Source organism: Halichoerus grypus, chromosome 11 (assembly GCF_964656455.1).
Source record: "Halichoerus grypus chromosome 11, mHalGry1.hap1.1, whole genome shotgun sequence".
Classification (NCBI taxonomy): Eukaryota; Metazoa; Chordata; class Mammalia; order Carnivora; family Phocidae; genus Halichoerus; species Halichoerus grypus.
The window spans coordinates 73,690,133-73,813,129 of NC_135722.1; the positions used below are offsets into that span (position 1 = coordinate 73,690,133).

The window sequence follows — 122,997 nt, forward strand, 5'->3', positions numbered from 1 at the left end:
ATGGCCTCTCTGTCCAGCCTCAAGTCGGCCATTCCTCCTCATCTCCAAACTGCATGTCTCAGCAGTACTGATATGCCTCCTCACATTTCCAGTCTGGGTTTGTTTTCTCAGTCTAGAATGTTCTCCCCATGCTCAACGACTTGAGAAATTCAAATCTCAGCTCAAATGCTCAACCCCCTCTTTGAGATCTTCCATGATTTCCCCAAGCAGAGCAAACTAATGCATCCTTTCCCCTATATGACCCTGCACTGGGTTAACAAATGGTACTGCGATCCTTTGCATGCCTGTCTCCATGTTAAACTATAAGCTGCTGGGGAGTAAGGACTCAGTTACTTCTTCCTTGGACATCTTGTATCAAGCTCAATATAGTCACTCAACATATGAAGCTGAATGTAAAAGGAATGAGTGAGTGATTCTGCCAGGGACGCCTGTTAGGAAGCACTGTCCCCACTTTAAATAACAGCTTCGACTCCTTAGTTGTCTCTGTCACAAAGAGCCTCAATGATGTTTTTAAGCCATACTAGAATTTTATAGTCTCCTGTTTTAATATTTTTGTTTTTGCCTTCTTCATCTTGAATCTTTTTGGGGTTAAAAGTGGCATAAAAGTATAAGTACATTTTATATTTAATTAGTTTTCATAGTGGCCACTGTGTTTTCAGCACCTTACAGTGGCGACTTGGCCCTGCCAAGCATTGTGCTAAGTGTTTTACGTACTTTTTTTATTAAATTTTTGCCATAACCTATGAGGTGAGTATCATGTTCAATCTAGTTTAAGTGAAAGAAATTTACTGGCTTGTGTAGCCAGAAGATCTGAGGGTATGGGTTCAGCTGGATCTAGGGCTTGAACTATACGGTTAAAGCGCTGTACGTATCCCTCCCTACATCTGACTCTGTACTTGTCCCTCCCTGCCTCGGACTTGTTCCTTGTTACTATCCCTACCTCTAACTCCATTCTTGCCAATATCTCTGACTCTATTCCCCTCCCCATCTCTATCTCTATCCTCATTTCTATCTCAGTCTCTATCTATATCCCATCCCGATCCCTCCTTGTCTCTCTGGAAGTCTCTTGTCATATAGCAATCATGGTGGACATCAACAGACCCAAACTTGTATCGTTCCCCCTTAGCAACCCAAACAGCAAGAGAGCATCTTCCCTACAGCTCTGGGAGTGAAATCTCAGACAATTGTCTGATTGGCTGCGTTAGGTCATCTGCTTATCCCTGAAGTTGATAGTGATTAGGGAGAAGGATAATATGGTTAGCCAGGTTTGGGTCATACCCAACCGTATGGATAGGACAGAGTGGGTTCAGCCCCTACCTGAACTCCATGTGGAGTGAGTGTCCCTACAGAAAAAAGGAGTTCCAAAAGAAGGTGAAAAACAGCTAGGCAGGCAAAAAACAAAGAGGGGGGGGTGGATTTCTACCACTGGCATCCTCTCTCCTTACAGATAAGGAAACTGAACTCAGAAAGAGTATTTTATTTTCCCAAGGACACACTGAAGGTAAGTCATGGAGCTGGGATTCAAATCCAGTTCTGACTCTAAAGTCTTTGTCCCCTAACCATTTTGCTGAATTATGTTCTTTTATACAGTACAAAAAATAAACACTAAGCCTTCAAAATTTAACTGATGACCAGAAATAAAGAAAAAATAATTAATTTGTCTAAATTTGTGAGACAGGGCTAAGGCTGTGATCTGAATTGTCACCCGTATGCCACCCAACCAAGGTAAATCTCTTTACCAAAGAAGATACTATTCCTTTTTATAATTGTCCATAAACAAACAAACAAAAACATTTGGGTCACTTTGTACCTTTAGGAGTTTTATTGTTTCCTTTTGGGGGGAAGCTTTATTCTTTAAACAGGTAGTCCCCACAGAGCTATTTTCTAAATGATGCTCAGCTTCTTAATGACTTTTCCTAACTAAACATAATCATAGCAATCTTAAACTACCCAAATATACATACACTATATTTGTCTTGATATGTTCTTTTTTCCGTTTGTTTGTTTGTTTTTAATTTAGTATCTTTTTTTTAATATGAGTATAGCTGACACACAATGTTACATTAGTTGCAGGTGTACAACTTAGTGATTCAAAACCATAATGAGATATCATCATACATCAGAATAGCTAAAATCAAAATGACAAGAAATCACAAGTGCTGGTGAGGATGTGTAGAAAAAGGAACCCTCATGCATTATTAGTGGGAATGTAAATTGGTGCAGCCACTGTGGGAAACAATATGGAGGTTCCTCAAAAAATTAAAAATAGAAATACCATATAACCCAACAATTCCATTATTGGGTATTTACCCAAACAAAAAACACTAACTTGAAAAGATATATGCACCCCTGTTTATTGCAGCATTATTCACAAAGTCAAGATAGGGAAGAAACTAAGCATCCATCAATAGATGAATGGATAAAGAAAATGTGGTGTATATATGTATATGTATGGAATATTATGTATGTAACCTAAGCATCCATCAATAGACAAAGGGATAGGAAAAATGGTGTTTGTGTGTGTGTGTGTGTGATATTACATAGCCATAGAAAGGATGAGATTGTGTCATTTGAGACCACATGGATGGACCTATAGTGTATTATACTAAGTGAAATAAGTCAGTCTTAGCATTGTTCTTAATACTGGTCATGTTTTTTGGTTTCCCTGACACAATACAGGCTACCCTACCTACATACTTTCTATGTTTAATCGCTCATCCATAGGAATCCTAAAGATGTAAAACATGCCATGTGGATATTAAGGGATTTGGGGGCAGGGAATCATCCTAGAGATCATTAAACCCAATCATCTCATTTCACAGATGGCAGAAATCAGATCCAGAGGTTAAGTGGCTTGCCCAAAGTCGCTCTACTGGTTTGGCAGAATCTGGGGACTAGATTTTCTGGTGCTTTTTCTAACATTTTACCATTATTCATATTGTGCCATATCTCATTTACCATGCACTATTAGGTCTTCCTCTTGGGTAAATACAACCTTCTCTGAAACCCTCTGGGCCAGAAAATTCAAGCAGTAAACGTTTGCCCTGGCATACTAGCCATGTGATTAATATAAAGATGAAACAAATACAGTCAAATTCCAAGAAATATAAAGGTGCCATTGAAAAATGCCAAAGATAGATTTATTGATTTATTTATTGATTGATTGTTTGATTTAAAATTTTATTTATTATTTATTTGACAGAGAACAGAAGCAGGGAGAGCAGCAGAGGGAGAGGGAGAAGCAGGCTCCCCACTGAGCAGGGAGCCCGATGAGGGGCTGGATCCCAGGACCCTGGGATCATGACCTGAGCTGAAACCAAGACTTGGACGTTCAACCGACTGAGCCACACAGATGCCTTAAGGGTAGAGTATTTATAGAAATTATTTGAAATTCTTCTGCACAGAAGATTTGTCTCATCTCTCCCATCTATTTATATCAGTATAAATAAGTTTATATTTTTTTGGATATTTATTGTCTATTTGGAGTTATATTCCAAAGCTACTTCATTTATTTTGTTTCTCAAATTGTTCTAGTTTTGGCCATTGGGAGTTCTTTCAGTTAATTTCTCTGTTCCTTTGACATATCTTCATTATTGTGGGGTTTAGTTTAGTTTAGTTTTATATTTTGAGAGCACTCCATTGCTTTCTGCCATTATACGATGTTTCAGGCTCATCTTGTATATGTATATTTCCTGCTTCAGTCCTAGAATCAGCTATTTCTCCAAGGATCTATGTTTCTTTGTATTTAAAGGGCAATTAGAAACCAATATATGAGCAGTAGGTATATTCATATCCACTTGGGATGTTCCAGGTGTCATTGATTCTAGGCCCTCTTAGCTGACAAGCAAGGAAATATTTATGTCTATACTAACCCATGTATACATAAATATCTATAAGTATTTCTATTTGTAACCATTCATATCTGTATTAGGCTAAACATGAGTTCCCATCATACAAATTAAAGACCACAATATAGCCATTTATAAAACAAGACAATATGGCTTTAAAAAATATTTAAAACACAGAAATTCATATTAGGAAATCCAATTATTGTTATTGTGTTGTTACTTAATTTTATTGAAATGACTTCTATGAATTAAGAATACTTTCTGTGTATCGCTGAGTGTCATGTTTTCTGGTTATCCTATAAACAATGGTTACTGTGCAGTTGGCCAAATAAAATTGAGTTTGAGATACATGAGAAAGTACTTCAAACAAACATTAATGAATAAACATTCTGTCATCACGGTGTGGGGCTGCAGCACCTGTTTTAGAGAGATACCAATGTTTTATCCATTTTAGTGTCACACTTCAATGATCACATGGAACAACATACAAAGTGAAGAAAAATGACTCCCAGAACCCTCGTTGCTCAGGTCTGTGTGGCAAGACTACTCATCACGTTGCCACCATTATGCCCCTTTTTGTTCCCGGTATAAAGCACGTTAGCATTGTCGCTGTTGTGGCTGAATATGAGTTGTTATGCCTATAATAAAACGTGATTCTAGGAGGCATCTGAGTTCAGCATTGAGGGAACATGAGTTGACCATTTCCAATCAGGGAAAAAAACCCAACCATTTTTTTTTCCTTTTCCCAGACTAAAATTATGAAAACTCTCAGATGTGTCCAGAAAAAGAAGCCGAGGAATATGTAGCACAAAATCTAGTTCATGGTGCTCTCGCAAACAGGGCTATTTCCTGCCCACATGGTTGCATTCTGTAGTGCTGTGATTCTGAACAAGGCTTGTTAGAAACAACTTTTGGCAATTTAGGGGAGCTATCTTCTCTAAAAAATAAATTCACATTATTCTGGTGGAACATTTTGGAATGTACCTGAGAGGTATACTCGCCTTCAGTCTGCGGTGACCTCAACATCCAGAAACCCAAATTATCTTGGAAAGTTTGTAAATTGCTTTGTAAAGAAGGCATCAATCTCATTATCGTGGTGTTGTGTTGAAATTCCTTATGCGGTCTTATTTCTGAACAGACTGGGGGAATTCTCTCAGCTTGACATAAATCCTTAGATGGTAGAGAATGATGATCACTGGTGAAAGGAAACCACACTTTCTTTTTTTCTCTTTTCATAGTTAAATGTTTCAGTTGCATTTTCTCACTTTAACTGGGCATAAGTCACTTACCCACTGATGGCTGAATGAAGTCTGCAAACCATGAAGGGAAAAAAATATTCATTTTTCTGAGAGAGGAATCGACAGCAGTGAGCATTACCCTTCAGGCAAGAAAAAGATAATTTCAGTGTTCATTATTTAAAATTGTGCAGTTGTTTTCTTTTCTTGAAACCTCCTTTTTCTTTGAACAAACAAGATGGGGAAACAACTATATAAATGTTTATTTCCAAGGAAGTCAGCTGAGCATTGTAGAAAGAATGTGGGCTTTGAATTCATACAGACAAGAATTTGAATCTCAGCTCTACCACTTAATAGCTATATGATTGTTGCTAACTTATTTACCCTCATTGGATATTAATTTCCTCATTTCTATAGTAGGAAATAATAATGCCTACAGGGCTGTAGAAAAGATTAAATTAGGTCAGTTATGTATATGATATACACTTGTCACATAGTAAGCGCCTAATAATAGTTGCAATTAGCATCATTATTATTGTCGTTTACTAGTATTATTATTTGTTATGTAGCTATTCTGCTATGTTTTTTAATTTTTTAAAAATTTTTTATTGTTATGTTAATCACCATACATTACATCATTAGTTTTTGATGTAGTGTTCCATGATTCATTGTTTGTGCATAACACCCAGCTATTCTGCTATATTTAAAACAGAGAGGAGGGCGCCTGGGTGGCTCAGTTGGTTAAGCGACTGCCTTCGGCTCAGGTCATGATCCTGGAGTCCCGGGATCGAGTCCCGCATCGGGCTCCCTGCTCGGCAGGGGGTCTGCTTCTCCCTCTGCCCCTCCCCCCTCTCATGTGCGCTCTCTCTCTCTCATTCTCTCTGTCTCAAATAAATAAATAAAATCTTTAAAAAAAAAAATAAAAAAAATAAAATAAAACAGAGAGGAAAGTATATGGCCACTTCTAGAAACAGACTGGCCTGAGCAAGTTATAAAATAAAGAACTTAGTCAGAGAATACTTGAATGACAATCGAATAGTGATAAAGGGGAAGGGAAAAGCTAACTAGAATAATTGGTTGCTAAGGTATTTTTTCCCCAGTTAAAAGTCCATCCCAGGGGGTTAAAGGAAGACTTTCTGCATATCTGAATTTCAATGATTCCATCATTCATCCACTCAGAAACTGCTCATTTATATGTCGCGTGAAAGGAACAAACAATAGCACCATGCAAGGAAAACGTCATCTGAACCGTAAATACACCAAGAAAAAAAAAAAGCTCACCCTCAGCAAAAGTTAAAGAATATAGATTAATAAAAATATCAGATACTTTCTCTCATAGGATTGAGAAAAATTAGAAAGACTAATAACATATAAATTGGCAAAGATATAGAGACACTCTCATCCACCATTTGTGAGAGTGTAAATTGTTACAACTTTTACACTCCCCAACTTTTTTGGGGGGAGGAAATTTGACAATATCTATCTAAATTTAAAATGTGCACAGTCAGACCAATTTTAAGAATTCATCCTACAGAGGGGCGCCTGGGTGGCTCAGTCGGTTAGGTGTCTGCCTTCAGCTCAGGGCATGATCTCAGGGTCCTGGGATCGAGTCCCGCATCGAGCCTGCTTCTCCCTCTCCCTCTGCCCCTCCCTCTGCTTGTGCTCTCTCTCTCTCAGATAAATAAATAAAATCTTGAAAAAAAAAAAAGAATTCATCCTACACACATAATATCCTGGGAACATAAAGATATTTCTACAAGGAGATTTGGTGCAGCATTGCTTATAATTGCAAAAAAGGAAGGAGGGAGAACGACATACTTCTGTTACGTATTTCTGGGTGATAGTTATCCCCAAGATTAGCAGTTCAAAACAACAGATCTTTATTATCTCACAGTTTATTATTTCACAGTTTCTGAAGGTGGTGAATTTGGCTGTGGCTTAGCTGGGTGGTTCTAGCTCAGCGTCTATCGTGAGTCAAGATGTTTGCCGGGAGCGCAGTCTTTGAAGGCTTGACTGGGACGGGAGGATCTGCTCACATGTCTGTTGGCAGAGGGCCTCAGTCCCTCTCCACATGGACCATCTGAGCCTCTCCCTAGAGCTGCTTGAGCATTCTCATGACATGGCAGCTGGCTTCTCCCAGAGCGAGTGATCTAAGAGAGAGCAAGAGGAAGCTGCCATGCCTTCTATGGCCTCGCCTTAGAAGTCACACACTATCATTTCTACAATATTCTACAGTATCAATATTCTATCCATTCTAGAATATTCCAAGTCATCAAGTCCAGTCTAAGCTCAAGGGAAAGTGATTTTGTCTCCACTTTTTGGAGGGAAGAGTGTTGAATGATTCATGGACATATTTTAAAACTACCCCAACTTGTCCTCTGGCCATAAATTATTAAAATTATTTTCACACAGAAAATATACTCATCCCCTTCCAAACCTACCCCTGTCCACCCCCAAGTCTCAACCCTTTATAGTATCAGCTTAAAGTTCAGAAGCATGTCATGTTAGTTGGATCCAGGTATGGCTGAAGCTTCTCAGGTGTCATTCCTTAAGTGCAGCTCCTCGAATACAGTTCCTTTGATCTCAAGCCCTATGAGCTAAAAAGACAAGTTATCTGCTCACATACACACCCAATATACATATGTGGGACAGGCAAAGGATAACCACTCTAGACATTCCTGTTTAAAAAGAGGAAAATGGGAGGCCCAAAGCTATCACTGTTCTAAGTCACAATTTAGAAGTTTCTTGATTTGAATTCAGTCCTACTCCTGCCCAGGAATGATTCTCTGTGGCCCTTGCCTCCACATTCTGGGTGCTTGATTACCTCTTCTGATTTATCCTTCCTCTTCCTTGAAAAGTAGCCTGTTTTGGAGCTGTGTAGCTTTCTCAGTAAAATTTTGGATTCCAAATGCCTCATTTCACTGTGTACTCTGTCTCCTTCAGTCTAAACCAGTGGTATTTCTGTAATTAGAATTATTTTTAGGAACCTGTGGGCCTCCTATGAGTCTTATTCAGGTACCCTTCATTAGACAAAAGCCACACTCCAAATCTCTTCAATGTAAATTCTCTCGACCTTGGACTTCTGCTGAACTATGGAAGGACAGCATCCTTAAGCTTCTTTAAAGTTCTGCTGTTTGAACAGCTTTCTGAGGCACCATCTTAGTTAGATCTTCCTGAAGTCGTACGTAAACAAGGTATTCTGTAGCTACACCCTCAGCCTTATCTCTAGACTATGTCTTGCTGGCAGTGGCCTCGATTTGATCTTCGTTGGGAAGCCATTTCTTCATTTTAGTTTTGTTTGCCATTTGGAAGCATTGGCAATCTTCAAAACCATCCAGTCTGGCTTCTCCATGTTTAACAATCCCTTCTTTAGTTCCCCACTTTCTTCTCACACATTCTTGTCACTGACAAGAAGTTGGGTGGCACCTCAGCACTTTATCTGGACATCTCTTTAGCTAGATCACCCAGGTCATTAGGTGTATGTTCTACCTTCCACATTACCACGGGGGACACTAAGTTTTCTGCCATTACATAACAAGGATCCCCTTTTCTTCAGTTTCCGTAAAGCTTTTGCTTACTTGCTTTTGAGCCTTTACCCACAGCCTCCCAATGGCAATCAAGCTTTCAGTGATAGTTTCATTAGGCTTTTCCTAACACCCTTCCTCAAAGCCCTGACAGCATTTGCCGACTATCCAATTCCGAAGTCACTTCCACATTTTTAGGTTTTAATATGACAGCACCCAATTTCCAGGTACCAAAAGCAGTATATGTTATCTACTGCTCTGTAACAAATTACTCCAAAATATAGCAGCTTAGAACAACCATGTAGTATATCACTGTTCCTGTGGGTCAGGAATCAGGAAGCAACTTAACTGGGTGGTTTGGCTCAGGGTCTCTCAGGAGATTATAGTCAAGATGTCAGTCAGGGCTGCATTCCTTGGAAGACTTGACTGGGGCTGGCAAACCCACTACCAAGATGGTTCACTCAAATGTATACTGGCAGAGGGCCACAGTCCCTCACTGGCTATTGGCAGGGGCCCCTAGTTTCTTGCCATGTGGGCCTTTCTTTAGGGCTGCTTGAGTGTTCTGGTGACACAAAACTGGCTTCTCCTTGAATGAGTGGTCTGGGAGAGAGAGAGCAAAGGGGAAGCTGCAATGTCTTTTATGATCTGTTCTCAGACGTCACACACTGTTGCTTCCACTATATTCTATTCATTAGAAGTGAGTCACTAACCCCACACTCAGAAGAGGGGAATTATGCTTGACCTTTTGGAGAGGACTATCAAGAATTAGTGGGGTTATTTTATTTATGAATGTATCTTTTTTTAAAAAAAGATTTCATTTATTTGACAGAGAGAGACACAGTGAGAGAGGGAAAACAAGCAGGGGGAGTAAGCACGAGAGGGAGAAGCAGGCTTCCCGCCGAGCAGGGAGCCCAATGTAGGGCTCGAACTCAGGACCCTGGGATCAGGACCTGAGCCAAAGGCAGACGCTTAACGACTGAGCCACCCAGGGGCCCCATTTTATGAATGTATCTTAAAACTACCTCAATACCCATTAAAAATAATGAAGTTTGTAAAAAAATACTAACTTAGAAAAATGTTGTTGATACACCATTAAGTAAAAAAGAACAGAGCAAGTTTTATAATATGTATAGCATGATCCTATATTTTGGCAGAAACAAATATAACCTTGCATATGTAGGTATAAACACAGAAATATCCAGAAGCCTACAGACCAAAATGTTGATAGTGCTTACAGAGATCTGGTAGATAGTTGCAAACTAGCCTCGTGGGACTGAAAAGGAGTGGATTTTATATGTTACTTTGAAAAAAGAGTAATGATTTTTTTTCCTCCTTTGTGTTGTTCTGTATTTTCCAAACTTGCTAAAAGAAACATGTGTTGCTTATATAATTAGAAGGTAGCAAGGTGCATAACTGGGAGAGATTTAACAGTTAGCTATAAATATTGATTTGAGATTGAAAGAGAACAGAGATGAGATCCTACCCAAGTCTCAACATAATGATCAAATATTCAAGAAGAAAACCTGTGTGTTCCTACTGAAGATTTGATTTGTTAAAAGTTGATAAAAGCAGACATGTAAATTGTGAAAAATAATTTCAATTCTATTTGCAGTACTACACGGTAAATGTTGACAAGATTTTAAGAAAGAGTACATAACAAATGATTTCTAATTAACACAAAAATATGGAAGATTGAAACATGCTTTACCTATTCTTCCCTCCTAAAACTCCAATACAATGACAGTAAAGGGTTACAAACACACACACACAGTGAGAGAGAAGAAGAGGGGAGAGGGAGATACAGATAGAGATGGAGGGAGAGAAGGAGGAGAGAGAGCAAAGGGAGAGAATAGGAAAGAAGACAGTGGTATAATTTTAGCTGGATAACTGCTCTGGATAACTCTCACAATATTAAATGGATAAATCCACCATGGATAAATGGTGACTAACTCCACTGACCACAGGAAGCTGAAATTTAAGCCCACCAGGACTAAATCTAAGAAGCATATCAACCCATGTCGAGGATTTAAAAAAAAAAAAAGCTCAGGAACTGACTCTACCAAGTACTTCAGAATGTGGGAGAACAGGTAGAGAAGAAAACAAAAGGGTTGGTTTGAAAGTCCACAAAGGATATAGATTATTACCCAGGTCCTTTCCCCAACTGGATCACTGCCTCTTCATGAAGCTGGCAGAAAATCAGAGGTTTACTCTCTGAAGATGGCAAACCAGAGGTCTCTGGATTTAGTGCATTCAGCAGAAAGAATAGGGCTACCATACCAAACACAGGGAACTGAATGAAAGCCTCTCTTCTAAACAACGTCTTCCATGGCTCAGCTCTTAGATGCTGGCAGCCATATTGAAGGGCAGGATATTGAAGGAATTCTCTCAGAGGAAAGTGATCAGCCAAAAAGGAAAATGAGGGGAAAAAATGAAATGTTGACACTTGGGAGTCTCCCAACGAAATGGCTGTGTTCTGCCCAATTATCCTCCCATGAAGCCCAGTCTTTAATAAGCCCTACTCTGTCTCATAACATAGGGCTTCTTTCTTAAATATGAGCCAAAATAAGAATGATGAGAGATTTGAGGGCAACTTTTAACATCACAGAGACCAAAACTAATAGAAAAGATAACACAAGTGAAACTGACAACTTAAGAAGCAGAAGAAAAACAGACAATAATTATCTTCAGGGAAATAAGAAAAAGCATTACATCCATGACATACACACACACACACACAAATTATGAAAAAAGAACATTTGGAAAACAAAATAGACCACCTAGGGGCACCTGGGTGGCTCAGTCGGTTAAACGGCTGCCTTCAGTTGGGGTCATGATCCCAGGGTCCTGGGATCGAGTCCCCTCATTGGGCTCCCTGCTCAGCTGCAAGTCTGCTTCTCCCTCTGCCCCTAACCCTGCTCATGCTCTCTCTCTCTCTCTCATTCAAATAAATTAACAAAACAAAATAGATCACCTAAAAATTTTAAAATATGACACCAGAAATTACAAATCTGGAAGAAAATTTAGAATACCTTAATGATGGGTATATAGAAAACTATCAAATGAAAAAGAGAGAATTGTTAATTTCAGGGGAAACATAACATATAAGAAAAGAGTATAACAAAATATTGGCTCAGATAAAAATAATGTTTACATGGATAGAATAATGTAAACTCAAATACTGATCTATGAAAAAATATTATATGGTTATATAGATGGGTGGATGCAGAGAAGTCTGTGTTTGGGGGAGTTATGATTGTATTCAACAGTGGGGATAATCTAGGTAATATGTAAAATACAAAATTAAAAAATAATACAATAAACTCATCCATTAAAAAGCTGTGATAGATATTTGTCATTTCTTTTCAGGCTGTCCAGCTCCTTTTGTACAACATCTTATTATATTTGGGAAGTTTACTGCCATATGAGCTCTTTATCCCCAAAATAACCCCCAAATTCTGTTCCAGTGTCCTTGGCAGCTCGCCTGGACCCTGGTCTCCACTACCGGACTTGCTCCCTTGAGAGCCTGACTTCGAAGTGGGTGCGTGGAGGAAGGGGCCCCCATGGAGAACATTTGGCCAGTGAGGGGAGTGGCAGAATCAGTCAGCCTCGGAAGGTGGCCACAAGGTTGAGTTTCAGAGCAGCATTGACTCCAGTGGGGCAAGCGGTAGTAGAAATTTTTCTTTTTTTAAGGGCAGTCTGTCACATGGCTTTACCCTTTGTTCCTAGAAGCTTAGCACCCCCATGAGCCACCCAATTGTCTGAGTCCGTCTGCTGTTTGTAAGTAACAACCCGGGAACTGCCGAGGCAAATACAGAAGAACAGCCCCAAAACCTCACATGGTCATCTTGGGAGTGAAAATCACGAGTGGGAAGAGGTGCATCAGGAGACTACTGTTTTTTTGTGTTTTTTAAAAGCTTTTATTTATTTGTCAGAGAGAACGAGAGAGAGAAGCAGGGGGAATGGCAGGTAGAGCTCCCCACTAAGCAGGGAGCCTGATGCCAGGCTCGATCCCAGGACCCCGGGATCATGACCTGACCCGAAGGCAGACGCTTCACCGACTGAGCCACCCAGGCGTCCCGAGACCACTGTTTTTTATTATAAGCCTTTGTCTTCCTATTGGGCTTTCTAACCATGACTATTTTAGTTTCTAACCATGTAAACGTATAAGTTTGATAAAAATTAAAATTGAAACAAAAGGAAAGAAAACAGAAACAATGAGAACTATCTTTTGGAGAGCGTAAATGCAAGACACAGTGGTACCCTTGTTTGTCTGTGGAGGACATTACTAATTGATAACAGCTCTCTTTCCCTCTGGGGCCTGGAAACAGACTCACAAATCTTCCCAATATCTATTTCTAGGTATAATGAAGCTGGGTCTTCCGATGAAAACTATTTGCTATTCTTAGCCTAAGAGGAAATACTCAATGTCTTATAGGCCTGGACCTGCATTCCTAAACTTAAGTGAAAACAAGCCCAGAATATGTTTTATGGAATACAGAATTAGAACATTTATCCTGGTATACCTAATTCTGACAAATACCTTAATTAAAGGTTATAAGTCACCACTATAAAACTCTATTATTCCAGTGAAATTGTTACAGTTGAAAAAAAAAGCCATTTAGTTTTCTGAACATGAACATGAAGATATATTTTGAAGCTTTATAGCACTATGATTAATAGAATTTTATTACTTGAGAGTTTTCAAAGTAGTGCAAATCTCCTCACTGACAATATTGGCATGACACTATAGAAGAAAAAAATATTTCTTCAAGTCAACATATAGTTAATTCACATTTGGAGATAAGGCTACCATGACAATATGATAATTTAATGAGGTTTGAACAGCTTCAGAAAAGGGATTATTAAAAGGAATAGAAAAGAAATGTTTTGTGAGAGAAAAATAGAATACCAGAATTACCTGGACAATTTTTAACAGTCATTTGCAAGGACTTCTTGTCACTTCTTTTATTATAATTCTTTCTTTCTTTCCTTCTTTCTTCCTTCTTTTTTTCCTTCCTTCCTTCCTTCCTTCCTTCCTTTCATTCTTTCTTTCCTTCTTTCCATTTCTACTACTACAGTGGTTGGTTTATTTATCTATGATAAAAATGAGTTTCTGTACAAGATTTAAGAAGCATACTTAAATCCATCGAGCAGAGCATCAGTTAAAAATCTCCTGGCATTTTGGCGTGCCTGGGTCTCTCAGTCAGTTAAGTGTCTGACTTCGGCTCAGGTTATGATCTCAGGATCCAGTCCCCTTGTCCAGCTCCCCACTCAGTGGGGAGTCTGCTTTTTCCTCTCCCTCTCCATTTGCCCTTCCCCCCACTCGTGCTCTCTCTGTCTCTCAAATAAATAAATAAAATCTTTTTTTTTTAAAGATTTTTATTTATTTGACAGAGAGAGACACAGCGAGAGAGGGAACACAAGCAGGGGGAGTGGGAGAGGGAGAAGCAGGCTTCCCACTGAGCAGGGAGCCCGATGTGGGGCTCGAACTCAGGACCCTGGGATCATGACCTGAGCCGAAGGTAGATGTTTAACGACTGAGCCACCCAGGCGCCCCAATAAATAAAATCTTACAAAAAAAAAAAACTCAGGGCACCTGGGTGGCTCAGTCAGTGAAGCATCTGCCTTCGGCTCAGGTCATGGTCTGAGCCCCATGTCGGGCTCCGTGCTCAGTGGGGAGTCTCCTTAAGGATTTTCTCTCTCCCTCTGCCCCTCGCCACCACCCCACTCCAGCTGTCTGTCTCTCTCTCTCTCAAATAAATAAATAAATCTTAAAAAAAAAAACCTCTTTTAAATTAAAAAAAATACCCTACCCTTAAGAAGGTGATGGAGCACATTCTCTATTCCTTAATTGTGGGCTGCACACGGTGACTTTCTTCTCCAAGAGTCTAGTATGGAAAGGATTGGGGGCGTAAGTTTACACTGGAGTAAAATGACAAACAGCATCTCAACCAGGTGACCAAGATCAACATCAACATAAATCAGGATGATAGCAGGTACCCTTTTTTAAAAATTTTTTAAATTAACATACAATGTATTGTTTGTTTCAGGGGTACAGCTCTGTGATTCATCAGTCTTACACAATTCACAGTGATCACCATAGCACATACCCTCCTCAATGTCCATCACCCAGATACCCATCCCTCCCACCCCCCACCACTCTAGAAACCCTCAGTTTGTTTCCTGAGATTAAGAGTCTCTTATGGTTCGTCTCCCTCTCTGGTTTCGTCTTGTTTCATTTTTCCCTCCCTTCCCCTATGATCCTCTGTCTTATTTCTCAAATTCCTCATATCAGTGAGATCATATGATACTTGTCTTTCTCTGATTGACTTATTTCGCTTAGCATAATACCCTCTAGTTCCATCCATGTTGTTGCAAATGGCAAAATTTCATCTTTTTGTTGGCTGCATAATATTCCATTGTGTGTGTGTGTGTGTGTGTGTGTGTGTGTGTGTACAAAACACACACACACCACATCTTTATCCATTCATCTGTTGATGGACATCTAGGCTCTTTCCATAGTTTGGCTATTGTGGACATGATAGCTGGTACCCTTGATCCAATGTGCTAAAAATGGCAGTTTATTTCTGTGATCTTCCTCCCCAAACCCATAATCCCAGTCTAATCAGGAGAAAAACACTAGACAAATTCCATCTGAGGAACATTCCACAAAACCCCTAGCCAGCACTTCTTGAAACTGTCAAGATGATCAAAAACAAGGAAATTCTTAGAAACTGTCACAGCCAAGAAATGCCCAAGGAGACCTGGTAACTAAATGTAAGGTGTTATCCTGGATGGGGTCCTCCAACAGAAAAAAAGGACATTAGGTAAAAACTAAGGGAATATGAGTAAAATATGGACTTTATTTAATAATAATGTACCAGTATTGGTTTATTAATTGTAACAAAAGGACCATACTAATAATGTAAGATGTTGTTAATAAGGTCTACTGGATGTGGGGTATAAGGAAACTTTTTATATTATCTTTACAGTTTTTCTTAAATCTAAAACTGTTCTAAAATAAAAGACTTACTTTTTTTTTTAAGTCACAACAATAGAATAGCAGAAAACACATCCATCTTGACTTTGGCCCCAAGTGAAGGGAAATTCTTTCTCTGGAAATTTGTATTGTAAGTTGTCCGTACACTTATTTTTCATTCATTCATATTACCTGTATTGTCTGAAAATTTTCCTGTGAAGAATTTAATATAAAGTGGTTCGGGGTTGAGTAGGCTCCAAGGCAACTTCAAAAGCAAATGCAAATCCTCTCTGGAAGAATTTAACCTTAATGTAGCCTCAAAGATGTCTCAGAAATAAGTTCTTCTCCCCAAATTATCTCATAGTCAAAAATCATAAAACACACACACACAAATAAGACAACATGATAAGAACTAGCATTGATAGTTCTTGAAATTTTTGAGGTTGGAATCATAAGACACAAAATAAAAAATGACTATGAGTAATATGTTTAAAAAATTAAAAGAGAAGCTTGAACATTTGACACAGAAACAGGAATTATAAAAAGTGACAAAGATGATTTGCAAGTTATGCAAATTAAATCTTTTTATTTCAAATTAAACAAATACTTCTTGAGTACCCACTATAGGCTAGGGCATGAACTGGGTATATTCATATATATTATGTTTTATTTTCATAACAATAAATAATTATATTAAAAAGTACTAAAGTTGGAAACCTTCATCTTAAAATATTTTTCATTGTTTTGTCTTCTCTCTACTATCTGCAAACTTTCTTCTGATCTATTTTCTATTTCACAAATTCTCTCTGCACCTGTATCAAACTACTAGTACACACAGCTGTCGTGTTCTTAATTATGGCTGTTAGTAATTTTTTTTTTGTTCTAGAATTTCTGTTTGGTTCCTTTTCAAAGATGTTAAGTCACCTTTTTTTTAAGACTTTGAGAGAGAGAGAGAGTGAGTGGGAAGGAGAGGGAGAGAGAATATGAAGCAGATTGTGCTGAGTGCAGAGCCTGATGTGGGGCTCCACCCCACAGCCCGAGATCATGACCTGAGCCGAAACCAAGAGCCGGATGCTCAACTGACTGAGACACCCAGGTGTCCTGCTAAGTCACTTTTTATATTTAGTCTCCCTAAAGACTTTTTCAATCTTGTCTTTTTGTCTTTAACCATACTATTCATAGTTTTACAATTGTTTTCTGATTCCAGGATCTAAGGCTTCCATGGTTTTGTTTCTGTGGTCTGTAGTTTCTATTGATTTTCCCTGATGGCATCCTGTTTCCTGGCCCTGGATTATATTTGAGGATGTTCTGGTCATTGTATTTGAGAAATTATTCTTCCGAGTAATTTGAGGTCTAGAATGATTTTAATCTTCACCAAAGAAAATGTCTGCTTGCTTCCTCCAGGTGTCTTAATCTACCAGTCCGATACTGCCCCATCCATGCTCAGAGACTGAGGCTGTCCTGAATTACCCAGGCAATCCAAAACTGGGTTACAAATCGGTGAGGGTACTTATTTATTTCCATCTCACCATTTTCCTGAGGGCAAAGCCCTGTGGGGCTCCAATTTAAAGGCAGAACTCCTTACCTGGAGTGAGGCCAGGCTTTGTCTTTTGTCGCCTTTGCTTCATAGGACCAACAAAACCACCTTTGTACTCATTCCTTCCAGAGCATCATATACCTCCCAGGCAAAAAGCAGCATTGAGTGCTGGGCCCACTTCTCTAGGTTCTTGCCTTTTCCTAGACTTTGACCCAATGATTTCTCACTATCATATTAGCTTGGGACTTGAAAATCTTTAACAGAGATGAACTTCTAGGAAGAGCTGACTCCCCAGAGGGGGCTCCAAATTCGTTTTCCTCACTGGGGACTTATCACTTTAGCATTGCCCCTGCTGTGCCTGATTCCAGGAAATAAGTTATTCCATCCATGAAACTTTAGCTCAAGATTATAAAAAATCTTTTGTTTCCCTTAATGCCCAAGAGAGGATGACTTTTCAAAACCACAGTGCTAAAACACTAAGGGTCTATAAGAAGGAAAAGTAGAAGAAAAAAATTATGATTGCCATTTTCCAAAGAATTTGGTTTTGTTTTCTGAACCTAAAATGAGTCCTGATGTTTATAATTCCCATCAGGAAGACACACTCCTTTGGCATCTAGGTCCCAGACAAAACTAAGAGGTAAGGCCCTCCCATTTACTCTGAATTCTCTTTGGAGAAGCAGCCCTTACTAGGAGAATTGATAGGACTGTGAATCATAATGCAGTGAAAGACCTCTCCCTGCCTGGCTAAGGGTCCCAGTTATGTGTTTGTCTTCAGATGTCTGATCCCTCTTCCAACCTAGAGACAGTGAATGAGGATTTTGATGGAGGAGACTTTCATAGTCCCTCTCAAAAACATCCAAATAATTTAGAATCTCTCTCATTGCGTGACCCTTCACACTTAACGAAGGGCTTTATAGTACATTGGCCAGGCACCTGTATTCTGGGGCTGTGCTGTCCAGTATGGTAGCCACCAGTCACGTGTGGCTATTGAGCACTTGAATATGGCTCTATGAACTGATCGTGCTGTAAGGATAAACTACGAACCAGATTTTGAAAACTTAGTATGGAAAAAAAGAATGTACAAAAATTATCTCAATAATTTTTATATTGACTATATGTTGAAATAGTATTTTGGATTTATTAAGTTAAATAAATATATTATTAACACCTACTTTTTATTTTTTTAATTTGACTACTACAATATGTAAAATTACATAAGTGGCTTGCATTATTATATTTCTATCAGACAGTGCTGCCTCTAGGGTGATCTTGGTTCTAAAGACTGAATTTCCTCTTCCTGAATAGTTATTTTCCGAACTAGGATATGTACTGAAGTATCTTCAGAAAATTCCTGAACTTGCTTCCATTTATAGAAGTGGCATGATGTAATAAGAAAAAAACACCTGGGTTCTAATCTCTATGTTTGTTATTAACTAGTAATGAAGGTAGTCAAATCATTTTAACTCTTCGAGTCTGAGTTTCTCTATATAAAATGAAAGGGTTGAACCATGTTCCCTCTATGGTTTCTTCCAGTTCTATGATTACTTGATCTTTATTATGTTAAAATTTCTCCTAAAATATTTTCCATGGATAAGATGGACTTAGCTTTTTATTATAATGTATATATAATTTTAAACCTTCTTTTGAAGATATAAAAATAAATATTTCCCTTGTAAAAAAGATGTTAAGCTAATTTATATAACCCTGTATATGCTAACGTGCACATTCCTTTTCTGTGCTATTATTGCAGGTTTTGCTGTGAAAACTATTTTGTTAATGATAGTTTTTCCATTTTTAAGGTTCAATCTATGGCTATGATTATTATTTATTTTATATCATTGGTCCCCTAGCTTCTCCTCCACAGATCATTCTTCTTCCTCAGACATTATGTCTTCTACACTCTCTTTTGACCATTTCTGGTTATATTTTATGTCTTATTCTGGCCTCAGTCTCTTTCAGGACTGAGTTCTCTTGCTATCTCTTACCAGCAGCCTGGTCATATTCTTCCCCTCCTTTAGACTCAGGGACTTCCTGCTTTCCTCATCCCTTTCACAACAATTTCATCTGAAAAGATACAATAATAGGTCCACTTCAGGGTAAATTCCAGTCTTTGCAGTTACTTTTTATTTGAAGGGTGGGGGGCAGTGAGGTGGTGGGAAGGTAGGTCTTTACATTTTGAGCCTCTATTCCTATTAAATTGAGTGGAGTGTTTCCATTCTATATTTAAATTTTCTTAAACTCCATCACATACTTATGCTTTGCAAGCCCTGCCCACACCCATTCTTTCTTGTAAAAATGTGGCTTTAAACACATCTACAGTTACCTATGCAAGTAGGTATGTCTGCTCAAGAAACCTACTCAACCTTAACTTTTGGACAGAGATTGAGGAGCACTGAATTTAGAGTAAGACAATCTAGGTTCATTATCTTAGCTGCATTTGAACCAGATGTATCATCTTGGACAAATCCATTATCTGAGGTTTAGGTTCCTAATCTGCTAAAAGGAGCTATAATAACCCCTGTTACACATGTCACATGGTACTTCTGAGCATCTAAGGAAATAATGATCATGAAAGTACTTACCAATGGTAAAGCGCCCCTCAGCGTGAGCGATATTGGGCATCCTGAAACTTCATTAAATTTTGTTCCTACTTCCATTTTCCCTTCTTCGGGTCAGAATAAATACATTGACCCATTAAGCTTAGACAAGAATAGAGAATATGACTTAAGGTTTCCAGAATAATGGAAAGTTTCAAGTTAAGATGAAATGATCATTCTCTTCATTCAATCATAATGAGAGCTATGAAACACTTATTAGAACTAATGACCTAAGTTACTTTACACAATTCATCTAGGAAACTTAATTTGTCAAGAAACAGCAAATGGTTTTTTGAAATTCAAATGGAACCTGGATGGAGGGATTGGGGTCAATGTTAAATTGATAGTCATTTTAAGGAGCAATTAATGTTAATGTCATGAAAGTGGAGTGCAAAGAAAAGATTTTAAGAATTAGATGTTAATCAACTGGATGTTTGAGAAAGAATGCTGTTCCTAAAATTGAGGCAAAAATATTTTCCAAATACAAATTCAAGTGCTTAAAAATATTACCCAGGAATCAATAGAAAAAATCGTGTGTGTGTGTGTGTATACAAGTATATATATATTCTTTCCTGTTCTTTGAAATCAGAACTATGAGACAGAGCTTCTATCATCTATTATTCTTGGAATTTAGTGAAAAAAGAAAAGAATTTGGAATCAGTCACTCGGTTCCCTCCTTCCCCTACTTAGGAGCTATTTCCTTCTCCTTAAAAAGGGAGGCAATCCTGTCTGCTCCGCCTAACTGGCAAAGTTGTGCTAAGGACCAGGGCGCTGTGTGGGAAAAACAGGGACGGTTGCTGCTATTAGGACGACCAGAGTAGCTGTGCGCGGAGCAATGCAGTTTGAAACCCCCTAGCTCTTCTGAGGTGAAAGACACCTTGGCGAAGAGAAAGGCAGTTCTCTTGACCCCACGTCTATTTCATTTCTGATGCCACTTCAAACGTGGGTAAGAGGGAGGAGGGCCGGGGGAATTTAAGAAAGTTGGATACAGGGGAGAATGGCTGGCTCAAGAGCATGCGACTCTTGATCTCTGGGGTTGTGAGTTCGAGCCCCACCTTCGGTGTAGAGATTACTTAAAAATCTTAAAAAAAAAGAAAAGAAACTTGGACGCAGACCGCCTCCCCGCCTCCCCTCTTCCTTCATTCAACAAATACTTCTCCGACCCCTGTTGGGTGGCTGACCCTGGGCTAGTGAGAGCCGCGAAGAGGAAAGGACCCAGAATGTGGTTTCCGGGAGGACGCCGTCTAGGGAGCACACGCCGGACGCGTAACTGCGGGTCGGCGAGGACCGGCGAGGACCTGGGAGCACCCCCCCACTCCCGACAAAGCCCCTCCGCGGCGGCTGCCCAGCCCATCCCCCCGCACCCCTCCACGGCGGCGGCCAGTTGCGGCCGCGTCACCATGGCAACCAGTGGCGGCGCGGCGGGCAGGCGGCTGGCCGGGAGGGAGACGCCCTAACGGCCTCGGCGGCCGCGCGGACGCCGGGCCCGGGTGGCGGGAGCGCGGCGGCGGGCGGCGGGGCCCCTCGGGGCGGGCCGGGCGGAGGGTGACCCCGGCGTTCCTGCTCCGGGGGCCTCAGACCTCTCGGGAGAGCGTGGCGCTGCGCAGGTAACCCGCCCCGGCCCCCGGGACCCGGTCTCGACCCCCCTCGACCTGGCCCCTCGGCTGGGCTTGCCCAGGGCGGGGGCGAGGGACCCCTGCAGGCCGGCTGCTGCGCGGGGGGCCGGGCGTGAACCGTGCGCGCGCCGGCGGGGCGAGCCCGGGATGTCGGGAGGGTAGTGCGCCGGGTCTCCCTGAGTCAGCAGGTGTAGGTGCTAGCTGTGTGGCCTTGGGCGAGTCACCTAGCTTGTCTGTGCCTCGGTTTCCCTGACGTTAAAGTGAGTGATTGGAAGAACCTGCAAAATCAGTTTATTCATTTGTCCCTCCTGGTCAAGGTTTCGTTCCCTATCCCTGCTCCTCACCTCTCTGCTCCACACACAATCCCAGAGCCTCTCTTTAATTCCTTTAATTTGGAAGTGACGTGAGCCCGGGAGTCTTCCTCCTCGTTCTGCCATCTTGAATGCTATTTAATTGACTTTAATTCAGTGATTCAGAGGAGTTGAAGTTCTTTTCAATACTTTGTCCATTTATTCTCATATATTTTTTTTTAATTAAAACATTGTTGCTGGGGAAAACGTTTTTCTTTCCTTTTCTTTCTTTCTTTCCTTCCTTCCTCCCTCCCGCCCACCTTTCTTTCTTTCTTTCTTTTTCTTTCTTTCTTTCTTTCTTTCTTTCTTTCTTTCTTTCTTTCTTTCCTTCCTTCTTTCTTTCTTTCTTTCTTTCTTTCTTTCTTTCTTTCTTTTCTTTCTTTCTTTCTTTCTTTCTTTCTTTCTTTCTTTCTTCCTTTCTTTCTTTCTTTTCCTTTTCTTTTCTTTTCTTTCTTTCTTCTTTTTCTTTCAGCAAGTACTAACATCCAGGTAAACAGGTGCCCACAAAGCCATTGAGGAATTGTAAGATTTATATTTTTAGGCAACTCTTAACCTGTTTGTCCTAAATCTCATGGTATATTTATTCTAACAAAACCCAGAAAGGGCCAAAGAGAGAATTTACTTAAAATAAAGGCGAACTTTTAAGGGACGAGAAAGGAAAGTTTGAGAACATTTAGCTTTAACTCCTCTACAATAGGAATTCTCTTTTACTCATCTCATGTGATGAGCCCTTTGCAAAGTACCTGGCACCAAGCTGTTCTTCAAGAAATAGTGAATGAATGCTCATTTCAGCCAATGTCATGTATTTCAACTCATGACTGAACCAATGTCATAAACGCAGGGGGGAATTTTTAAAAAGGTCCAAATTTCTGCATTTTGTAGAACCAAGAGCTGCTACACTTGGAGAAGTGCACACAGCATGGTTTGCCAATAGCAGAATTTTCTTGCTTTATAGGTGAATAAAGTAAGCGTTTTAGTAATCTAGATCATTTTCTCCCCTAATAGATTAAAAATCAAGAAACAAATCAGATGCAGCACTTTCTTGACATGGAGAACCAAGCCCATAATATGATGGGGTAAGTGTTGATTGAAAATTTTCAGTTTAATAAGTGGGTCCTTAACTATCCCCAAAACTCCCAGATGATACATGAATTTCAAAATTGAGTATTAATAGAAGGATGTACCAATTACTTTTGGTGAGGTGGATGGAGGGAAATTCAAGTGATTCTAATCAAGAACCTATGGTATGTATCTTTCCAATTTTGACTATGGGTCTGTATTGGAAAATCACCATTTTCCAACTTTTAGTGAGTTTTTCCGGTGGTTTAGGGTGATGGGTGCTCACACAGACCAGTGTGCTCTTGGGTTCCTAGCAGCTCCCACCCAGTTTGCTTCTTTCTTGCTGCACTGAGTGTCCCAGGCTTCCCTGCACACTTGTCCTGAAGGCTGAACTCAACCCTTAAACATAGCCTCAGAACAGATTTGGCTCCTACAGACTCTGCAGAGAACAAACTGATGGTCACCGGAGAGCAGGTGGGTGGTGGGATGGGTGAGACAGGTGATGGGGATTAAAGAGTGCATTTATCATGATGAGCGCTGGGCGAGGTATGGAACTGCTGAATCACTATATTGTACACCTGAAACTAATATAACACCATATGTTAACTATCCTGGAATTAAAATTTAAAAACTTAATAAAATTTAAAAAAAAGATTTGGCTCCTCAAACAACAATAAGAACTGAATATTTTACCAAAGGTCTCATGAAGAGATAAGGGACAGAATTTGTACAGCATTCCCCACTGCAAAAAATTAAATTCCCTTTCACAAATACCTGTCCCCACCCCTCCCATGCCACCACGACCACAAAGGTTCCTCTTCCTGTTGTTTCATTAGTCAGCAGGCCACTGGCTAACCCCAAAGCTGGGGGCCGGGCAGAGGAGGGGACAGGTGAGGGGCGAACACGGGAGGGACAGTGGGTACGAGTGATACTCTAGTGCGTAATCTTGACTGTGACTGACTTGCACTCGTCAAACCTCTCCAAGTGTCTCCCTTTCAGTTATTCTGCTCAGACCATGACTTTGACATCATGCTGAAGGAAAGCTGCATAGGTCTGGGTAAGAATAACGGTCGGTTTTGTAAATCCTGCTGCATACGCCTCCTTACAACAGCCTGGCTGCTATTGTTCTCATTGTATAACTAAGAGAATCGAGTGTACTAGTTAGATTATAGTCTAAGGTCTTGTAATAAGGAGACCCCGAAATACAGTGGTTTAAATAAGATTGCAGTTTATTTCTCTTTCATGGACAAGTTTTGGGATAAGCAACCCAGGACTGGGAGGGCAGCTCTGCCCTCCTCACGGCATGATTTTTATGCCTGGACCCAAAGTGGTGGCTTCAGTTTCCACTGCTGTGCTCCTGCCAGAGCGAAGGGGGAAGGGCAAGAGGAGAGGAGATTTGGTTCCTTTTTGGAATGTGCCCTGGAAATAGCAGGCCTCACTTCCAGCCATTTCCTTTAGGCCAGAACTTCGTCCCAGAGCTACAGCTAGCTAGCTGCAAGAAAGGTTGGAACATGTGGTCTCTAACTGAGCAGCTCGATGGCCAGCTAAAGCCTAGGTGATGAAAGGAAGAAGAATGGATGTTGGTGGACAGTTAGCAGCCTCTACCACATTTCTGAGCTGAGAAAGGTAGAAAGAAAGAGAAATAAAGCAGCAGCTTGCCCCAGAATGTACAACTGGTTAGTGGAAAGGTAGGATTTGAATTCGGATACATGTGGCTCTAATCCCTGCATGCTTTGCTCCACGGGAAATGGGTGGCCCTGAGATGTGGGAGCAGCCTGCGTGCTCTCTGTGGCAGAGCCCAGTTAGGATTCGGGGCTGAGCGGGTGTTAGGTCCCTGCTGTGATGACGGCACTGAGGGCTAAGAGGCGGACTGGAGGTCTCGAACCCGAGGCTTGATACCAGATACCACTTGACTCCTGCAGATCTGAGGCCATGGAGACTGCTATTTGTCTTCATTCATTCTTTTGGGGGAAAAGTGTAGAATATTGAATGCATAGCAAGCACAACACTAAGTCTCTTAGTTTATACAAAGATCATTAAGAAACAGACCTTAAGGAGCTTAGAATTTAGTGGAGAGTCACAGAGCTTGTTTGGGTACAATGTAACCACAAGCCAGAAGTGAATGAGAATCACTAGAGGTTTCCCTGAGGAACTACCCTACTCATCCCAGCAGACATGGGACCAGACATTGTCTACCATGGTCTACAAAGCATGAAGAGCCAGGCTGGCTTTGCTTCTGTCCTACATGCTATTGAGATATATGTAAAAATCGAGATCATAAAGACAATAAAACCTCATCAGGTTTCACAGAGGTGTGTTACAGAGCTTATCAAACCATGTCACCTACATACACAGTAACATTTTGTGGCGCAACTTCATCTAACAGATATTTATCTAGAGTCTACTATAAGCCATTGATTGGTCTCAGCACCAAAAGAGAGCAGTGAACAAAACGAGGCCACTCCTCCAAGGGTTAGTGGGAGATACTAACATGTTTCATATGGTCATATGAAGAGAAACAAAGCAGGCTAAGGATGGGAGGTTGAATGGGGTGATCAAAGAATGGTTCCTGGTCAGGTGGCTTTGGGGCAGAGATTATATTGGGCAAAGAGAGTTCCAGACAGTAGGAACAGAAAGTGTGAAGGGGTAAGGAGGGAGCTTTTGCCCAGAACATTCGTTGGGTGAGTCATTATGCTCTGACACCTGGGTTATCACAGGGTTTGATTTTAATTTTAAATCCATGATTTCCCCCAATTATAGGTGTTTGTATTTGTGCCATAATAATCAACTTAAACTCCTTCTAATCAAAACAGCCTTATCTGAGTTTGTCCTTTTCATTTGTTTTTAGAGTGTGTGCCCAGAACATAAGTAATTACAGAATGAACAAATGATGTATTTGTATTGGCCTGTTAAAGAGAACTGTGTCTAGATTTTGCTTTGTTTGTTTACTTCTTAATTCCTACTCTTACTAGCTTGTCCTTGTATGATTTATTTTACTTATCTTGTTGTCCTGATTTTTGAGTTGAAAAATCTGGTTCAGTTATTTTTATGATTTCTGAATTTTATGATTTCTTTAAGCTTCTCCTGAGCACAGCTCTGCTGTGGGCCATAGTATTAGTGTTTCCACTCTCATTTCCTAAATAGTCTGGTATTTCAACTTTGATTTCCTCCGTGACTAATTTGAGATATTTAAGACATGTAACTTCTGGGGGGGTGTTAATTATATTTTTATTATTATTACTTTCTAATCTCCCTACCACCACTATGGCCTATCTGATATTTCAATTTTGTTAAGAGTGTTCTTATAATCTGTTGCATGATCAGTTGTTAGAAATGTCCTTTGGGCTTTGAAAACACATGTATATTCTGTATTGGTTGAGTAAAAAGGTTAAAAAAGTTATATATGGGTTATCGGACCTTTTACTAAGTATGTTTAAATCATGTTTTTCAAATCCATTGTTACCTTACTTTTTGTCTATTTGATCTGTCAAATTTTAAGAAAGAGCTTTACCATAATTGTGGTTTTGTCCAATTCTTATATTTGGAACAGTTTTTGTCTTACAGATTTCAGTGTTCTGTTGCTTAATGCATTGAGGTTCATGGATGTTATATCTTCTTGGTATATTATAGGATTTAGCTTTATAAAAGATCTCACAAGTTAATGTGTTTTTTTGTTGTTGAAATTCTGCTTTGCCTGATATTCATATTGCCGTCTCTGCTGTCTTTTTAGTTTAACTTTAGTCTGTAATGTCCTTGTTCATCCCCTTTGTAACGGAAGAAACTCAGTCTTTTCCTTTCTCTGTAGGGAGAAACCCAGTTCTTCTCTTCTATGTCTTTCTTCCCTCTGTGCCTTTATCTTCACAGAGAACATTTCACTTCTGATGCTTCTGGTCATCAAATGTGTGAAGGTTTTTCCCCGCCAAGCAATTGTCTGTGACACCAGCTGGGTGTCCTACAATTTAACGCAATTCTGACACCGCCTGCCTGGTGATGGCACGAGGTCACACAGGTGAAGGGCTCAGCCCCACAAGCCTGCTCCTCCTGCCGTGTTAGAGGCCAGGAGCAAGCCCAGGTTGCTGCCTGTGCTTCGGACTGCTGTAGATGGCAGGTTCCAGTGCCCCCCACCTAATTTGCTAGAGTGGCTCACAAAACTCGGGGAAACACGTTTATCAGGACAAAGGGGAAAGGCTACAGATGAACAGCCAGATGGAAGAGAGGCATAGGGCGAGGTGTGTGGGAAGGGGTGCTTGGCTTCCAGGCCCTTGCCAGGTGGGCCAGCCTCCCAGCACTTCCTGTCTTACCAACCCAGAAGCTCTCCGAACCCTGTGTTTTGGGGATTTTTTTATGGTGGCTCCATCGTATAGGCATAATGGACCATTAATAGAAGGTGGAGCTGAAAATTCCAAGCTTCCAATCATGGCTTGGTCTTTGCAGTGACCAGCCCTCATCCAGGAGCCCACCTAGAACTGCCTCATTAGAACAAAAGGCACTCCTATCACCTGGGAAATTACAAAGTTCCCCTTGTGCCGGGAACCAGGGTCAAAGACCCAGATGTTAGAGCAAAAGATGCTCCTGGTGCTCTTATCACTTAGGAAATGGCAAGGATTTTAGCAGCTCTGCGCCAGGAATCGGGGGCAGAGACCAATATATATTTTCTATCATCTCACACTCTTGTTTTGAATATTTTTATATCATATTGTGTCTCTTATAAGGAACATATGGTTAGATTTAATAATATACCTCAGTTGGAGAGTCTCTGCCATGAAAAGGAGGATCTATTTCTTTATTTATGCTAATATTTGACCCATTTTGATTTCCCCAAATTTACCAGTCTGATCTAATTTTCTTTTTCCTCATTTTCTCTTAGAAGTTTTACATCCTATTTTATAAGTTGTCAGTGGACATTTTTTTAAAGATTTTATTTATTTATTTATTAGAGAGAGAGAGAGACAGAGCACCAACAGGGGGAGGGGCAAAGGGAGAGGGAGAAGCAGACTTCCCGCTGAGCAGTGAGCCCCATGTGGGGCTTTCTTTCCGGTTTGTTCTTCCCTCCTTCCTTCCTTTTTCTTTCTCTGTGTGTGTGTGTGTGTGCACGTGTGTGTGAACGTTTATAGGATTTTTTTTTTTATCCTTGGAATTTACAAATTTGTCAGGATAACTTTCTAGGTATGGATTCTTTTGCCATGATACTTCACATCATTTGGTGAACACTTTTACACTAAAGATTCAAATCTCTTCAACTCAGTGACATTTTCTTCTATTTCTTTGGTTAATGATTCTCCACTCTTTTGTTTCATTCTCATCCCCTAGAAGGATCCTGTCTTTTTCTTTTCTCTCATAATTTCCGTTGTCCTGAGGACTTTCTTGAGTTTTCTCACTTTTATTTCAGCACTGATTATGTTGTTTTTACTGCCTCTCCTGGGACTTTTAGTACTGGCAACCATGTCAGGACCCTGAGATCAGGACCGTGAGATCATGACCTGAGCCAAAGTCAGACGGCGAACGGACTGAGCCACCCAGGTGCCCCTAAAGGTCATTTCTAAATAGGAATTTGATAGGAATAAAATGCATTGAGCAATCCTAAGGTCAACGAAATACATTTATAGAGTCCCAAAATGTATGAATTCCAGAGTGTTGCTTTTTTTTTTTTTTAAAGATTTTATTTATTTATTTGACAGAGAGAGACACAGCGAAAGAGGGAACAAAAGCGGGGGGAGTGGGAGAGGGAGAAGCAGGCCTCCCGCCAAGCAGGGAGCCCTACGTGGGGCTTGATCCCAGCACTCTGGGATCATGACCCGAGCCAAAAGAAGGCAGACGCTCAATGACTGAGCCACCCAGGTGCCCCCAGAGTGTTGCTTTTAAAAAATGGGTTTTTTTTCCTTGTATAAGTGGATTCCCCTATAATGGCTAACTTCTTTAAAATATCTTTTCTAACTGAAACAGAACATTTATCCAGATCTTTCTTTACTGAGTTACACATGTGTATAGTTTAAAAAGTCATTTGGTTCCTTATCGCTGTTATCAAAAAACAAGTCTCCTGTTCCCTCCCCAGTGGCAATTCTTTTGGTATTTATCTCCCTATCTCTAAATAACATGCTTATCTTGCTACTTCTTGATTTTCAGTTTTAAGCATTATCTATTGGCATCCATCATGGTTACTTTTTCTGCCTTCACCACCTCATCCCCACCAGACACACAGTCCCACACACACATACACACACACACACAGTCCCCCCCCACACATACACACAGTCCCATACATACACATACACACACACATGCACACATACCCACAGTCCCACACACACACAGTCCCCCCCCACACACACACGCACACATATACACAGTCCCCCCCCCACACAGTCCCACACACACACAGTCCCCCCCCCACACATACACACAGTCCCATACATACACATACAGACACACATGCACACATACCCACAGTCCCACACACACACACACAGTCCCCCCACACACACACACAGTCCCACACACACATACACACACACACAGTCCCCCCCCACAGACACAGTCCCCCCACACACACACAGTCCCCCCCACACACACACACAGTCTCCCCACACACACACAGTCCCCCCCACACACACATGCACACATATACACAGTCCCCCCACACACACACAGTCCCCCCACACACATACACACAGTCCCATACATACACATACACACACACATGCACACATACCCACAGTCCCACACACACACACACAGTCCCCCACACACACACACGCACACATATACACAGTCCCCCCCCACACACACACAGTCCCCCCACACACATACACACGATCCCATACATACACATACACACACACATGCACACATACCCACAGTCCCACACACACACACAGTCCCCCCACACACACACATGCACACATATACACAGTCCCCCCACACACAGTCCCACACACACACACGCACACATATACACAGTCCCCCCCACACACAGTCCCACACACACACAGTCCCCCCACACACATACACACAGTCCCATACATACACGTACAGACACACATGCACACATACCCACAGTCCCACACACACACACACTCCCCTCACACACACACACAGTCCCACACACACATACACACACACACAGTCCCCCCCCCAGAGACACAGTCCCCCCCCACACACACAGTCCCCCCACACACACACACAGTCTCCCCACACACACACAGTCCCCCCCCACACGCACACATATACACAGTCCCCCCCACACACAGTCCCACACACACACAGTCCCCCCACACACATACACACAGTCCCATACATACACATACACACACACATGCACACATACCCACAGTCCCACACACACACACAGTCCCCCCACACACACACGCACAGTCCCACACATACACATACACACAGTCCCACACACGCACATACACACAGTCCCCCCCCCACACACACACACAGTACCCCACACACACACAGTCCCACACATACACACACACACACACAATCGTACTTCGCATTCTTCCATCCTCTCAATACACCGTAATTCTGATTGGATCAACATTCTGTTTGCCTCGTTATGACTTGATAAGTGCTCCTCACTTCTGAGCCATAGAGCATGCTGTGATGACTTCCTTTCCTATAAAACGTTTTGTCTTCTCCTGGAGTTAAGAACTCTAGTATCTTAACTATAATTTCTAAAAGTTTTCTTCTTCAAGGAGAAATTTCCTTCCAAAACTGTCTTTCTGCTTGTATTTGACCTAGTTGTGTGAACTGCTTTCCTCACACGTCTGTGATCCCTGACTGCTCACTCCCAGTGTAGGATGGCAGAGTCAAAGCTGACAGGAAGCTCCAGTGTATACACAAGGTGCTTGTTGACGGGGGGCTTCTCGGCGTGTCGTCAGCCTAGTCTTGCTCAGTCTCTGTCTCAGGCTGATCAGATTCTAGAGAACACTCTTCTAAATTCTCCTGCTTAGAGGGTGTAAATTGGGCTGCCGGCATTTACCCCCTCTACCTAGTTGGGTTGCTTCTTGGCTTTCTCTACTGTTCGCTGCCATTATCTTTGTCCTCGTCGGTTAAAAATACCCCTTTGCTTCATTTTAGTGGGATTTGGGAAGGAAAAATGTTGATGTTCATCCATCTTCAACCAAAAGTCTTATTTTTCTCTACTAAATCATTTACTTTTGATTCTGCAACTTATATCTTAGTCATTGATCTTGTTCATAGAATCTTATCAAATCCTTCCTAAAAATCTGCATGATCTGCCAGTTTTTTTAATCTGCCATGAAAGTCATATTTTCAAAGAACCGAGACAGATGGATAATAAAGCATAACCTCTCACATCTAATTCAGAAAAATCCTTTAAAGCAGTACTCTATGTGGGCATCTTCCTTAACCTTTTAAGTGTTCTTTCCCTCTGAGATATATTAATTCATACTCACAACTTTACTTCCCAGTTTCTTGGTTTAATACAGTTTTAATTATAATTTGTAAAACATTCTAATATAAGTCAATATATTGGTAGTTTAATAAATTGTAGTAATGTATACCTTTTTAAGATTTTATTTATTTGCGAGAGAGAGAGAGTGCAAGCAGGGGGAGCGGCAGAGGGAGAGGGAGAAGCAGGCTCCCCGCTGAGCAGGGAGCCCAACGTGGGGCTCGATCTCAGGACCCTGAGATCATGACCTGAGCTGAAGGCAGCTGCTTAACCGACTGAGCCACCCAGGTGCTCCTAAATTGTAGTAATGTATTCTTTTTGCACATTGAAAATTCTTTTTTTTAATTTGGTTGATTCTCTTGCCTTCTGAATGGCCCAGTCTATACCCCCATTATTCTCCCTCCACTCTTTATTCCCACCCACACATATTCCTTTCCAGAGTAATCAAATCTGATAAGTTGTACTTCCTAGTTTCTCTGAAGAAGAAACAAAGTGAAATAGACCTGGGGTAAAATCCTGATATTTTACTTTGAAGGTAGATCCTGAAATGTTAGCACAGTGCTTAGTGTTTATAGGAATTCACTGAATGATTTTGAAAGGGAGGAAGACACTAGGAAGGGAGGGGGGAAGGGAGGGGGGAACGGGGAAGGAAAGAAAGGAAGGGAATGATTCCTTTGAGAAACTAATTAAGCTGCTACTGAGTTTAGGCAAAGATTAAAAATGCCACCATGTAGGATATATCCACATATACTTTTTACAGGACAATGTTTATGAAAGGTCAATTACAGTAGTTACAAGTTAAAGTAATATGTGTGAACCCAGGCCTGTACCTCACGGACTAGGCCCACTGGCCGTGTAAAATGGGAAGTCACTGGAGGGCCTTGAACAAAGCGCTGACATTCTCTGACTTAGTGTTTTAAAAGGCTTACCCCGGTTGCTCTGTGGAGAATAAACCACAGCAAGGCAAGAGCAGGAGGGACAGACAAGCTAAGCTGTTGCAGTCATTCAGGTGGGACATGACAGTGATTTGGATCAGGTTGGTAGAGGTAGAAATAGTAACAAATGGGTATATTTTGACAGAAGCGCTGACAATATTTAGAGATCGTGGATTGGATATGTGGTGTGCAAGAGGGAGATGGGCAAAGGATGATCCAAAATCTCTTCCCCCACTGTTTGGAAGGATAAGATTGTCATTTATTAAAATAAGGAAGACTAGAGAAAATGCAAGTTGGTTTGAGATGCCTGTTATACATCCGGCTGAAGATGTCAAATAATTAGCTGTATATACAAGTCTCCAGGCAGCTTTCTGCTTCCCCACCCTGAGGGTGGGGCTTTTGTGTTGTGGTCACCTTATGGCCGCAAGATGGCTAACCGCCTCAATCATTACATCTCCTCCCAGAATGGGAGCAGAGGAAGGGCAATGGGGAAAAACAAAAGAGCACATGTCAGCATTTTATTTTGGCTTTTTCCAGAAGTCAAAGCCCCAAGAAACAAGGATTTGGATGCAAGTGGTTTATTTGGGAGATGAAAAATGTGCTATATTAGTTTCCTCTGACTGCTGTATAACAAACTTGGTGGCTTAAAACAACCCAAATTGATTCACTCACAGTTCTGGAGTCCAGAAGTCCAAAATCAGCATCACTAGGTCAACATCAAGGTGTCTGGAGGGCTACGGTCCATCCAGATGCTCTGGGGAAGAATCTGTTCCTTGCCTCTTACAGCTTCTGCTGGCTGCCAGCATCCCTTGGCTTCTGGCCACATGTCTCTGACCTGTCAAGCCAGCATCTTAACGTCTCTTTCTGGTTCATCTCCATATCCCTTCTCCTGTGTGTGTCACATCTCCCCCTGCCTCTTTCTTAGGGCACACCCAGATAACCTAGGCTCATCTCCCCATCTCAACATCATTAACTTATGCAGAGACTTTTCTTCTAAATGAAGTAGCATTTATTTATTTATTCCAGAGATTCAGATGTGATATCTTTGGGGTCCTTGTTTCGGCCTACCACCTATGGGACTAGGGAAATGAAATAAGGAAGGGCAAGTTATGAAACCAGCTACCACTGAGAGTGACTGGAGCGCAAGCCTAATGGGGAGACTCTGGAACCCAGTCTAAAGCACAGCCCTCAGAGTTATCCCATCCAGTGAGCAAGTGAGTATTTACACACCAGTAACTGACAATCACAGGTTGAAGATTGCTCCTGGGAGGGCTTCAATTTCCTGTTACTTCTGGCCTACCATACGGGTGGCAAAGAAGATCCCCAGTGGCAAGAGGAGGGATTCAGGCAAAGAAATGCAGGTTGTCCCCTGGAAATCAGGCTGAGTGCCCCCAAGTGGTAAGTGTGAGGGCTGGGTAGGCACCAAGGGCAACTGCTCTAGCTCTCTCTGGCTGTTTAATACCTCTCACAGGCCAGATTGTGTGCATGGCCATGCCTAGCTCCAGGGGAGACTGGCCAATATGGCTGTGTTTTTAGCTGGACACATTTCCACTCTGAGTAACACTGGAGATGTCTTATGGAAGAAAGGAAGGGTGGGTGTTGGGTAGGCACCTAGCCCCGTAGGAGATAAGAATGGAATCAGACAAGTGATAAGGATGACTCACACCAAGGTCTTATCACTGGATAGGGTGAGAAGTGATCAGAATTGAGGACATTTATTGGAGGCAGTGCCAATAGACCTGGTGTTCTGGGGTTTGAGGGAAACACAAATCTCAGATCGTGAGGGTTTTGATCTTGAGCCACTATAGCAGTGGGGCCAATTAAAGAGATAGGGTGGACTGGAGTGGGAGCAGGTCCGTGGTGTGGGGAGTCAAGTGCTGTTTTGAATCTGAGAATTTTGAGATGCCTATAGACATCCTGTGAGGATGTCGGTGTTGAATGGTAGTTGGATATAGAAGTCTGGAGCTCAGAACTCAGGCTGCAGAGAAAGACTTGGAAGTTAGAAGAAAACAAGCGGGCATTAGAAGGTTCATTTCCAACATTCCGGAAACAGCGTATTTTCTGTTTTCCTAATATTGGAAAAACAGATTTTATCAATGTTTACCTAATTCTTTGCTGTTGGGATCCAGTGAAATAGCTGGCTCTAGTTTTGAAGAGAACAGGGGTTAAATGGCTATCCTCATTTGTGCTAATACTGCAGTCTTTCAGCAAAGAGACCTTTTAGCAAGAGGGAATTTTAATTGTCCTAGAGATTGGCTTATAGAATCCAAGCTAACGCATATGTAGTTTATTATTAATTATACCGTGGTTCTCTGTATTAATTTGAAATAATATTTCAGATATAGAAGTTTATGGGGAAAGTAAAGTTACTTTTATTTCTAGATAATTATAAAAATCACCTGAAGAAAGAGGGTTGGTGCTTGCTAATATTTCAACTGTCTTCTTATATCATTCAGTCTGTGAACCAAGATGTTACTCAGAAGAGGAATAGTCATTATAGAAAAAGTTTTAAGAAAAAGTTTATTTGTAATATAGGTATTTAAAAGAATGGAGCACTGGGTGTTATATGCAAACAATGAATCATGGAACACTACATCAAAAACTAGTGATGTAAAGTATGGTGATTAACATAACATAATACAATTTAAAAAAATGTAAAAAAAAAATCCTCCATTCTTTTTAGAACATAAAAATTGTGAGATTTTAAATTTGTATGTACCTAGAATTCTGGTAAAACATTGATAGGGACTTAGAAGCTATCACATTGCATTTTATTTCTATAAATGTCTTTCTTTGATGATTTTGATGAAGGCTCTAGAATAAGGCCTTGATAAGTACATGTAAGCATGCTTTTTGGGAATGGTGGGATTTATACTCCTCCACATCCCAACATTAAGCTTATTATAGATGAGCGAGCAGAATGGACTGAGTATGAGCCACCATCTCAAATAAGCAGTAAAAATAGGCATTGTAAGGCTGCTAAGTCAGCACACATTAATGAGGACAGTAAATAGCCTTTTTTGGACAATGAGAAAAGTGCTTGAGAAAAGCTATTTTTAGCTATAATTTGGTAACTAATTTTGAACGAGGGCAACAGTGAAATTATGACCTTTATGAGCCTTTCCCTTTACTGTCTTAGGGGGAGCAGGCTGACATCACAGACATGTCTAAGAAATTGGGTTCTGGGGCATCTGGAGTCTCTCCCATTTGGTTCTATTTAAGTTTCTGTGGTACAGTATTTGATACAGAATAGGGTCTATGAGCCACCACAGAAAAGTTAAATTATATTGGTATAGCTAAATATATAGTAATATAACTAAGACAAATAATATGTTGCTACGTTTTAGAATGAGTTTCATTAAAATATTTTGGAAAAGTTAAGACCTAATATGATGGCTCATATTGCCCATTGACCTTTTGGGAACTCGTTTTCTTAGTCTTCCATGTTGCGTGACAGTCTTCTCTTTCTCTTCAGCTTATGTTTTCCTTTCTCAATCCCTCCGCTTCCTCCATGATGACTTCCATATTTGTTTTTCGAACCCCCTCTTCTCTCTCTGAAGCTCAAGATCCATTTCTATTCTGACATCTTTTATGTCCCCAAATGAACTCACTTTGTTTTTTACAGACCTCTTTCTCCATTTCTATTTTCCAGGTTGATGATGGGGAGGCTGCCCCTACATCCCCCTTGGCCCAGAACAATCACTGCTTTATACCTTTGTCCTGGCATAATTATCATTAGGGCCCCTTCGACTTCCAAAATTGTCCTGGTTTGGGTAATGGATCACATGGTCACCATGGCTGTCTGTCTGATGAAGGTCTGCCCTTGTAAGAACCAGCATGTAAGCTCATATATGAAAGGACTTTGGAGTAACATACATGTCCATGTATCTTACTCCAGCTCTTTTTACTCTGAATGACTCTCTACTTTCCATTCTCCTGTCCCCCCAACACACTGACCACCACTACCGCCATTTATCCATCAGCTTTGTATTTTGCTCTCTTCATGTATTTTGACTCTAGGCTCCTCAGATTTGTACTCACCCTGCAAGTCTCAGTGTGCCCCCTTCCTTCTGGTTTGAGACCTCTCTCCTGACCCCACGATCCTTCTCTTAGGAATTGTCCCCGGGGATAAACCCAGTAATCAGGGCCTGGGTTTGTATGTCTTAAGTAGTGTATCAGACACAATCCACCCAGTCCCTAAAGCTGGAAGACTCAGAGGACTTTTTTCCTTTTTAGTGCCTCCATCAACTTTTCTAAAATTGGAAAAATAAGATCTACTTTACAGGATGTTGTGAGGATCCATAAGAGGAAGAACAGGAAGGTAATTAGCATAGTGTTAGTCAGCGTTTGACTAAAGGAAGAAATGAAAATATGAATAATGTTAGTGCCCAGCTCTGTGAAGAAGGCTAAACTAAGCCTTTTGTATTTCATTTTAAAGTTCATTAGATTAAGGAGCAAATACTGATGCTGTGGAGACCAACTGCTCTTAATTATTTCTGAAAAACTGAAGAAGGGAAGATATACTAGAAGATTAGACTACTGAATTTCAAAAGGAATATTAAATTTGACAGAAAGCTGAGTTGGATGTAAATCTGAGTTGGACCAAGTCTTTGGGAAGACTCTGGAAGGGATTCTGCGTGGTTTGTGAACCCAGGACTCAGCATGGACGCATACTAGATCAGCTTTGGCTTACGGGGCTGATATGCTGGTGCATGAGGGAGCATATAGATAGAATCTTCCTTGGGTTTTGCCGTCATATTTTACAGGGCTTTTTGTGACATTCTTATGGGGGGAAAAAAAAGAGAAAAGATTGTAAATTTAATTAAGTGGATTAGAAACTGATCATAGGAAAAGAAATTATCACCAGATCCCTGTCACTCTGAAGGGCTTGATAGTGGAATGCCATAGAGCTCTGTCCTCCATCCTGTCTTGTGTGACATTTTACAGTAACTTGTAGGGGAAAAAAAAAACATATTTATATATGAAACAAGTAATGCTTATCAGATCAGTAGCTGACACAAAACTGAGAGGTATAGTGAATATATTTTCTGACAGAAACAGGATCCCAAAACATAAGCTCCTTGAGGAAGGCTTCAAGTTTGTATTCAGTACCTTTCCTTTCTAGTCCCCGAAATGCTGCACGTATTCATTAGTCTCGTACTGTACCTGCCTTGCAAGTGTCTCTATGCACAGGTCATGTGTCTCTGTCTTCCCAGTTCCTCACACAGTGGGCAGCAGTCGCTGAATGAATGTTTGCTTCATTAAAGAACCAGTGATGACCACACACGTTGAGAGGCTGAATCTATCACTCTGAAATGTAATAAGGATAAATATAAAGCTCTGCCCTTAGAGCACCGCCCCCCCTCCAAGATGAAACAAGCACAAGATAGTGGCTTTGTTTGTAGCATGCATGAAAAAGGTGTTTGGACAAGAATAAAATCACCTTGAAATGGTATCATATACTGCTTTGCCCTTCCCCTTCCCAAATTCAAAGCTAAGGTGATCTTCATCAGCTCGAATAAAAATACATAGCACCTGCAACAAAGGATGTGAGTCCCTGTCTAAACTGGTTAGACCATACCTGGGGTATTCTGTTAATGTTCTGAATGGTACATTTCAAGGAGGAGGTCAACATAGGAACTTGTTCGGTGGAGAGCCACCAGGATTAGGAAGGGTCTGAAAATCTTACCATAGTCATTCACTTTTTCATTCATTCAACAAATGGTATGTTAAGCGTCTAGTATTTTCCAGGCAGTAAACTAGACAGTGAGTGGTGGAGGAAAAAGAAATCTCCATGAGCAACTGGAGGAAATAAAGATACTTGTGGAAGTAAAGACCACCCAAATGAGAACAAATGAAGCCTATTTATTCAAAGCTTGCTATAGCAAGGGAGTCAGCAACCATCACTTACATGTGGCAGAGGCTCGAAGGCCGGGTGGGAAAGCTTTACAGTAAACAAAAGAGAAGGCTTTGGGTATGCTTTCATTGGATGGAGGCTGTTACTGGGAAGCCGGACGCAGGATTAGTAGAAGCGGGGCATCCCATGTGATTAGTCTGGGGAGCGTAATTGGCTTTCTCCAGTTAGTCCTGAGTTGGAAGTGGGGGCAAAAATTAAGGAAGCTATCAGTCATTGACCGAGTCCTGACCATTCTAGGACTATTGCTATAGAGGTTGTGGGTAAGAGTCTGTTATCATATGTTCTGGCCATTGTCTGTTTGAATGTTCAGTATCTACTATTGAACACTGAGAAAACTTGGAAGAATCTGGGGTGACTGATAACTGTATTTGACATTGATAACTGTATTCAAGTACTTTAAGGTCTACTGTGTTGAAAAGGCATTTATTTTGCATGGTCCCAATGGATCAGATTAGAACTAGTGGGTGAAAAACACTTCAAAATAAGAAAGAACTTTTAAAACTCACTGCTATCTAGATACAATCTCAGACAGTGTTTACCTGGTAAAGGAGAAATTCAGACCTAGGCTGGGTGACCTCTTGGCAGTGATATTGTGAAACAGATCACAAGCCTTGGCATGCACCAGAATCACTTGATATCTTTGTTGGCAATGCAGAATGGCCTCTGTCCTAGACCTGCTGAATCTGATCAGTGGGGCATCATAGATGATTCTCTTATGAAACGTTGTGAAAGACATGCAAACACTGGATGGGTAGCTGGACAATGTGACTTGTAAAAGTTCTTCCACCCTGAGTCTAATATCCTGATTTTTGCATGACATAGTCATAATCAGTAAAGAAACCATTTGCTCTTTTATTTAACAGTATTGATTGAGTAGCTTCCATTATGTTGCACTCTACTTTCAGCCTATATTTTAATTCCATTAGCATGGTGCGTTCCTACTTGCTGAGGAGATAATGATGAAAAGAGCTCATTTGTTCATTTTTCAAAAATTTATTGAGCATCTGCTATGTGCTGGAGCACTGTGCTGAGCTCCAGGGAGATGGTGATGAAAAGGCCCGATATAATCCTTTTTCTTTCAGAGCTTACAATAGCAGAAAAAATAGAATATATTTATAGCAAAGGTGATACATGTTGTTATGAAAAGAAAATGGTGTGAAAACGATTCTTTTTGTTCTGCTGTTTTTCCCTACATCCTAACTCCAATTAAAATTCGATCAACTTATTTATAGAGGAATTAGTACTTCCTTTCCTCAGGTTTGTTTTAGGTTTTAAGTAAAAATGGAGAGCCTTTGGGCCTTAGTCCAGGAATGCTAGAAGTCTTCAGAATGGCACTTTGTACTTAAAAGCTCTCTGCTGTCAGAACTGGTGAGTCCACTGGTGAATAAACCGATCAAAGGGACATCCTTCGTTCAGGTTGACTGGGCATTTTAGAAAGTGATTCTGGAAAATCTGAGTTCTTTGGATTCTAATACCTCTTCCTAACCCTATTGCAATGGAGCTAATTTATGTTATATTTTTCAAGCGAGTTCTTATTCAAAACATCATGTCTTTTGCTGTGTGGTACACAGAAAGGAGCTAAGGATGGGAAGCAGCTGCCTAGGATCTAGACCTGGGTGTCCCACTAATTACTGTGTGACCTTGACCTCTCTGGGCCTGAGGTTTTTCAGAATGCTAAATGATCCTTAATTACCTCTAAAATTCTGATTGGGTGAAACTAAATGGAGAAGATATCATTTCTCACCTGCCTTTTCCTCCTGCCTTCCTCGCACCTACACAAATATATTAGAAGCCCTGTCACCACCATTGAATGGATACTGAAATAACTCGCTTTCTAATCTGGACATGTATGTGTTCCTTAGGCTGAAATCTGAGGCTTCAACATCTGCCTGCATGTCCTGTTTGAATAACTGGACTTAGTCCAGGCCCCTGTGGAATACGTCAACTTCTTTGATGGAGAACGCTGCCCTGGGAGCACCCAACAATCTGTCCTCACAGCTAGCACATCTATAAATCTAGCTATTACCAAGGGTTTTGTTTCAATTATAAATAGACCCTCTGAGACCCAAGATATTGCCCCTTATCCAACTAATAGTATCCCCATTATCTAAAGACTTACATTATTCTGCCCACACCTGCCTGATCAGATTCCTTCCAAAGGGATACCAGCCAGATGGCGCTAAGTTCCCCTCCTGGAGGAGGGGCACTGTCGCCCAGCTAGTACCCTTGAATCAGGTCCTTCCTAGCCTGGGGTTGCTCTTCTATCCCTGATAGGCACGGTTTGAGTCCCAGTTTGCCTGCCATCAAACTTATTCAAGCTATGACAGACATAGGTACACGTACATTTACACAGAGCATTGAACCATTTTTCATAATTCCAATTTTCCATAGAATCAGCCCACTCTAAAATTGTTATTTTATTTATTTTTTTTTTTAGCTAACTTTCTTTATTGCCAACTTGTTTCTGACATAATCTGCACATGTGTTTTCATTTTAGGACTTCTTTGTCTAAGTGAAAACTTTTGGCTCTGGGAGACCCATGCGCTACCACCTACACTAAGAAGAGAATAGAAGCAGGGGCTTTATCAGTATATTGCATTATATTATGACAGCAACTATACTTTAGACAATGTCATTTTAAAACATTTAATGTATAGTCACTGTTTACTCTGAAATTAGCTTTTAGGTTTAGTGTAAAATTTAACCTCTGGCTTTCAAACTTCTTCTTATTTAAGTAATTAAGGAATTTGAGGGGAAAATAATTTGAGGAAATTTTTTGAGGAAATAATGATCACTCTATTCAGAGCAATGGAATCATTTTCTTGTCCTCATATTTCACTCTTTTAAAATGTGTTTCACTTTTTGACCATTGCCAGAGCTTCTCCTTGTGAGGCCGAACTTCAGGAATTAATGGAACAAATTGACATCATGGTAAGCAACAAAAAATTGGATTGGGAAAGGAAAATGCGGGCTTTGGAGACACGATTAGATCTTCGGGATCAAGAGTTGGCAAATGCACAAACTTGCTTGGATCAGAAAGGTCAAGAGGTACTGAATATATGTGTTAATTGTTAATTCCTCAGACAGGTGTAAATAATATTCTACCAGGATATGTTTTTCATTATGTATACTTTTTATCAGGCATCAGCGGTAGCCTTTATTGCTTGGAATTCTGTCATAGTGTGCTAAATGTGTTCTATCAAATAAGTGACGATTGGAGCCTCAACCCATCACAATTTGCTGACGCAGACAAACACAACGTGTCAATGCAATCTAGAAAAGTAAACAGACATTCAATCTATATGTGAAATAAATATGGTTTGCAAACAAAGATGTCAGTGCTTTTGCAGCTGTAGAAACAAAGTAGTTGTCCAAACCGTGTCTTTGGAAATGGCTGAGTTCAAGCGCCTCTTCAAATCTACTAGGAGAATATTTCCTGAAAGAAGTGAAATGTCAAGATGTGATTGCGGGACAGGGGAGAAAAGAGTTTGGTGAAGGGGTGTGTGTTTATATGTGGGCACCCTCCTAAGAGGAGTGCCCCCAGCCCCTGCAAGATTGCTTACAGCTCGTCAGTGACTAGAATGTATGCATGCTCTCAGGCTTCCAGAGGAGTTCCAGAAAACCATATACTTGACCTAATGCGGACTTCTGTGTCTGTGAATTTTTCTTCTGGGCTAGGCCTAAGAGCAGTATTTACTTAAATCATATACTAAACCATCATCAGTCAACTCGTTCTTCAGCCATCTCTCTACCTTTGTTGGCCTCCCAATAGAACTTAGCTTTTGACATCGTCAACTGAGTTATTTAGTTATCGGCATCTGGCTGCCCTTCATAGCAGAGGCAGGTCATCAGACCTAGAATATGTAAGGGACTATTCTCTTGCTTCTCTATCTGGGATGACCCAGATGCGTACACAGGTACCTCCTGCGCTTTTTCAGCAGACAAATTCTGCAAGCCAAACCCCTGAGAACTCCTCTGACGCATCACTCTTTCCTTTTTAAAATGGTCTTCTGAAAATGTAGCCATTACTCCGTAGTGCCACCGGGCAGAGCTCCGTTTGAAGGCAGTGGAGCCCCAAATAAAGCCGGACTGGATCCGCGAGGCTCTGCCCGTGTAACAGTGACGTGGCTGCCTGAAAAGATAATACCAAGTAAATTCTAAGCCTTAATTTAAACTGTGATGGAGACACGGATCTTTTGTCAAACATCCACACCGCCCTGTCCTAATGTGTACCCAGTGGAATGGCACCAGCAACGTGGGGCTTTGTGACTTTAATTATTAATAGCTATTTTAAGAACTGCAGTACCAATATTTATTCTTGTTTGGGGACAGCAGTTTTATTTAAATCATGCTCGTCCTTTGCACATTTTCTGCCTTGGTCAGACAAAATTTAAGAAAAATCAAAATTAAGTTTTATTCTTGCTGCAGGTGGGGTTACTTAGACAGAAGTTGGACAGTCTGGAAAAATGTAACTTAGCGATGACGCAAAATTATGAAGGACAACTGCAAACCCTAAAAGCTCAAGTAAGGAAACTTATTGTAATTTAATCTCATTTGATGATTTAACACATTTTGATATGTTTTCACATATAAAATTATATCAAATTTATGTATTTATAAGTTGTATTAATTTTATTAAAATGCATTATTTTCAATACAAGTAAAGTTCTTATATTTTAATGATGGGTTATATGTTTGACCCTGTCTTTCACTGTTTTATTAGATGGTTTCTTTTATTACACTGTCAGCTCTTTATCCCTTTAACTGTTAGCATAGTGCAAGACTATTACCTTTCTACTTATCAAGTGACTTGCTAATTAATTGTATGATAATAGTTAGCAATGTGAACAACAAAAATAACTTTGCTATTATGAAATAGATCATTGAAAGGACAAAACTGGTCTTTATCACTTTGATACTGGTAGGGCTGTTCCATAAACGATAGGTCTTCTGAATAGGGATACTGATTCCTTTCTTACTTATTCCTCTACCTCCTCACTGTGCTGGCAAGCCAAAAGTTTTCTTTCCCTTATCACAAATAATACACAGGGCAATCATTATCTGTGCATCTCAGATCTAGTGGATGTTATGTCCTTGCTTCACTTAATAAGTGAATCAATGGGAAATACAGTTTGATTATGAAATTTTTGAAGTGCAAAGATTTCATAAGTGATAATACAATTAAATGAGCCTAAAGTAGTTACTTCTTTCTTAAGTACCTTCTCAGGGACGTCATCGGCCATTAAGATTGGATATGAAACATTTGATGCCACTTAATAAGTATAATCTTGTAAGACTAGCTAGCTCTTAAATTTAGACATTTTGCCTGCAATTCAAATAGCTGCCACTAGATGGTAGCTCGAATTATGAAACTAAATGGTTTTTCCTAAGACTCTAAGCATTTAATGCTTAACTCAATCAACCTTGTTTTTTTCTGTAATGATAAAGCTCTAAAATAGCAACATGTATATTAAATCACTGTATTGTTCGGTATAAACAGAGACACCACGATCTGGAATAAGTTTGAAAAAAATACAGAAATGGAGATACAAGTGAATTACCATCTCAAAATTATATTTAATTAGTTCAATCACTGCTTACCAGATCTTTAATCTCTGGGTTTTTTTCACATCTGTTGTTAAAAAGTTGTGAGACTTGTTTACAGGTGCTGAGCAGTCATGTAATATATGAATCCCTGCCGTTTGATGCTTTGCAGCTCTATTTTATTACTTGGTTGCTGGCTAACCAACAAATATCCTTAACGGCAATTTCACAAAAATGTGTTCTGTGGAATGCTAATATTGAGAGTTTTGGAAATGCTGTTTACTTCTTCTCTGCTCCTGGACATTTACAGTGCATATTAGCATATTACAGGCTGTGAAAAGTCTTGCTTTAAACAAATCCATTTAGCTTTTTTAATCCATCATTTTTCAAAACATATTTGACCATGGAACTCTATTTTTGAAGCTAAAACCTGCTTATACTGTAGTACAGTATTACAGTGTAAACACTGTAAATAGCTGTTTCATAGAATACACTTTGGAAACACTACATTGTTCTTAAGAGAGCAGCCATCTGCTTCCACTGCAGTTTTCTGCTTCTCTTCTTGTGTTAAAAGAAAGGAAGGAAGAGCGTTAGGGAAAGAGAGCAGAAGAGAAGGAAAGAGGGAAGGAGGGAAAAAGAGAGAACTGGTTTGCATAATAGCTCTTAATATGTCATTCTTCTAACCAGAAAATGCTGTCTTGCGGCGAACATGCTTTGGTTGCTGCTAGCTCACTCTACTGATTCCTTCTTTGAAATTCCTGGTTTATTTACAGTTTCATTTTCCTAAAATATCTGAAGGATACACTTTACCACACTCTTCTTTGAATAACTCAACTCCATCAGAACTTTCTCATAGAAATTGCTTCCTTTTTAAAAAGATAGCATTTTCTTTTCCTTCTAACCATTATGAAACTAGGATTAAATTGTGTATATATTTGAGATTTTCACTCCTGGAAAGATGGAATAGATGCATTTAGATCCTGCAAATTAAAATTAGAAAGCCTGGACGTTATCTATAAAATGACATATGAAGACTCTGAGAGTGGAGGGAGGAAACAGGCCAACTAAGACCTTGGTACCCAAAGAGCGACATAGTGATGAGTTCCCTGGGATTTCTCTTTGCCTCTTTTATCCCAGTCTGGGTTAACAGAGAAGCTGACAACCCAGACGCTCCAAAGGGCACAAACAAATAAAAAGAATCCCAAGGAATGCCTGCTTTCTGCAGCCAAAAGACCCAGAAAAAGACAGCCTAGCAAGATTATACACTTTTAGATAATAACTGCTCTACTCCAGCCAAACACTACAGAAAAAGACTTCAGCCCCAAACCCATCCCTCCCCTCAGCACAGACTGAGTAGACAGCCTCTCTCTCACTAGCCTGTAATGAGGTAGTCCAGGCTCCCCAGCCTGGGTGGTGTGAGAGAAGACTTGAGTGGAGAGCCAGGAATTTCATGACCACCAAGTTTTAACAAGGCCCTCCCCAGCCTATGGTGTTAGTGGAGGCCATGTGGAGAGCCGGGACTAGTATGCCCATTTGGTGGTGATGAGGCAATCCCCTTCCTCTCTGAATGGTATCAAGGGAAACCTAATAAGGAGTCAGGATGTTTACCACCTCTCGGTGGTAATGAGGCCACTCGCCCTCATTACACTTTCACTGAAGGACATGTGAGAAGCAGTAACAAGGCACCTACGCCCCTCCAGTCAAGGTGGTATCAGTGAAGACTAGTGGGGATCTTGAACTCCCATTCCCACTCAGCAGGGATAAGGAACGCCTCCCTTGGGTTACCAACTGAGGCCAAGAGCTGAACTCCCCATCCCCTGAAGGCAGTGATGAGGCAGCGTCCCACTTTCCTTGCCAGAATGCCATCAGAAAAGGATGGCTGAAACACAATCCCTAAAGGAACTCTAGTGTCTCATAGCACAATACCCAAAATGTCCAGGTTTCAATAAAAAATCACTCATCACACCAGGAACCAGGAAGATCTCAACTTGAATGAGAAAAGACAACCAAGAAGTGCCAACCCTGAGTGAATACAGGTGTTAGAATTATCTGACAGGATTTTAAAGCAGCTGTTATAAAAATGCTTCAGTGAGCAATTACAAACATACCTGAAACAAATGAAAGCTTTAGCAAAGAAACAAAACTATGAAGAACAACCAGTTAGAAATTTTATCTCTGGAAAATACAATAACCAAACTAAAAAAAAAAAATCAGTAGATGGGCTCAAAAGTAGAATGAAGAGGACGGAGGAAATAGTCAGTGAACTTAAAGATAGCAGAATAGAAATTACCCGATCTGAACAACCAAGAGAAAACAGACTGAAAGAAAATGAAGGGGTGCCTGAGTGGCTCAGTTGGTTAAGCGACTGCCTTCGGCTCAGGTCATGATCCTGGAGTCCCGGGATCGAGTCCCGCATCGGGCTCCCTGCTCAGCAGGGAGTCTGCTTCTCCCTCTGACCCTTCCCCCTCTCATGTGCTCTCTCTCTCTCTCTTTCTCTCTCTTTCAAATAAATAAATAAATAAATCTTTAAAAAAGAAGAAAAGAAAATGAAACTAAGGGACATGTATGACTATAACAAAAGATTGGAAATTTGTGTCATCAGATTCCCAGAAGGGAGAAGAGAGGGGGACTGAAAAAGTATTCAAAGAAGTAATGGCCAAAAAGTGTCAAAACTTGGTAAAAGACATAAACCTACAGATTCAAGAATCTGGGTGAAATTCACACAAGATAAATACAGAGAAACCAACAACAAGACGCATCGTATGCAAAGTTCTGGAAACTAAAAGACAAAGAAAAAAATCTTGGAAGCAGCAAGGAAGACATAACACCTTACCTATAGAGAAAAATCAATTGAGATAACAGATTTCTCATCAGAAACCATGGAGGCCAGAGGATTTGGAACATTTTTCAGTTGCTGAAAGAACATAAATGTCAACCCAGAATTCTATGCCTAGAAAAAATATCCTTAGGAATGAAGGGAAAATCAAGTCCTTCTCAAATGAAGGATAACTAAGAGAATTTGTCACCATAAACTTACCTTCAAATAATGGCTAAAGAAGATTCCTTTAGCGGAAAGGAAATGGCAAAGAAAGAATCTTGAGACATCAGGGAGGAAGAAAAAACAATGGAAAGAGTTTAAAAATGGGTAAATGTAATACTATCCTTCCCTTTGAGTTTTCTAAATTGACAGCTAAAGCAAAATTTATAACAATGTCTAATGCGGTTCTTAATGTATGTTGAGGAAATACCTAAGACAATAATATTATGAATGGGTCAGGGCAAAGGGACATAAAGAAAAGTAAGACTTCACAGGGCGCCTGGATGGCTCAGATGGTTAAGCGTCTGCCTTCGGCTCAGGTCATGATCCCAGGGTTCTGGGATCGAGTCCCGCATTGGGCTCCCTGCTCAGTGGGGAGCCTGCCTCCCCGTCTGCCTCTCTCTCTCTCTCTCTCTCTCTGTCTTTTATGAATAAATAAATAAGATCTTTAAAAAAAAAAAAGTAAGACTTCTGCATTTCACTTGAACTGGTAAAATGTTGACACCAGTAGGCCGTAATGAGTTACGTATATATAATGTAATACCTAGAGCACCAATTGAAAAAGCTATTCAAATGGATACATTAAAAAACATTATAGATAAACCAAAATAGAATTCTAAATAATGCTCAAATAACCCTGAAGAAGACAGAAAAGCTAAAATAGAGAAACCAAGAACTGGAAAACAGAAAAGAACAAAAAGAGTAAGGCTTAAGCTATAATATATCAATGATTACATTAAGGGAATTGTCTAAATACATCAGTTGAAAGATGGAGATTGACAGAGTGAATTAAGAAAATATGACCTAACAATATGTTCTGTTCCAGAAACTCACTTCAAACATAACTATATAGGTAAGTTGAAATAAAAAGGTAGAAAAAATACCATGCAAATATTAATCAAAAGAAAGCAGAAGTGGTGCCAAGATAATTCAGTGGAGAAAGAATAGTCTTTTCAACAAACAGTAAAGGGACAACTGAATATCTACATGTAAAAAAATTAAGTCAGACCTACACCATAGACAGAAGTTAACTCAATGGATTAAAGACCTAAATGTAAGAACTTAATCTATAAACTCTTAGAAAAAAACATAGGAGTAGATCTTCATGAATTTGGATTAGGCAATGATTTCTTAGATTTGGCACCAAAAGCACAAGAAAAATCAGATGAACTTAACTTCACCAAAATTAAAAAACCTCTGTGCTTCAAAGGACACCATCAAGAGAGTGAAGAGACAACTCACAAAGCGGGAGAAAATATTTACAAATCATATATCTGATAAGGGACTAGTATCCAGAATAAAAAAAAAAATAACTCATACTAGTCAATAATAAAAAGTAAATCACCTAACTTTAAAATGGGCAAAGATATGAATAGACATTTTTCCAGAGAAGGTATACAAGTCCAATAAGCATATGAAAAAAATGCTCAACATCATGAGTCATTAAGGAAATGCCAATCAAATCATGAGATACCCATTCACACTGACCAGAATGGCTATAAGCAAAAAGATGGACAATAGCAAGTGTTGATGAGGACATGGAGAAATTAGAACCCTATACGTTCCCAGTAGTACTGGGAAATGGTACAGTCACTTTGAAAGACAGATCGGCAGTGCCTTAAAAAGTTAAACTCAGAGTTTCCATATGATCGAGCAATTCCATTCCTAGTTGTGTACCCAAGAGAAATAAATATATGTATCCCCACAGAAACTTGTACACAAGTGTTCATAGCAGCACTATTTGTAATATACAAAAAGTAGAAAGAACCCAAATGTCCATCAATTAACAAAGGGTTAAACAAAATGTGACATATCCATGCAACGGAATACTATTCAGCCACGAAAAGGAAGGAAGTATTGATCCATGCTACAACACTGATGAACCTTGAAAGCATTATGTTAAGTGAAAGAAGCCAGACACAAAAGACCACATAATATATGATTCCACTAATATGAAATGATCAGAATAGGCAAATCCATAGAGACAGAAAGTAGATTAGTAGTTTCTAGGGACTGGGGGCAGGAAGAAATGTATAACCATTCTAATATTCTGGGGTTTCTTTTTGAGGTAATGAAAATATTCTGAAATTAGGTAATATGATGGTTGCACAACTTTGTGAATATACTAAAAACCAATGAATTTTATATTTTAAAAGGTGATTTTTATGGTAGGTGAATTATATCTCCATTTTTAAAAAATTTTTTTATTATGTTATATTAATCACCATACATTACATCATTAGTTTTTGATGTAGTGTTCCATGACTCATTGTTTGTGTATAACACCCAGTGCTCCATGCAGAGCGTGCCCTCTTTAATACCCATCACCAGGCTAACCCATCCCACCACCCCTCTCTCCTCTAGAACCCTGTTTGTTTTTCAGAGTCCATCGTCTCTCATGGTTCATCTCCCCCTCCGATTTCGCCCTGTTCATTCTTCCCCTTCTGCTATCTTCTTTTTTTTTTTTAACATATAATGTATTATTTGTTTCAGAGGTACAGATCTGTGATTCAACAGTCTTGCACAATTCACAGCGCTCACCATAGCACATACCCTCCCCAATGTCTATCACCCAGCCACCCCATCCCTCCTACCCCCCACCACTCCAGCAACCCTCAGTTTGTTTCCTGAGATTAAGAATTCCTCCTATCAGTGAGGTCATATGATACATGTCTTTCTCTGATTGACTTATTTCGCTCAGCATAATACCCTCCAGTTCCATCCACGTCGTTGCAAATGGCAAGATTTCATTCCTTTTGATGGCTGCATAATATTCCATTGTATATATATACCACATCTTCTTTATCCATTTGTCTGTCAATGGACATCTTGGCTCTTTCCACAGTTTGGCACTCTATATCTCCATTTTAAAATAATATGAGAAAAAGAAAGCAAGTGACTAATATTAGATAAGTAGGCATGATCATTCATAGCTTTATTTGTGGTAGCCAAAAACTGGAAATAACCAAAATGTCTCAGTATATGAATGGTCAAGGAAACTGTGGTTCCATTCATACCATGGAATAATACTGAGCAATAAAAAGGAATGAACTATTGATACGAGCATGCATCTTCAGGGCATTATGCTGACTGAAAAAAGCCAATCTCAAAATGTCAAAATTTGATTCCATTTTATAACATTCTCAAATGACAAAATTATAGAGATAGAAATAAATTAGTAGTTGCCAGGGGTTGGGGTGGGAAGATGAGAGGTATGAGTGTCACTACAAAGGCAGGGAGGTCTTTGTGCTGTTGGAATGGTTCTGTATCTTGATTGTGGTTGTGGTCACACAAATCTACATATGTGATAAGGTGGCATAAAACTATACACATATATTGTACCAATGTCAATTTCCTGGGTTTAATATTATACCATATAATTATACTGTATAATTATTTCAAAATTCAAAATAAAACCAAAGAACTTTTATAAATAGTTATCTAGAAATTTCTTCACAGATGTTGATGGACCAAGCTGCTTTTAATTTATTATTTGAACAAGAAACAGAAAAAATAGTACTGAGTCTAAGTTAAAAGAATTATTGGAAAGGGGCACTTGGGTGGCTCAGTCGTTAAGCGTCTGCCTTCGGCTCAGGTCATGATCCCAGGGTCCTGGGATCGAGCCCCGCATCGGGCCCCCTGCTCGGCGGGAGGCCCGCTTCTCCCTCTCCCACTCCCCCTGCTTGTGTTCCTGTTCTCGCTATCTCTCTCTGTCAAATAAATAAAAATAAAATCTTAAAAAAAAAGAACTATTGTTAAGAAAAAGATTGTATCAATTTGATACTTAAATTTATTTAAACTCATATCAACATGAATAAGTAGTTTATGCTGTTTGTATCTTTTAAATTCAGTATTCAGTTTTCTCCAATAAAATATACACTTGTTATTTTATAGAAGGAGTTACTGAAATTAAAATTGTCAACACAAGATGGCACTAAATAAAAGAAAAAAACTTGGTTTTTAAAACTTGTAAGCTTTGCTACATACGGTTAAGACAAAGCTAAACAAAATATTTATCGAGTGAATCATTTAATTGTGCAGTTAGTGAAGTCCCAAATTTACATGAAAACCAAATGGTGTTCAGCTTCAATAATTTAGTTTTAATAACTGGTCCTGTCTTCACTAATCAGAACATTTAAGCATTACCGCATTTTCCAATCATGACTTAAATCTTCAAAGAGGTGCCCAAGAAAAGAACTCTTGTGAATTCGAGTCAGAAGCACCAGCCACAGTGAGACGTTATTTAGCCTTCTCTCTTACTTCCAGTTTTCCAAACTGACGAATAGCTTTGAGAAACTGAGACTGCACCAGATGAAACAAAGTAAAGTTCGGCGAAAGGAGTTACCACACCTCAAAGAAGAAATACCCTTTGAAATGAGCAATTTGAACCAGAAATTAGAGGTGAGCCGTCTGTACTTTCTTAGTGTCTTTCATGCGTGGTCAGGGTTGATTTCTGCAGCTGTGGTGGACTGGCCGTGTCCGCCGCGCACCGTGGCACGCACAGCTGTGGTAACAAACACCATTACAAATCAGCTTCTCATTCACTGTATTTTCTTACTGCACCTTCCCTTTAGGCACTTAGCGAATTAAAACATCACTTTGATTTATGCATCTTTTATACAGATCAGCATTTTGGAGAGCCAAAAAAAAAAAAAATAGAGTTCAAAGAAACTGCAGATGTTGAGTGAAATTGAAGGACATCCCTGGGGTCCGTTAAATTGAATATCTAATAAATCTTTTAATGGCTATTTAACTATTAGGTACTTAAATCCCAAGGAAGCCTCATAACAGTTTTTGGAACAGGGCTTGGCATTTCAGGGTTTTTTTCTTAAAGAGGTAGTGCCACTCCAAGAGAGCCAGTATACATCACCCAGAGCTTCTGAGATCTGTGTCCCTAAAAAGGCTTACTGTTCACGGATGCACTTATTTTTATCCCTTAACTTCCCAACCTTGGAAAAAACAAACCCGCTATTTTTCATCCCCGTGCTCTTGAGCACTCCTGGTAGAAGTCATGTAACAGCAGATAGATTCTACTATAAATTCCTGTTCTCTAACCTGAGCCCAGTTACTAGGACTTCCATTATTGTTCATTAATTGACCTCAAGTTAGCCCACTCCGTTCCTTCTTTTGTTCTCAAGCCCTAAATCCCAGCATCCCTCTCACCATCCCCAGCCAATGAGTTCCCTTTCTTCTTTTTAAGATTTTTTATTTATTTTTTAAAAGAGGAAAAAACAGCAAGAGAGGGAACACAAGCAGGGGGAGTGGGAGAGGGAGAAGCAGGCTTCCCGCTGAGCAGGGAGCCCGATGTGGGGCTCGATCCCAGGACCCTGGGATCACAACCCGAGCCGAAGGCACATGCCCAACAACGGAGCCACCCAGGTGCCCCAAGTTCCCTTTCTTCTACTTCTCCGACAGATAATGGTTGGCCTCTCCCAGTCACCCAGGTAGATACTTAGGAATCTTTGATCAGTTCCTTTCTCTTACTCCTCATATTCCAGCCCAGATTTGCCCCTTTCCCTGGTATCCTGCCTCTTACCTCCTTCCTCCTATCTAATTGTCGTTGCCCCGTTTGATTTTCATCATTTTACTCTTCAATTCACAGACCTCAAACTTTCCCTCCAAAATATCTTTAAAAGAAGAAAGAAAATCTAGGATCATAGTCCTAAAACCAGCCTGTTGCAAGAACTTTGCTGGAAGGCTTGGGTTTTAGCTTTTAAATTCCTGTATTCTACTGAATAATATGTTGTTGTTTTTTTTAAATACAAAATTACTACTGCTTAGTAAAATTGACTCTACAGGAAAATGCACCATGTGTAACCACCTGGCTCTTATGATGGTGTGACCAGACTGGCTTCAGAAATATCCTGGTCTCATAGAAGATGCCCAAAGATGTGCACTGTAATGCATATGCTTTCACTGAAAATGCAGAGATCAAGTCACCGATTAGCCTTTTGATTGACTTCTCATGGGGTTTTATGGGACAACCACAGTCATGTAAATTGTATAGCCAAAAAAAAAAAGTCCTGAAAGTAATATTAAATACTTTTTGTGAACACTTTTATATTTAGGGAATGAAATATTTACATAAAATAGATTTCATGAATTTATAGATGAAATTAGTAGCAAAATATGAGCTGGGGCACCTGGGTAGTTTAGTCGATTAAGCGTCCGATTCTTGATTTCGGCTCAGGTCATGATATCAGGGTCATGAGATTGAGCCCCATGTCAGGCTCCATGCTGGGCGTGGAGGCTGCTTGAGATTCTCTCTCTCCCTCTGCCTCTGCCCTGCCCCTCCTCTCCTGCTTATGCTCTATCTCTCTCTAAGACAAAAACAAAAACAAAAAACAAAAAAATCTATATATATGGATATAGATATATATAACCTGATAGGTTTGTACTTATGTAATAATTTTTAAGCACACTGTGTAGGTAGTCTAATCTGTATAATTATGGAGACACTTCATGTACCTGTTTTTACTTAGAGCCATATGAAAAATTAATGTGTAAGAGATGGGCTGTCCCAGTTTTAGTCTACATCTAAGCCTGTTTATGTTTATTCACTGGTATAGTAATAAAGAAGTGGGAAATATCATGTTGATGTGGAAGAACATGACAGTTTATAATTTAAAACACTTCCTGACTGTCTCATTTATTTGCCTTGTGACCTACAGGCAAGTTGTTAGTCTCACAGAGATTTCATTTTTTCCACCAATGAATGGGGTTAAAATACCTTATAGGTGACATTGTGGTTATGGGAGAAAAAATACACATATGTATACATTTAGATGCACACTGAAGCATTTACGGGTGAGAATACATGAGGTCTGGAAGTTGCCTTAAATTCGTCCAACAAAGAAAGGGTGGCGAGAGAGGCAGAATGGAGATGATTAGGTTGATGGTGGTCAGACTGGGTGAAGGGTACACGGGAGTTTTTTAAATCTCTACTTTTATGTAAGTGTGAAATGTTCATACTAAAAAGTTAAAGCCATCTTACAGGTGGAGGTTTGTAGAGTCCCTGACATAGAACCATCACTAAAGAAAAGTTAGTTCCATCTTCCAGTATTTAGTAAAGGGATTAAAAAACATATGTAATAATGGACTTCCCCTAGAAACTCTAATCTTAATGACCCTGACCCACTCTCAGCCTTGAAGACCCAGAAAACCTTTTCCAGCCATGGAGAACTTACTCTGGAGGTTTAGGCAAGTCTACAGACTCTCCGGAACCTGGCGGGGGACAAACTTGTCTCTACAAAAATCCTCCTAAAGGTCCCTAGGTCTCTGTATGGTCCCATAACTACTGGATATATTGTGCTGGCTTGAAACCAGTCTTGAAACCAATACATCTGTAAGATCAAGAAAGCCAGGACTGTTGTGAGCATTGCTGGTATGTCTGTGACCCATATTTCTAGCCTGCTTGGCCTCATTCTTGACCTCATTTCTACCTGTTGTAGAATTTGTAAAGAATTGAGGTTACTGCCCCTGCCTCCTCTTAAAGCATGCTGGGAAATACTTTTCAAGATTGAGATTGTTGGGTGGGTGTTGCTAAATATTAGTATTAACTGAAAGATATGAACCATGTAAGTCAACTTTGCCCATATTTTGAATTCTGACTCCAAAGACTCCCTCCAAAATTAAAAGTAAACAGGAATTTTAAAAATCTGCATTGTACTAATTTGAAATATTAGCTATTTTGTACAAGAGCCTAGTTTTGTAAATTTGTCACTATTATTGAAGACCCTGTTTTCGTGTACCTAATTTTAAATTGTTGAATGTCAGAATCAAAGTCAATAACTTTATATGAACTGTTTCCATTTATCTTAATAAATATGGTCTATTTATCATAAGGTATTATCATATATTTAAAAGGGGCCTAGCCACATTTTTCCAACCTTATGACCACCACTCAATTTCAGGTCATCTTTAATTACTGTAAGGGGCTTCCTAATTTATAGCCTTCCTTGAATGATTAATTCCCAAAACCATATCCTTTCCTTGTGTTAAGTTGTGAGCGTTCATGTTCTACGAATATACTACTTTGAACAAAAACTTGTAGAACCAAGTGTGTTGTATCAAGCTCATTCCACCACTTCTTCCCCAGGGTAGCTCTGCTGGTATCCTAAATTAGGCCTAAATTAGATGGTTGTTCTGTTCCCCAGAATGAGTTGATTTTGGCTTTACCTTGGACAGTAGTTTTGAAAACCACAAGGGGACAAAGTCACCAAATCAGTCAAAGCCTTATCCCATAAAAACAAACAAACAAAATTAAGGATATAGGTTCGGTGACAAGAATCGGAAGCTGTTATCTAGTAATAAATCCAGGATGAGTGATTTAATATTTATTTTGTTTTCCAAATGGGGAAAGAATGAATGTAGTTGTTTAGAGTAAAGATGTGCAAATGAAAGAAGCCTTACTCATTGTGTTTTTAAGTGAATAATTTTCTTCAATTTATGTTTGTCCCTCCACTTTTTTAAAAGGAATTTAGAGCAAAGTCAAGAGAATGGGACAAGCAAGAGATACTATATCAGACTCATCTGGTTTCTTTAGATGCTCAACAAAAATTATTATCTGAGAAGTGTAATCAATTTCAGGTACATTACCTAATACTATCCTCTTAGAAAAAATCAGAGGTTAACTATTACTATCTTTATAATCAATCTTATTGCAGATGGAAATGCCAACCAAGGGAAAATAACCAGAGTAGGTCTAACACTGGGTAAAGTCGCAAGTGCATGAAAATTTGTAATGGTGAATTTAGTCTACATGTCTCAAAGGATGGTACTTTTAAAAGTGACCATTGTTATTATATCATTAAATAATGTATGTGTTTGCATGTCTATGGGCTAGTTGCTTAGAAAGTCTAAGATTGCTTGGTTCCTGACCTCAAGAACCTTACAGCTTAGAGTAGAGATAACACATGTCCATATTTACAGATAATTAATGGCAAGCAAATGGGAAATCTTTTTAGAGTTCAGAGGAGTAAGGGAAAAATTTGGGCTGAGATAGGAAATATCCTCCAGCAGGAGTAGGACTGGGGCTGGCCCTTGAAGAATGGATGTATTTTGAGACTGTATTTTGGATGGTGGAAGTACCAGGAGCAAAATCACTGAAGCAAGAGAGCAAAAGGCAAATTCTGGGTTTCGAAAATGGGCCAATTGGCTGGGAGTCCCTGTGGAAAGCAAGGAACGGTAGGAGATGGTAAGCCTGGTGAGTTGAATACAGATTATAATAAGCCTTAAAGTCTTGGCCAAGGCATTTGGAATTTTTATTAATGCCAGTGAGAAACTATGGTTTTTGTTTGATTTGGGTTTTGTTTCTTATTTTTCATTCTTTACGTTACTTAAATTACCTAAGTTATATATGTTCTCTGAATCTAACAATACAAAATAATCCAATGTAAAATTAATAGCGTCATCTTCTCCATTCTTATCAATTTAATACAAAATAGGTGTTTTTCTTTCCATACTTTTTCTTTTGTTTGTACAAACATGTAAAGTATGTATTTGGGGGAAGTTGTATATTTTTTCCTTTTTAAAATTTTGTTGTTTTACTTAATAATTATCCTTCCTCATGAATATTCTTTCAAGTCATTACCTAATTCTGCATAATATTTAATAGAATTTTGTTTCTATTACCATATATATCATAGTACATTGTACCTATACCTTAATTCTTCCAATCATTTCCTTATTGATGAACATTCAAGTTGTTTCTAGTTTTTTTGCTATTATAATACTGTAATAAATATCCTTGTACATACATCTTCAAATGTTATTATTTTTCTTTTGTTAGATTAAAAATCCTAGAAATGATTCTTGAGCCAAAGAGTATTATGTCCATTCAAATTTTTTAAATAAATACTAGCTAGCATATTACTTCCCAAAAGGTTATAGTAATTTCCATTCATGAACAGTCTATGGGGTACTCGTACTTTCACCAACATGGAATGTTATCAGTCTTTTGATTTTTACCAACTTGGACTGATAGCAGAATGGCTTGATTTGTTTTGCATTTCTCTGACTACTTGTAAGAGCATCTCTTCCTATCCTTCTTAGTCTTTTCCATTTCCTTTTCTGTGAATTGCCTGTTTATAAATTTTGCCAATTCTTCTTTTGTGTTGTTTCTCTTTTTCTTATGAATGTGTAGAAGTTTTTGTACATTAAGAATTATTAACCCTTGTTATATGTGTTGACAACTCTTTCCTACAATCTGTCTTTGTTTAATTTTATTTTTCATCCTATAGACCTTTTCAACTATTGTGTAATTGTATCCACGATTTTCCTCTTCTGAACATTTTTTCTTGCTTAATAAGATTTCCCTACTCTAAGCCCCCTCCCCTACTCTATGTCTGCTCTGAGGTTCTACAAATATATTTTCTCTTTACATCATCGAAATTGAGGTTTTAGAAAAAAACACAAGACTGAATTACAAAGAGCGAAGCTCCATTATAAACATATTGAAAAATATTTCTCCCAAGTCTTTTCTGTCATTCTTGAATGTTGTTTATGGAAGCTTAAATACAATGTTCTCCGTTTCATCGACACAGTCTTAATTTTTCTCAGAAACAGGCACAAAGTTACCAAACTCAACTCAGTGGTAAAAAACAGTGCACAGAAGACAACAGCTCGGAAGATCCTCAGTTGATGTGTGACCTGGATCACAGTTGTGAAGCCAGTGAAAGAGATGAGTTCATTATTGAAAAACTAAAGTCAGCTGTGAGTGAAATAGCATTAAGCAGGAATAAGTTACAAGATGAAAATCAGAAGCTTTTACAAGAACTGAAGATGTACCAAAGACAGTGCCAGGTGATTATTTTACAACTGATACTGTCCATGAGTTGTAGAAATCATGACTGAGCAGGTATATGGATTAGGAAGCTAACTTTCTATTCCATGTGTAAATTCATTTCCTAGTTCCTCTTAGTAAGTAATTCTCACTCGATGAGTAAATGCGGCAGTCCCATAGATGCTATCCCCCACCAGAGTGAACGTGAGTTCTACAGCAGTATAGAATGATGCATTACCAGGATAGAACAGTGCTCACTGACAGACCCCGGGGCCTAACACCTGTGGCCCTCTGGCCCCATGCCGCCCTGTGTCCCCGCGATTCTCTCTGACCCTGTGCCTCCTGGACTTGCAGGATTCCTGGGTTGGAGATCCAGGAGATCAGTAAGGGTTCAACAATCTGATTACCTCAGTGAGAGGCACGGAGGTCACTCCCTGGGATTTATCACTGTTCACTTTACCATGATCATTTGCCAAGTAGCCTGAGGTTCGGGGTTTTTTGTTCATTTGTTTGTTTTTAGGTAATCTCTACGTTGGCAAATGCGATTGCTGGTTTTTCTAAGCATTAATTTTCTTCTTACCCCAATGGTCTTGTCTGTCTCTTCCTTCCTCCCTCCCTTCCTCCTTCCTTCCTCCCCCCCTCCCTTCCTTCTTTCCTCCTCCTTTCTTTCTTTCTTTCTTTCTTTCTTTCTTTCTTTCTTTCTTGTTTACTTCTGTATCACTAAGAAAGTAATACAGCATACATCAAAATTGGTCATTACCCATTTCTTTACTAAATATATATTTCTTATTCATGGATATCCCAGTTAGTTGACACATTCTATAGTTTTATCCCCCGTTTTGGTCTTATCTCCCACCTACAAGCATTCAGCCCTTTTCTACCATGTCGAACATGTCAGCTGGCCCATTCTCAGTCCCTCTCTGTCCCTTCCTCACGCTGAGATATACTTCGGACGCCACTATCTGAGCGGACTTCCACTTCTTTAAGACATTCCTCAGGATCTTCTACCACTTAAACTCCCAGGGTCATTTTTTCGTCTTGCGCCAACTCCTCATCCTCCCATCCCGCCGCGTTATATATGGGATTAGTTCTTTTATTTCTTTCTCTTCCAACATCTACTCTCCATGTTCCTCTTTCTCCATGTCTGTAGGGGGCCGAACACAAGGCTCCCAGCTTCTCTGCTTCCATGGCGTTTCTAAGAGAAGGACACCTCCTCCATCCCCAAATCCAGCTTCATGTGGGGAGGGGGGTGTTATTCTAATACAAATCAGAATATATGTTAACAAACAAAGCAAGCTAAACCACAAATCCTAAGTGCTGAACAAGCCACAAATTGTCTAGAAATAGGGGAGGTACTGATGGTGTTTTCTCCAGCTTTGCTGTAACGTAGGTAAGACTAGCCCTTACTCTTCTACTCGAGAGGCTGTCAGGTGGCTTCCGTGTGTTCAGTTTGCCCGTCAGCCTACCCGGTCCCTTCAGAGGGGCTTGCAGGACCTCTGCTTCTGAGGAGATTTTTCTCTCAGGGGCTTCCTTTTCCATCTCCCTGGGCCTGGGACAACTGGTCATGCCTCTGGCGTTTATTTCAAGACATTCTGCAGCTGTCTTTGAACTGCCAGAGTCTGCACCAGGATCACAATCAATAAGTAAGTAGAGTGTGTTTGTGGGTCGTTCCCACATTTTCTGCCCTGGGCTTTAGGTCATCCAGCACAGACTGAGGAGTCGGTCCTCTTTGTCCTTTTTCGAGGTCTTTTTGGTTCTGGTCCCCAGAAATCTATTTTCTGTTCTGTTCTCTTTAGTTTGCCCTAAACATATTTCATGAATGAGCCCAGTTATGAAGTCTGCTTGTATGCTTCGGTGAGGCTCAGCTTCTTCACTAACGTCAGTTCCTCTTAATCTCACCAAAAGAATTTTGTTTGGACCTATTACAGCATCCAAGAACATCCTTTTTTATAGGCTGAGGTTCAGCTTTTGGTTCTTTGGCTCACTTGTAAAATAGAAATGGCTACTCTTACCCTGTATTCTAGAAAGAGCCTCTGTTTCCCTCTCTTGGCAGCATGACTGACTTTCTCTGTCATGCTTTCCTAGACCAGCCCCATCTTTCTCCTTCTCAGAACTTTTTTATATTTTTCCAGGAAGGAAGTTGGAGAATCTGGTTAAAAGAAAGAATGTTGCAAATAGAGGAAGAGTGTACATTGAGAAACATTAATAAATTAACATTCCCAGTTCATAATCTCTTCCCTCTCTCCAAGTGAATGCCTTAAACGAATACTTCTCACACGGGCACTCCTATCGACAAGAAGAGAGAAAGTGCAACCAGAGAGTCTGAACGTGTAGCAGGAGGTTAGAGGCCTCAGACTACTTGAAGGCCAAGGCCTCCCTGTCCTTTAGCAATATCATTTAATTGATTTACCCTCCTGACCCAAGTTCAACAGGATATGACTCATCCTCCCGCCCACATAAGGGCTTACATGCACGCACCCTGAGAAGGCTCCGTAGCTCGTCTGGGCTAAGGAAAGTCCATGTTATCCACCTTGACTTTTCCTGATATATACGTATATCAACATACATAATAATTTACTAATATTCCTGAATATATACTAACAAAATAAAAACTCAGCTCCTCATAGAAGCCAATCAGTTGTGAAATATTCTTATTGTTATTTATACCAGAGTTTATAAAATAACAGTATTAGTTGCCCCTAATCGTTATGACTTTCCTTTAAATCAGTGATTCTCTAGTGGAGTGACTTTGCTCCCCAAGTGACACCTGGTGATGCTTGGATATATTTGTGGTTGTCACAACAGGGGAAAGGGATGCTATTGACATCTAGTGCGTAGAGGCCAGACATATTGTTACGCATCCTATAATGCACAAGACAACCCCCGCAACAAAGAATTATCCAGACCAAAGTATAGATAGTGCTGAGGTTGAGAAACCTTGCTTTAAGTTTTGAAATATTATTTTACTCATATTCTTCACCAGTTTTCTACTCTATTTTATGAGGTTTTTCATAGTTAATGATACATTTTAATATGACTGTTATTTATTTTTATTTATATACCAATTTCTATGAGAAAATTTGCCAAAGTTATTTTTACAGATTTGTATTCACTAAACAAAAATAATTTAGTTATTCTTGGATCTAGAAACATTATTAAATTTAAACTAAGAATCTCCATTTTATATTTTACAAAAGAATCACATGTCTTAAAAAACAAACCAAATTATTCTGGAGTATGCTTGACACATAAAAATACGTTAAAGCTTTAATGAAAAGATCTTTAAGAAGTAGTTTGGTTCGGAAACTTCAAGATAGCTAACAGATAAGATTTCTATGCCCAAGGAAACACTACTTGTTTTTGATGCCTGTAGAAGACAAATGCTGAAAATAATGCTTTCATTTGGCCTTTTCCCTGTTTTATTTCCAAATGTGACCTATGTTTCATTCTCTTGCTTTAAAGCAAATACGGAATAAGAAGATATCAATTATTTACTATTTGGTAGCTGATTTGAAGGTTTAAAGGCGAATTTCTAACTAAACAGATGGGCCTTAAACTTGTTTTACAAAATTTGTATTTTACCAAATGGGAATTATTAGAGGTAAATAATCACTTAGCCAGTGCATATATTTAGAAAGAAGTTTCTCTTCTCTTTTTGCAAAGACCTGTCATGTGACAGTGCTCCACATCTTGCACATGAATTTAAAAAGACAGCTATTTCAGTTTGAATTACTGTCACTTGTTGTATATAAAATTCTCTTTAGTTTACAACACACGTGAATGCCAGATGCATCTGGATTTTCACATGAATCACATCTTCTCACTTGTCTTTCCACAACTCTGAAATGTGTCAGTATACATATTAATCCCATTGCATATATTTATTTACTATGCTGTACTACACTCACATTTTTTAAATGTGCAGCATTTCCCATTGGAGGTTAATGACAAAAAGAAATTGTTCTGCATTTTTCTAAGAGCTATGCCCCCCAACACGGACCTTTTAGTGTGCTTGTTAGTGGGTCGTTAACGTACTAGAACCACACTGTGCAGTGAAATATAATGCAAGCCACAAATATAATTTAAGTTTTTCTAGTAACCACATCAAAAGAAGACAGAAGACATGGGTGAAATTAATACATAATAGTAATATATTTTACTCAGTCCATCATATATCTAAAGTGTTATCATTTCAACATACAATCAATGTAAAAAGTTATTAATGAAATAATGAGATATTTTCCATTTCTTTTCATACTAAGTCCTCAAAATCTGGTGTGTATTTACACTTACAGCATATCTCCCAATTTGGAAGCCAAGTAGTCACTGGAAATACTTGACCTGTGTTTAGATGTCATAAAATTTACAGTTTAAAAAAGTAGATGTACAGGGGCCCCTGGTTGGCTCAGTCGGTAGAGCATGCAACTCTCGATCTTGAGGCTGTGAATTTGAGCCCCGTGTTGGGGGTCGAGTTTTTAAAAAAAGGTAGATTTACGTACCTAAGTTGTTCCAAAGAAACTTGAGAGTGTTTTAGTCACTGAATCAGGTACCAAAGAGTCACTTTCCTAAATATTTGCATCCACAGTGACAAATAATTAATTTGGCTTTTATGCAAAAGCATGCCAATTTTAAAGCTACATCTAAGTTAAACAAATTCACTAATCTGTGTCAACTCAGTATTATTAACATTGAATTCAAAGGGATATTGCATAAGTCAAAAAACAACTCTCAATTTATCTATATCAACAAAGTTTTCTCATACTTTTATAGTCAATTTACATAATTCTGTCAATTATAATTAAAATCTTTTGCGTATTCATTCATGTTAGAAAAACGTGTCAAATCATTATTATTGATTTATATTATGAAAAGTTTCAATTTTGACATAAATTCTCTTACCAGGGTTAGCTAGATCACAAATAAGCTTTTTTTCCTTAGTGACATGGTATCTCCAAATATCAGTCTTATAGGTATTCTTTTCTAATAACAGTAAAGAAATAAACTATTATTATCACATTTTACAGAATTTTAATTAACCCTAGTCCATGGTGACTCTGCATTTCAAATTGGCCCGGAGCTAGGCCCTTTTTATACTCCCCTTCCCTGACTGAAGGAAGACCTAGTTGCCCACATGCAGCTTCAAGTGGTGGCAAATTTGCAAGGCAGGGAGCCCAGATGGTGCCTTCTTCAATTGGCCAAAGTAATGGATGACAGTCACATCAAGTCAATTTGTTTTTCTACTTGCGAATCGATTGTTTCACATTTCTTTTGTTTATTTTGAAATTTTAGGCTCATCTGAAAAATCCCCACTGTTTGAAACAGGGACTTTATCCAAACACACCTTTATCCAAACAAGTTTATTAAATCACCTATTGGAATATATTTATCCTCTTATTTCCAAGTCAGCCCAGGAACTTCTGGGGCTAAAGTATTACAGCGAGGTCCTTCCCCAAACCCAGGTCTCTAGGTCTCCCGGAAAATGTATAAATTTAAGGCTTTGGTTAAAAAAAAAAAAAAAAAAAAAGTTTCTCTGGGAACTCATATGTCCTATACTGTCTGCATAATTATATTTCTAGGCTCTGTGAATTTTGGGGTAAGAATTAATGAATAAGAAAACATATGCCCAAAGCTTGTACATGAAATTTTATAGCAGTGTTATTCATAATGGCCAAAAAGAAGAAACATCAAATGTCCAGCAACTGATGAACTAATAAACAAAAGTGTGGTATATTCATACAATTAAATATTATCCATCACCAAAAAGGAATAAAATATTGATCCATGCTGTAACATGGATGAACCTGGGAAGCATTATGCTGAGTGAAAGAAGCCAGTCGCAAAGACTATGTCCAGAGTGGGTAGTTCCATAGAGACAGAACGTACGTTCGTAGTTGCCAGGGACTAGGGGGAGGGAAAATGGGAAGTGACTACTGATGGGTTTTGGGTTTATTTTGGTTGTGATGAAAATGTTCTGGAATTAGTAGTGATGCCTGCACAATTTCGTGAACATACTAAGTCCACTGAATTATATACTGTAAATGGGTGAATATTATGGTACGTGGATTATATATAAATCTGTTATTGATATATACAGAGTTATCGAACAAATGATTTTTAAAGATGTCCGTAGTGTTTCCTACAGCCTTTATTAGCAGAGAAACCTCCTGCCCTTGTAACACCCCACCCTGTCTTTGCCAATAAACTACAGGGCTGTTTCACTAATGTTGCATGAAACAAATTATTTTTGCATTTTGAATGTTCCAAAAGACCTGGATTTGTCTTTTCTAAAATCTGCCACTTGTAAGCTCTGTGATTCTGGACCAAGTCTGGCCCTCAATTTCCTCATCTACTAAAAGTGGCAATGGATTTGATGACCTGGGTCAGATACATTTAATAAATATTAGTTTCCCTGCATAAGTGAGTAGAAGAAACCTGATGATTTGAAAGGACTCTGCCATAACCTCTCTCCCAGAGAACAGCCAAGTACTGCTGGAGAAAATCACTCATCGGGTCATGGTCACAAATCTCAAATGAGTACTCAACACTGCCAGGAATCCTCTTCTGTTGCTCCAATCAGCTAATTATCCATTTCATTGCAGGCCATTTCAAACCTTCTCCACTCTCAAAAATCACTCCCATGGGCACGCCTGGGTGACTCAGTCAGTTAAGCATCTGCCTTTGGCTCGGGTCATGATCCCAGGGTCCGGGATCGAGCCTGCATCAGGCTCCCACTTAGCAGGGAGTCTGCTTCTTCCTCTGCCCCTCTTCCCCCCACCCCACCCCCGTGCACACTCTCTCTCAAATAAATAAAATCTTTTAAAAAAATCATTCCCTTGCCCCTATCTCCCCTTCTCCTTCTAGTGCCATCTTTTTACTTCACAAGGAAAATAGAAGCCAACAGAGAGCCGCTGTCTTATCTCTCCATATCCAGTTGCATATACTTGTCTACATTCCATCTTCCTTCCTTCTTTCCTTTTGCTTTAGGCAATTCTTCCACCTGGGCTTTGGGACCCACTCCACTTACCTTCCCAAGAACCAACACCATTACTGTTACTCCTCCTCTCTCCTGCCTAGATGCTTTCCAACAGCTTTTAAACTTGCTCAAGCCTCTTATCAACAAAATAAAACACTGGATTCACAGGATTGCTGGTGTTTCTAGTTGCCAGATAAAGTAGGGCTATTACTGGGCAACAGTGGAGCCGTAGACCACGGTTTATAACTCACTGTGTAGGCCAGCTTTGAAATTAGATTCTTCCTGGCTATTGTCTTTAAATTGGGCATTATTGGCATTAATCCAAATTTTACACATTAATATTTTTTACATACCTTTATAATTCTCTCAGACTCACATACAGTGTGCCCGGATTTGTGTGATTAATGATTACTCCTTATCACTAGACTGTAAGCCCACTGAGAACAGAGTCTATGTCTGTAACTTCAGTGTTGAGCACATAATGAGGACTCAGCAAATATTTGTTGAGTAAATGACTGAAGGAATGAAATTCTGTAAGACAGAGCCAACCAAGGACTCGACACCAGTTAATCTGGAATTAGGCTGGTTCATAGATATTAAATGTTTTTAAATATATTGTAATCATGATATCCAAATGTGAGCACTGGACCTGTTTGATGTTTTTATGTAGGCCATGGAAGCAGGACTCTCAGAGGTGAAAAGTGAGTTACAGTCACGTGATGATCTCTTGAGAATTATAGAAATGGAACGATTGCAGCTGCACAGAGAATTATTAAAAATAGGAGAGTGCCAAAATACTCAAGAAAGTAAAAAAAGGTATATTCTTATTCTCAGCAGCCTGAGAGAAACGGTTCAAGACACGATGCCTGAGTATCTTAACAGTTTTATATTTAAAACTAGAATTAAAAGTCTATTTGTTTTGTATTAACATGCTGTTAATTATTGGATAACATTTGGTATTAAAAATAAAATCCATGATTATTTCATCTTCAAAATGAACATGTTTACTTACCTAGATAATTGTATCATATTCTGATTTATAGATACTTACGTATCACAGTGAGTCAGATATTTTCTTGGAACTTTTATTTTTCAGGATATTGTAAAAAAAAGTAGTATAGAGCTGATATTTAATTGTATATATTGATAAATAAGATTTATTCCATATTTTCAAATGCTTTTATTTTGATTGTCTATAAACCTGTTACTAACTTTTTCACTTGTAAATGTTGTATTTCTTTTGGTCTCCATACTCACTACCTTGTCAGTTCCATTAAGGGTTTTGTTAGAACAGGTTTTTTTCCTCTTTTAAAAATCAGACAGATATTGTGTATTCCAGAACCACAGGGAAATGGGACTGCTAAGGATTATGAAATATTTATGCATGTGAGTAGAAAGTCTGACTGTTTGAACCATTCGTTGATGTTCAAATTCTCATTGGAACTTGAATCCTTCTCAGATCTCAAGGCCAATGATAGGATTTTAAAAACTGACTAACCAAATGGTAAGGGATATTTTGTTGAAAGATGATTACCTTGTTTTAAAGGCAATGATTATTTCTTTAAGTTGTAGGACCTGCTCGAATTTTTTTGAGCTCTACACTTAAACAAATGGCAAATTTAGCTTCCTAAAAATGACCTATCTTATGTCTCACCAAGGACGGTAGAATGCCTATTAGCCAGTCAGCATTATAGAGTGCTCCATATGCAAGCTATAGATCATCATCAATGATGATTAATAAATCTACTGGGAAAATATGAGGCGCCAGTGTGGTGAGATGGTGAGAAATGTCTTTGTACTAAGGATGTATATGCCTAAAAACATAAGAAATTTCCTAGAAAAGCAAACCTCTCACACCCTGTGTAACTGTGGTTTTATGGAAGAGCATTGTAGTACTTTCTGTGGATGTGTCTCCCAAGGCCAGTGCTGAATTCCAGACCTTGCCAACTTTCCTTCAAGACATGGCTTCATCTGAAATCTCACAGTTATTCACATATTTGGCCAATACAATTCTGTTGTTGTGCCTAATGCCATTCTTTATTTAAGTTGGTATTTGTTTTGGTCTCCAAACTGTAGCTTTCTTATTTGGAGGGTATTCCTCAGTTCTTCTATTCTGAGATCTGATGGAAAGACAGATAATTTATCTTTTCACAGCTTCCATTGTATTTCAGACTTTGGGCCTAGTCTTCTTAGCCTTCATCTTTCCCATTGAAAGTTTCTCATCCTTTTGGTTTGTTCTCATATGAAGGTGATTCTAGCCTCTTTACTGGTTGGGTTTCTTTCCTTTGGACTCTGTTTCTTCTTTCCAGTTGTATTAAGGTGAAGCAGCCCAGGCTCCTAAGTGCAGTTTTATACACGTAGCATAGTAATGCTTTTATTCATTTTCAGAACCTTTCTCAATAATGCTAAGATTTTGTTAGCTTTTCCTTTTTCTTTAGCTACAGAAGCACCTTGGGCTGATACGTTCTGAGAGTTATTAAAAATAATTCCAACACTCCTTTCGTACATGACAAATGATAATTCCTTTATATATTATTATTAGCATGTTGTATCAGCATAATTATTGTTTTCTCCTTTGAACTTGTCCACATTGACCTTTGACATTTGTTCCAGTCGCTCAGTGAAATTTACGAGACCATCATGAGGTTGTTTTTTGTTGTTGTTGTTCTTTTGTTTTTTCTCAATCAGTTCAGCATTCCACTCCCTGAAATTGCTTAGGAAGAATTGAAAAATAGGAAATGTCATTTTTCACCCCTTTCAAATAAAAGCAAATAAGAAAAATTTAAGACTGATTCTGAAATAATGTTGGAGGAGAATATTGGATACAATGCTCACACTATATTACTGAGTAGGAAACAAAAGGGGACTGAAAAATAATGTGTACTGTACATTCTAACTGTATGGGAAACATGTATTTATACACACATACATAGAAAAAAAGACAATTAATATACACAAAAATGCCAACAATGCTTTTTCCCCGATGATAACATTATAGCAGCATATACTCTGGTACACTCTGTTTTCTACAGTTAACACATATATTTGATAATCAGAAGAAAGGCAACCCGGTCTAGATACAAGTACCTCAAGATATCACTATAAATTTACACCTTTTAAAAGATCCCTTTATTTTCAATGTTTACATCAGTTATTTCTCTATCATTGCTCAGATTTTGTTTTGTGTGGTTTAAGTTTGTGATTTATGGAACCTTTTAAAAAGTTCTTTGGAAATCTGAACTTGTATTCACTTACAGGTAGGCACATTCCTCAAAACGCCAGACTTGACCAGATTAGTCAAGCAATAGAAAGCATGCTACTGTCCTGGCCTGGCTATCTTTATTTTCCGTTTTAATGATTTTTCATTTATCAGCTTTCCTGATCTAGAAGTGAACTTGCTTGTACTTCTCCAAACTTCCTGTAGAAATTGTACTTTTTATACTAGTTTCTGCTTTTCCCCTCTGGTATCCATATGTGATGGCAATTCCACTTTATAAATTAAGCAGCCAAAGAACAGATGTATTTGAGCTTTCTGTGGGTAGACTGTCAGATTTAGTCACTTTGGGTCACTTTTATGGAGTAGTTGCTCCCCTCAGACTTCTCCTGACATGGTTCCTTTCCATGATGTACAAGCAAGTTAGATGTGTTTCCTTTTTTTTTAAGGGGTTCCCAAGCTATCTTATTATAGGAAACAGTCTTCTTATATAAAAATCTTATCTATATATGCAAACCCAGTATTCTGCCAATTTTCAAGACATAATTGAAATTCCATTTTAATTGTTACCTTTTTTTTCACTCAAACCGTTTGCACTCAGTTAAATATGTAAATACTTAGGGGATCTGAATGTATTAGAATTTGCAATCTGGAAGTAGAAATATTTCCAATAAACTAATAATCTATCTCTGCAACCTACAATAGTGTAAATTAACAATATAATCATGAGAGTTTACCAAGTTAAGGTTAATTTTTATTCACATTATTTAATTTGTAGACTTGAATCATCTTATTCACCTTCTACTAAAGAACCAGAAAGGAAAAGGAAAGAGCTGTTTTCAGTGACCCTAGATCAACCAAATCATGAAAAAGAATTGAACAAGGTATGGAAAATAATGGGCTTCATTCTTCCAGGCAGATCTGAAGTCCCTGAACACAAAAGGGGGAAAAAAACCTTCCTTTTCATTCCCTTCTTTTCCCTTCTATATTTTCCCCTAAGATAATAACCTACCAGGCTGCTAATTCCGACATTCTTCTGCGTGATGCTGTAACAAACACAAACCTTAGGTCTTCATTGTGCCACTGGGAGACTGTGGCTTCATTGCAAGTAGCTTATGGCAAGAAGTGTGAGAGCCCAGACTCAGGCCTCCAACCGTCTAGTAGGTACCTAAGCTCGGGGAAGTTGCCTGTGCAAGTTGCTCAGGCTCCTCATTTCTAGGATGGGGGTGGGATCCTTAGCACTTGCCTCATACAACTGTGATGAGGCTTAAAGGGGATACCAATAACCCTGCTACTTAAATAGCACTCCCCATGGGCCAGGAGGGACTCTCTGAGGGCCTAACAAATCTCAGCTCATTGATTCCTCACAACCACCTTATAAGGAAGGTACTAATACTATCTTTTTTTTACATTTGATGACATTGAGGCACAGAGAAGTTGGGTAATTTCCCCCAATATTACACAGCTACTGGGCAGCAGAGGTCAGGTTCAGATCCAGGCAATCTGACTCCAGAGCTCATACTCTTCCCTTAAGTTAAAATCCATTTAAAAAATGCATATAAAGAGCTTAGAACAGGGCCTTCCTAGCTCAGAGGAGGCGCCTAGTGAGGGAAGGCTGCTACTGTTATTGGTTACCTTTTGTCCCTGAGCACCTAACCCATGCCAGGTAATCTGCCAGGAGCTAGGAACACAAGGATGAATAAGCCTGGGCCCTGTCCTAGAAAACCTGTGGTTTTCAACTCTCTACAAAAAGTATATTCTCTTCTCCCTCTAGCAAAATCCAGTAGGGGCTTCCTTTCCATGAGCTTATCATGGCTACTACCCACATCTCTGGTCTTTGGGTTTGAGGATCACACCTAAATATTCAATGTTATATGATCTAAACCGTTGTTAAAAGTAGGGAAAACCTGGACATGGCTTCGAATCATCATCTATCCCAGCACAGAGCCTGACATACAAAAGTGAAAATAAATATTTGGAGAACAAATGAATCAATATCAAGGTGAAGGTCTCCCATAATTGTATCGGCTCATAAATTCAGTGGCCATTTGTATAAATTCAACATATATTTATTGAGCATCTAGTAGGACTACAGCTATTCTGCTTGTTTTTGTAGGAAATGCAGTGATGCAAAAGACAAATCCTGTCTCCCACCGAGCTGACTGTCAAGTAGCTTTAAATTAAGTGTAGAAAAGTTGTTATGAATTAATGATCATTTTCCTTTTATTTTTCACATCATCCCATGAAATTGATTTCACTGCTATTTAAACATATAACTTTAAAAAACTCTTTCTTTGCTGGTATCCCCAATGAAGGCATTATGATACAAAGGTTGATTAAAGCCACCTGAAGTATAGTTACACTGTTCTTAACCTCATACACTCAGTAACACTTTGAATAACAAGGAATCTACTGACATCGCATAGTTTCAATATGGAAGGAGAGAATACTAGGCACAAATTCTCTTCATAGGCTCTTGGAGACCTCTAGATAATGCACTGCTGTGCAGAAAAGGTAACAAATGAATTGTGTATAAATAGCTATAGCTCCCAGGAAGTGTTTTTGGAGAGCATTTTCGTTCTCTTGTAATAAAAGCAACAAGAACCATGTATTAGGAATCTTGCAAGTGTTTTATTTCTTTCTCTTTTTTCAGTGTAGAACTATTTTTGTCATGTACTTCGTGATAAAATTGACATTTTTAATAAAGCCAAAAGTCATTTAGAGCTCGGTAAATTAATCTCATTTAGAGGGAAGCTTTGCAGTAGAGCATGTTGTTTTAATATCTAAATGCTCTGAAAGTAATAAAAACAGTTTACTCCTTTTTCATAATAGTATATTCATTTTTTTTTACATTTTGAAAGTTCCATTTTAAGGGAAACTGTTAACTACACAACAGGGATGCAATCAGCAAAATCCAAACTGGGATAAACCACAGAAGAACCCCGTTGTTTCATCAAATAAATTGTAAAGAAAAAAATCAGAGAAGACTGGAGATGAAAGGAGACTTGTAACACTGTCCTTGGGGTGAGGGTATTTTGTACTCTTCTCTCCCAGTCTTCCCTTTTGCTCCTAGGAGCTGGATAACTTGGGCCCAGTCCATTCCCTTCCCTGGGAGTCTTTTTTTCTCTCTCTCTCTCATCTGTTCAATGATGGGGTTGGGGTTGGACCATGAGACCCCTAAGGTCATGTCCAACTCTGAAACTTTTTTTTTTTAAGGGGCAGAGAGAGAGGCAGCGGGAGAGGGAGAAAGAGAATCTTAAGCAGGCTCCATGCCCAGTGCAGAGCCCAACATGGGGCTCGATCTCACGACCCTGAGGTCATGACCTGAGCCAAAATCAAGAGTCAGATGCTTAACCGACTGAGTCACCCAGGTGCCCCCCAACTCTGAAACTCTAAAAATATTAATAATAGGAATAGAATCACATGAGGGGTTGGTGGTATAGAGCTGAGGACAGATCAGGTCTTCCTTCGGGACATGCATCCTTTCCACATTAGGTCATCCCACGCTAGCTTTTTCCACTGTGTGAACAACCTTCCAGGGTTCAGCTCATAGGGGTTACGTAGCACGGTGGGTAAGGTCTTAGAATCAGACTGCCTATCGCCAGGAATGTGACTGTGAAAAGTTACGTACTTAACTTCTCATTCCGCAAAATAGAGAACTGTTGCTGGGATTAAATGAGATGATGTATGTAGACTACATAGAACACGCACAAACACACACAAAAGAGGGGCTTTATAAAGATATGAGCCAGTCCCCATATTTAGATCCCAATTCAGATAAACAAAAAACATTCATTACAGTCCTGATACATTTTTAAATTTGAATACTTCCTGGATATTTGATGATATTGAGGAATTGCTAATATTTTTAAGATCTTATATTGGTGTTCTGGCTATGTTAAAAAAAGAAAGAGTGCCCTTATTCTTTTACAGATAGATCCTGAAATCTTTAAAGATTAAATGAAAAAAAAAAAATCAATTTTAGAAGTAAGTGCCCTGAGGAAATTCATTTAAATCTCTTCATGGATGGGCTCCGTTAAACTCTCCAGCCTTATTTCTCACAACACGCCGCGTCCCAGCCACCCGAGACTCGTCTTGCTTCACTGGGCGTGCATTCTTTCATCCCCAGAGTCTTCCCTGCACTCGTTGCCCTGGGTCCTTCTCCATGCCTGCCTTCCATCTGGCTTCCATTCGTCCTTCAGTATTTGTCTGATGTCCACCCCCCCTCTGGGAAGCCCATCCTGACATCCCCAGGCTGGGTTAAGGACCCCTCCACCACATACCGCTGACGTGGATTGCTACTCTGTGTTGTAACTGTTGATTTTTGTTTCCCCCAATGGACTATGATTTTCTTGAGATTGCTGACTATTCACTTTATCTTCAAATCTCAAGAATTAGAGACAGTGAATGATTTCTAGAAAGGTGGTAAGAGGCTGGATCAAGACAGTAGTAGTAGAAATGGAGAGCAGAGGAGAGATTTAGAAGTTGAAGTGCAAGGGACAGAATTTGCTGCCTGAGTGCAGTCGGCACAACAAGGGTAGGGAGGAGCCCAAGCTGATCCAAAGGTTGCTGACGGGGAAGGCCTAACCTGCTTAGGAACAAGGGACTCCACAGGCTTAAGGGCAGGGAGGTGATGCATTTTCAGACACACATTAAGTTTGAAATTTATTATAACATGATTCTGAAAAACATACTGTTTAGTCATAAACAGTACACACAAGTTAGTCAAAAAGGCACTGAATTTAAAGCTAAGAGTCCTAGGTTCTAGTCCCAGCTCTGCCAGTTAATAGCTTTATGACCTTGAGCAAGTCACTTAACCTTTCTCGGCCAGTTTTTTCTCCCTAAAAACATGCTTGGTCCATCCGCCTCTGGTTAGTGGGTCTAAGGCTTTTCCACCACGCATTCTGCAGTGGTCGTTTGACGGGTATGAAGTTCCAGCACAGTGTCTATAGTTGACGCTTGAAATTTTAAGAGGGTAGATCCCATGTTAAGTGTTCTTACCACACACACACAAATTTAAAGCAAAAAAAGGAACACAAAGAAACTTTTGGAGGTAATGGGTATGATTATTATATTGATTGTGGTGATAGTAACATGAGTGTATGTCCAAATTCACCAAACTGTCTACGATAATTACGTGCAGTTTTTGTATACTAATTATCCCTCAGTTATGCTGGGAGGTAAGTGCTTGATAATATTTTCTTCACCTTCCTGTCAAAGTAGTTATCAAAGTAGCATCAGTAGTAAGTGACGATTTGCATCCAATAGAAAATAGAAGTGAGAAATGGAATTTTGAATTTGAAAGGAAAAAAGTTAAATGAGTCATTTATTTTAAGTATCTGTTTTTAATTCAACATTGATCGGAAAAGGAGGGTAAAGTGGGGCCTGCCAAAGGACAGGAAGACTGAACACAAGCTTTAAGCTGCTTGATAAATAAAAAGATTTGTTAATATTTGCCGGAATGTCTCTGCTGCAGATAAGAAGCCAACTCTATCAGGAGGAAGAGTACCATGGCTCTGAGCAGGAAAGAATGAGGAACGAAATCTCTGACCTAACAGAGGAGCTTCATCAGAAGGAGATCACTATAGCAACTATCATGAAGAAAGCTGCCCTTCTGGAAAGACAGTTAAAAATGGAGTTAGAAATAAAAGAAAAAATGTTAGCAAAACAACAGGTACGCAAGCGGGCAGGACAGCCCTTGTCCGGGTCACTGTCTTGCCCAGTGCAGACCGTGGTTTTCCTCGATGACCAGCAAAGCACTGCATTTCTCAGTGTTCAGTCTGAGACTAGCCTCACAGAAATGCTTGCTGGAGCCACATAAAGCCTTTACAAAATAATGCAAAGTGTCATCAAAACAGAACGAGGGCAAAAGTGACGACACAAGATAATTGCATTAAATCTCATCCTAACATTTCCTTGTGACCCATATTTTGATCACCTCCCACAGTATGCTCTAGTCAAAGATTTGTTCTTGAATTTGTGTCCTGTAGTTCCATTAATATTTTTGTCTTTAAAAAAAAAAAAGCCTCTATTCCAGCTTTTTGTGGATACTTCTCACCCCAATTTTATGTATTTATTTTGGGATTTTTTTTTTAAGATTTTATTTATTTGAGAGAGAGAGAGCATGAGAGCGGGTTGAGGGGCAGAGGGAGAAGCAGGCTCCCCGCTGAGCAAGGAACCTGATGTGGGGCTCCATCCCAAAACTCCAGGATCATGACCTGAGCAGAAAGCAGATGCTTAACCGACTGAGCCACCCAGGCACCCCATATCTTGGGGTTTTAAAAAAGGATGTTGAAACATGAAAATTAGTCCATATTTACTGAACATTGACTCAATGTACAGCATGGTTCATGGTAAACAAACAGCAATTATACCATTCTGCTGTTAAAATCCTGCAAGTAACTTCAAAGTCCTCCCTCCCTTCCTTTTTTCCTCCTTCCTCCCTTCCTTTCTTCCTATTTCTTTTGAAATTCCCTCAATCCCTCACTCATCATCAAATTGGTGACCTGTTATCTGTTTTTGTTTTTTTTTCTCCAAATCGAGAGGCTTTGAGAGCACCATTCTATAACTTTCTAGGCATTTGAGGGTCACTTCACCAAAAAGATGGCTATTTAAACCCTGTGTATTATAAAAACGAGAGTCAGCCTTTGTCCAGTTATAAACCTTAAACTGTGATTAATTTGTACAGTACACAGGAACACAGCATAGAGGGGATAATAGCATAGGCTGTACCTGTGTAGGAAAAGAGACTTTTTTTTAAAGATTTTACTTATTTATTTGACAGAGAGAGACACAGCGAGAGACGGAACACAAGCAGGGGGAGTGGGAGAGGGAGAAGCAGGCTTCCTGCTGAGCAGGAGCCCGATGCGGGGCTCGATCCCAGGACCCTGGGATTGTGACCTGAGCCAAAGGCAGACGCTTAACCACTCACCCACCCAGGCGCCCCTCAGAAAAGATATTGAGAGGTGTTAGCAGTGATCTGGGGAGTTGGATTATGGATGATTCTTATTTTCATCTTTATATTTTTCTATGTTTTTAGATTTTTGTTAAGGAGAATATATTTTATAATCTATGAAAGTAAATCATTTCAAGGGAAGTGTTTTATATAGAAATGAGGCCTATATGATAAAAGAGCAGATACTATGTCTAAGTACTGTCAAATAGAAGAAATCAGGGAAAAATAAATACATTAGACGAAATGAAATAGTCACCAAAAAGAAAGAGGGTAGCTTGGCAGACATATTAGAAAGAACAAAATTAAATATAAAAGTTACATTTGCATATTGTAAAAATTAATTAGGTAGTGAAGAACTCCATGGGCAGTGTTATTGGAGCGTTTTTTTTTTAAATTGTGATTTTTCAGGGCGCCTGGGTGGCTCAGTCGTTAAGCGTCTGCCTTCGGCTCAGGTCATGATCCCAGGGTCCTGGGATCGAGCCCCGCATCGGGCTCCCTGCTCAGCGGGAAGCCTGCTTCTCCCTCTCTCACTCCCACTGCTTGTGTTCCGTCTCTCACTGTGTCTCTCTCTGTCAAATAAATAAATAAAATCTTTAAAAAATAAAAATAAGTTGTGATTTTTCTGGTGCTTATTTGCATACAATAGAAAATAGAAGTGAGAAATGGAATTTTAGAATTGGAAAGAAAAAAGTAAATGAGTTGTTATTGTCAGTATGTGTTTTTAATTTAGCACTGATCAGGAAAGGAGGGTTAAGTGAGGGCTGCCAAAGAGAGAACTGAATGCAAATACTGATTTAGGATGATCATGCCTAATCAGTGTTTCTCTTCACTACACTTAGAAAACATTTAGGTTAATAAAATTAATTTTAATACAATTGTGAGCTTTTATTATGTATTTTACACTCACTTTTACCTACCGATCTGCTTTCAGGTCTCAGATATGAGATATAAAGCTGTCCAAAAGGAAAACACACACCTGAAAGGAATGATGGGAGATTTAGACCCCGGACGGTACATGGTAATAACGCTGAAATCATTCAGTAAATCGAACCGAGAGATTACAGAGTTAGTCAGGATTTACCCAGACCTTATTTACTAAGCATTTCCTGTGTGTCAGGCAGGCAGGGGTTGGGCGGCAAATTATCTTGCACTTGGATTAAACTTAATTTTTATCCTCAGCCTAGAACATTTGAATTTCGAGTTTTCTCCTTTGCTCTTTTCTTGGATTGGGCTAAATTCTGATCGTTTCCTCCAACATGCTACGTGCTTGCTTTTGCTCCTGCTGTTATCTCTGAAATCCTGCATCTTACATGGCCTGACTCACATGTCAGCCTTACCCTTGATGAAGCCACCCCTGAAACCCCAGTCAGAGTGAACTGGTCCATCCACACTTGGTTTGTATTTTGGTCTCACTTGTTTGGTAGCCTGTCACTTCCCGACTGGATGGTGAACAGGGACCACGTTTTATTCATGTTTGTCGCACCAGCACCTCAAAATGTCAGGGGTATAGTAAGTGTTCACTGGATGTTGATTGAATATAAGGGAGGATGAACAAATGAATGACTGAGGATTGACCTTGTGGTTTGAACCACTGGCTCTATAGATTAACACAGGGCAGCTAAAACAGGCTCTGTGCCTTTCATTTCCCTAGCTCAATATAGCCCTTGAAGGTGGGTTTTTATATGTAGATAGGAGAACTTTTATTTATCAAACTAAGGAAATACCATTGTTACTTCTTTAGCATTTATTTGCTCTGAGAGAAAATTCTAAAATAAAATAATGTCCCTGCCATTGAGAGAATGGAGAGGATAAAAGATGAGCATGGGTGGCCAGTTCAGTTTCCTCAGCTATGACATGAGGAAGTTGGAGTAGGGGTTCTCCATGATGCTGTATTTCTGTGAGAGTAGGTTCTCGTTCCCATAATGGTAAGTGTTCTAGCATCAGAGAGTTAGAAGCATTCTTCAAGCATTCTGCCTTCTTTGGCCCTGGTGACAGATTCTGTGATCGGAGGACAGATGGATAAAAAGGAAAGTATATATGGTTTCCCTATCTGTTACATAAAATCTGTGTGACATTTAGGACTCTTATTTCTAAAGGCTTGACACACAAAAATTTAAATTGGGTCCTGCCCCCATGAGTATCTTTTTTTTCCCTCTCACAAAATGGTTTTTGTGTTATTTTTTTTTTTATTTCAAACTAAATGTTTTTCGGTGTGAATTCTGCGTCATCACAGCCCACACTGAGCCTGCTTCACACTGGCTTGGATAGGCATTTGGCTTTCTTCATTGATTTGTTTTTTTCAAGAAATAAAACACATAAAGATATGTAAAGAAGAAGCTAATTATCCCACTGCTATCTCCAATCCCAGGTTGGACTCCAGAGATATCCAGTGCTAACAAACTAGTGTGTAGCCTTCTGTAACTTTTTTCTGGCTTGTGCACACATATAGAAGGGATGAGCTGAGCGTCCCTTTACAGAAATAAGTGTATAATAAGTACATTATTCTCAACTGCTTTTTAACTATATATCATGGACATCTCTAGAAGACAGGAGGAAAACATCTTTTTTTCCCTCATTTCTTAGGAAAATCAATATATACTCATGTAGAATATATAGAATTTTTAATAAATTGCATCACAACTTACACTAGTGATTTTCATGCAGTCTCTTTTTTCTTGCTTTTCCCTTTCTCCTTTGCTCTGTTTCTCTACCCCCCTTATACCCCATCTACCAGATAACACAGGTTAACTATTCAGTATGTGTCATTTTGTACTTTTTCATATCTATGAACTCGTGTGTGTGTGAATATATATACACATAGGTATGTAGTCATATACCTATTTTGGGGTTTTAACTTTTTTAAAAATTGGATTACATTATACACACTTTTCTGTGTTTTGTTTTTGTTCACTCAGCAATATCCTTTGCAAATCCTTACAAATCAACTTGTTTAGGTCTATTTCATTTTGTATAATGGCTTAATAATAACCCATGATGTAAATGTATTAAAATTTATTCAACTGTTTTTCAGAACCAATTCATTTGAAATTAATTCAAGTCTTTCTAGATTTTTGCACAAATAAATAATACTGTAAAAAACATCCTCATACATATATCTTGGAACAGCTTCCTAAGAATGGAATTGCTGGGGGCATCTAGGTGGCTCAGTCGGTTAAGCGTCCAACTCTTGATTTTGGCTCAGGTCATGATCTCAGGGTCGTGAGATCGAGCCCCGGGATCTGCGCTGGGCATGGAACCTGCTTAAGATTCTCTCCCTCTGCCTGCCCGCCCTCTCTCTCCCTTTATAAAAAAAAAAAAAAAAGGAATTGCTGAATGAAAACATATGCGTTTTTTTAAGATTTATTTGTTGGAGAGAGCACACAGGCAGGAGGGGCTGAGGGAGAGAGGATCTGAAGCAGACTCCGTGCTGAGCATGGAGCCCCTTGTGAGGCTTGATCCCATGACGGAGATCGCAAAGAGCTAAAACTGAGAATCGGATGCTTAACCAACTGCACCACCCAGGTGCCCCTGAATGCTTTAATTTTAAAACATTTGTTGTCAGATCATATTTCTCCCGTCTCTGTATGTGCGCACCTTTTTCTTTCCTCCTTAGCAGCAAGAGGTTTTATTACTCTTTTAGATTTTTGTCAGTCTGATGGGTGTAAAGTGATTTCTCAGTAGTACTTTAATTTCTACTTCCCTGGCTACAGTGAGTATATTTTTGTATATTTATTGGCAGTGGACTATGAATTATATTCTTTGCTCATTTTTCTATTAGGATGTTTTTTTCTTGTCAGTTTACAACAGCAATTTCCTAAATTTATTGCCTATAATTCTATTTATATCTTTTTACCATACAAAAAGTTTTCAACTTTTGTCAGGGCACCTGGGTAGCTCAGTTGTTTAAACATCTGCCTTTGGCTCAGGTCGTGATCTCGGGGTCCTGGGATCGAGCCCCCCATCAGGCTCCCTGCTTGGTGGGAGCCTGCTTTTCCCGCTGCTTCTACCTACTATTCCCCCTGCTTGTGCACTCTCTCTCTCTGTCAAATAAATAAATAAAACCTTAAAAAAACACTTCCATCTGTCAGACACATGTATCTGTTTACAGCTTCTGAATTTTCTTCCTGGAATAACACGGTTTTTCCAACTTCTTGACAGTATACACTGTTTGTTAGAGTGTCTTCAATGAATTTTACATTTTTTCATCTAAGTCTTTAATCCATTTGAATTATAATTTTACATATGATATAAAACAAAAACCCAATTTAAATTTTTATATGAAAGTTAAGTTCAATTTATCCAGTTTCTCCAGATAATTTCCTGTTGGGTTTTATTTGGAATCAAAATAAATTTACATATAATTTTGAAAGAACTGACACTTTTGGGATGCCTGAGTGGCTCCGTCGGTTAAGCGTCTGCCTTCGGCTCAGGTCATGATCCCAGGGTCCTGACCCTGCATTGGGCTCCTTGCTCAGTGGGGAACCTGCTTCTCCCTCTGCCTGCCGCTCCCCCTGCTTGTGCTCGCTGTCTGTCTCTCTTTCTCTCTCTCTGTGACAAATAAATAAAATCTTAAAAAATAAAAAGAATTGACACTTTTATAATAGTAAGTTTTCTCAGTCCAGGAATATGACATGGCTTTCCATTTCTTCATATCTCAGTTTATGCTCTTCAATAAGATCTTACAATTTTCTTTGTATAGGTTCTGTGCCTTCTTTTTAAAATTTATGCTTAGGTGTTTCATAATTCTTGTCACTATTATAAGTGGAATATTTTCCTCTTTCCATATAAGAACTTATTGCTAATATAGTAAAAAAGCCAGACTGTCTTTTAATTCTAGTGGGCATTTTATTAGGGGTTCTTAGGGTTTTTTGAGATATACAGTCATTTTAACAAAAATAGATAACTTCAACTCTTTTTTTCTACTGTTCATATCAGTTATTTTTTGCCATACTGCATTTGCTTAAACCAAGAGAATATGAAATAATAAGAGTGATTACTGACAAAACTGTCTAATTTCTGACTTTAGATGAAATTGTTTTAGAGTTTTACTGTTTAGAATAATATTTGTTCTTGGATTATGGCTTTAATTCTTTTTATTCCTAGTATACTCAGAGTCTTTAAGATTTGCTGCTGGCTTTTATCAAATACCTTTACAGCATAGATGACACCATGTGGGTTTTGTCTGTTGATTTGTTGATGTATAATAGACTATGGTTGACACATTTCCTGATACTGACCCATCGTTGAATTTTTGGAATAAACTTTCTTGGTCATTGTATTCATTTGCTTGGGCTGCCATAACAAAGTACCACAAACCAGGTAACTTAGAACAATAGAAACTTCTTGTCATACAGTTCTGGAAATAGAAGCCCCAAATCAAGGTGTCAACAGGACCACGCTGCCTCTGAAACCTGTAGAGGATGGTTCTTCCTCACCTCTTGATAGCTTCTAGTGATTTGCCAGCCATCTTTGGCAATCCATGGCTTATAGATACATCATTCCTGTCCTCTGTCTTCACAAGGCATCCTCCTTGTATCTGTCTTCACACAGCCTTTCTCTGTTTCTCCATATCATCTTCCCACCATGCGTGTCCTTCTCTGTGTCCAAATTTCCCCTAATATTTATAGAATACCTGTCGTATTGGATTAGGGCCCCCTCTAGTGATCTCACTTTCACTTGATTGCCTACGTAAAGATCCTTTTTCCAAATAAGGCCATGTCCTGAGGTACTAGGAGTTAGGACTTCAACATATCTTCTTTTTGGTGGGGGGACAAAATTCAACCCCAGTCTTACTTTAACAATTTTGACATATTCCTGGATTCTATGTGACAATAGTTTCAATACTTTCTAAATAATTTCTAAGTAAAATATCTTCTCCCCTTCTGTAGGTTGCCTCTTCACTCTCTTGATTGTTTCTTTTGTTGTGCAAGAACCTTTTTAGTTTGATGTAGGCCCACTTGTCTACTTTTGCTTTTGTTGCCTGTGCTTTGGTGTCATATACAACAAATCATTGCCAGAACCAATATCAAGTGTCTGTTGCCCATCTGTTTTCTTCTAGTTTCACAGTTTCAGGTCTGATATGTCAGTCTTTAATCCATTTCAAGTTAATTTTTTTATGAGTGGTAGAAGATAGAGGTCTAGTGTCATTCTTTCACCTGTGAATATCCAGTTTTCCCAACATTTATTGAAGAGACTATCCTTTCCTCACTGTGTGTTCTTGGTGCTTTTATTAAAGATTAGTTGACTATACTGTGTGGGTTTATTTCTGGGCTCCCTATTCGGTTCTCTGTCTATTGCATGCCACAGTCACCACAGAATGTTTTCATTCATTCATTCATTCATTCATTCTGTAAATATTTATTGATTATGCCTACTGTGTATCTGGCAGTATGTGAGCGTTGTGAATAAGTCAGACAAGATCCTTGAATTCGTGAAACTTAGTAGAAGGAGACCATATATTACCAGATATAGACAGTTACCTGGATAATTACACTAGAGAGTGGTAGGAAAGCTCAGAATTCAGGGACCCTGATAGGGGTTACCTAACCCTGTCTTGGGAGCAATAAAAGGCATCTGGGGAGCAGTCAACCAGACAGATTGGTGGGAAAGAATCATGGTGAGAGAATAGAATGTACAAAGACCAGGGATGAGAAAGATTCAGGGAAACTGGGAGAACTGTGTAATAGCAAAGAGCTGCTACTGATTCATTTAGTGTTTATCACATACATGCCTTATAATCTGCTGAATACTTTACATATATCAGTGTCTATCTATATCCTTATAATGAGTATATGGTGGTTGGGTGTGACGATCTCATTTCACAGAAAAAGGAATGAAATCTTTAAGTTTTTAGGCAACTTGCCCAAGATCACATAGGTTGTAAGTTAGTTTGAATAACTCCAAATGCATGATACTAACTGTTATAATATCCTGTGGTTCTCTGTTTCTTCTGTTTTATTCACTGGCTTCTCACCCTCCTGTACCTGCCTCTACTCGTTCCCCAAATGTTGCTGTTGACTTTTGTTTCTCTGGCAGTATGCTCCCCCTTAGAGGCTAGATCCATCAACCACTCCAGGTTACTTCCTCTGCAGTACCCAGTGGCTTCCAAGCTCTCTCCACTTCTCATACACGACGTGCTTTTCTAACATAACCTTTCCTTGTGTTATCCTTCCTTTCAAGAACATGTGCTCAGTTTCCAATAGGAAGTCAGAACTCTTCATATTCCATTGCTTCTTTAATCTGGCTCTCCCACTTTGTTTCCCTTTAGTGACCTACACAAATCCTCTGCTAGAGCTAGGCCTGTCTTAGCCTCATCTGTGTATGTGATGGTCCTTTCTCATGCCCTTTCTTGCTTCCAGGCCTTCACACGTGCTTTCCTTCTAGCTAAAAATTCCCTTTTCCTACTTCACGTAGCCATGCCCTATTAATGTTTCAGGTAACTCAGCATAAATTTTACATGTCATACAAAATCTTCTTTGATTTTCCTCTGCTCTGTTAAGTGTCTGTCCTTGAAACCATCATAACATCCATCATAGTACAATGGTAAAATTGCCTATATCTTGTCAGCTACCCAACCCCTACCCAGTACGCTCATTGAGGGCAGTTATGGTCCTAGTTTACCATTGTAGCCAAGCACTTAGTACAGTGCCTGAATGCAGGAGGCAGTGAAAAAATATTTTGTTAGATGAGTGAATGAACAAAATGAAAATATTTTGTTAGTGAGTGAGTGAGGGAATGAGTGAATGAATCCATTATATGCCCTCCACCTGAATGCTTTCCTTTCCTTAACAAAGTAAAGACATAGTTGTACTTTATAAATCCTACCAGTCCCTTCAGACCTAGATTAAATTATATCTCTTCCATGAATTCATCTTCAATTACTCTAGGCTCCATTTACTTCTTCTTTGACTTTCTTTAACAGGTATAACAATTTAGCATCAAGTTTTGAATTGTCTTCTTTTATTTTCTAATTGTTTTTGTATGTCTTGTCTCATCAGTCATAGACTCCTTGAGGGAAGAAGTGTACTATATTTTATACTTCTTCATACAGGGTTTGGTATAGGGTAAGGCTCGAATACTTGTGGATTTGTGGGTCTCACCTGTAGTGTAAGAGGCATGAATAAATTTTCATGGAAATTATTGCTCACGTCATTAAAGAGATTGCCAGAGCCTTGTTTTATCTCACCTACATGATCTTAGTCCAGTAGTTGTTGCCATTCGTTGATTCAGAAAACATTTGAGTTCAACTTGGTGTAACATAATTTAATACATAATTACACTTTATATGAGTCACTATTTTTTCATACATGTTAATTTCGTCTACTCAGTTTTATTGTATTTTCCGTGAAGGCAGGGTCACTTTTTCATACTTGATCACCTCTGTAGCACTCAGCACATATATATATGTATGTACAGTGTGTATTTGTTTAAAGATTGGTTAATTGGATATCATAAAATGGAATGCCACTGATGAATGGCCCTCAGTGTGATGCCTTATTAAAATAGTATTTAATCGCATACACTTTATGTAGGATTGTAATTCATATAGAAAGTTGACTTTATAATTGCTCCCTTTTACTTTTTGTACGTGAAGGTTTGGCATTGACTTTGATAATTTAAATAGTCAAGCCACTCCCCAAAGTGAAAGATCTCAAGTGTCTATTGAATTAAAAAAAGAGCAAATATAACTCGTTGTTCTTTAAGAGTATGCAATCTATTATGTGACTTATCTAGCATTCATTATTTGAAAGATTTCACATTAAAGAAAACTCTTATCTGTTATGTGTTAAAATCCCATGAGATAGTTAATTCTTTCTGAAATAATTGGAATGGATAAATAAACATGGAATTAAAGAATGGGCACTGAAATTTTACCTCAAGCAATAAGAAACAAAATGTTTACATCATTATTTTTAGGTTTTCTGAAATATGTGGTATTTGGATAATATTCAAACAATAATTATTTGTTTTTCCTTCCTAGACAAGCGAAATAACTGATATTAAGGTAGGTCATTTCAAAATCACTAGAACTTCGTGAATTTTCTGCTTGACTAACTTTGAAGCACCCTGCTTACTCACACTTAGGGAAAGAAAGTTTTAAAAAGGCCCTCCCCCAGAGGTAGGAGTAAGAGTGGGTCCTGCACTCGGTTATTACCCGTTGCATGCTTGGGGCTGTGGCAGCTCGCATTTTCCTCGGCAGAATCCGCTGATGAGACTAACCACCTGGTATGTAAGTTCTCCTCAGGTCTCATGAGCTGCTTAAAATAGCAACAGAAGTAGCTCTGAAGAAGATGTTTTCCTGGATTTGTGCAAGAACGATTACATAAAGACAAGTGTGAGGAGTTGACCTTTATTCTCCTCCTGGGTAGCTATTGAAAAAATCAAGTTTATCATGATAGTTTTTTGTGATTCCATATTACCTTAGACCCATAAGTATATTTAGTAAATTTTCCTTCATTTAAGAAAGGTATCATAAAATCAGACTTAATCAGAACTCAGAATTTATGGTAATTTTTAACTAATTTGCCCTTCACTATCCATAAAGTTTGCCAAATAAAATATTAACCTAAAAAATTAGTACCCTCACAAGTATCTAATCCATCCATTTACGTATTAAAAATTAATATACTAACCATAAAACATGATTAAAGCTGGTCCTTCTGTAGAAATACTTTCTTAGCCTATTATTGTTGAATATACATGAATTTAAAAGAAAAAGTGTATATATAAAGTACTATTCAAACACCTCAGTAACTCAACTGGCCTCATGTCAAAGCATGTAGGCACTAGGAGGTTTTGCCTTTTCAAGAATGAAGCAATGGGTTAAAACTACAAACCCCTAAAATTTGGGGGAAAAATTTGGAATAATAGGCCTATAAAATAAGCCATCAGAAATACAGAGATAGAATTTAATCAGTGCCTATTTTCACATGATAACATCTAGTGGAGGATTATTTCCTGAAATTACTAGAAAAATATTTAAAAGAAACATGAAATGAGAAAGCCCCAAAATGTTGTCAAGGAAAATAGAATATGCTTTTAAATATAAATCATGTAAATACATCACCTATGTAATTTTTTCAGGTCATGCTCACAACACTTATTTAATTATGGTGCATGTAGAAAATTATGGAGTCTTTAAAAAATTATTCCTCTCATTCTTAATTACTTTAAACCAACACTGGGCCAAAAAGAATCACAGATGAAATCTAATTTTATAGAAAAAGCTTAAATAAAGTTATAACTGAGCAGCAGACCATCAAGAATTATATATTTTGATGAATAGATTATTTTTTTTAGGAGTAAAATTTTGGATCTTTTCCATGACCTTTCTTGGCCAGATCTGCTCAAATGAGTATTTTCCTTATGAAGGGCAAAATTTTATAAGACCACCTCCTTTATATGTATTGCAAATCTGCTCTCATTTTATAATAACCAATCCTTGCTCTTGTAGCGCATAGTACAGATTACTCTTTTATCTGCACTGGTGTATCTCAAATGAGCAAATGTGAAGGCATACTTAAAGGCAAGGGCCTACCAAGCAGAGAAATACCGTCAAAGGTCCTTCTTTTCCAAAGGGCACCTTGATACATAGCTGTATAAACACATAACCCTTCCTGTATTGTTTTGGGGGAATTTGCCCTCCTGGAGAATTTTCTTTCATTCTACAGATTCATGAGCTTCTATAACACATTAGGCAGTAAACAGAAAATGTAGTAAGCAGGCTTGGCCTTGGAAGCAAAAAAATAAAACAAATAGGTAAACATTTTTAATACCTAATATATATACATTTCTACACTTATTTGTCAATCCTGATACTAATACGATAGTATATGAATAATTTAGAACGTGCAGTTTCGTCAAAAAAAATTGTAATGACTTATGGGGTGCCTAGCCCATGAAATGTCTTCCATGTCAAAGCCTTTTATTTAGAAACTTCAAAATAGAAGTTCTAAGCCATTTTCATCTATAGTCTTAATGAGCTTTTAACCACAGAAGTTTGGAGCTTCAAAAATGATACTTTATCCATGTTACGCTTTTTGTGCTAGAAGCGTATTGTTAGAAGTATTGTTGAATCAGCAACTACATGACTCATAGATACCTACATCATAGGACCAGAAAGGACTATGTAGACTCATTTAAAGCATTTTCATGAGTTTTCTTGTGAGAATATATCCTGTTTTTTAAAACTTTGCGAGAAGAAAAGTTTAGATTCTCCCTAAGAAACTTCTTACAGCATTTAATTCAAAAAGCATCAGAAATCTTTGTTCTTGCTCTAAACCACTCATTTTGTGATTTAAACATGTTTCACATTCTCTTCTTAAGACACATTAAAAATTGGGCGGCACATACCAGATAGTAAAACTTCATCATGGAGCCACACTCCTCAAAACTGTGGTACTGGCACCATCTCAGCTGTGAGATCTTTAGAATGGTCCAGAAGCAGACTCTTTAGAATGGTCCAGAAGCAGACTCTTTAGAATGGTCCGGAAGCAGACTCTTTAGAATGGTCCGGAAGCAGACTCTTTAGAATGGTCCAGAAGCAGACTCTTTAAAATGGTCCAGAAGCAGACTCTAGTCTATATGGATTTTGTATATAATTTGTTGCATCACCCAACAGTGGGGAATCAGTATATGATTTTCTATAATGACGTGTTATTGTCCTCAGAGAAAAAGTCTTTCAAAATTGAAATGTATGTTAATTCTGGTTCCGTTATTAACACCAGAAGGCATACCCTATAAACATGAAAACTCTTTAATCCAGCCGATCTGTTCTAGATACAGAGAATGCTAATGCGTACGTGAGCACGGACACTAGTGTATGCATTGCTTTTCTTGTGAAGTGTTCAGTGGCACCTGTCACTGAGTATCTGTATTGTGAGGAAGTGAGAGCGGGAAGGGGCTTTAGGAGGTACACAGGAGTAGAGCTGTATCTTTGGACTCCAGTGGAAGACCCCTTCCAACAGACATGTCTAAATGCACAGAAAATATGCATCACTTATAAGGAACAGTTTTTCAGTGATTTTTTTTTTTATTCTCTAGAGTATGGACTTTACTAACAGAGAACATTCAACGCATACATCTATTAACAAACTGGAATATGAGAATGAAAGGCTCCGAAATGATCTTGCAAAACTTCATGCCAATGGCAAATCAGCATGGGCTAACCAAAATGCCTATGAGGAAATGGGACTGTACACCTATCAAAACCAAATAAAAATGGAAAAACATGAAGATAGGTATGTTAACTCCCTTATATGAGGACACAAATGTTTGCACATTTAATGGAAATGTATTTTGAAACAATTCAAAATAGAATTTTATAAACTTGCTCTTCAGTTGTTTAAATTTTATTTTACAGTGAGAATGCGTAGTATAGACCTGTTGTTTTATATGAAATTCTGTGCTATCGATAGCTTTCGAAATCTAACAGGGAAATGGGTAGTGTTAGAGTGAATTTTCGTCACTTCAGACCCTTCTTAGACACTGATGTGGCAACAGAATATACAAGCAAATATTTTTTAATGTCATAAGAAAAACTAGATTTTCATATGTTACATATATTGTTCAAAGTAGAAATATAGGACAATGTCACTTCCGAGTTAACTTCAAAACACAGTCTTTATACCGACGCTCCTGCAGCAGCCACAAAGCGGTGGTCACTTCCTCGGGGAAGAACTGGGCAAGGGGTGAGAGGTTTCCTCTGAGTGAAGAGAGGCGTGTGGAGAATTAATATCTGCTATCCACATGATCCCCTTTTAAAGTGTCTTAGTTCAAAATTTAAGTAAATATGTCAACTCTAAAATCAGACTAATTTATTCAACTTTAATAAAATATTTATGGAATCAAATCTGTCTCTGGAGACTTTTCACTCTTTTTCAAGACTTGGAAAATTCTCAGCAAAATAAACAAGTTTCTTTTCTAGCAGGACAGCTCTGAGTCATTAATATGCTAATGTACCTTGTGAGGTTCAAGAAGGGATGTGGTGTGCAACACTCCTCAAACTTATTCAATATCAGATTTATTGACATTTCGTGGTGCCGCGAAATGGTAAATTGATAGGACCCAACTTCAGTACAACTTTTGCTCAAGAACTCATAATACTTAGCAGGAAAGCCTTGCATACTGTTTTCATATAACGTAATATTTACAACCTTGGGAAATTTACTTAACCTTTGTGATCCTCAATTTCCCATTGATAAATAGGGATAATAATTACAAGGTTTTTTTGTGAGAATTAGAGAAGAACACATAGTTCCATGTAAACCACATATTTCCATAAATGTTAGCTATTCTTACTGATATTATTATTACTAACAAAATTTTTAGCATTTATAATAATATGAATACTTCTTCAACAACTCACAGTGCCTAAAAAGTCGGTGTTGATGGCCAAATGGCTGAATCTGACATTTCCTCAGAGATAGTCCTGTGGAGGAGGGGTGATGCCAGGCTCATCTTTATAACTAAGCATGCCCAGTTCTACAGGCAGCTGAATCTGTAAATCCATGGGACATACCAAAAAATATGTTCAACATTCTTGCGGATGTCGTGTGTGTCTCTCCTACCTGTATCACCTCAGCCCTGTGTTAGAGGATATGTCCTAACCCGATGCAAGAAACAGCCAGCATTCAAAAGTGCTAAATTAATAACCTTTCTTCAAGTAGTTCAGGAAGGAAATGAGGGCAGGCTGGCTGCTACCCTAAAAGACAACTGATGGGAGCATTCTGGCCGGGGCTGGGGGGGTGGGGTGCGGATGGAACAGGTCACTGAGGCAGAGCCATGGGCCAGCCCTCCGGTGAATGTGCTCATGCCTGCTGGCCAGTAGAACCGAAAATCTGTCCAAAACGGGGCTCATTTTGATTGTGGCATAGAAGTATTTTTCCTAATATAGAATAAACCCTTCTCAAAGTGCTTCCCTACTCTACAGATTTATTTCTCCGTGGGTCAAATCACGAACCCATGTATACGGTTTTTTCCTGTCAAGAGAAAAGCAGGCCCCTAAAGATATGATAAAGGGTCTTCCCGTGGATGTTAGTCAGGACTGGCCTGTACTGAGCCCCCATTAGGGGCAGAACATTGTTTCCTATTCTTGCTTGTTGGGAATAACTTTGAAAGCCTTAAGCCTTAGATGAAGGTACCAGGAGTTGTTATTTAAAAGGCAGTTACTCTGCCTTTTATTATTTTTAAAAAGTAATTTTATTGTTTGGATTGCCCCCTCTTTTCTTTGTTGGGCGGCACAGAATGTGTTAAAAGCACCTAACAAAAACAAGACCGTAGGGGACACAGAAAGCAACACAAGAGGTAAAATGCTCAGCAGGAGATTATCTTAATAAGCAGTTTGGACTACTATCCCCGCTGCAGAGCCTTGTGTCCTGCCAGTCTCATCTGTTGAAAGTTTCATTAAATTTGTTTTAATGCCTTGTCTGATTTCAGTGTTCTCCAGTGACCTGATTTTTAAAAGAAACAGCATTTCAAATGTTCTGAATAAATTATTACCATGTAGAACCCGCTATGGGGAAAGTGTTGTTGAGTTGCAAGGACAGCGGGCTCAGCAGTGGAGGGCTGTAAAGTACATGTCTATTAATTTTAGCAAGTGAAAAATGAAATGTTCCTTCTTTCCCTCGCACAGCTCAGTGAAGCCAAATAGTAAAAGCTATATATATTCGTTAGGCATAAAAATCATCGGAAAATACGGAGTCATATTTACATAGCAATGGCTAATGCAGTGAGGTCTCATTAAACTATTTTAGAAAGGAGAAAGCTTTTAGGTAAAATTATATGAAGACAGTGTTCCACAAACATGTTTTTTAAGACTTTATTTATTTGTCAGAGAGAGAGAGCACAAGCAGGGGGAGTGGCAGGCAGAGGGAGAAGCAGGACCCCAACTGAGCAAGGGAGCCCGATGCAGGGCTCGATCCCAGGATCCTGGGATCATGACCTGAGCCGAAGGCAGACGCTTTAACAGACTGAGCCACCCAGGTGCCCCCCCACAAAATTTTCGAGTCTAACTTTTAGCCACTTCCTCCTTTTAGCTGAGGAAGATTCGCATAATACATTTTTATTTTTAAATTTTATTTAAATTCTATTAATTAACATATAGTGTATTATTAGTTTCAGCAGAGTTCAGGGGTTCATCAGTTGCATACAACACCCAGTGCTCATCACATCACATGCCCTCCCCAACGCGCATCACCCAGTTACCCCATCCCTCCACCCACCACCCCTCGCGCAACCCTCAGTTTATTTCCTATGGTTAAGAGTCTCTTATGGTTTGTCTCCCTCTCTGATTTCGTCTTATTTTCTTTTTCCCTCCCTTCCCCTGTGATCCTCTGTTTTGTTTTTTAAATTCCAATATGAGTGAAATCATATGATAATTGTCTTTCTCTGATTAACTTATTTCACATAATACATTTTTAAATAATCTTTTATCCACTCGGAAGTAAACCAATTTTTGTTGTTGTTTCATTCCTATTAGAAGTAATAAGTTCTTCATGCTCATCCACTTAAAATGCAAAGCATTTTAGGATATTCCAACAGATTTGCTTTCCGATAAGAAAGTTATTCAGCACTTAAAAAAAAATTATGAGTAAGACGTAATTGAATTTGGTGAGAATGTATTGAATATTTTTAAAGTTTTTAAAAGTTAGAGTTTTGAAGTTTAAGGATAATTTACAAGCTAATTTGGAATAGTGGTATCCAGAGCAATTAAATTTTAATGACAACTCAATTTTGTAATAAATGGGGTTTCATCTCTATATATGATACATACGTAAAAGTCAATGTATGGTTTTAAAGGTTACATCATGTACTGGAGAGAGCTTAGTGATCACAGATATTAATCATTAAAATTGCTTCAAATCTAGTTTAATAAATAAAAAGATTCTAATACTAAGAAAACCACGAAGTCGGTAGGTTTGTCATAACTACTCTCACAGAATCCCTCGTCAAGGAATGAATAGTCATCTAGAAGCAAAAAAAGTAAGTTGAGAAAATTTTGTACCAAGGTGTTACCGAATAAGGAGCAAAACATAGCAGGCTAAAGAGTTGTGGGCCAGGGAGAATGAGGAGTTCATAGACCAGGGAGCATCACATGGAGTGTTAGAAGGTGAGGCTGGAAGCAGGCAAATTAGCACTTGTGAAAGGATCCTGTTCCATGCTGAGGACATTATCTTGTAGCCCAGGGAAAATTAACAGAGGGCCAGGAATGGACGTACAGTCAGACAACTCTGAAAACTGCAGACAATTGACTCCAAGGTCTCAAGGGGGCAGAGTTCTGCTCCCAGCAACAACTGGGTCCTGCCCTCCTGGCTGAAGTAGGCAGAGGCCTTGGACGAGGGCCTGTGGAAAAGCTAACTGAAAAGACCAGCTTGTGAGAGGGAAATAAAAGTCTTTGGAAATAACCTTTAAGATAGCTTTTAAATTGATAGACTGAGCATTTTTTGCAAAGTGGTTTTATGAAGTATTTGAATAGCTGCATTCTAGAAGAAGAACTTTTCAGATATAAAGACGATTTAAAGCAAAAGGATTTTACTCCATAATGGAGTCTTCCCTTTCAATCTTTACATTTTATGACTCTTACAGTAAAAAGCATGTTCATATATAAGTTTTAAGAATTAACACAACTGTATCGATACATCCAAAGCAAAATGGATAGTTGAGATAATTCTGTAGAAAATTCAGGACAAATAATACTTTCCCTGAAATCTTTGTATAATTGAGATTACAAGGAGATATATATTTCTTGAGTCCCTTCTATAATTATCTTATGTTTTCCCACTGTGCTTTGAAGTATAGGTGGTAGCCTCACTCAGGTTAAAAGGTTTAGCTGGAGACTCTATGCACATGTACTCTGCAATTGTTGCAATTCTATCTGAATTGTGGGATGTTTCATCTTAACGTGCACATCATAAAACATGTTATTTCAGTTTAATTTGCTGTTCTGTTTCCCTGGTAATTATGGTTTGGAAGAACGGATTTAAAAAAAGATATATTTCAAGATAAGTAAAAATGGAAAACATGTTGTGTTTGTTTTTATGTCCTAATTTACAGATGTCTCGCTTAACTTTTATTGTTATTTGTATGCATCACTTTGAAAATGTTTACATAATAGGAAACAAGCCTGTACAGATAGATAGTCTTTGGATAAGAACAGAGAACAATAATGTGAATTTTTTGGAGCTGCGTGAAATTAAAATATGAAGGCTTTGAAAATGGTAAATCAATACCTGTGGAGAATTTGAATAATCAGTAAAAATGAATAAATAATTTTAAGTTGAAGGGATTCTTATGTTTTCGTGGGCTTTGATGATTTTGATTAAATTTCAACCCCAATTTCATGAATTAATGTTCAGAAAGACATTTATTTAGTCCCAAATAGCTCATCCTGTTAGGACGTTTTTATATAAAATTTTACTGGAAATTGGTTCGGGTTTTTGTTTTGTTATTCATTTGTTTAGTCAGCATACCAAAATTTAAAATCTCACTGGTATTTTATTCAGTCTCATCTTCTACCTTATATTTTAGCACACACAACCAATTCTGTACTATACCTTTCATCCCAGCTGTGGAGTTCAATTCTCCCAACAACCCATTTTTTATCAATGAAAAAATTAAAGTCACAGAAAGATACAGTTTCCTGCTCAAGGTCAGTGGCATACAACTACTAAGTGTGGAAGAGTTTAGCAGATGATATAAATTGAAGAAATGTTACAAATTTTTTTTTTAAAGATTTTATTTATTTGAGAGAGAGTGAGAGAGAAAATGCATGAGCAGGAGGAGGGGCAGAGGAAGAAGCAGGCTTCCCGCGAAGCAGGGAGCCCGATGCGAGGCTCGATCCCATAACCCTGGGATCATGACCTGAGCCGAAGGCAGATGCTTAACCTACTGAGCCACCTAGGCGCCCCAAAATGTTACAAATTATTAAGCCCTATAGGAATTAGAATTGTTGTACAAGGACTTGTTCTAGCATAAAAAAAAAAAAGCATAATTCTTTTAAGAAAGGCAGCAAGGTTAAGTGAAATAGAGAATACAAAAAGAGGATTATTTAGAATTGTCAAGGGCAGCAGTGTGAGCTGTTTTGAGATTCTTCCCAAATTGGTATCATGTTATTTAATTAAATGGCAAAGAGACCTGAAAGTAAAACACAGAAAGGGATACAATATAGGCAATAAGAGTAGAAGAATATTTTTAACAACTACCAAGTTTCCTGTTCACTTTAATCATTAGAAATGACTCATCTGGAAGATGATTTTCAAAGAGACACCGAGATAAGAAGCCCAGAGCTTTTGTCCTGCTTCCCCCCTTGTTAGACAACAGAGAAATTTAAATCCTTAGCTGCATGAACAAGCCGTGTCCTTGGTAGCGGTAAACGAGGACCATCCTTCTCTCCTAGACTTAGCCAAGATCGTGAGCCAAACCGAAGTGTGACGCCTCCACTACCACCTTTGCCATTTCAGACCAAAGAAATGACAAGTCCCCTGGCTAGTGACGACGAAGTGTTCCCACTGGTGAGTTGCTAGTTGTTGGTTAATTTTTTCCTTGAGGGAGGGATTACTCTTACACTGATACCTATATACTGATGTACACAGAGTGGTTAAAAATATATATATATATTGCTCCTTGGATAGGACTCCAAGGTGGGTCTGTGGGTCATTTGGCCCTGCCTTTCCATAGAAGGAAAAGAGATCCATAATGTTGCACGAAGTATTTCAATCTATGGCTATTCACTTCCAGTGCAGGTGATGCTTTTTAAAAATTGGTGATGCTTTTTAAAAATCCAAGTGCTTAGGACTCATCCCTAGACACTCCGTGAGCCCTCAGTGATCTGCCTATTTTAGAGAGCTACAAGTGATATTTTATGCCTGTTTAAAAAAAAAAAAAAAACAACTTTTTTATTCACTCTGACATACATACAGAAATATGTGCAGATCAGAACTGGACAGCGGGATGAATTATCACAAAGGGAGCATCAGGTAACTAGCACGCAGGTAATAAGCAGAACGTTGGTGGCACTCTGGAAGCACCTCTCACATCCCCTTCCAGTCACTTCTTCCACTTGCTCCCAAGGTAACCACTATCCTGACCTTTAATGTCATGAATTAGTTGCGGCCATTTGTAAATTTTATGTAAATGGTATCATACTATATGTGTTCTTTGTGTCTGGCTTCTTTTGCTCAACATTATTTCTGAGGTTCACCATCCACATTGTTTTATATGGCTGTAGTTGGTCCATTTTTCTTCTCTATAGTATTCCATAGTATGAGACTACAATTTATCCATTTTACTGTTGGCAGGCATTTGACTTATTTCCTGCTTGAGAATATTACAAATAATACTGTTAAACACATTCTTACATGTGTCTTTTGGTGCACATGTGTACACATTTCCATTGGGTATATTCCCAAGAGTGGAATTGCTAGGTCATGGGATATGCACAGGGTCAGCTTTAGGCGGTAATGCCAAACTGTGTTCCTAACTGTTTGAGCCAGTTAACACCCCAAGAAGAGTGTTCTTCTTGTTATATATTCTTTCCAACACTTGGTATTATTGGTCTTTTAATTTTAGCTTTCCTGGTCAGTGTGTAGTAACTTCCTGTTGTGGTCTTAATTATGTATCTGGTGAATAAAGCTGAGCAACTTTTCATGTATTTATTGGCCGTTTTCATATTCTCCTTTGTAAAGTGTCTGTTCAATTTCCTTGCCTAACTTTCTATTGGATTGTCTTTATTCTCATCTATTTGTAGGAGTTCTTTATATATTCTGGATATAAGCCCTTTGTTGATTATGTATATGGCAAATATCTTCTCCCACTCTTACTTGCCTCCTCACTTAATAGTATCTTTTGGTAACCAGAAGTTCCTAATTTTAATACAGTCAAACTTATGAATCTTTTTCTCTATAGTTAACATTTTTGGTATCCTATTTAAAACTTGGCCTGTCCCAAAGTTATAAAAATATTATCCTATGTTATCTTCTAGAACCTTTGGCTCTTTACCTTTCATATTTACATTTACACCTGGAATCAATTTTTGCGTATGGTGCAAGGTAGTATTCTCAAACCGTTTTCCCATGAAAATATTCAGTTGAATTTGCACATGTGTTCCAGTCCTGTAGATTCTATTGAATTTTTTATATACAGAATCAAAATAATGACGGTTTGTTTTCTACTTTCATATCTTTGTACCTTTTTATTTTCTTTTTCTTGCTTTATTATCCTAAGGCCTCCTATAAATGTTGAGTAAGAGAAGTGGTATAAGCAGTATCCTTCTCACATTCTTAATTGCAAAGAGAAAGTTTTCAATATTCCACCATTGTGTCTGATATTTACTATAGGTATTTTGTAGATTCCTTTGAAAAGATTAAGGAAATTCCCTTTTATCCCTGATTGCTAACTTTGCTCATTAATTAATATGGAATTTTATCAGATGCTTTTACTGCCTCTTTTGAAACGACCAAAAGAAAAGAAAATAAATGACCACATAATTTTTCTCTTTTGCTTGGTTAATGTGATGTTTTTTCTTGTTAACTCAACTTTGAATTCTTGGAATAAACTCCACTTGATAACTGCATTTGATCTGTTCATATTGGCTTAGAATTTTGCTTTGTGTTCACTAGAGAAATTAGCCTGTAATGTTCCTTTGCTGTCCTTGTCAAGCTTTGGTATCAGATTATGCTGACCTCATAAAACAGGTGGGAAAGTTTCTTAATTTCATATTCTTCTGTTTCTTCATTTTCCTTGACTCTCTGCATTGGTTTCTATGCATAAAAGCGCCACCTCTCCCTGTCTTAAGAAAGTGGTCTCATGTAGGTTAATTTCAGTCTTACATTTTTCAGTTCTTAAATTTTCATTTGATTCTTTTTTACATTTTCCAGTTCTGTGCTGAAATTTTCTGCCTTATGATTTAATTTCTTGAACATAATAATCACAGGGTTTCTTAAAGTAGATGTCTACCTCAGAAAGTAAGTAGTATTACTCTTAGCAATTGCTTTCACTTGTATTCAAAGTATATTATGCAATTTTCAGCACCTCTCCATGATATACTAATATTGGATACAAATTATAAACAATGACAACAACAGAAAATGTTTAAACTGGATGGGGTATCCCATGAGTACTTTTCTGTTTTTCTGAATTCTATCACCTTCTTTTGGTAGAGACTGGAAGTAAGATTTAAGCTGTTGTGGAAGGAGAAGACTTAAAACCATTAACTTTTGAAGTGTTAGAGATCTCTAAAGCCTTGAAATGCTCTTTTGTGTTCATCTCAACATAAAATGCCAGAATTATTTGAACAGAATAAAATTTCATACCGATAAAGTAACTGAAATAAACTTCCTTATTTAAGCTATGGGAACCGCTAAGGGGATTTAGCAAATTCTGTATCAACAAAATTTGGATCTTTAAGGACTCCGAAGTAAGCATATACTCCAGTGAAACCAAACATGATGAATTGTTAAATGCCATATGGTTCTAATGTCAGATGATTTTAGCATTTTAGGATCATTAGTCTCTGCTCAAATATCACCTCATCCAAGGGGCCTGAGCAACCAACCTACAGTAGCATCTCCCTCTCTTTTCCCTGACCCCTTGTCCTGGTTTTTATTTTGTTCATAGCACTTCACCATAAAACATTTTATGTCTGCCTGTGTGTTTGCCTCCCTCCTCCAGAATTTAAACTCCATGAAAGTAGGGACATTTTCTGTCTTTGTTTACTGTTGTAACCCCAGCACCTAAAACAGTGTGTAGCACTAGTAGGCACATAAAAAGCATATGAGAGTATCTGTTGTAATAACTTAATAAACACTGGGCTTCCTTCTATCTCTAAAATTCTGTGTCACTCCTTTGAGGAAGTTCATAGCCCCAGAGTCGCCAGGAAAGAAAATTCTCTACTGTTTTTCGTCTGGGCATGGGGAACTTAATCTGTGATGTTCCCTGAAAGACATGGCCTAGTCCACTGTTCTGGGTCCAGTAGTTTCCCCCCACGTCTGCATTTTAACTTCTACAACAATACTGTTCCTTCTAAGACCACCAGCAACCTTCTACTTGTTAATTAAATATGCTTTTAAGAACTCGTCTTCCTTAATCATTTTTTCTTCAAACTCTCGTGTTCTCTGGCTTCTATGACCCTATTCTCCACTGATTTTCCTGCTGCCTTTCTGGTTACTTTTTCCCAGTATGCTTCCAACCTTCTCTCTCCTATACCCGTCCTTTAAATATTAATGTTCGTCATTCAGTCATAAAATAAACATGTACTGTAAGCACCCAGCTTATGGCAGGTTCTGTTCTAAACACATCCTTGATGGGACAGACAAATCTATAGTCTGGTGAAAGAGAGGAATCCCCCCCCCCCCAGTTGGATGAACGGATTAACAAATAGTGTTACAGACACAAAATGGAATACTATTCAGCCATGAAAAGGAGTGAAGTAGTGATACATGCTACAATGTGGTGGATGAACCCCCAAAAGACTGCTAAGTGAAAGCAATTAGCCACAAAAGGTCATATATTTTATGATTCCACCTATAAGAAGTGCTGAGAATAGGTAAATCATAGAAACAGGATGCAGACTGGTGGTTACCAGGGGCAGTGCAGGGAGCAGGGAATGGAGATCACTGGCTTCGTGGGTTCAGTTTCCTTTCAGGATGATGAAACTATTTTAGAACCAGATAGAGATGGTGGTTGCATAACATTGTGAATGTACTAAATGCCACTGAATGGTTCATTTTAAAATGGTTTTATTTGATGTGCATTTTACCTCAAAAAAGGGGGGGGAATTAATGACTGGAAACAAATGAATATATAAAAAATATCAAATAGTGATAAATTGAATGACAAAAAGAAAAGCCAGTGATGTGATAGGAAGTGATGGGAGTGTGAGGGATTACTTTCGGTTGAGTGGCCTGGAAAATGAGGAGGGGACCCTGAGGAGACCTAAATTATGTTGAGACCTAAATTAACAACAACAAAAAATGATCCAAAGATCTGGAGGAAGAGGGCTTCAGGCAGATGGAGCCCCTGGTGCAAATCTGTAAGGCAGGAACAAGTTTGGTAAGTTCAAGAACCAGTAGGTGGGGGATGGTGGAAAGGTCTGGAGCCTAGGAAGAGAGAGAGGATGGAATGAAATGGGGACAGAGAAGTAATCAGAGGAAGACCAGATCTGTAGAGACTATAGTCCAAGGGAAGGAATTTGAGTTTTGTTTTTAAAGTATCTTTTAGGAAGACCCGTTTGATTGCCAAATAAATAATAGAGGGGCAAAGGTAGAAGTGCGGAGAACAATTTTTGGGCTATTTCAGTAGTCAAGGCAAGAGATGATGATGCTGGCTTGGTAGCGGTGGAAATAGAGCAGCATGTGGGATCCGAAATGTTGTGGAGAACAGACCAGACTGACAGTGGGTTGGCTCTGGGGAGTGAGGGAAAGAGAGGACTCAGAGATGAGTCCTAGGATGTTGGCCCTGAGCATTGGGTGGATGCTAGCACCACATTCTGACATGAAAGACTAGGGGAAGGAGCAGGGTTAGAGGAGAAAATCATGATTTCTAGATTGGGCACTTAATTCAAAAATGTTTATTAGACATGCAAATGGGGATATCACATAGGTATTAGGATATGTGACTCTGGGATTCAAGGAAGAGATCAGAGCTGGAAACAAAATATGGGAGTAATCAGCATGTGGCTGATATTTAAATCTATAGGACTGGATGAGAATACTTGGAAGGGTATAAATAGGGAAACTGTCCTAAGACAAAGCCTCAGACCATAACATTTAGTGGTCCAATGGGAATCTTCAAAGAGAGGAGGAAAGATTGATGGCGAAGGAGGTGGGGCCCATGAGTAACGAGGTTCATTTGCAGAAACAGCCATCGAGAAGATACGAAGGAATAGAATCCATGGTATAGGTAGAAGTAAGAGTCTCTGAAACAGAGTATGGCCTAAAATATGGCTACAGGTGCAAAAGGTGTGGAGAGATGAGGGAGCTCCCTCCCGAGAAAGAAGCAAGGCCACCAGGTAATGAGTGAGAAAGTGAATATGCCAGAGAAGTGCAATAGAACGGTCAGGAGGTGTTACCATCTTACATTTGAGGTCATGGACTTTAAGTGAAAGCAGTCCCCACAGTAATACAATTCGTCCTCCGTCCGCCTGCCTGAGGATGCAGCTGCTCAGGTGCGGGCATGGCTCAGGCAGTTTATTTAGGCCTGGGTTTTGCCGAGTACCTAGGACAGAGACAGGATACAGGGAAGTGTGTGTGGGGGGGGGGGGTGGAGACAAATTGCTGAATGGTTATAACGATGGATCTGGAATATAAGCAGAGTTAGAAGGGAATGAGTGGCGTGAGAAAGTGGGAATACTAGACTAAGCTGGAAGGATAATAGATGGGTTGCTGAAAATCTTGATTAATAAATAAAGCAGTTATCATTGCTGACAATGTCGAGAGCATGAACATGGGAGTGTGTGCCTGAAATGAAGTTCTCTCCAAGATTCCATTTTTGAATTGCCTTTATTTGCATGTCTTAGATGATTTCAATCAGACTCACAGCTTTAATTATCTATAACTTTAAAATATCTCTGATCCAGACCTACCTTTTGAGATCTGGACTGATGATATATCCCATTTTCTATATGACAATCTGTTTGAGTCCCAAGTCACCCCTAATTCAGCATTATTTAAAATCAAATGCACTTTCTTCATTCATATGTTAATCAAAAAATTTTGATTTTTAAACAAAAAATTTTGTTTAAAATGTACTCTGTGCCAAAATCTGTGCTAGAACCTGGGGAATCGAAAATAAATAAGACCTTACCCCTAATGGGCCCCTTTTACTGTTTTATTTTTTCTCAATAAATGGCACTGATGTCACCCAGTCATCACTCAAGCCAGAAGTTAGGAAGTCGTCCATCTGCGATCAAGTTTCCTAGAATCTGAGATGGAGATTCTTATGAAAGTGATTTATTGAAGGTAGTATTCTCGGCAGAAGGAGAGTCAGGGAAGCAGTCTAGGGGAAGGGAGAAAAGCTAAACAAGGATGAAGTCTCAGCTAGAGATTAGCTTGGCCTGGTCTCACCAGGAGCTTGGAGCATGTACTGCAGGACAGAGTCGGTTCCCCTGGAGACAAGAAGTCTGGCGTTTTGTGCCCCGCGTCAATCAGTCCTTGCCCCTGAGAGGAGAGGGAATGGGCTGAGGGGAATACTGCAACTTCTCAGATGAGGCAGGAGGCTCCAGCCCAGCCGAGGGCAGGTCTCCAGAGAACCAACACCCACAGTAGCTGGAGGATAGCTGCACCAGCCCGGTGAAGGGAATCCCCATAGGGCACCATCAGCATCCGCTACAGTCCACCTCTTGAACCACTCAGATCCATGTTCTCTTCCTGCGGTTCATTCCCTTCAGGCCTATCTTCTCCAAGCTTCTGGCTGGCCATAATTTCTGGGAAAGCTTATAAGAGGAGGGTTAGTGCAACAAAACACAGGCCTTGATACTGCAACTAGTCTCAAGGACTTGACTGCTAGTCATCATCTCATCACCCATTCTAGGCTCCCATGCCCTTGTCAGGATGTGGTTTGCCATTTACAGTTAAAACTGGGCACGAGGGTATTTAAAGAAACCTCAGTGGCTCACCTGAATCTCAGACATATTCCTTACCGCCTCCATATGTAGCAGTAGTCTTTGTGATGATTAGGGCCAGGTACCTCTGCCGGGGTAGTACCTCTTTTCTGAGCCTCTGATCTGTTGGCACAAAGAGCCCAAGGTGGCTGGGTACCAGCCAATGCTTTAAGTTTAGTGAAACTCTTACAGGTCTCTTGGTGGAGGCATTTCCCTCTCTGAGACCCACCACCTGTACATCAACAGAGCCTCAAGATACAAAGACAGAAGGTACAGATTCTCCAAGTGGGTCACCAGAAGTGATAGAGAGTGGGGCCATTCCTCCATCCTCCCTTTTGTTCTCAGATTCGTGGATTCTACCTGTAGAATCTACACAGTAGTATATAATAGCCATTGGTTGAAAGTCTATACCATATCCTGAAAACGGTACCCCATCCTCACAGGATATAATTTCCCAGCTGACGATGCCCCAGCCCTGCCTTCAAGAGGTCTATCAGGCTAGCATCGTCTAGATGGTGCTGTATGCAGGAAGACCAGTGAATACCATGGTCATGCCCCACTGCCATACTCCTCTTCTGTAAATTAGGTTCCTTTACTATTAATCAGGATCCCACGTCAGTAAATCGGTTTCTCTGTGAGCTCTCAGGGAGTGATCAAGGCCAAGGCCCTTCAGGCAGGAAAGGCAAACCCATAGAATACATGTCAGTGCTAGTAAGGATAAAACATGGCCCTTTCCAAGGTGTAAGGGACCTGGTGTAAACTGACTGCCACCAAGGGGCTGGCTGGTCTCGTTGAGGGATGGTGCCGTATCAGGAACTCCTCAGCTGTGGTCTCTATTGCAAGCAGATGAGACACTCAACAGCAACGGTTAGCTAACTTAACCTTGGTGAAAGGGAGACCGTGCCGTTGAACCCATCTGTAATTTCCACTGGAGTGGCCGAGGACAGAGCTTGATCCAGTCGTCCTATCCACCTCGTAGATGCTCTGCCTCAGTTCCTGCATTGCATTCGTGCATTGTGAATAGTATACAGTTTTCTGCTACAGATGGTGTGGCCTTGCTCCAGAATCTCAAGGGCCTTCAATGCAACTTGCCTAGTAAATTCGCCAGAGGCTGCACAAGGCAATTTTTTTCTATCAGAGATTCCTCTAGTATGAGATCTGCTAAGTCATCTGGCATAAATTAGGACTTCACAGGTCACAAACAGTTAAATGAGCAAGCACTTCCATATTAGCACGAAGTGTGTAACTGGGCGCTTACCACTGAGGCTTTGTCGGCTCTAATTGGACAAACGAGCTACATTCCAGCATTAGGGCCCTCCCCATGAGGAAGCCGCTCGAAGCCCGAGATGCATCATGATGCCAGCCCTCCTCACCTGGCCAACTCCAGACAGCAATTAGCTCCCTTTTTCAGCCAATCCTTAATTGTTTTTTTCCTATTAAGCTTTCTTTGCTCAAGTCTACTATAATCTTCTCTTTAGCTTTTTGGAGTTGCCTATTTTCAGATGAATACCTTTGGTTTTACAAATTAGTCGAGTATGTTTTAGGCAAGTCCCATGGTAATTTTGTTGTCCCTGCTTTTGCAGTTGGACATGGTAATATTCATTTCTGGAGCTTTCGAATATAATGGTGCTGTGATGTTTTCGTTCCTTGAGGATTTCACGAGCAGTCACTGTATTACAACAGCAGAGAGAGTTCAGCCTGGATTATTTCATTAAGAATTGCGCTGTCTGACCATGCCAGGGATGAAGCATGCCTGGAAACAGGAAGGTTTAGAAGGCTTTGTGTTCCTCATCTAACATTTCTTTCTCTCTTTAGTCTCCCCCAGATATAGTCTTCCCAGCCTCTTTGGCTGCACAGCATTTCCTTCTGGAGGAAGAGAAGCGAGCAAAAGAATTTGAGAAACTTCTAAATACACATATTGATGAACTGCAAAGACATACAGAATTTACTCTTAATAAATACACCAAGCTAAAACAAAATAGACACATATGAGCTTTTAAACTCTTTTATTTGCTTCCCTCACCCCAAGAAAAAAAGCTCTGGCAAAATATTTACAAAGCTGAATAATGAAACTGAGAAATTTTGTTCTTTTTTCTTAAGTAAATCATTTCTGTTAGGCAGCTAGAAAATAGTAAGTATTTTGTTCGATAAAGCTGTTTGTATTTCTACATTTACATAGTAAATTGTTTGGCTATAGAGTTACGATAAAATAAACGTGACTACTCCAAAAGAGATTCGTTTCCCAGTCTAAGGAATATTGTGGAATTAAATATGGGTTTTTTTCCCCCACTTGAATCATGTACACTGAAAACCCATTTCCTCTGTAACAGCACAAAATGAGGGAAAGGGAATGCTGCATTCCAAATATCAACGCATCAAGTGCAGCTCAGTTGTTCTAGGTTTGAAACCTCAAGGATTTTTAAAAATGAAAAGACATTATTCTGAGCTATGTCAGCATCCTAAAATGTCTTTTAGAAAAAAAGTATAGCTTTACTGGTTCCGCGTTCATCCTTGTAATGTCTCTGTTTTAACACAGTAAGACATGGAACGTGCTGTTTACATACTTAACATATATGTGCCAGCCAGAGATTAATGCTTTCCTGTTAGCACTAATTACTTCATGGACATGAACAAGATCAAGAAGATACGAAACATTACTGTTGTGACATTCCTCTTTGTAATATCTCTGTTTTTAATACAGTAAAGGAATACGAAATTCTGTGGACTGAAAACATAAATGCCAAATCTGTATACAACAGTACTAGCATGGTAGTAGACAATAAAATTCAAGTTACAAACATATAAGCATGATAATCCATTCTTCTTTCTTTAAAAATGACATTTATATAAAGATTATGAAAAATCCCTCTATAGTTACTCAAGGTAAGTCCTACAGCTTTTATAGTTTTCTTTTTCCCTTTGGAAAGACTGAATCTCAACATACTGAAAGATGAAGTCAAGATGTCTATAGATAACAAGTGTCATTGTCCTGTGAAAAATGCAGAGCCCTGTTCCCTTTAGGTGATGGGACTGTGTAGATCTGTACAGCTCTTGCTATTTGCAGAAAGCCTTCACATAGCAATACTCATTTCAACTCAAAACAAGCCTGTGAAATCAGCAAGGTTAGAATCCTTATTCCTGGGAATCCAGCTGTTAAGAAACTTCCAGAATCAGGGTAATCAATGGAATCCGAGATGCCTGGCTTCTAATTACTGGCTCCAACTCTTACTACCTCCCAGTATCACCTTTTGTAAGCAAACAGATGGTGAACAAGGCTTATCCACAGAAGCCCTGTTTCATGACAAAACATGTGAGGGGTACAAAACCTTCAGTGTACCCAAAAAATCTATATGAGGAAAATAACAAAAGTTATGGTGCTTTAAAATTATTTGGTAATTTCTAGCCTGGATACAAAATATTTTTCAGTGTTATCTTTAGAGGATGGGCAGAAAAAGTATATGTTAGGAAAAGGGCATTCCATAAACAATTCTAAAATCTTTGTATCTGTAATGCAAATGCAAACAATGCAAAAGCTTAAATACACATGTCTTTATAATCCCCTAAATCTGAATGCCACTTCATTCTCTTCAGGGTGGAGACATGATAAAAATTGTGTGCTGAAATAAAGATCTAGCTATAGTGTTCTTAGAACTTAGCAGAGTCAAGAGAGCATGAACTTGGAGCACGTCCAGGACTAACAGGGAATCTGCTCCTCTGGATTATTATTTCAAGTCCCTAAGCAAACTTCTTTTAAATCACTAGTTCAGCATTGCACTTAATACCGGCTTTCTTAAAACAGTAGTTTTCAGTACTTTTTTTTTTTTTTTTTTTTTTGCTTAACAGCAGGATTCATTGTTCAAAAGGAATCAAATGCTAAAGCCCAACATAAATATAATCAAAATAAAAAGCAAGCCAGCCTTCTGTTTGCATGCTGAGAGGAGGGAAAGAGGGAGCGCCCCCCAGCCCCCTGCTGCTCACAGTCACTCAGTCCTTGGCCTCTCCCACCCTCCAGAGACCAAAGGATTCCCTGGAGCAGCACCCGGGTGGGAGGGCTGGGAGGAGAGGCAGATGTGCTCCGTATCACCTCAGCGCACAACACGTTTTCCTACAGAAACCGTGTCATGGATAATGGTGGTAGCCTCCTCCCTTCTACAAAAGCCATTTTAGCCCATGATTTAGCTACAGCATGATGGGAGGAGGAGAAGGAAAGAAACAGGAGAAAGACCCATGAGGCCATCTAACACTGGACGGTGGCTCAAAGAGGAAGTGTGACCTGAGTTAACGTTTGCCTCATGATGGCTTAGATATACACTTTCACTTCTCAGTTACTCAGGAGCCTATTAACTGGTCTGGGAATTCAGCAAATTTGGGGGAGGGAAGGTGGGCTGCTGGAACATCAGAGGTAACCCCCAAATTTCAGTGAAGACAGTAGACAACTCTGGATTATCTGTCACCAGAGCTGGGAGTGGCCCTGGTGCCAGCATCCCGAGATGCAGCCCCACCCAGGCCTGTCTCCTCCCACTCTGGGGGAGCAACCAGAGGCGAGCATTTTAGAGGCTGCCTCGTTAGAGAGGCCTGCCCTGGCGGTCAGTTTGTCCAGGTCCCTGCTGTGCCTCAACCACGGTTAGCCTGACCCGAGCAATCTAGACTCAATTATGGTTTCAGCAGGGCTGTGGGGTTATCTCTGCATCTCTTCCCCATCCCACTATCTCCACTAACATCAATCTCCTCTTTATCTATGTGCTTCCTGTCTCTCCAATGGGCCCAAAAGATCCTAAAAGAGAGGAGTTTTCTTAGGCTTCCCTGCCTCCCCCGTGCTCCCAGCACAGGTCCTGGTCCTGGGAGGTGTTTAGTAAGTAGTGACTGATGGGCGGATTGAATCCAGACATGGGGGGTACCTTCAGCAAAGGCAATGAGTGGAGCAAATTCGAGGCAGTTTATGGAACAGTGACAAAACACAAGCTGTGTGAAATTGTCAACTGCAGAAGAGTGCTCAGACTGTAAGTTTGTCTAAACGCTGGTGGATGCGAGGGGGAGCTTCACTCCTACTGGACCTCACATAGGACCGTCTGAGTACACGTTCCTTTTATGTTTCAACTGATGTCTAATAGGACTCTGATATAAAACATTAGCCATAGTGCTTAACGGTCAGAGCAAATGAAACCCTGACAATCCTAAGACGTGAGCAATACGGTAGAAAGTGTGAGAGGGATTTGGGCCCAAGGACTTAAAGCCCAGTTAGCAACTGAAACTCTGCCCAGCCCTTCCAATGCTGTAGCCCAAAGTGTCACCAGGAGCTAAACTCTAAAGGATAAAATACTTAGACTGATAAAAGGTTCTTCCCTCCTATAATGAGGCTGCCCCATGGCTCAGGGATGACAGGGAATGGGCCATGGGCCTACTGGGTCCTGGCTGAGGGCAAATCCTGGGGGAAGGTTTTCGTGACCTTCAGGGAACTCTCAGGGCACAAGTGAGGCTAAAATATCAGCACGAGTCACAGAAGTCAACCAGGCAGTGTTCAGAAGCTGCCACTCATCACCATCCAACATGGGTCAAGAGAGGTGAGTCATATAACAAGGATAAACATGAGTCAGAGTCAGGCAGGCAATTACTGTAATGGTGGCCGACACAGCAGAACTGCCAGGTAATCGAGAATCGCAAAGTTCCAACAGGGAAGGCTTCAGTAAGGCCAGGCATAGACTGAAGAAGGTGCCCAGAGCCATTAGCTGGCCCCATGACCGGACTAGAAATTCTTAGGTCTTAAAGGTTCTTGATGGTTAGGACAGCTTAGGTCTGTTGGAGGCCAATGACTCCTCATGCCTTGGCCCCGTGACCTGCACAAAGGTTCCATTTTCTTATCTGTAATCAGTCATAATACTACTGTGCCCGAAAATTTTTGAGGGTTGAAGGAGGTAATATATAGAAAACAGTTAAGAGTCTGGCACAGAGCAAGTACTCAGGAAATGCTAACTGTTAGCTCTTATTGCCATCCTTGCCCTCTGAGGCAACAGGTCTGAGCTCAGAAGACAAAATACATCCTCAAAAAGCAACGCCATCATTTATCCAGGACCATGTGCTAGGCACTATAATATAAATTAAACTTATTTCACATTAGTTTTATTAAGAAATAATTTACATGCCATAAAGTTCACTTGTTTCCAAGGGTATAATTCAGTGATATTTCACTAAATTTACAAAGTTGTGCAGTGACTACCACAACCCAATTTGAGAACATTTCCATCACCCCAGAAAGATCCCTGTGCCCATTTGCAGTCATCCCCTCTCCCCACGCCCAACCCCAGGCAGCCGCCCACCTGCTGTCTCTGACACTTACCTGAACATTTCCTATAAATGGATTCATATAATATGTGGGTGTTTGCATCTGGCTTCTCTCATTTAGTATTTTTTTTGTGGTTCATATTTTAGCATGCATCAGTATTTTGTTCTTTTTTTATTGCTGCCTGGTATTCAGTTGTATGAATAAACCATATTTTGTTTATCCACTTCACCCAGTGATGGACATTTGTTCTTTCCAGTTTGGGGCTATTCTAAATAAAGCTGTTATGAACATTTACCTACAAGTCTGTGTGTGGACATGTTTTCATTTCTGTTGAGTCGATTCCTGGGAGGAGAATTTCTGAGTCACATGGTATATTCATTTTTAACTTTTAAGAGAAACTGTCAAATTGTTTTCCTAAGTAGCTGTACCATTTTACATTTCCACTAGCAATTAGAAGGATTCCAAGTCTCCATATCCCCTCCCATACTTGTTCTTGTCTTTGATTATAGTCATTTCAGTGTGTGTGAAGTGCATTCTAGTTTTAATTTACATTTCCCTAATGACTAATCATGTTGCGCATCTTTTTGTGTGCTTATTAACCATTCATATTTTTTGGTGAAATGTCTATTCAAATCTTTTGTCCATCTTATAATTATTTCTCTTCTTATAAAATTATAAGAATTCTTCATATATGTCGGATTTAAGTCCTTTATCAGATACATGATTTACATAGATTTTCTCTGAGTCTGTGGCTTATCTTTTCATTTTCTTGATGGTGTCTTTGAAGCACATAAGTTTTTTATTTTGAGGTAGTACAATTCATTTTTTTTTTTATGGATTGTGCTTTTGGCATTGTATTTGAGAAATCTTTGCCCAACCCAAGATCACAAATATTTTCTCCCATATTTTCTTCTGAAAGTTTTATAATTTTAAGTTTTACATCAGGTTTGTGATCTATTTTGAGTTAATGTTTTTGTATGGTGTAAGAGTCTAGATTCGTCTTTTCTTTCTTTCTTTTTTTTTTAAGATTTTATTTATTTATTTGACAGAGAGATAGAGCACAAGTAGGCAGAGGGAGAAGCAGGCTCCCCGCTGAGCGCGGAGCCCCACGTGACACTTGATCCCAGAACCCTGAGGTCACGACCTGAGCTGAAGGCAACCGCTTAACTGACCGAGCCACCCAGGCGCCCTAGATCCATCTTTTCACATGTGGGTCTACCATTGTCCCAGCAGCATTTGTTGAAAAGATTATTCTTTCCCCCATCAAATTGTCTTGGTACTTTTGTTGAAAACTCAGTTAGTTGACTGTAAATATAAATATAAGGAACACACACAGAGAATAATATATTCTGGACTCTTAATTCTGTTCCATTGATCTATATGTCTATCCGTAGGCCCGTACTATATAGTCTTAATTATGGTGGCTTTGTAGTAAGTTTTGATATTGAAAACTGTAAATCCTCCAACTTACAAGATTTTTTTTTTTAAGATTTTATTTATTTATTTGAAAGAGAGAGAGGGAGAGAAAGAGAAAGAGAGCACGAGCAGGGGGAGGGACAGAGGGAGAAGCAGATTCCCCGCTGAGCAGAGAGCCCGATGCAGGGCTGGATCCCAGGACCCTGAGATCATGACCTGAGCCGAAGGCAGACGCTTAACCGACTGAGCCACGCAGGTGCCCCTACAAGATTGTTTTGTTTGTTCTGGGCTCTTTGTATTTCCACATAAATTTTAGGATTAGTTTGTCAGCTTCCTGATTTTTGCAAAAATAGGGCTGCTGGGATTTTGATAGGGGGGTTGAAATGACAATTCTTTCCAAATTGATCTATACTGAATCTCAACTTGGTGAGAATTACCATCTTCATAAGAGAATTGCTGCCTTAAGAGTCCCAGGATGATGCTCATAGGGAAACCCTCTTGGGAAGGCACCCAAGGATAGATGCTGCACTTAACAATTTAAACAGAATATCTTCGTCCCTTGCCTGCCAAGGAGGGGGGAAACAAAATGCCCTAGGACCTAAGTGGTTAAAGGAAACCACACTTATTTTGACACTGACAGTTGACAACTGATAATCAAGATTTCTGCGGGGTCACAAGAGCCTGATGTGTGACTTCCTAAACACAGAAATGATATGGAAGAACCCATCAGAGATAAAATTTATTTAGCTCTGTGTGCTTCACACAAAATAATTCAGTTTTTCATTTATTTTGCCAATATGTCTTTTGTGATGGTAGCGCCTGGGCAGCTCAGTCAGTTAAGCAGACAACTCTTGATTTTGGCTCAGGTAATGATCTCAGGGTCCTGAGATTGAGCCCCGCCTCAGTCTCCATGCTTGGTGGGGTATCTGCTTGAGGATTCTCTCCCTCCCTTTGCCTCTTCTCCCCCACACTTGTGCTCTTTCTCTCTCTCTCTCTCAAATAAATAAATCTTTTAAAAAATATGTCTTTTATGGTGAACTACCTAAAAGATATGGTGAACTGCTTAAAAAATTATTATATAAGATGAGGCCAAAGGGCCAATACCAAGACTACGCTATGTTGTACTTGAGGTATGCACAATAGATCTGTCTTCATCAGAGAATTTGATACATTAAAATGATAGAATATAAAATAACTGAGCTAACATTCTCCCCATTTGGTATGATCTCTTTGGGGTTTTGTTTGTTTCTGAAAACATTATAGCTTTGAAATTCTTCATTTTCATCAGCTTGAGGAAAATCTTCCAAAAGTCAGTATTGTTTGAGCTCAAACAATATCCAAACATATCTCTTGGCTGAGATAAATTATTTGATGAGTCATTCCCAAATGATTTTGATGGATAAAATTATGAGTAACCAAACTAGAACAGCTCTTTGGCTTCAAATACAAAGTTTGCTATATACAAAGTTTAATTTATAACCAAAGGTTTTTATATCAACAAGAGTTGAACCCAAGAATTTGGGGAATACATACGTATGTGTGTGTATGTAAGTATATGTATGCAGTGTATACACATACCCATACATATACCTACACATAAATCTCTGAAAATAATCATCAAAAATAAGATGAGAGAAAACTTTTGGAAGTGAATATGTTTATGACATAGGTAGTGATGATGGTTTCTTGGACATATACTTATCCTCAAATTCATCAAATTATATACATTAAATATGTACAGCACTTTCTATGTCAATCATATCTCAACACAGTGGTTTAAAAAAACAAACATGAGTCAAGAACATCTCAGAGCTTGAGAAACATATACAGAGTTATGTCACTATTTTTAATATTAAAAATATGAGTACTTAAGAAAATATAGGATTTAATGGCCAAACATAATTGCTTCATTTTGGAAACTATGCATTTATTTCATTGAAGATATTATGCTAGATGGATAAGGCACCCAAAATTTTGAGTCTGTCGTTTAAGCCACTCAGTTTATAGTACTTTGCTATATGACCCCTAGCAAACTAATACACTCATAAATCCCAAACTTGGAGCTGAGAAAGCTGACAATCTTGAAATGGCAAGGGACACAAACAAAAAAGCTCCAGCAAAGCCTGTTCTAAGTAAAAGAAAAGAGTCAGCCTAGCAGGGCAAAAACCTTTTATACAATAATCACTCTGGGGTGCCTGGGTGGCTCAGTCGGTTAAGCATCTGCCTTCAGCTCAGGTCATGATCCCAGGGTCTTGGGATCGATCCCTGCATTGGGCTCCCTGCTCTGTGGGGAGTCTGCTTCTCCCTCTCCCACTGCTGCTCCCCCTGCTTGTAATGTCTCTCTCTCTCAAATGAATAAATAAAATCTTTAAAAAAAATAATAATCACTCTAATTCAGCCAAACACCCCAGAAAAAACTGTGGCCCCACTCTCACCTCCACAAGCAAATGTAGACAGAGAGCCTAGATTTCCACCCTTGTCCCAAACCCCCTACCAGGGTGTCAGAGAAGGTTGAGTAGGGTGGCGGAACTTCCATCCCTGCCAGCAGGTGATGAGGGATCCCCCTCAGCAGTTTCAGTGGAGACTACATGGGGAGCCCCCATGAAGCAGCAACAAAGCAACCCTACCCCTCCCCAGTAGGGTGATACCAGTGGAGGACATGGAGAGTCAGGATACTCACCATGCCTCAGTGGTAATGAGGCCACCCTTCCCCAACAGTGTCACTGGAGTCCATGTAAGAGGCAGTAATGAGGCTCCCTTACCCCTCCCAACCAGGTAGTATCAGCAAAAGACTACTGGGGAGCCAGAACTCCCACCCCGCTCAGCAATGATAAGGCAGCCCTCTCCCCGGCTATTAACAGAGCCTGAGTCAACACCTGGACTTTCACTACATCTGGAAGTAATGATGCTCTACCCCATTTCTCTGCTCAAAAGTTGTGAGAACAGGCCTACCAAAATATAGCATTTAAGAGTCTCACAATATAGTGCCCCAACATACAAGTTTCAATCAAAACTCACTTATATCAAGAATCAGAAAGACCTCAACTTGAGAAAAGACAATCAATAGAGGACAACAGCAAGATGACAGAGATGTTAGAGTTATCTGGCAAAGATTTAAAGTAGCCATCATAAAATGACTCAGTAAGCAATTAGAAACATGCTTGGAAAAATGAAAATATAGGAAATTTCAGCAAAGAAATGGAAGATATAAAGTGAAACCAAATGGAGGTCTTAGAACTGAGAAATACAATATCAAACAAAAACTGGGTGGATGGGCTCTAAAGTAGAATGGAGGAGACAGAGGAAAAAAATCAATGAACAATAGGAATCACCCAATTTGAACAGAAAGAAAATAGAATGGAAAAAAAAAATCAACAGAAAAAAAATCTCAGAAATGTGTAAAACTATAACAAAAGACCTAACAATTGTATCACTGGAGTATTGAAAGAAGAAGAAAGGGCAGGGTTAAAAAAGTGCTCATAGAAATAATGCCTGAAAACTTCCCCCAAAGCTGAGGAAATCCCAAACAGGATAAACCCAAGGAAATCTACATTATGACATAGTATAGTCGAACTTCCAAAAACTAAAAACAAAGAAAAAATATTGGAAGCAGGAAGAAAGAAATAATACCATATCTATAAAGAGAAAACAATTTTAATTAAACCAGATTTCTAATCAGAAAACATCAGACCAGAAGTAAATGGCATAATATTTTCAAGTGCTAAAAGAAAGAACCATTAACCCAGAATATTATACCCAGTGAAAATATCCTTCAGGAATGAAGAGGAAATCAAGACATTCTCAGATGAAGGAAAACTAAGAAAACTGGTCACCATTAGAATTAAGGAAGTTCTATAAACTAACTAACTAAATAAATGGATGGATGGACGAATGAATGAATGACACCACCAAGCAGGATACATATTCTTCCGAAGTGCCCTCACAACGTATGCCAAGGTCACAACATGAGTCATCAAACAAACCTCAACAAATTAAAAAGAAACAAAATAATAGACAGTATATTCTACCACTAGAATCAAACTAGATATTAATAACAGAAAGAAACTAGAAAATAAAAAATAGGAAAAGAAAGAACTAACAATCAATAACAGGAAAATCTCCAAACAGTTGAAAACTAAACAACATTCTAAATAATCAATGGGTCAAAAGGGAAGTCTCAAGGGAAATTTAAAAAAATATACAGAACCATTTGAATGGAAATGAAATGCAACATAAAATTTGTGCAAAACAGCTAAAGCAATGACAAGAGGGAAATTTATAGACTAAATGAACACATTAGGAAAGAGAAAAAGTCTCAAATCAATCATCTAAGCCCCTCTCTCAAGCATCTAGAACAAAAAGAACAAAATAAATCCAAAGGAGGCAGAAGGAAGGAAATAAAAATGATAAGAGCATAAATCAATAAAACTGAAAGCAGAAAAACAGTAGAAAAAATCAGGGAAACAAAGAGCTGATTCTTTTTTAAAAAAATCAATAAAACTGATAAATCTCTAGCAAGACCGACAAAGGAAAAAAAAAGGAAGACACAAATTACCAATATCAGGAATGAAACAGGAGACATACTGAAACTCTGCAGAAATCAAAAGGATAATAAGGGAATGCTGTGAACAACACTATTATGAATGCTGCGAACACAAATATTTATGTGACAACTTAGTTCAAATGGACAAAGTCCCTGAAAAACACAAACTGCCACAACCCACCAATATCAAATAGATCACTTGAATAACCCTAAAACTGTTGAGGAAACTGAACTCATAATTTTAAAACTATCAAAAAAGAAATCTCTAGGCCCACGTGTTTTCACTAGAAAATTCTAATAAAAGTTTGAACAAGAATTAACACAAATTCTACACAATCTTTACCAGAAAATAGAAAATGTCCCAATTATTTCATAAGCTAACGTTACCATGATCCCCAAACTAGACAAAGACAATATCAAAAAGTACAGGCCAGTATCCCTTGAGAATATAGATGTAAAAATCCTTAACAAAAGATTAGCAAATAGAATTCAGTAATATATAAAAGGAATTATATGCCATGATTAAGATTTATTCCAGGGATTCAAGCCTGTTTCAATATTCAAAAATCAATGTAATCTGCCTAAAGACATACGAAGACTAAAGAAGAAAAATCCTATGTTCATATCGACTAATGAAGAAATAACATTGACAAAATTAAACACCATTTCATGATTTAAAAAACTCAGAAAAATAGTAATAGAAGGAAACTTTCTCAACTTGATAAATAACATTTACCAAAAAAACCTATGGATAATATTTTACTTAAAGGTGAAAGAACACTCAGGACCACAGCAAGTATGTCCATTCTCACCACTTTTACGAACACAGTGCTGGAAGTTCTAGTCAGTGTGATAAGTGAAGAAAAGAAAAAAGGTATCCAGATCAGAAACGAAGAAATAAAACTTTCCCTATTTGCAGATGACATGATTGTCTGTAGAAAGTCCCAAGAAATCTACAAAAGAAGTCTTAGGAGTAAGAGGTGAGGTCAGCAAGCTTGTAGGACACAAGAGAAACATACAGAAATCAATTGTTATTTCTATATACCAGCAATGAACACATGGACATTGAAGTTAAAAATATAATATTATTTACAAGCATTCAAATAAATGAAAGTAGGTGTAAATCTAACAAAACACATGCAGGACTTGTATACTGGAACACTGAGAAAGAAGTGAAAGAAGATTTAAATAAATGAGAGTTATAATGACGGATTGGAAGACTCATAGGAACGATCTCAGTTTTCCCAAAATCAATATATAGGTTTACACAGTCCTGTCAAAATATCAGCAAAATTTTTTTGGTAGACTTAGACAAGATTATTCTAAAATTTATATGGAAAGGCAAATGGACTAGAATAACTAAACTAGAATAACTAGAATAACTAAAGCAATTCTGGAAAAGAGTAAAGAAGATTCAGTCTATCCAATTTGAAGACTAAATATATAGGAAAAGTAAGCAAGACATAAGACATGTTAAGTCTCATACTTTATACAAAAATCAACTTTTTTTTAGTAATTAACAAATTGTAAAATTATACAAAAATGGATGACGGGCTTAAATGTAAAACTATAAAATTTTTAGGACAAAAACATAGGAGAAAAGCTATGGGACCTATAAGAGTTCCTACACGTGAAGGAAAAGCACAATCCATAAAAGGAAAAATTGATAAATTAGAAGTCATCAAAATTAAAAACATTTGCTCCGCTAAAGTCCCTGTTAAGGAAAAAAAAAAAAAAAAAACCTGGAGGGCCTGGGTGGCTCAGTGGGTTAGGTTAAGCAACCGACTCGATTTGGGCTCAGGTCATGATCTCAGGGTCATGAGATTGAGCCCTGCTTGGGGCTTGGTGCTCAGAGGGCAGTCTGCTTCTCTCCCTCTCCTTCTCCCTCTGCCTCTGCCCCTCCCCCTGCCCACACTCTCACTCTCTAAATAAAATAAATAAATCTTTAAAGGAAAAAAAAGCTACTGGGAGAAAATATTTGCAAACCACATATCTGAAAAAGAACATGTAGAATGTATGAAAAGTTCTCCAAACTCAACAGCAAAAAATCCAATTAGAATATGGGTGAAAGACATGAAGACACATTTCATTGAAGAGAATATACAGACTGCAAATAGGCACATAAAAAGATGTTCAACATTATTGGCCATTAGGGAAATGCAAATTAAAACCACAATAAGATATCACTACACATCTATCAGAATTAAAAATTAAAAAATAGTGACAATACGAAATGCTGGCAAGAACACAGAGAAATTGGATCACACCGCTGGTAGGAATGTGAAGTGGTACCGCTACTTTGGAAAACAGTTTGGCAGCTACCGTATGATGTAGCAATTGCGCTCCCTGGCATCAATCCCAGAGAAGTGAAGACTTACGTACACACACACACACACACACACACACACACACACACACCCCTAGCCATGAGTGTTCATAGCAGCTTTTTTCATAATAACCCCAAACTGGAAACAACACAGATGTCCTTCCACCAGTGAGTGATTAAAGAAATAAGTGCAAAACGAAGTTCAGGGGAGAGAAATGGCTGCAGCAGCGGGAGCAGAGAGATGCAGTGTCATTGGCTGCGAAGGTGGAGAAAGGGGACCACGGAGCCCAGGAACTCAGGCAGCTTCTAGAAGCTGGAAAAGATTTTCAAAGCAAAAACAGAGTTGGAATCTTGGCAGCACTGGACAAAGGGAAAAGAAAATTACGAACTGGTCTTGGCAGAACTGGGCAGAGAGAAAAGGCAATTGCTAATGCAGAGCCCCGCTTCAAGTCAGCCTGGAGCTGCAGTGGGCATTGCCCTCCCGGGACCCTCTCTTCCTAAGGACTTTGGGTCGGGGCTGAGCAGCAGCGTATTGCAGCCCCGCGAAGGGCGCCTTGGTGGTGCACACACCCACGTCTGTCTGGGTAGCTCGCAGCTCGAGACTGTAGTTGGCAGTCTTATTCTTCCCGTCTTCCCTCGCCTTGACCCAGAGTGGAGAAAATATTTTACTGAAAAGTGACTTTGTAATGTCAAATGCCAAAGCTCCTATCATTCAGTGTGGTACAAACTGGGACTTTCAGAATTTTGATGAACTTGTATATTTTGTGCTTCTTTAAAAGAAGGGTACGGGTAAGTGAAAGCAAAACGGGAGGATAAGGGGATGATGAGAGCTTTGGGAGTTGGGTTCTCTAAGGAACTGATGATGCTATACCTGTGACTGTAACTTTGTTGTTGTTGTTTTTGAAGATTTTATTTATTTGAGAGAGAGAGAGAGCACGAGCGGGGGGAGGGACAGAGGGAGAAGCAGACTCCCTGCTGAGCAGGGAGCCTGATTCAGGGCTCAATCCCAGGACCCTGGGATCATGACCTGAGCCAAACGCAGACGCTTAACCGACGGAGCCACCCAGGCGCCTCTGTAACTTTTTTTGTTAACACAGTTTGATTTTTAACTCTAAATGAGACTCTGAATTGGATGGTCACATAAATTCACCCTAAAGCCCCCAACTAGTTGGACTCAGTATTATCATGTCCACAATAGACTTTCAAGAACCATTTATAATATTCGGCTTTAAAAAATGAGGGTGCGGGGCGCCTGGGCAGCTCAGTCATTAAGCGTCTGCCTTCGGCTCAGGTCATGATCTCAGGGTCCTGGAATCGAGCCCCGCATCAGGCTCCCTGCTCAGCGGGAAGCCTCCTTCTCCCTCTCCCTCTGCTGCTCCCCCTGCTTGTGTTCCCTCTCTCGCTTAGTCTCTCTCTGTCAAATAAATAAATAAAATCTTTAAAAACAATAAGAAATGAGGGTGCTTTTTTGAAATGTGAACTAATGGGCTTAAATAAGTTACATTCATATTTGCTGTTTATAGAATTGATATCGGTGTAGCTTTTGAGTTTATAGCCAACATGGTATCCTGAAATATTCTTTTTTTTTAAAGGTTTTATTCATTTATTTGAGAGAGAGCATGAGCAGGGGGAGCAGCAGAGGGAGAGGGAGAAGCAGGCTCCCCGCTGAGCAGGGGGCCCAATGTGGGGCTTGATCCCAGGACCTCAGGATCATGACCTGAGCAGAAGGCAGATGTTTACCTGACTGAGCCACCCAGGAGCCCCCTGAAATATTCTTTAACTCATAACTAGTTCTCCTAGCCTCAATTTTAAAAGAAAATCCGATAAGACTAAGTTACCAACCAATCTTAAACATCTTCTATAAACCTATGTCACTATAAACAATGTAACTAAATGCTATTAAAAACAATTCTTTTTTTTATTATAAAAAATAAAAACAATTCTAAAAAAACGGGGTAATCCAAACCATGGAATAGCAGTCAGCAATAAAAAAACCAACTGATTCATACAAAACCTAGAGGACTCTCCAGGGAATTATGCTGAGCAAAAAAATAGCCAATCCCAAATGGTTATATTTTGTTATATAGCAAAACTTTCTTGAAATGACAAAATGACAAAACCAGATTAGCGGTTGCCCTGGGACGAGGAGGGAGCAGGGCCAGAAGGGCAGCAGGTGTGGCTATAAACGGAGCCCGAGGGCATCCTGCTGACCTGGATCGTGACTGTGCTAACGTCGGTATGCTGGTTGTCCTAGGATACCGCGCTCCAGGTTTGGAAAAGGTAGTGCTGGGGGGAACTAGGTAAAGTGTTCACAGGCTCTCTCTGTATTACTTCTTACAACTGCATTTGAATCTACAATTATCTCACAATAGAAAGTTTAATTTAAAAAAAAAGTAGCTATTCTTAGCTCTCCATCTGTTCAAAAACAGATGGCAGGCTGGATTTGACCCACAGGCTGTAGTAGTTAATTGAGTTTAATGCAAACACCAAGAAACCCTATACATGTTCATTTAGTGGTGTTTTAGATGCTAAAACTTTAGAGATCTAAGCACAACCAGAGGTCTTAAAAAATGTGTTTTCAGTCATTAGTTCTTGTAACTACTGTAGTGGTTTTCTGGAGGGAGGCGTCCATTGCCCTCCTAACTTGAAAGGGATACAAACAGTGGGTCTGTAACCTCCTCTGGATCTGGTCTTCAAAAGCCTCTGTTCGTGCTTTCCTATCAGCATCATGAGCTCAGGTCTGCTAAGCCAGTTACCACGCATCCATTTGCTTTCCGTCTTACCAGGTGTAGTTCTTCTTAACTCTGCTCACTTTCTCTTCATCCCGGGAATTCCGTTTTCCTTCATTGTTTTACCATCAGGAGGGAGCAGGTGCTTAGCTCACCATCATTAACCAGAGGTCTTTATTCAAATAATCATAGTCTGAGCCAACGCATCAGGGACTCATGTGGTTGTAAGGGTTTAGCATGACATCTGGGCTTGTCATCATTCTTACCCAGTGAAGAACTGGGATGTGGGCATATGCCCCAACCCATGGTATTTCGGGCACATGGACTCAAATCATCACGCTGGACGTAGCTGAGATTAGTTCTTATCATTACTGCACGTGGTTAGACTAGAAGGCAGGGGGTCAAATCCTAAGCGGAACTTGAAGGAGGAAGTACAGTAAGATATCCTTATTTGGATGTGGAATTTTCTTCAAAATCCTTTTTTCTCCTGCTTTTTGTTTTGTTTTATTAATACCAATATTTGGGGCCCATCTTCTCCAACTGCAGGCTGGAGTCCTAATCTTAGATACTTAATCAGAATCTATGAGGGTGCTGCAGGAAGAGATAGGAGATTGAACCAGTTATCTCTATAGACCTTTCTAGAAATGTACATTTATAGCTTTATGGAAATATCCTCTGAGTTCCAGGTAGCAAATTTACACGTCAGCCATAAGCTAAATGCCAGCCTGGGGAGATGCTCTGCTGGGGGAGAGCTTCAGAGTGGGGCAGACTGACGGTGAGGGGCAAGAACAGCTAAGCACAGGGCTCCTGGGGGCTGTTCGGGAGGGGCTCAGCCTCTGTTGGGGGCCTATCAGGATGATATGCATCCTGCCTCAGGCTCTGCCACCCACTGAAATGAGGGAAAAGTTAGGATATGACAAACACAAGGAGGACATTTCCTCAAGGTCACGGCTCACCTAGGATGTTTGCATGAGGGCATTAGGAACTGCAAAGAACTACTTGTGTTATCTATTCTGCTTGACATTTTGCAGGGTTGACACATTATCGAGGTTTGCATTTATGTAGAAAGCAAGGATTTAGAGCATGTTAAGTTGTGCCATTTTGACAGGTAAGATGGTATTCTAATATTATTTAAACAGAAATACCTTTGTTTATAAAGTTGCGCTTTTTTCCCCCCTGGACTTGCTGGCCATTTGTATTTTTCTTTTGTGAACCAAGTGTTCTCTCACTTATTTGAAAATATTTACTGGTCACCTCTGTTAGCTCCTGAGAAAATAGCGTTAACAAGACAAGTTCCTTTCCCATTTCATTAAGCTCATGATTTAGAGGAAGTAGATAAACATTAAATAAGTAACACAATTTTTATAAATGTTTCTGAAACTTAAAAAAAAAAGCCAAGAATTTGATATATAAGAGTCAGAGTTATTTTATTATGTGTGGGTCTTCTAAACTTTATCTTTTATTCACTTGCTCTGTCATGAGCTGAAAATGGTGAACAAAAGTCTCCACTTACTAGTATGTTTCTGTCTGTCACCCCTTGTACTTCTCATAATTTCTGTTAAGAAAAACTTGATCATTTTACCTGGTGCAGCCACTGTGGAAGACAGTATGGCGGTTCCTCAAAAAGTTAAAAATAAAACTACCCTACCACCCAGTAATTGCACTACTAGGTATTTACCCAAAGGATACAAAGATACTGATTCAAAGGGGTATATGCACCCCGATATTTATAACAGCATTATCAACAATAGCCAGACTATGGAAAGAGCCCAAATGTCCATGAGCTGATGAATGGATAGAGAAGGTGTGGTATTTATGTACAATGGAATATTACGGAGCCATCCAAAAGAATAAAATCTGCCATTTGCAACAACATGGATAGAGCTAGAGTGTATTATGCTAAGTGAAATAAGTCAGAGAAAGACAAAAACCATTGATTTCACTCATATGTGGGGTTTAAGAAACAAAACAGATGAACATAGAGGAAGGGAAAAAAAGAGAGGGAGGCAAACCATGAGACTGTTAATGATAGAGAACAGACTGAGGGTTGATGGATGGAGGGAGGTGGGTGGGGGAGGGGCTAGATGGGGGATGGGTATTAAGGAGAGTACTTATTGTGATGAGCACTGGGTGGTGTATGGAAAGGATGAATCACTGAATTGTACATCTGAAACTAATATTACACTGTATGGCTAACTGCAATTTTAAAACAATATATATATACATATATATGGAAATTGTTATAAAAAAGAAAAACTTGTACATATTCATAATTTTTAGATCTCCATCTTGAATTATATACTCTATCATTCTTTATCTCTTCTATGCTTTTTGCTTCCATTCAACTTTAACAGTGAGGTTGTGAATACTGCTTTCTTCTAGTTTCCCAGACAATTTCATGTTCTCCTGTTTCTTGATACAAATATTTAAGGCTATAAATTCTCCTCCCAGCACTGTTAACCATATTGTCATTTTCTGCATGTATCACTGATCTACTTTTTGCCCATCCTCCTAGTTTCAGTGGTCTCAAATCACTTTAAAGTATATCTTTTTTATATGATGAATACTTGCGTTTTCCTTATAATCCTATTTGAGACTTTTTCTCTAAGTATATCCAGGCCACTTATATTTACAGAGACAGCTCTTTGATTTTGTTTCTGTCATCATATTTTACACTTTTTATTTCCATCGATGCTTTAAAATAATTTCCAGTATGTGACTTACTTCCTTTGCTCATGTATGTGTTCGATCATTTTAAAGGTTTTTATTTTGTCTTACCTTTAAGTGGTTACCTTTATTTATTAATCTCCTTTTCATTAGTGTCTATCTAATGATGCCATATAAAAATGATGACAGGGCACCTGGATGGCTCAGTTGGTTAAGCATCAGACAATTGATTTTGGCTAGGTCATGATCTCAGGGTCATGAGATTGAGCCCTGCGTTGGGCTCCATGCCGCGTGTGGAGCCTGCTTAAGATTCTCTCTCTCTCTCTCTCCCTCTGCCCCTTGCCTGCTCATGCTTTTCTCTCTCAAACATAAATAAATAAATAATTAATAAATAAATAAATATGACAAAATAATAGTATGCTTTTACTTCTTCATACTCCCCCCTTCCACTAAATTAGCTAATTATATTATTTCTACTTATTCTTTCAGTACTTACCCTTATACTTTAAATTATAAACTTGAAATAATTTTTACTCCTAATGAGAGCAGGAATTCAGAATACTTATGCCACTTCTTACCTTCTTCTCCTACCTCCAACTTCTGTTATAGTGTTTTTGTATCCATAACTTCCACACTTAATCCTTCTTCGTCTTACAGCAAATTCTTCTGCTGTAGTTCTTCCATTTATCTCCTGATTGTTTGGACTTTATCCTCTTATAGCTTCTTCACAAAATGGTCATGAGAGATATATTCCTTAATTTTCCCATGTTTGTGTGCATTACATACACGCAGAAGTGGTAGTTTGATACATTCTCTTACTGGAATGGAGACTGGTCAGGAATATGTGTCTGTTTCGTTCATTGGTGTATTTCAATGCCCAGAACAGTACCTGTCGCCTAGTTGTACTATAAATATTTGCTAAATGAATATACAAAGGAAAACACAAAAGTAGTCTTGGGTAGCGCTTTTTCCTCCTGAGAATTTTGTCAGCATCAATCTTCTAGTGCTAAACGCAAGAGAGGAGACATCTGAGGCCTGATTTCTACCTCTGTAACAATTCATTTTTGGTTCTCAGCATCTGACCTTGAGGTGCCTAGGTGTGGTTTTTTGTGTGTTTATCTTGCTTGGAGTTGTTGAACTTCTTGAATCTGTGGGTTTATATTTTTCATCAAATTTGAAAAATTTTAAGCCAATTTTTATTAATGTTCCATGTGTGCTCTTAAAAAATATTCATTCTCTGTTGAGTGAAAAGATCTGTGTTTATCTACTAGATCAAGATGATTAATTTTATCATTCAAATCTTCTATCTTTGCTCTTTTCAGCTGGTTCATCCATTTCTGAAAGGTCTATCTTAAAATCTGCAACTAAAACTGTTGATCTATTTCTAGTGTGTCCATTGTCACTTGCTTTATCTATTTTGAAGCTATGTTGTTGGCAACATACATATCCATGATCATATCATTTATTATTACGTTCCTAGTATATGTCAGCCTTTGCCCCTTATGGCATGCTCATTTTATAATCGTTTTGCTAATGTTAAAATTGCTGCTATGGCCAGTCTGAGAGGACTGAGTGAGGCAGGGAATTTCAATGTTTCTAGAAAATCTGGGTAGATGAATGGATGGGAAGAACTTCAACTGAGCCAGTAATGCAGCTAGAGGCAGGGGTATTTCAAGGTGGAGGGCCTTGCAAAAGGAGTCCACGATGGGCTTTATGCATTTACTCCAGTCCACATGAGTTGGTGCTTTGTGAGTTAGGCCTAATCCCAAAAGGCTTAATATGCTTTCTCAAAGAATGGAGGTGATCAGCGTGTGGACAGCTGTGCTTTGTTTCAATTGGAAAAGGAATATTCACAGGTGGAGACAGGTGTCCTTCCTAGGAAGGTTCAAAGATAGACAGCCTGCATATAATAATGAGGAAGTCAACAACAAGGGAAGGAGAGAGATCCTTACCCATGGCAGTACTGAGCATCCCAATGCTCACTCTGGTCTACTTTCCTTAAATTATTACTCAACAGCTTAAGGGATTAAAAGCTTTTTGAAAAGACTGGCTCCTTTCCAGAGGACTGGCAGGCAGGGAGATAATACAGATGACCCAATTGAAATACACTGAAGTCGGAGACATTTTCCTTATAGACTAATGAGAAAATACTCAGAATAGAAGAGGACAGACTGGCTACTAAACTGCTCAAAGCCCCATAAGAAAAATTAGGCCTGATAGAGCGGGTGAGGCGAATCCTACAGACATAAGTGCTCTTCCTTGATCTTGGAAGCCTGAGGGAAAGTGGGACAAGAATCCAGAGGACGTGAAAACCCTCACCCAATTTGAGTACAGATATCCTGAAAGAGTCATGAGGAAACTACTCATATATTTCCTTGATCTTAAGATTCTGTACCTCATTTATTCATGCTTAACCAAGTCTGTGGCAAATACTGTAGAGAACACAGAATTAGAGATGGCTCCTAGGGTGAAAAATTACATTCAAGGTAAGGCAGACACTTCAATAGACGAATGGATAAAGAAGATGTGGTCCATATGTACAATGGAATATTACTCAGCCATCAGAAAGGATGAATACCCAACTTTTGCATCAACATGGATGGGACTGGAGGAGATTATGCTAAGTGAAATAAGTCAAGCAGAGAAAGTCAATTATCATATGGTTTCACTTATTTGTGGAACATAAGGAATAGCAAGGAAGACATTAGGAGAAAGAAGGGGAAAACGAAGGGGGGGAAATTGGAGGGGGGCGACGAAGCATGAGAGACTATGGACTCCGAGAAACAAAATGAGGGTTTTAGAGGGGAGGAGGGTGGGGGATGGGTTAGCCCAGTGATGGGTATTAAGGAGGGCACGTATTGCGTGGAGCACTGGGTGTTACACGCAAACAATGAATCATGGAACACTACATCAAAAACTA

At 39.2% G+C, this 122,997-nt stretch overlaps 1 protein-coding gene across 4 annotated transcripts; it reads left to right on the top strand.

Moving 5' to 3' along the window:
* Positions 1–20,532: 20,532 nt before the first annotated feature.
* On the top strand, positions 20,533–102,413 carry DEUP1 (deuterosome assembly protein 1). Of its 4 annotated transcripts, XM_078058685.1 has the most exons (15): positions 21,268–21,327; positions 22,692–22,762; positions 40,893–41,064; positions 42,445–42,540; positions 50,864–50,998; positions 55,073–55,186; positions 57,158–57,400; positions 65,024–65,169; positions 68,346–68,451; positions 73,044–73,241; positions 75,454–75,540; positions 83,503–83,526; positions 86,565–86,761; positions 92,917–93,031; positions 101,932–102,413. In XM_078058685.1, exons 2-15 carry the CDS (start codon positions 22,716–22,718, stop codon positions 102,106–102,108), a joined length of 1,857 nt encoding a protein of 618 aa, XP_077914811.1. In that variant the 5' UTR covers positions 21,268–21,327; positions 22,692–22,715; the 3' UTR covers positions 102,109–102,413. The 4 variants fall into 4 exon arrangements, with proteins under 4 accessions (XP_077914808.1, XP_077914809.1, XP_077914810.1 ...); XM_078058682.1 differs by lacking the exons at positions 21,268–21,327; positions 55,073–55,186 and adding an exon at positions 20,533–20,666; XM_078058683.1 differs by lacking the exons at positions 21,268–21,327; positions 50,864–50,998; positions 55,073–55,186 and adding an exon at positions 20,533–20,666.
* The last annotated feature ends 20,584 nt before the right edge of the window (positions 102,414–122,997 follow it).

Bases quoted from the DNA above. Each gene is read 5' to 3' on its own strand.
- DEUP1 (XM_078058685.1), top strand. From the start codon at position 22,716: ATGCAGCACTTTCTTGACATGGAGAACCAAGCCCATAATATGATGGG. The intron at 41,065-42,444 runs GTACTGAATATA...TTCTTGCTGCAG, and splicing joins TGGATCAGAAAGGTCAAGAG to GTGGGGTTACTTAGACAGAA. The intron at 86,762-92,916 runs GTATGTTAACTC...CTTCTCTCCTAG, and splicing joins ATGGAAAAACATGAAGATAG to ACTTAGCCAAGATCGTGAGC.